General features: G+C 51.1%; 10 protein-coding genes and 1 non-coding gene across 11 annotated transcripts in view; 5 read left to right on the forward strand and 6 right to left on the reverse strand.

Moving 5' to 3' along the window:
* The first annotated feature begins 8,060 nt into the window (after window positions 1-8,060).
* On the forward strand, window positions 8,061-17,490 carry LOC100905529 (neuropeptides capa receptor). The gene is made up of 9 exons (XM_018639229.2): window positions 8,061-8,094; window positions 8,846-9,031; window positions 11,046-11,184; window positions 13,036-13,181; window positions 13,599-13,937; window positions 14,188-14,319; window positions 15,484-15,615; window positions 16,345-16,584; window positions 17,417-17,490. Exons 2-9 carry the CDS (start codon window positions 8,965-8,967, stop codon window positions 17,488-17,490), a joined length of 1,269 nt encoding a protein of 422 aa, XP_018494745.2. The 5' UTR covers window positions 8,061-8,094; window positions 8,846-8,964.
* Window positions 17,491-53,018: 35,528 nt separating this feature from the next.
* Window positions 53,019-60,082, reverse strand: Kyat (Kynurenine aminotransferase). The gene is made up of 12 exons (XM_003742544.1): window positions 60,012-60,082; window positions 59,553-59,621; window positions 59,360-59,430; window positions 58,994-59,147; window positions 58,718-58,859; window positions 58,513-58,607; window positions 58,244-58,378; window positions 58,059-58,167; window positions 57,535-57,603; window positions 56,707-56,991; window positions 54,373-54,533; window positions 53,019-53,200 (listed from the first exon to the last, which is right to left on the reverse strand). Exons 1-12 carry the CDS (start codon window positions 60,036-60,038, stop codon window positions 53,141-53,143), a joined length of 1,377 nt encoding a protein of 458 aa, XP_003742592.1. The 5' UTR covers window positions 60,039-60,082; the 3' UTR covers window positions 53,019-53,140.
* Window positions 60,083-62,168: 2,086 nt separating this feature from the next.
* Window positions 62,169-67,179, reverse strand: LOC100905822 (insulin-degrading enzyme). Its single transcript, XM_003742588.3, has 5 exons — window positions 65,064-67,179; window positions 63,303-63,581; window positions 63,027-63,213; window positions 62,719-62,884; window positions 62,169-62,576 (listed from the first exon to the last, which is right to left on the reverse strand). The coding sequence occupies exons 1-5, from the start codon at window positions 67,126-67,128 to the stop codon at window positions 62,454-62,456; spliced, it is 2,820 nt and encodes a 939-aa protein (XP_003742636.3). The 5' UTR covers window positions 67,129-67,179; the 3' UTR covers window positions 62,169-62,453.
* TRNAG-GCC (transfer RNA glycine (anticodon GCC)) lies at window positions 64,754-64,824 on the forward strand. The gene has a single exon. It is a non-coding gene; the product is annotated as a tRNA-Gly (tRNA).
* A 7,117-nt stretch (window positions 67,180-74,296) lies between the features above and the next one.
* Window positions 74,297-77,761, reverse strand: boca (LDLR chaperone boca). The gene is made up of 3 exons (XM_018639246.1): window positions 77,649-77,761; window positions 75,052-75,412; window positions 74,297-74,889 (listed from the first exon to the last, which is right to left on the reverse strand). Exons 2-3 carry the CDS (start codon window positions 75,332-75,334, stop codon window positions 74,609-74,611), a joined length of 564 nt encoding a protein of 187 aa, XP_018494762.1. The 5' UTR covers window positions 75,335-75,412; window positions 77,649-77,761; the 3' UTR covers window positions 74,297-74,608.
* A 1,376-nt stretch (window positions 77,762-79,137) lies between these two features.
* Window positions 79,138-90,029, forward strand: LOC108864166 (neurogenic protein mastermind-like). Its single transcript, XM_018639230.1, has 4 exons — window positions 79,138-79,206; window positions 87,232-87,537; window positions 87,657-89,073; window positions 89,743-90,029. Exons 1-4 carry the CDS (start codon window positions 79,138-79,140, stop codon window positions 90,027-90,029), a joined length of 2,079 nt encoding a protein of 692 aa, XP_018494746.1.
* Window positions 90,030-97,587: 7,558 nt separating this feature from the next.
* On the reverse strand, window positions 97,588-100,022 carry LOC108864167 (uncharacterized). Its single transcript, XM_018639231.1, has 5 exons — window positions 99,951-100,022; window positions 99,439-99,483; window positions 98,154-98,669; window positions 97,874-98,059; window positions 97,588-97,782 (listed from the first exon to the last, which is right to left on the reverse strand). The coding sequence occupies exons 1-5, from the start codon at window positions 100,020-100,022 to the stop codon at window positions 97,588-97,590; spliced, it is 1,014 nt and encodes a 337-aa protein (XP_018494747.1).
* Window positions 100,023-110,510: 10,488 nt separating this feature from the next.
* Window positions 110,511-112,403, reverse strand: LOC100906117 (synaptotagmin 2). The gene is made up of 6 exons (XM_003742590.1): window positions 112,160-112,403; window positions 111,893-112,066; window positions 111,589-111,747; window positions 111,308-111,500; window positions 110,941-111,181; window positions 110,511-110,758 (listed from the first exon to the last, which is right to left on the reverse strand). Exons 1-6 carry the CDS (start codon window positions 112,390-112,392, stop codon window positions 110,511-110,513), a joined length of 1,248 nt encoding a protein of 415 aa, XP_003742638.1. The 5' UTR covers window positions 112,393-112,403.
* Window positions 112,404-131,437: 19,034 nt separating this feature from the next.
* LOC100899325 (type I inositol 3,4-bisphosphate 4-phosphatase) lies at window positions 131,438-137,062 on the reverse strand. Its single transcript, XM_029111252.1, is given in 17 exon segments — window positions 131,438-131,570; window positions 131,700-131,854; window positions 131,980-132,169; window positions 132,255-132,413; window positions 132,516-132,788; window positions 132,867-133,154; window positions 133,295-133,566; window positions 133,742-134,021; window positions 134,143-134,466; window positions 134,545-134,699; window positions 134,826-134,880; window positions 134,996-135,189; window positions 135,306-135,534; window positions 135,958-136,108; window positions 136,195-136,347; window positions 136,435-136,588; window positions 136,919-137,062. Coding segments are annotated over 16 exon segments (3,129 nt in total). The 5' UTR covers window positions 136,553-136,588; window positions 136,919-137,062.
* A 1,329-nt stretch (window positions 137,063-138,391) lies between these two features.
* LOC100906408 (uncharacterized) overlaps window positions 138,392-140,345 on the forward strand; it is a 4,563-nt gene continuing 2,609 nt past the window's right edge. The window contains exon 1 of the mRNA XM_029111242.1: window positions 138,392-138,839. Within this exon, the coding sequence (XP_028967075.1) occupies window positions 138,541-138,839 (299 nt within the window). The 5' untranslated portion in view covers window positions 138,392-138,540. The remainder of the gene's footprint in view (window positions 138,840-140,345) is intronic.
* The window catches only part of Ahcy (adenosylhomocysteinase), a 2,263-nt gene continuing 1,248 nt past the window's right edge, over window positions 139,331-140,345 (forward strand). Inside the window, exons 1-2 of the mRNA XM_003742546.1 lie at window positions 139,331-139,518; window positions 139,662-139,825. Of these exons, the coding sequence (XP_003742594.1) occupies window positions 139,419-139,518; window positions 139,662-139,825 (264 nt within the window). The 5' untranslated portion in view covers window positions 139,331-139,418. The remainder of the gene's footprint in view (window positions 139,519-139,661; window positions 139,826-140,345) is intronic.

Raw genomic sequence — 140,345 nt, forward strand, 5'->3', positions numbered from 1 at the left:
GACAAGCCGGATGTCGCAACACCTGGTATTGAGGCCTCCGTCCCCCAGAAACATTCTATCCTCGGAAATACAGTGCTATCCCTGTCGAAGTCTCTGCCCGAAACAGAGTGATATTTGCCCAAGATTCGGGGATCTTCAAACAAAGCTGCGAGCTTCTATAAAGACGAGCTGAAGCCTTGGGGGCACTCGGGTATTCTTCTCGTAGTTCAGAGTCTCAACAGAAAACAGCTTCCACACAGAACTGGTCCGTCAACAAAGAAGTGGAGGGCAGGGTTTGCACACGACGCTCAAGGCGTACTTGGCGTCGAAAGAGAAGTGTTACCGATGTTATTCCCTCCTGAACTCGCAGCAGGGTCAAGCCGGCTGAGCCCTGGGCGCGTCAAGTCTTGACAGACTCTATGCTTCACTAACAGAAATCGCTGAGTCCGTTCCCCCCGGAGACGTGATCCAAGTCTGGAGATTGTCGATTTTCCTTTCTTCTGTGATAATCGGAAGGATAGGGAATCAACAGATTCCCGAAGCTGTCGGCGGAATGGGGCGAAGACAACCGCTCCCGAGACTCGGATAAGCCGGGTTCCGAAACTCATAGACTGCGTCATGCATCGGAAATAAGCTCCTGACGCAGGAGACCGTACGGACACCAGGCATCAGCGAATTTTATGTGGACGTCTTCCTGTGCATGCCTCGCGGCACGCACGTAATTGCGCGGTATTTGACTTTCTGCTCAGCGCCTGTCCCGGCCTAACCCCGCCGATAACCGAACTTCCCGTGGAGAGCGTAGTGCACGGGGATTTCCGATCCGCCAGTCGACTACTTCGTTCGGTATTGCTTTCCGAAGCTCCGGTTTCACAAAGCTCCTCGACCTGCCGACAGCGGTCGAGGATCGCTTTGACCTCCACGCGAGGCATCTCACTGATTTCACAATTCGTAGAAGGGCTTGCTTTCCGCGAATACCCTCAAAATTCTTGCGTCGTCATATCTTGCCAGCATTATGTGGAGTTCGGCTTCTGTTATCAGCCGCTATCCGGGCTGTCGTAAAATTCCACCTTTCCCTGTTAGGTCATACAGGTATCGGAGCCGAATTCCTGCAGCTTCCGGAGCCATCATTCGCTCCGAACCTTTTGAACCGTGTCTCCTCTCCCGACTTCCGGATTCCAGCCAAATCGACAAAAGAAAACGGAGCCGGAAGTCGGGATTTCCGAAAATGTAATTTCTCCCTCCCCATAGATCCTTCTCTGGAGCATGGGAGACAAGAAGCGATTTCTCGCGCTGCAATCGCCGGCGATGAAAAAATCGATCGTCAACATCTTCAACATATTCTCATCGGGTTCAGTACCATGAGACGTTCCTTCGCCAATAATTGGGGGGCGACCACAATACGGAGTACGGGACCCCGCCAAAGAAGAAATCATCGTAGTCGAGACAAGCTTGGGCTTGTGCTTATATCCATCCGTATGACTTGCAATCATTTACATAGCTTGTTTCCGTTTGCGTCATAGGCGATTCCGTAGAGGATAAAGGGGCGATTTCACGGCAGATTTCTGTCGATATGGAACGCCCGTAGACTTTCACCACACGTGGAGATCGGGTGGTGACTGTCGGAAGCTGGGAGCAGAGAGAGAACCTCGTCGATCGAATTTCAAAAACTGCCCTTTTTGAGCCGTGGAATCCCAAACCGAGGTAGAGAGGTCGCGACTGGAGTAAAAGGACTCCTCGGTGACGCAGGTGCGCTTTGTACATACTATGTCTTGAGGAACCCGCCGAGCTTTGGGTTTCGATGTGTGTCGCTGCTCTTTTTTTGACCCAATAGCACGAGTATCCGACGTGGTTCCGGAGCCTCGGTATCTCCATGGGACATGACGAGCCAAACTCATGGGTCCAGTGTCCAGTCTTGGGTGGTCCTCAGGACATGGTACCCGCAGTTATCGAACAGCAGCCATGACACTAGTTCTGGCCCTGAGTGATATATAATTTCCTCTCGGGAAACTCAGGGACCCATGCTGGAAAGAGCTGACGTCAGCTAAACGCACCGAGTTCCAGCGTTTGCTAGGAGCCGACATCCGTCATTGTATCATACGGAACTGTTATCTCGGGACAGGGTTTAAGCTCTTAGGAACACTCCAGTATAGTTCAGTGATTGAAGTTCCTACCTGCTCTACGAACGATGAGTCGTGCTCTCATGGTTTTCATCGCGTGCCCTCATCCACGCAGATATTCGGTCCGAAACACGGTGCGGCGTCCTCTTGGGAGGCGACTGCAGTATCGAGCGCATCGTTAGTGCGTATTCCGCCCCAGGTTCGGGAATTCTCTTCCGCCAAGATCAATGGGAACTTCTTCCCGACGACATCCGCTCCTCTCTGACAAAGCTCGAACCCCCGTCAGGACGGAGACGATGGTTTCCACAGGAATGACATGCTTGGATCGAAATCCGATAAGTACCCTGAGAGCTTGCGAGCTCGAGTTCGGAATCCGACCGAGAAAAGTTCCTGCCCTCCAAACGAGTCCATCTCCTCGTGCATCACGAGCGGGCCTCGGAGACACGACTTGAATTTCCTAATGACGTCTCATAATTCTAACGTCATGTCATAACCGCATAGTTTTCTCCTGATGTCTGGATGCGTACAGCGAATCCTGTCTTGCAAACAGAAGATCCCAAAACGGCATAGAAGAATCATTGTCGATCATTAAGGTAGCGGGAAGAAAAGTTCTTCAGAGATTGTATCTATTACGCTCCGATCTCCATGCCCGGTATTCCATAAGGCCTGTGTCCGCGATGTGAGCATCGCTCTTTGCACTGTCTGAGGTCCCTCGCCCGGAGAGAAAGGTCCCCGCCACCCTCTCCCAGAGTAGGAACTCCGGGTCTTCTAGTGCAACACGTGAGGTCTCGTCGCCTTCATAGTGCTCAGAGGAGCTCAGTTAGCGATGTGAATCCAGTCAAATCTCTCAAGAGTCTGTGAACTTTTCTGATCCCGTGTTCCGCGCGCGGGGAAAAATGCGCAGTGCGGTCTTCATCCCTGATGTGCTTTCCCCGCGGCGACTACGACTTCAAACCTGAGGAGAGAACTCGGATAAGGTACTTTTGAAAAATCATCCCTCTGACTGCGGTGCAACTTCGATGTCCTTGGACCCTCCAACGAGAGGCGAGGCTTTAGGAGAAGGCCCACCAAGATTTCAGAGGGGTTCTTGCCCCCGAGGAATCGGACGCGGGTTAATCTCCTTGAGAGAATCTGAATCGGCATCGGGGTTCGTCGGCGTTCCTGGACAATCCTCGTAAGCCGAGCTGACTGAGTTTGGTCAGGAATGCGTGTGATCGCCGCCGTAGATAGGGAATTTTCGGAAGCTGTTTCACTGATTATCCCGACTCCCCTTGTCGCTCAATCTCACACGACTTTGAAGCCTCTCGAGCAAAAACGGAGCGTCTGAACTAATTCTATATATAGGAGGGCTTCACGAGCTTTCCTCAGAGCCTCACAGATTGGGATTGATCGACAGACAGGGCACCTAGCAGATTGCCTGTCCACCGAATAGTCTCCGATTTTCGAGATCAGTGAGTCAATCCGGACAGATTTCGGGGTCGAGGTTGAGTTGTCCCCATAGATTTGAACACATCCGTGACCCACACCATTCTGATGCACACAAACATCTGCGACAAGAGGCCAGGGAATGCGTGATTAGACTTTCGGATCCCTAAGAGTTCTCAAGCGTCTGGTCAACGACTGATCGACTTTCAATTACGAGGATCGGAACTATCCGGAACGCACATCGGAGCGTTTTTCTCAGCTCATTCTGAAGGAAAGCCGTCACCTCGGGACATAGCGATAGAGTTCGGTTCCGAACGAGCATGACTCCCTGGAATCGTAATACAACAGTTCCTCGATGCTTCACAGAGCAGCGTAATTTAATTTGGAGTCGACTCGCGTTGACCCATCGCCACGTGTTTCTGTCAGAAGTTGAGTCAGGCTCGCTATCGATTCGTTGATCTCCGTAGAACACTGTCGGTGCTTCCGTAGGTGACGATTGCCGACCATCTAGTCAGGTTCTCTAGGATGGGCGCTCACGCGATTGCGAAAAAAAAACAGATAAGAGAGATAGGGATGCTTTGACTCGTCACAAACACTTCGCTTGACCACCGTATATCGTCGCGAGCCTGTGGCCATCTTCGCTGATTAAGGTCGTCTAGCTAGTCGTCCTCGGATCGCTGTTCCCATAGGACCCAGGATTCCACATGATAGATGCTTGTCGATTGAGACTCCGTCCCCAGACCGGAACCCAGCGAAAAATGATCTACGTATATTGTCGATACCTACTGTTTAGACTTTTGTTGTGAGTCCGCTAAACATGTTCGAGCCCGTATCCACCCCAGGGAACACCTTCATTATTCCGATTGAATGCTTGCGAGCTCGACGCTCCGCAAATAATGTCGGAACTCGGTGTGTGATGACGATCCTATCGCGAACAAAGTAACCCAAGGGGTTTGTTTACCTCGTCGAATTACATAAACACCGCGAGTTCAGGTGAGCTTTCTGCGCCATGCGGGCGATTCTACATGAGCCTATGCTCGAACTTTACCACGAGCTGTCAAACTCGAGCAGCTCTAGGAGAAGCTTCGTTTTTTCCTCGAGATGCGACGGCACACGCCAACTGCCGATGATGATGAGCCTCTCCACGTAAATGTCATGGCTGTTCTCTCGAAGTTCAGAGTGGATCGGCTTAATCAAGAGTTATGAGTCTTTGCCACGGACGAGTTCCTTTTTCGCTTTCTTCAAACTTGTGTCGGTCGCACCCTCCAACGTGTTAGAGGGGCAGCGATTCACCACTGGAGCGGGGGCCGGCTGCTCCATCAGACGCCCTCCGCCGCTCATGCAAAGTTTGGAGTGCGTCGAATTTTCTGCTTGACGAGACCGTTTGATTCCGTGAGGCGACGCAGTCATGGGCTTGCGGATGTTTGTTTGCATGCTTCTCAGAAATCAGTCTACGCATTCGAGAATGGTGGAATGAGCACGGTGGCGAGGAGTCGGAAGACTCTGTAAGTGCAACGTGCCTCCATCAAGAATTAGTCCTGATATCAGCGGTCGATACAGATGGCTTGCGATTCCTCTCACCACTTATCTCGTCTTCATCGATCGAACCTGAAATTTTTCCAAGTCTGACAATGGATCGATAAAAATTTATCGAGAAGGGAGATGAAAGACAACGTCTTTCGGTGCCGTCCCGTAAATAACGGGGCGGTTCATTTGATTTTTTACCCGTAAGAGTTCCAGAAAAAGTTAATTGAGTTATTCTTTCGCGAAGGATCGTGGCGATTCTCTCTGTAGACTCATCCCATTCGATCCCTTGACCTTGAGGAGAATCTTTCGATCCGTGCTCAACTCGTGTGCAAACACTAGAGTTCTGGCTCTCTCCGAGACTCAGACGGACTGCAGAGAGGAAGGGAAAACACCAACGAGGAAGCGCGATGCCAGAAAGAGTCGCGGTGAGCGTGGTATTCCGAGCCGTGTTCGAATTTTCCGAGCGGCTTACTCTGAGCTTGACCGACTGAAGTAATTTGCAGCTTCTGTCCGCCACTCGAAACCCTGCTCAATCTCAGCGGTCACACCGCTGGTGGTAATTATCGTAAAACGCCGGCTGCCGGACGACGCTGAGACGATCACACGAGCATATATTAGAACATTTAAAACAAAGTAGTGAGACAACAACGACAAGAGTACGTCGGCGTGAACTCTCTACTCCGTATCGAATCCTCCGGCGACGGAATGATTGCTTGAAGCCTCGATCCGAACGACTTCCGGCTCGTCCAAGCACTAAGTCTGTCTGGATCGAAATCGATTTCGAAATCGTTCACATGATGGGAACTTTCGACCGCTACGACTCGAGAGATGGACTGTTTCACCAGACTAACCCAGTCAGACTTAATATTCATGCGGGAAGAAACGCTCGCCCCCGGCACTTCGTTACTTTGCCGGGGCGGAGTGATTCGAATCCGGGGAATCCGATGACACACGACCCGCCTGGAAGGCTATCCCAGTCGTGCGATTCCCCAACAAGTTATCTGGTCACAGTTCCTAAACTCTAATCGGTAGCTAACGACGGTTGATTTGCTGACCGGTGGGAGCCGTGCAATCGAAGCCTGTGCCAGTAAAGTTCGACTGGACGAACTTGCTCCGTGGGTCCGACCTAGACTGACCTTTCTGTCGTCGCGACGCGACTCGCAAGACTCCCCCGATGAGCACATCCTCCGAGAAAAGCATGAGTCTTCGAAGCTGGCACCGGGGGTATAGACCCAGTAAGCCGAAACCTTCACGCCGAAACCCAGAAAGCCGAAACCTGGAACGCAGAAACCCAGAACGCCGAAATTCGTCCATTCGGCTTACTGGGACCTAACCGGCACCGGGAATCAAGATATCGGCATGTGATTGCTCTATGATAATCATAGTGATTATCGGCATGTCACGATTTTCATGCATTCCGCAGGTTCGTGTCTTTCGGGAGATGAGCGAGAACCTTCGAGGAAAAAAAGCGAAAATTATTGAGAATTCCTCTTTGTCGAGGATCCTTCTCTTCCGCTTTTCTTTATGGTGCCTATTTAGGGCCTTCCGGCTACAGTTCGCCAGAAAAATTCTCACGGAGCCTCTCTTTCCTTTTTTTGGGAGCGGCCAATCACTCAATTGAGAGATTTCGCGTCCGGATTTTTCTGCTGGGACCTGCTCCGAAACTTTTTCTCGAAGCCATGTGCCTCCGGTCGACGCTCGGTTCGGGTCCGCTCGTCTGAGCGTGGAATTTCCGTGTTGTCGTGCTCGGTGTGGGTGTTCGCTTTCCGCAGCATTTCGGAACTGCCTGCGACATCGGCTTTACACTTACAGACTTGGCGGTCGCGTAACACAAGGGCTTACCGGTAACACTGCTAGCACAAGGAACCTCGCTCGACAGTGGGCCTACCTATATTTATGTAGATCGCATGCAATCCCATGCGAAGCCTGATACCGACTCGCGTCAAGGCTGTGGAATTCTTTGTGGGTGTGTTCGGCTAGCGGGGAAGAGCGCTCCTCCATTCTGGACAGCTGCTCAGCTTTCCTGGGTAAATCAAAACACACGGAGCACGGAATCGCAACGGGTGACTGATTTTGAGGAGCCTCCTGGGGCAAATATTCTCCCGACGCTCGCTTGGAACGATTGAACACGAGAAATCAAAGACTTGGGAAATCGGAGGTTTAGCATCTAGCTCGGGACCACCTGATCCGGGATTCTCCGCAACCACTCTCTCTACCCCTCGCTTGGTAACAGGCAATCCGGAGCTTCAAGCCGGGAGATCAAGGAGATACGATCGCCGTTCCGGTTCTGAAACGGGTCCGATCGCGGTCCCCCGCCTCCTTTCGATGAGCCCTGCTGAGTTTTCTAAGACGTTGCCCTCCTACTCCATGAATGACAGCGCTAATTTGTTCCGATCTCCAGGAGCAGGACGAGGGAGAAATACGCTCTCACGAACGATTTCCAATCATGACCGAACTTTTGCTCCTGTCATCTCCTGGCCCGCAATCGCCCTCCCAATGATTTCCGGAGTTTCATTGTTCTGTGATATTGAAATTTTCGTTCTCCCGAGATGCCACTTCAAGCGTTCAGAATGTCATCTTCAGCCGGAACACGTCCACTTCTCTCAATCCGCGTTCGCTTCCCTGCAGCCGTGACTGCGTTCCATCCCTCGAAAAGAGCAGGGACCGGTCTTTCTCGGATCTGATTCGCACCTTTTGTAGGGCATGGATTGTGCTCCCCTGACGTCATCGCAAGAGCTGGAGGAAGCCGAGAGTGGGGCTCAGCAACCGAAATGATTTTTTTCAGTGAACTCATCCGAACCATGCGAACTTGGAAGTCACCTTGTTGTTTTCCTTTCCAGCGGAATTACGTCGATGGATGTGAACGGCGGGATCAGCATATTCGGTGCGGCTCATTCGGTGACGAACATCTCTACTACGATGGACTCGCTGGTCGTCAGAGAGAACGCCACTCTGGAGCTTATTCCCTCCTTTCCGCGACTCAGCAATCCCCTGCCGGATCCATCCAACGTCGCCGAGGTGGACTTGTACCTCTCACAGCTACTGGGTCAGTCTGCGGTCGTAGACCTCGCTCAAGTCCCATTTAGCGTCCGTAGCGGCCAACCACCGCGCTGAGCGGCCAATCGGCCAGTCCGTCGCCTGTGCGGACGGCTGGTTGGTCACTCGCTCGGTCGGTCTTTCGGTCAGTCATTAACAACCATAAACGGTGCGGCGTAGGCTTCGCGGGAAACTGTCCGGGAGCCAGTGCGACAAGCTGAGCGAAAGGCTCGAACACCAATTTGAGCTTGTCATCGCGCACTCCTCAGACCACATTCGACTTACGGAGATGAACATCTCGCAAATTAGAGTCTCTTGTCTCGTCTCAGTTTCATGGGACAACCTAGTCGGTGAGGGCCTCTGGTCTTTGACCCGAAACCTTCACCTCGCGTCCGAGAAGTAAGGCGCTATCCGCTTATCTCTTTCTCTTCGTGGCCATCCCATTCCCTGGAAGGTTATCCGTCTCTTCTATTCCGGTGGGCAGATGATCCCTGAATTTGATCGATTGCCGTGATTCCGGAATTCTCGAATGGCGACACACTCCCATGTTTCAAAATCACAAACGAGGGCTAGAGCCCCGAGGAGGAGACGCCACTGGGCAGAGGAGGGGTTGAACCAGGGTTCGCGACTCACAGACGGAGGGGTAGACGTGCGGGCCGGCGAGCTCTCCGGTCTGAACTAAGGGATATCCGGAGAGGTTTCAATAACAGGAAGGGGGCATTGATATTCGTCTACTCGCTAAAGCGCTTAATTCCCTACAGGTCCGCGCCAGGTTGCGTGGAACAAACTGTTGCCGGTCACGATAATATATTCCTTGATATTCGTCACGGGGCTCGTTGGGAATCTCTCAACGTGCATTGTCATCGTGCAGAACCCTCACATGCATACTGCGACCAACTACTATCTCTTCAGTTTGGCTGTCGCAGACATGCTCACCCTAGTTCTAGGTGAGTGAACGCTTGCTCCAGTAGCTTACCAGTTTCCCCCCGGATCTTCTCCTCTATCTCTTCCCGGGAGCCGTCGTATCCCGAATTGAGCTCCTTGAGGAGAAGCAAAAATACTTTCCACGCGGTGTTGGCAGATTTCGTCGTTTCCTCCAACATACGTAGCTGAGACTTTTTTTTATCGCTGTCCATCCCGAGAAGGATTACAGCCGAATGCTCGACACCCGCTTAGAGCCCCAAAAATAGGTTTTGTAAGAGTGGCGGTGGCTGCGAAAACGAGGCAAGCGAGCATTTTTCCGCGTTGACGCCTTCCCGCATCATTGAACCTCCGATCGGTCCACGAGGCAACGAACTCCGCGTCCGTGATGAGGAGAGCGTCGCAGAGGGGGAGTACGACCCGAGGAATCATTTCTTCGATCCGAATTTCCGGAATGTTCCCGGAACACTTTGATTGTGAGTCGATACCATGGGATGCCGAGGGAAGACTCTGACCGAGCGCACGCTGTTTCGTCGAGGTTTTTGTGGTTAGACGAGTTTTGCAATTCTGCTTCTAACACCGGTGTAGGGGTAAGAGCACGAAGCCCTCGTATTAAAGCCGGGAACTCCGGCTAACTAGCGAAGCGGATGTGGTTATCTCAAACATCGCTCGTTTTCCGAGTGATGGATATTTCCCTCTTTTCGAAAGCCCCCTCCCCACTGACAAAACCTCTCATCCCTCACGAGGAATAAATCAACATTGTTCTAACAAGATTATAATAGCGTGCTACATCGAATTCATGGGCCGATTAGGACGCTTATTCGATGGCAGATCCCGATCGATTGGTGGAGTACCGCGGAGGCGATAAAATTCGCGTTATTTGCCAGAATAACCCGCTCCGAGCGGTCGGCGCGGACGAAGGTGTCCTAATGGCTGCGACGGAGTTGCTTCGAAGCTTGCTTCTCAGACAGACCACTACGGCAACCCCTCGTTTCTCTAGAACTACTGACAGAAAGAACGAACGCTCTGGACAGCTGTCGAGCGCCGCTCTAAACGGACCCTCTCATTAACAGAGAACGCCTTGAATGAGAAGGGTCCCAGAGAAGGCGCCCTCCTCAGCACCGGTAGCCGCTAGCCGTCACCGTCCGTGTCTGAGCGCCAGACGAGACTTCGACGGCGTGTGGCGCGCGCTCTGTAATGGAAACAGTAGCGGCGGCCGCGTGCGACCGCACCGCCGCAGCGAACAATGTCAAGGTCCTTAGCGGTCTGTCATCGGTTCGCACGAGCCGCATACTTGTCCTGTCACTGAGTCACTATGCCAACAGAAGCAGCAGCAAGAGTTTGATTCTCTGACTTGGTGGTACCTTGGAAATGGATTGTCGAGACGTCCCGTCTTTCAAAAGAACACGAACTTTGTAAAAATCTTTTTCCTCCTACTTTTTTCCCATTGTGAGAGCTCTGCTTCATTCTGCCCTGTGACGCGGTCCTTGGTTGCTGTTCGCTTCCTTTCGAGAAAGATTCTAAAGACAAACGAGACACTGGTTTTGCTAGGGTTCTCTAGCTTTTTCCAATGCATGATCGAAAAAAGCAAATTCTTTTTCCGATTCAGTTCCTTTCGGAGGCCTGCCTTCGCGTTCGGCGGTTGTGGTGGCGTTGTAGACTGCGGAATATCTTTTCGTTCCGGAGTACAAGCCCGATGTGAATCTAAACTACGCGAGTCAATAGTCTTGCCGAACCCCTCCCCGTTTTCGGTGCTCGCGGTCGGCGAAAGCCTAATGAGGGAGTCTCCATCCTGGGGCTCCTTTCGTTTTCCTTCAAATTTTCGAATTCGGTATAGCTAGACGGTATTGACGTTCCCCTCGATCGCTCGGTAATCCTCCCCTGCACACATCATTAGGAGTAATCGACATGATGACCGTCTTTAGACCTCATGGTGAATGGTGCATATAATGAGGGCCCTGCGATATTAGGACTGAAACGCTCGTGAAGGTTGTCACGTAATTTCATCCGCTAACCCTTGCGCTCTTATTTCGTCTCCAGGCCTTCCCAATGATCTCGTCACGTACTGGAAACAATACCCGTACGCGTTCAGCTCAAGTTTCTGCTCAATGCGAGCCCTCGTGTCTGAGATGACGGTCAATGCATCAGTACTAACGATCGTCGCATTCACCGTAGAAAGGCAAGTTGAAGAATTCCCTTTTCGCGGATTCTGACGGAAGTTCGACAGAAGAATTCATGGATGTGGCGACTGCATTGCTCGACGACCATCGATAAAATACTTAGCTAAGGGATTCCCCTCAACTTGCACAAATCGAGAAGCGGCTCCGCTTCATGGAAATACCAAATGATCAATCATCGGCTGCCTCCGATGAGCTCAAGGACAAGAACGAAAGCGTCATGGCAGATCTGTGGCAATAACTTCTCGAAATTGGCGAACCGAAAGACCTACCACGCCACTGTCATCATTTGCGAAGTTCGGGTCCAAAACGACCGAGCAAATGCCAGAGACGCTGAATCAAGAATCTCTGTTCGACGTACCTCGCCATGATCTTGAAAACCAAACGGAACGGCTCTGCAAAATCGCCCGCTTTATGAAGTTTGCATGTCTCGCGGAAGTTGATGGTTCGCAGCGGTGTCCGACCGCTTTTGAGAGATCTCTTTTTCATTTCTTCGAGGCGATTCTCGATTCGGTCGGGAGTGTTCCAGGCTCACTTACTCCCTCCAATTATGTCCCTCGCTCTAAGTCGATTTCTTTTTGCCGTCATATCCCGGAGGACGATTGGAAAGGAGATCTATTATCGGTCAAGAAGACTTCGCTAAGCCGAACAATCGGGGGTCTTGCATCAGAGGCTTGCGCAAGGAATCGTCAAAGAGATGATTTGTTACGAGTTTGTTTAGAGCATTCTAGAGGACATCGTTACGGTGAGCCCCCAGAGTGAGATCAGCGGGAAGGCATTGCTCTCTCCCTGAGCATTTCTCTTCTGACTCTGGGAACGATTTCGAAAACCGAGATTATTTTTCATCAGGTATTATGCGACGACCAAGATTACTCGTCGGACAGCATTCCACGCAGGTTCACAATTTCGAGCAATCAAGAATCCGTGATCGATCATAAATACGGAAGGTCAAGGGTGGTTATCGGAATTCCTAGTCAACTCTGTAGAGTCCCTTGGTCTTCGGTCGATTTGGCTTGATTTGTCAGAGCAGGAGCCGCCGTTTCTTCAGCTTTCCATTGAGGAGTAGTGGGCTGAAATTGATTGATGATAATTGTCTGGCCCTTAGCCTCTAATCCTGATATTGAGGCGTTTCGGATACCACTCCCGACCTCGAATTCGTTCTCATCCACCTCAGTATATAGCTCAGTACGTCCTCCCAATCTCCATTCTCACGTTTTCGTTGAATCAGTCATCACTCGGGGATATGAATAGGCCCAACGTGATGAAAGAAGTCTACTTTCGAGTGGATTGAGTCGCGGTAGGAGATCGAACTCCAAACAATCGGAATGGGTTCCTACAATGTCTCTGATATCCTTATGTAAAGACGTTCTTTGTCATGTGTATTCATTCCCCTGCGACCTGCACACCTCATTCTCATGGATTAAGTCGCATAGATAAAAGAATCGCGGATCAGTATGTCGCGACGAGATTCTTGGCTCAAGTTTCTCGTTGAGTGTCTCCAACGTTTGGAATTCCTCCCAAACTGAACCAGTTCGATGACCGACGGAATGTCGCGACACTTCACAGATCTTTTCGCCACATTGACTCCGATCGATATCGACATCGATCGAGCCCGACGCCGAAGGGGAGATCACATATTCATTGTACTCCCCTAAGGGCGTTCATTATTGCCAGAATGCCGTGCCACATAATTAGTTACCCCTCCCCCTTTCCTCCCAGAGTTCGTGGCCCATCGTACATCCCAGAGCATTCACACGGACATGATTCGAATCAACCCGGAAGGAAATATAAGAGAGGGTTCCCCTTCCTTCAATGGGAATAGCGATAAGTCAAATCTGATTCGCATTTTCCAGATATCTCGCAATCTGTCATCCTTTGTACAAGCACAAGATGTCGAATCAATTGGCACGAGTGCTGAAAATCATCTCCAGTATTTGGCTGATTGCCCTCCTGTCGGCGCTTCCGTTGGCAGCGAGAAGTAGCGTCTTGTATCAGTTCGGTGAGTGTACACAATGGCCTCGCTGGGTCCCCGCAGTACTACACCGCTCAGCCCCTGTGCCGTTTCTCACCAATCAATCGATCCGCCCGCCCGACCTTACGCGCAGCAGACCTCCTGTATGCAAACGAGCTCAATGCACGGTTTTCGCAGGGAATATTTGCCTGGCGGGTCTAATAGAGATGTGTTGAGTTGAGCACGCCGACTGATAGATCGCTCTGTTTGCGTCGCAAGAAACAACACACGTAAACACGTACCATTTGAGTGATGCCCCACAGATGATGACGAGCTCAGTCCCGAAAGTCTCTTTGTTGAATCTCACTGTGCCAACTTGACGGACGGATATCGTCGGCTACAACGCACGTGATGGCGGCGCTCGCTGAAGCAAAGGATCCTCACATGGTATCCATTTGTTTTCAGTGAAAGGTGTCCGTCTGGACGACTCGGCTTTCTGCCTGCTGCATGGGTCCAACGATGTCAATACAGCTCTGCTGTTGGGCTCGACAGTCATATTTTTTATACTTCCAATGATATTCATCGTCATCTTGTATTTGCGGATTGGTTTCAAACTGCGCCGATCGACCTTGTACAAAGGCCAATCCGGAAGCAATTCAACAAGTTTTAAGAACGTCAACGGTGCGAACGGAGGCTCCAGTAAAAGCGTGTGTGGGGCGCCCGTCAGAAAGTTCTCACTCATTAACGGGACACGTCAACAGCAGCACCACCTGTCAAGCTCGCGAAAAATTATCAAACTCCTCGGTGAGTCTCTATCTAGGCGTTGCACGAAAGTGATCCCGATAATCTGGTTGCATTCAACGATCGACCTCCATTCGACTTGAGCAATATCCGGAGGCCCCGGGAGCATCCTCCCGAATTCCGGTTCCGCCAACGCGTGTTCGACCTCTGTGCCCTCTGAACGTATTCGGAGTTCCCCCCTATACGATGCCGAGCCGACGAAGATCAAGTGTTGCGAACTGAAAGACATTCACCTTGAATAATTTCAATCCAGTTTCGGTGGTGATCATCTTCTTCATCTGTTATGCGCCTCACCACACTCAGAGGCTGATGTACGCCTACGGATCCCACATGGGTTGGTCCAATGAATTGCGGAGCTTCAACGAGCAACTCTTCTACATAGGAGGTAGGTGTAGTCCGTGGCTGAACGTTCAGGAGAACGAGCGAGGACGCGAGAGAGCGAACCGGCGAATGGACGGACGTGGTGTCGTAGATGCAAAGATGAAGAGGCAGACATTTCGTATACATGGTTCGCCACTAAATCATTCGACATTGGCCCTTTGCGCGAAACGAGATTGTTCTCCACGGCGAATTCCCCACGCGAAGAAGCAGCGAACCTCGCGAAGTCTGAATAAATGGGATGTCCGAGGGCTGAGAGGGAATTCCGCTCTCGTGCATTCTAGCCTTTACCACACGTTTTCCGAATGAACTAATTTCGGTAGGGAACTTTTTCCCTTGCCATCTTCCCATGGGAATGCCGGCGTCGTTCGGAACCGATAAATTAATCGGTGGGAATTGCCCCGTTATAGAGGAGGGTTCGTCGAGTTTAGACTAACGAAAATCCCCTCAGAACTTATCGGTTCGTTTTCAACTTCCGTGTGTTGTGGAATCGGATCTTTTCCGTTATCCTGCGTGGACACGGGAATTTCCTGTCGAGAAATTCGACCCTAGGACGCAGTGATCGGAGTCGCCTCTGAATAGGAGCGAACTCCTTATAACAGCGGTGGTATCGAAGGAATTCCGCTTCGCCCTTGGTCTAAAACAAGGGACGTGGACGAGAGGAGAAACTTCTTGACGTGTTCGATCAGGTTCCGTGAACGCGAGTCAAGCTGAAGAGTCTTGCCCGGGGAGGGAGTCTATGTTGATTGACTTGTTTTCGTGTTCGATCCCGCAGTCGCTTTTCCACCAAGTCGATATCCTTGTGCCCAGCCACATAAATCAATTGGGATCGGGGAACTCTCTTCTTCAGTGCGGATTCAGTCAGTGTTGGAAAGCACTACGATCTGTCGATGTTGCTGGGGACTAATGTCGACACTCATCGTCCGCGGGAGGGGTATCCCGGGAGCTTTGAGAACTCGACAAGGGGAGCCGCTGAAATTATTTCCTCTGTGATCCATTCTCGCCCCGATGACGGCCTCACAGCTATGGGCGGCGGGGAGACGACGACGACCGCGGCCACCGCCACCCTCAACCCCCACGGGGAGGGACCGTCTTTTTGGGAAGGCTGCTATTAGGTCGTAAGATAAGTAAACGGGTCAATGCCATCAAAGACAACACTATCTGTTCACAGGCTGCCTCTTCTACGCGAACTGCACGACCAACCCGATCCTCTACAACGTTATCTCGAAGAAGTACCGTTCGGCTTTCCGACATACACTCTGCCGTTGCTGCGGTCTTAAAGGCGCGCCAACTTATCCTCGAGGCAAGTGAAAACCGTACAAACGAGCCTCGCGTATTCTTATCTGTGGCTCCATCAGTGAGCGAGACCCTATCTGCGACGAGTTGTGAGAGATTCTTCGAGGAGGAAATTACGCACTCAATAGAACGAGAAGCTAATTAGTGGGAGCGTCTTCCGTCGCGAAAGCAGGACTGCTCGTACTTATGACGGCATCCTACAAACATGAGACCACTTATGACTAATGAGTTACAAGCTATGGAGAAAGTACATATATACTCTGCCAAGCAAGTCAGTCGAATGTTGCAATTCAGGCTCGTTACGCTATCGACGGAGCTGCACGACGACGCGCAGTTCCATGAGGTCACAAACATCCTGAACATCGATTCAGTAGGTTCACGATCCGAGAAGCGTGCCGTGTGTGTCTTCCGTCCACTAACAAGCACGCATGGCTCTGATTGTGCACTTTCTCGTATGCAGACGACTCCCCTCGCACACCATCCTGTATCTGGCCGTTAGAGTCCTTGATTCCGTCGATGTTCCCCCGAATTGCACCGTATCTACGGGTACGCTGTCACGCTCTCGGCGGCCTCATACGATTACACATCCTATTGTCTCCGTAGCTCATGTCGCCTCATCGGGCTCTACTCGCAACTCACACAAGTCGAATCGGGAAATTGCGGAATAGAGGCAGCCGGCGCGGCGGGGGTATGTCTCAGCGGCTACGATCTTAAAAATTGCTTCTCTCCCGCTCAGGTGACCACAGAATGTCGTATTCATCGGTGTGGTTGTCGAACCAGCAGAGGGTTCTCGAACGAAAACGTCTCTCCGAAGGAAGCCTATTGTCGCGCGCATCGGTGCAGTCGGATATCCCAATTCCTTTGCATCATTCTCAGTCATTAACAGGGCCCACCCATCTCAAACTCCTTCGACCAAGCCACTCCGAACCCAACGGGACAGCAGTCACGTTCCGCGACGCACCACCTCCGATGAAAGGTAGGTGGGAGTCGTCGAGCGTGAGAGAAGCAGCATTGCCGCACAACAACATCAACGAGGTCGACCACTAGCAGCAAACTCGCAGGACCAGACATCGCGGAACTTGATTGGGGCGGACCTCGGTCGTCCGTTTTTTCCTTTTCGGCGGCCCCGTCGATTTGCGCTTCCACGCAGCGATCTCGGTGTCGGCCTCGCGTACGACGCCACCGCCGCCGCCCTTCTTCCGCATACGCATGTCTGAAAGTCGTCTAGCTTGGAAACGCTTCCTGGACTCGTTGGTCACCCGTGCTCTTGGCCGACAGCCGCGCTGTTCGTGTCCAACGAGGTCTTTCAGGCTGGCCACTCGCGTCCCGGGAGTCTCGACTAAATAACGAGGCCTAGATTCGACACCGGATGTGAACTCGAGAAAAGAATCCCAGGAGGGAAATGAGTGAATCCCAAAAGCGGCTGAGAACCGCGCCGTTGTCGGCCGCGGTCGTTGTCAGTGAGGTTTTTCCGGAAGTCCGCGCTCACATCGTTTAAGAATGAATGAGAGGGCCCAGATTCCCCCCTGGGCCTTTCTTTTTCCCGAGTTAATTCAATGAGTCCAAGGCGGATGGTGAACACATGGTTATTTTTAGCGGCCGAGGGACAGAGGTCTCCTCCTTGGAGCAAGCGACCGACCCACCGACCGAACGACCCGTGTTCCAAAAAGGCGATATTGTGACTCATGTGTTTCACCATAATAATTGTTTGTAATAACAGTATAATAATAATAATAATGATAATAGGGTAACCATTGGAGTTTGAGTAGTCGGAATCCGCGCTGAATGCTTTCATTTTCTCTTTGAAGGTTGTATTCGGGAGCCAACAATTTGGTGTGTGGAGGAAGTCAGCTGTGATGAACGTTTGCAGGAGAATAACTAATGAACGACAAACACAGAGGGAAAAATCCACCCGCTCCTCGAGGCAGGCGGAATCCGACCGTCTGGCGGAACATGGGCCCATCATCGGCTCAACGTCGACACTTCCGCTCAGGGAAGCTGTGTTCGCATCCGAGCTCCGAAGGTCATCCTCAACAATGAAGAACGATGACTTCGACCTCATTGGGATGTGAAACAGAGGGCTACCACGCGTGAGTGGAGGGCCTTCGTCCGATCGCTGTTATTGGCGATCGCAGACGAACCGATCTACTGGAATCAAGACGAGAGACAGGGGGAGAAGTAAAAATTTCGAGCTAGCCGACTGTGATGATCATGATCTCTCCCCGACACTGATGGTGATGATATGTACATGATTTTTGAGATGAAGCTCGCTAATCGCCTGGCGATCCAAGCCCTCTTTCCCACGGGAGAGTACCGTCTACTCGTATCCCGAACTTGGTGTATGTACCTCAACGATTCCCAAAGAAATCATCCGACCTCGATTTTAATTTTCACGAGATGAGAAGTCGTCGGGTGGAAAATAATATTTTGATGTTGTCTCTATCCTCTCACGAACACACAATACGGGCGAATGCCATGGAGACGATTGCGTGGACGATGATCGTTGCGTAAGTGATTTCCGAACCTGTAAGATGGAGCTCGAATCGAGCACGGGCAGCTGACGGCTCCCGATACTCGCCGTAGATTCCCCGATCCGACCCGAGCGGCTCCCCGTCTCGAGACGGGCCGCATCCGAGCTTAACCTGAGAAGCGAAACTGTGTGAGCACGGAAAAATAAAACATTTGAAAACCCTAAACGTCGCAATCTAGCTTCTTGTGCGTGTCTCATAGAGCGGCAATGCGTTTCCGCGCACGGGAAGTAGGAAGGGAATGGATGGCTGCGTGTGTCCGTACAATGTCATCCATCAGAGTTATGAAGAAGCGGACGGGCCGATCCCGTCGAGGCGCGGAGAGGGGGATTCTCATCCTGCGGCTACAACCGCCGACGAGCTTGCTACCGACTTGGAGCCGAGCCACAACTATTTGCTTCGCCTGACTCTACGCATGACAACTGTTATTCGCTCCCGAAAAACGTAACGGCCCGAAGCTTGCGATGTTCGAGGGCTGGTTATCGTCGGGAGGACATCATATCATGATATAGCCATCAAGACTTCGGCGAGCGAGGGATCCACAGAGTTTCAGGGTCAAGCGTAACTCCTGAGAATGTGGTGCTGTTCGGCGGGAACGGAGTCCCACTCAATAAATGTAGCGAAGCTTCGGTCGCCGCTAGCAGAAGAATCCTGAGAGCTCGAGTCCTCGCAGACCCGATCAAGAACTCCGCTTTCATTGTTGTGCGAGGTTGTCGAACAGCGAGTTCGCTGCAGAAGTAATTCGAAATCCGATTCTAATGCGTTCTTTTTTTGCTCGGCTGCGATTAGTGACTGCTAATTTGGATCCATCTATAGACCGACGGTCCTGGAACGTCGTCGAGCAAGCGCCAATGCCAGCAACTCGCTTTCGCATCTGCATGTAGATGTCGGCCTCGTCGGCGAAGCTCCACGTCCGGGATTGACTGGATCACGAGTCTTTCGTGGCGAGTCAGAATTCCAGACATGTACACATCTGTGTTCGGCTCCGATGCTCAGCAGAATTCTTGGGTGCTACGAGCTGCTTCCAGCGCTGCGGACGGCGTAGAAATCCATGGGAGAAGAAAAGCGCCGAAAATAGAAAGACGGCCCCGGCGGGAGGAAACGTCGACATGCCGACTATGGATGGAGGGCTATGATAGTGGCGGAATTTTTCATGGAATGACGTCGATCAGGAGCCGCGTCCGTCGACGTCAGTGTCAGTAGCCATCTGGAGCAGCAGGAATTTGACGATGTTCCCGCGGTAGAATCGTCGACTGACTGGAGTTCATTCGTCTGGTCGGGTTGCTCCCGCGCACTGTTCGACAATCATTCTGGAGAACTCCCATCATCACTCTCGATTTAAAGAACAATCAGGGGCGACAATAGCGGTAGCGAGTCTCGAGTTACTCTTGCCCCAAGAATATAATAATAGATGAGGGACAAAGGCTCGGAGCGAATCTGTCCTGAGGAAGCCGTCGTTCTCTGAAAGCGCTCTATTTTGTGACGTTCAGGCGTCAAATGAGGCCGGTGATCCCTCTCAAGCTACGAGTCGGTTTCCACATCCATCTCCAACAGCTGCACAATCAACGGTCTCTTGACCTCAAAGTTTCCACAGTATATTATTTAATGTACACCACGTCGAGGACAAAAGTGAATAAGGACAATCCCGGCCACGGAAAGACCGCGGCAGCAGCTGCCGCTGTGGGACAACGTGTGGAGCCAGAGACCTCGGAAACAAAGTCGATGTTGCCTCCCGCGGGAAGCGAAGCGGGGAAGCGGAGAAAAATTAGTTTTTGCTTCAATGAGCGGCCGTGGTTTCGCGTAATAGACGGAGAAATGGAATCGCATGAAAAGGCTCCATCCGATTTGGATCATGGCCTGCGCCCACTGACAAGGTTACGTCGAGAACAGCTGAATGAATCATCGTCAGGCCCTGGGGTTAGCCACACGACCGCGAATTAAATGGCTCCACGCGGTCTTTCATGAGCTCAACCCTTATGGCTGGTTCGTCTCCTTCCTCTCGGCCATCGGGAGCGGCTCGTTCAAACTCTGCTCTTGCTGGATATTCAATAGACGTCCCAGAGCTCGAATTCACTTTGGGCGAATGCTCATAGCGGAACACTGATCTCACGTTCCCGATCCAAATGATGCTCTGGCAGAGCCCTCGGACGCATCGTATCACAGAAATCTCGAAGGAGAACTCACTCAGGAGCTCTAGAGGAGAGTATCCATGCAATACCCACTCGGAGCGTGCTGTGGTCGAGAGGAGAACTTCCGATTCACTCAGGGGCACCATGATCGTCGATCGTCATTATCTCGAGCACGAACGCTGTGTCGGAGATGCGCTGGAGCATTTTCCTACAGGGCCAGAATCCAATCCTCTGGACCGACAAGTGGATTGCTACTCCGTAATCGAGCATGGAGGATTACTCCAGGATGATTCTAGAGAAATTGCGTTTCATTGTTGCTGGAATACTTCGCAGGATTCGTTGACCTGCTTAGGAAGCGCATTCCATTCCTCCTTGTCGACATAGACTGATTTTCCAGCTCACGCAGATTATTATCTCTGGGAATCGTCCGCCAGTCTCGCTCAGCTCTGGGTGCGCAGAATGCAAATTCGTAAGCGGATGAAATCCTCGAAACGACTGATTTCGGCAGAACAGTGCGAGTGATTCGAGAGAAAGCCGTTGGCTCAGTCTTCCGCATGGAATGGACTCGGTATGCATTTTCGGAGAGGGCACCTATTTAATTGATTCCCACAGGTAACGGATCTTGCGAGGATCCAACCGGTGAAGTCGATCCGAACACCGTGGACGATTCCTCGAATGAATAGAACAGATTTCAATCGGTTCCTTTATCGAATCTGCCAACGTGAAAACTCGTTCCATTAGCGAGAGGTTTTCTCCTGATTTTTGCTGAATAAGACCCTGGCATTGACGGGTCTATTTCTAGATCAGGCAGATCGCGCCCTCGCTCACATCTACATTTCCGCCCCTCCTTTCGTCCGCGTCGCTCAACACTTTGAGCGGAATCCACTGAGCACGATTCTCCGTCTCATGCCCTGCTCCTTCTTCGATCACTGGTTTTCTTCGACTGACGGAACACTTTCAAGCTGAGCTCTTCGGATCCATCCTCGACGATAGGCGTTCTAATCCTCGCACTGGCCTTGCAGTGGTGAGTTCATCAGTCAACAACTAATGAGTGACACCTATTGCTAAGGCTCATTAATCGCAACATGTCAGCCAGCATTCCCGCTTTCTCGTCCCGCAATCCATACGACTCCGTAGCAACTGGAGGGACATGATGACGCAGCCCAATGATCGCATTAGGCTCTCCCACAATCTCTTGTTCCACCTCCAGAAGGTCGACGGAGACGCGACCGGCATTGAGCCGACTCGGAACGCAAATAACACTCACGATTTTGAGAGAAATTCCAGTCGCGACGATTCCCGTCGCCGACTGAATCCCGATTTTTTTCGAAAGGTCTCAGCAGAAGATTTTCCAAGAGAGGCTCACTAGAGGGGGGGGGCGAGGAATTCGGTTTGTCGAATAGCCTGGAATTCTGAGCTTGAATAGCCAGACAACGGCAAACAACTCGAAAACTGAGCTGTATCTTGAAAGAAAAAAAAACAAATTCTCTCTTGAACCTCCCTCCGAATATCAAATCAGATTCGTGCCAACTTCAAGAGCATCCCCGAACAGGAGCTTCACGTGGAATATAGAAACAAACCAGAGGAAGCTTTCTCTGAAGTTGTTCGGATGCAGGACGCCCCCAGAACGAGCCTTGCAAGGACTTATGTACAACCTTGCATGACGGGAAATCATGCCAGATCCAAACGCTCTTCGGGAGTGCGGCAAGGATTTATCCTCCTCTAATGCTTGAGGTAACTTTCGTTATTTTTTTTGTGGAGCAGCTCGCGAAGGGGTGATCTTATAAGTCTCAAGGAATCGCACCGGATCGTCACGTGCATCCGATCGAGGGAAAATTGAGCGAACAATGATGATCGCTAGCATCGTCGCTCATTTCCAGCGGCCCCTCTGATCAAACCGACGTCTGTCTCAACGCATGATCCCTTTCTCTGTAGAGTTTGACTTGCTCCCCAAAACCAGGTCAGAAGGGAGAATCTTCCTCTCGCATTCCACTTGCTAGCATGCGAAGGAGTTGGCGGAGGAGCTACTTCCCAGCGATAAGCAACCCCAGGGAACATTTCGAGGTGGCGAGAAGAATAATCCTCGATGTTTTATTACTTGGCCGCGGGGACTCGAACGAGGCTGAGCGGGGACGAAGTGCTTCGATATCAATCCTATCTCCAACCCCACCTTAAGTTTGGAATCGGAACAAATTTGCACGGATGGGAGTAGACGACTATGGACAGTCGAACCCGCCCAGAAGGGATACCCGTACGGGAGCCTTACGCCTATTAGAGACGGATTCTCAGTCCCGATTTTCGAGCTCATAGACTCCCGTTTCGAGAAATTTTCCTATAGAAAACTTGGCTACCGCTCACAAGACGAACACGCGTGCCAGAGATTTGTCGCGAATGTCCTTCCTAGAGGATTCAATCTTAAGGGATTCACCTTCATGATAAGAGACTGGCCGGAGTATTTTCACTCCGAAATGAACCTTTTCAGTTCCGACTCTGTCTGAGGCGTTTCGGGCGCGCCTCAGGCGAATGTTCCCGGCACATGTGGAGGAATCCTCTTTTTAGTCCAGTTTTTGCGACTAGCCAAATTTATTTCTCGGCGTATGCGAGGAATTCGCATTTGGTAGACTCTTTTGCTTTTTCCCGAAGAGTCCCTTGTGAGCGGGTTCGACTGTACATATGATATATGTAGGTCGTGGCATTGCAAAGTCCCGCGAATCAGCTTCAAAATCCCAATCAATGCCCAGCCCTATCTACGTCGATGTGCGTGCGCGTAGGTAGCCCACCCTGTAATGGAGAGAGGCCGCGCCAACAGCGGGCGAGGAATACGCTAGGAATTTCCACGTATTTGTCACGTTGCGTCGTTTTGAATCGGCTCTCTATTTAAGCGAAGCTTGAGTTCCCGAAATTCAGAACATTGAACTGAGACTTCTTCACCGAAGTCTGGATGATCTTTGAGCCTCTTTGTCAAGCCCGTTGTTCCCCGATGGGGACAGCAGCTTGCACCAGAATCGCTGCTAGAAGACGCGAAGGTCACCTTGCGCCGGAAACTGTGCGGTCGATTGCGGAATACCCGGACTCATTCAGGATGCGCACCGAACTTTTCTCACGTTCTATTCGCGTCACTCCTTATGCATTCGACACCGAAAAAGAGCGCCCGTCGTTCGGAGAAGTTCATCTCACGGAGCAAGAAAAGGGGATACAGAGGATCAGGCAAAGTTGTCTCGATACGAACCCTAAAGGACCTCTTCAGAATCATGGATGTCACGATCTGCAGGGCAGCTCCATCGTGGATCAAACTGAAAAACATGTCGAGAAGCCCCCAATGAAGCAAGAGATCCCGTTCTTGCAGAAAAATTGCGCAATCGTCCGACGATTCCTCTACGACGCACGGAGGATTTTCTCTCATGAGAAAAACGGGGGATCCGCCCTCAGCCTTCCGAAGCCAGAGGCAAGAGAATTCTCGAAAAACTCGGAACAGCTTCACGCTCTTCTATGCTTTAAATCTCTCGCTGAAGATGAGGCGACACAAAACATTTTCTCTCTGCGGCCACGCATGCGAGCCAGAAGCAGGATTGGGTTGGGTCAACAAGCAAGGGCAAGGTCGACACGTATGCAGAGGGAGGCGGGGAAGCTGCCTGCAAGTAATCGACAAGAAGTCTTTCGGAGACTAGGGTCGTTCAGGGACGGAGTCCAGACGGACAGGGAGTACACAATAGAATGGGTCTCGGAATATTTTTGCACAAAATTTCAAGCACCTCAGAAGAGTGCTTCAGCCTTCCGACCGCGCCGTTGTGAACGGAGACGCTCTCAGACTCCCGCATTAGTTCTAATACACTCTCACGTAATCATCTTACTCAGACTCTGAAGCGACATGCCATGTCAAGAGTGCCGGAATTTCCGGACAACTTTCACGTCGCACGTTCGTTGCGGATGGTCTGAACATACCACAGGGAGCCTGAGGCATCGCGCGATTTTGGACTAGAGCGGGTTTCTGCCTTATTTCCCCTTTGAGGAGAGAGGAGGCGTATGGAATATGAAGAATATTCCGAGAGAAACACCCAAAAGAGGACATGTGGTGCGATTCGCAGTCGGGTACTATTGGATAGTTTCCAGGTACCGCACACTCGTGAACGGAAAAACGTTCTGACGTCAATATCGAGACTTTTGACCGGGATCTATTCCAAGGCCGCTCTTCGGTTTGGTAACTTCGCTGAATTAAGGAGCGAGGTCAGCAACTAGTACGACGGAAGCGAGCTCCGCCGGGAGTCGATCTCCTCGGCTCACGCTGTCGAGTAGCGCTCACTCTCCTCATTTTGGCTCAATCATACCAAGGTGCCAGGATATGGAGGAGGTACATTGTTCTAGCTTCGTCCGAGCTTTTGTGACGACTCATTATTCGATAGTAGCCCCAATACTCCAGACTAATCGTGGCCGAGTGATCGGCTTCACGTCGTGGTATAAATTATCGTGATCCGAAGTAGGAAATGGAAGATCGTAAATAATGGAATAAAAAGCGGCGCCCGATCAAACCGTCACTCATTGGAGGCTCGGAGCCTCATCTTCGTTTGGGCTCGGGTTTCGTCATAATCTGTTATGAATACCGCCCGACAGATCATAATCAAGGCAGACAGTCGAGCGTCCGCGGGACAACAGGATCGACGTACAATGAAATTTATGCCGGACGATTATTCGAGAGTGCTCTCGCTATCGATAACAAGCCGATCGAATTTTAGAGTCCGAATCCTCCGACGCTTCCGGTCCGCGAGTCGACACCGTATCTAGCTCCTCGTATCGACAGCTCAGCGATCATCGGAATGCTAACTCAAGGTTCTGCGGATGGGGAAAAATTCCAGAAAATTGCAGACGAGTGAGATGCCCAGATATTGAGTTGGTAGCTTATATTTACGCGACGGAATGAGTAGATTCGTAGAGAGATGACCGAGCATGGGCTTCGTCGTCCGCGGGATCTCAGAATATCTATAGCGGACGCGAAAAAACGGGGAAGCTGTGTAAGCCGAAGACGATCGTGGACCTCCGTATTAGCCCCCTTGGCAATCTTGGGTTCCATCGAGGTCAGGTCCTGGACGAGCTCAGGTGGACTGGGGGCCGCACCGAAATATGTATCAGGCGAAGACCCGACTAGGTTATGGAATTTCTCGCTGTGTTATCACAAGCATGCTGACCCGGGGGCTTGTTTAGCGACAAGGAAAAACGCTGCGAGCAAACATGCATAAAAAAATGCCGAGGAGTTCTAGGCTTCTTTTCCCACCGAGACAGTAGATAAATTTGAGACGGCGTCTGCACTCGAATCACGACCAAAAACTCGGTGATTGACGGGGAAACAATTCACCACGGCTCTGTGTGCACGAACAACACAAGCAAACAAACCGAATGCAGTCTTCTATCGCTCTGACTACGGAAATAATTTGTTTGAACAAGTTCGAGCAAGACGTTCCTCTAAGCGAGGAGAAGCCGAGAGGTATTCTCGGTCTGACGGAAACCCTATTACGGGAATCACGCAGTTTCAAGCGGCCTTTTGGATAGGAATTGAGCTGAATGGCCCTCATTTGGAGTTGAAATGTCCAGAGAGCATTGCGGCAAGGAGCAGTCTTCGCTTGGCGAGCCTGGGCGACCGTAGTAACTCGGACGACCGCGTGGACGAAAAAATCCGGCTCCTACTCTGCATTCTGGTATCCGGGAAGGGATAGCGGAAAATTATCTCGATTCTACGTCGTTCGGGTAAAGAAGCAGCCAATCTCCCGGAAGGTCTTCAAGAATCGCACTCAATGGATGATTCCGATTAATGCACAGCGTTCGGCAAGCTGCTCGTTCCCCCCGGAAAGAGACCCGCGCTTCGCGAATAATCCACGTAGTCGAATTTCGTCTGCTGCATATTCGAGCGGATGGAATCCCACGGGCTCAATGATTCCTCGGTGCTCGATTCCAAAGGTCTGCATCGAGCTAGCATGAAAACTCCGGAGGGAAGACTCGTGCATCCGTCAATTATAAATTTGCTTCACGGAGTTCTGGCACGGTGCAAGCACGACTTTTGTATCAGAGATTCCGCGTTCCGTGGAGCCCATTCTCTTGATTGCCTTGCAGAAAGTATCGTTCGGAAATTCCAGACTATTTCATTTTTTTCTTCGTGTCTATGCCCTATGATTCTCCTCCGGAGGTCAATTCATGTTCCATGGATGCCTCAAAAGGGATGGGTAGATATATACCCGCTGTAAAGTGACTGGTTCGTGGTCAGGCACTCTGACTGGCTCGTGGCATGCGAGAATCATCGATTGCCGCAAGGAGCTGTCGGATGGTCGCTGGATCCTGCCAGAATCGGCACCTTTGTTTTGATTTCTTGAGGGTCCAAGTTCTCCAATTCTTGAAACTTTGCGGGGAAACTTCCTTTTCGCGGAATGTTTGAAGAGTGCAAACTTGTGCCGGAGAAAAACGTCTCGATTCCAAAGAATTCATTTTCGGCACTCGGGAGATGTTTTAAATGAGCTCGATTCCCTCGCGAAAGAATTCGGCCAGCTGACACCAGACAATCGTGAGACTCGAGTTCGAACCTGAAATTACATTCTGCCCTTGAGCTTGCGCGTTCCAATCAGTTTCCCTTCTCCTGTTTCGAGTGGTCGTCTTCTCATTCCCAAGCAACCGATTGTGTCGACAGCAGAAAGCGGTTTGTCCGAGAGTTTGCGAGCTAGCAGACATTCCGGAAAATTCGCACTTTTCGCTTTTGCGGTGTAAAGGGAGAAGTGACCCAGAGCGAAGTTTCTCCGAGCCGCCCTTCTCAACCGAGGCTGCGGCATTTTCAATTATTATTGACGGAACGCCCGATGCTTGTAGATGTCAGACCTGCCGGAAGGGGCTGGGGCTTATTATTTCCCAATATAGACTGGGTGAACGAAAGAGGACGATTCTTCTGCCGAACCCAGCCTCTCCCGGAATGAAGGGTAAACTGAGCCTGATATGGAAGCGCTTCTCGATTGAGGGGGTGGCGGTTGCGGCGTTCTATGGTCTCACGGTTCAGCGTCGCTCTTCCCTTATCAGCTGACATGTAGACATATCTTTCCGCTAGCTGTCTGTAGAAACAAATTGACGTCTTCCGGTGTTTCTTTCGTGTCGCCATTGTACGCGGTGGGATACTACAATGCGATGTCGGACCACCGCTGTACATCATTCCGCTGCAGAGACACCCAGTTTATTCGCAGCGTTCACCCCGAAGCGATCGCCGTAGATCAGTTGCGTAAGGGCACCTCGACTTGCGTTGTTCGCGAAAAATTCAGCCGCCACCGGCCTTGAAACCTATTCGAAGCTGGCGATAATAATGGGGGAATTCGTGGATGCAAATGCTCTATGAAAAGCACATCGAATCCCTTTCGGATCGCGAGCTAAAACGTAGGTTGATTTCGAATCCGACTCGCGGACAGCTGTATAATCGTGAATGCGCCTCTCGCTTCGGATAATGGGAGAATCCCTGCAGACTAGCCTGGAAGTACAGGGCTTTCCGTTATATTATTTCCCAGGAGGATAATGAAATCGCATGGAGCTGAGAAACACTTCGAGAAAAAGTCAGGCGAAAGTCAGGCGTGTCATAACGATTCCTTCCCAGAATCTTGCATGGAAACATCCCTTGTCAGCTCGAAATGGATTGCGAACGCACGCGCACTCAGACACTACACGCTTTATTTACGACTTCATGTGTTTTCTGTCTCGGAGCGAGAACATGTCTGCTGCGGAGCCGGTCACTTGACAGTATACATATTGGAGCAGAAAGGCTTTAGACCGACCAGACCACGGAGCTGTTGAAGTGACTCTAGCCGTCTCGTTCCAGGACTATGATCTCGGAGTGGATCTTGAGATCCCGCAGAAGCCGAGTCGTCCGAGACTTTTGCTAAAAACCCATAGTCTCTCCCCCGAATTTGGAGGAGCTTTCAGCAGATACTCCGCACTTCCTCAAACACTCGAGCTCAAAATCATGGCTCTTCTCTTCACAGAGCTGGACGTCCCGAGCGGAAATCGAAATCAAACCATTAGCGGCTTTCAATGGCCTGCATCACTAGACGGTGGGCTCACAGGGCCACCCTGAGGTTTGTCGCCATCATTCCAAACCATATCCGAAGGGGGAGAAAGTGCGAATGTATCATGTTTCACATCGACTATTCGGCAATTTCTCTGACTTACCTCGTCTTACCACGGAGTTCCGGGAAAAAACATCGCGGATAGGAAAAACTTTGGATAATCAGAAGGGACATCGGTTGCTTGTGGTGAACGACGCGCTCCTGACCCCGGGACGAATACCCGTGGTTGTCTGTTCGTTCTTCCTCGAGAGCTTAGCGGGAGAGTTTACCCGAGCTTCTCGGTTGGATACGCGCTTCTATTTCACCTCGTTCGCGGTAATCTACATCCCGGAACCTTCCGTGCAGCTGGCTTCGCTTCACCGGGGCTACAACCCTCCTCGTTGTAGTCATTCGTGGTCTTTCATTTCCCGCACGTTGAGATCGTGGAGCGAGCTGTCATTCGCAGGCTCACTTGCTTACCGTGTGTCAGCTGCTCTTTGAGGAGTAATAGGCACTGCATTTCCCCTCATCATGTGTTCCTCACGGAGAATGCTCTAAGCAGCCTGGTTCCTTCTCCCCGTAGTTGCAAGCTCTGACACCACCTGTTCGGTGATGTCGGTAGATTCATGCACAGAGAATCAAGTGGGTAAGTTTGCTCTCGGGCTACTCGTCGCGCCGATGCTGCCCAGACTTCCGCGGACTAGGAATGAGGCTCTCTACGGATGGATGAGCTTATCGTCACCATCTAGCCATATCCGTCTGACTGATCTTGTGCTTTGCATAGATAAGTGTATTCGTCCTTCCAATATATGTGGTTCGGATGCTCCGGGCATCGGTCGGACGTCGAAGGTCTTCTCTGGCGAGATCTCCTGGGAAGTTCATGGCAAACGTCACCGAGGACGAGCATTCGCCGCGGGGGAAACCCAGCGGATTGTATTTCTTCGCGCACAAGTTCAACGTCAGACTCTCGTGAATTCAGTTCTGCCTCCCGCAGGCTTCCCAGCGGATTCTCAATTCGACGGAGTCCAAGTGGGACAGGAGGGACGTCGAGTCGATTCTTTCCGAAAGTAACTCTTTATCGAAGTGCACCTATCCGTACAAAGAGTCTCGAATGTTTGACTCGTCTTTCCAGGAGCGACTTATGCTCAGGCGCCCTGATCTTTTGTTGATCAACAACCGAAACGACTCTCGTTCTACGGGGAGGGGCAACTGTCTCCTTCCAGTAATTCTTCGAGGAATAGATCCCACGATTTACGGTCTCTCTGCATTGGTGTCATTCTTCCGATCATTAAGACCCGATCGCGGATTTCTTCTTCCCGCCTTGGCCCACGCATCGAAATGGCGAGTTTCCGCTTCATTGTTCAGCGGAGCTATCGAGATGATACTTCCTCCGTCGTGACTCGCGATCTCGACATTGATCCTAAGATTATTGTCCTGAGACAAAGTGAGCACTCGTCACGCTGATGAGAATTCTCGAACGAGCCGAGTCTATTCGCTCGGATAGCGGTGCATTCCGTGGTTTCAGTCGGAAAGAATCTTCCGATGCACATATTCATACGGGGGCGTGCGTGAGGAACGACGTTTTTCAACGGAAAATTTTCCACTCTCAAGTTCGGGCCTGTGTCATTCGAGCTACATACTCGATCGTAGACGGAATGCTTCTGGACCATCTTTCTGGCACCTTGCGAATACCCACGTGATAGCAGTCTCCTCCTCTCGAACTGCACCATCCCTCGCCTTATTCTACAACAAAATCAACCAGCGCAGTATCCAACGTGACATCGAGCTTTGTTCAACGCATGGTCACCCGATGCCCACCCGAGCAGAGGATGCGCAGAAGTGAGAGCAGAAAATCAGAGATGCCCGGAGATCAGGCTTCCCGGTCATGGTGAGAGACGTTCCTGATCTAATGGCAAAAGTTCGTCAGGGAAGGATTTTCCAAATCCAACGTGGGCAGAAAGTAGATATTACCAGTGGAGGCGGTTTGTCGCGGAAAATGTCTTAGCCGGGGCCATATAGCGAGTTATGTAGTTCCACATGCTCTCCCTTGTAAGTTGATCAGGTTAGGAAGGTCTGAGTGCTAGTAGAAGTTTCAGCTCGCGACCCTTCAGAGGAATCAGATCAATCAGCTCTTCATGCCGCGGTCTGGGGACTGTCGGAGCCTAAGCAAGAGGGCATCCCCGATACCCCGCACCTGGGACCGACCCGACAGAGGGCGGAAGGAACGCAGACACAAATTCGCGATCTTTGGCTGAAGTCGGTTTTTGTCCTCCTCGCCCGATCAAGGCGCAACGGGGAGCGCTCCGTCAGAGCAAACAGCGATCCGGACTAAGGGGGTTTGCTCGGTCGTTGTGAAGGGACAGACGAAATAGACATCTTTGATAGAGTGTTCGCCGACCGAGAACCGGAAGCGGACGCAGGGCATTCGTTGGAGCCCTGTGTGGTCCCTATCGAATTGCAATGGCCCGTTGCCAAGAATGAGCAAACAAAAAATCTCACTGATCGCGAACTCCGGATTTTAAAGAGAACTCGATGGGGAATTCTGCAAAGCGCATTCCACGCGCGTCATTATTTAGCACAAACTCGGATAGATGCCTGAGGCCCTTCCACGGCGGACACGCCATTCTGCTACACAGCATTCGGCACATGGAGCATGGAGCACGTCGGTGGTTAGCGCGTCGCAGTCGGTGAATGATATCTGACACAGCTAATTATTTTGCCTTGGCGGAATCAATTGTACGGAAATCCCGAGCCTGTACAGCGGTGACGATCGCGACTGAAGAGCATTGAGATCGAGAGCATCGACAGCCTCCTCTCCGGAATCCACTTCCGTCTTCCTTCACACGCACTTGTGTTCCTGAATGATGTTCAAGTCACGCTCGGTTGAGTTTTGGCCCGAGACAAGGCAGAGATCTTTCGAATCGCACTCTCAGAATGTTTCCCAATCGCCCACGACCTCCTCCTTGAAAGAAGTTCCCGCATAAATTACCGAGAGATATCGCGGACTCAGACACCGATGATGCAGCGCATAATCGTGCCCGTCCTGAAGGCCCTTGCGCCGTCTGTATTTCTAGCTTTATCCGGCAATCAACCAAGCCTCAGCTCCGGATAATAATTGATTCCTTGGAAACTACAATGGGCGCCCTACCCTTCGGCAGGTGAATTCGAAATTTCCATGGTACATCACATGAGCTCGAGCCTCAACAATATACCGAAAGTTCCGCTCGAGCTCATCCGTGGTTTTCTTGGAAAACGAAAATACATTCGCTTTGATCTCGCATGGAGATCCTCGAAAGGCTCGCGCAGGAAAACGCCCGCCCGAGTCAGACCGAATCATCGCTGCGAAATGTCATGAGAGCTCTGGAAAATCACATGACAACTGGTGCTGACGGACGACGACAGCGATTTCGATTATTATATTCGATCGACTTCTCACCGTGAAGTACGCAGAGGCAAGCCTCGCTAGAGAAAGTATTGGGCGACGGTGCTCGTTGCCACCATGCCGTGTATACAGAGCTAACTTCTCCGTTTCCACCTGACAATGTCAAGAGAACGAAGGCGGGAGGAAGGCAGAGACGAAGTGTTACAGACGTCCTGTTCCACATCAAACCCCACTTGGGGACAAGTGAACTTCCGATGCCTCACAAAACAAGGAGAAAGCGACTCAATATCTTTCCGGTGACTTATCTGCCAAAGTTTCCAAGGCCGTTTCACCGCTCAAATAAGCGTCGCGTCGATTCAACAGCTCGGGCTTTTTTCCCCGGGACCGATATGTTGCTCGCCCGACAAGTCCAATGAGGCTCATTCCCTCACAAACAGCGTAAGACCGCAGGGGCGCGAATTCTGAGAAAGGGGCCTGGTGGGAAAAAGCTCAGCAATGGGGTTCAGGGGCTGAGCTCCGTGGAGATCTATGCAAACGTTGTCTCATCAAGTACGCCGAGCGAATCGCAACCGTTTCGGAGCTCGAAGCTGGGCGGTGCTCTAGTGCTCAGAACTGTCTCGAAGGAGCCAACGAGAGCCTCGCCGACTGAGTGACGAACCCTTGACGGTATACTCGAAAGCTTCTAGGAGTGGAAAGCCTTCACTTGGGAGAGCGAGCTCTGCAGCTAACGGCAGGAAAATTCCAATGGATCAACCGGACCGAGAATGGCACGCCTCTGGTAGGATGGACGGATCGTCGGTATTCGCCTGTCCATGGGCCAACGACAGTTATATAAGAGAACCCAAGCAGGATACAATTCTCCTCGAAATAAAGGGCGAGAAATCACGCAGGGGCGCTTCCTGGTTGTCAAACCTGCTGCGTGACCCATTTACGACGCTCCCGAGGCCGCCAAAAAAAAAGTTGCTTGCACTCTTGCAATAGACAGAATCGGGGCTCACCTCTGTTTTCTCGCTTTCGAGCTCGTTTAAGTGCGTTGAACTCTGATGAACTTCGACCGCGACCCTGCTCCCCTCATACCGATCCGATTTGACCTGACGAAGTCGATTTCCGTTCGAATTCGTTGAGCAAGACTCTCAGCGGGCGTGGCCGGGAGAACGAGTCCAGGCCGGTTTCCAGGCGAGCTCTCTGAGCGTGTCTACGTCACGTCGGTCCTTACCTGAAGGGATTAAGGTTCGTTAGAAAGACAGAATACCGTCAAGTAAATTATTCTGATGTGACGGGAAATCCTCGCCAGAACTGTTGACGGAAAAACCGATGGAGAGCTGTGGACCGCGTCGTACCGCTCGATTGAGCGTCGATCACGGAATGAGGGTCTCTCGCAGAAGATCTCAGCCTGGAGATGGATTTTTATCTGGAGGAAGCGTCACGCCATCGGGGGAAGAATCAGCGGTCGCAGCGAGTGAGGTAAGCAGCTGCTGCTGCGGTGTGCCGTATCTCACGGGAATTATTAATTTATCATCTCGGTGAGAACTGTATCTTTCCCATCCTCCGAGTTTGAATACGTTTCATGAACTCTTCCCCACTGGTCGTACTTAATAGATTCGGCGGCGTGCCTCCGAGCATAAGAGCCTTGTCCAAGTTTCTCCAAGGACATGATTCACATTGGATGAGACGCGTGAGCACTCACGGTTTCCCGCGTCGAAAAAGTCGACCGAAATAATTATTGCAGAAACAGGTTTCGTCTTGTCTGCTCTTGCGATTTTCAGGAATCCCGTTGGTGCTTCTTTCTCGTCAGCGAGACACGCGATTCCGGACGAGCTGAATCCGAGGTCGTATCACGCATGGTATCAACGACGCGCGGCTTTCCGACGCCATGGAGGATAAGGGCGCGCTTAGTACGCTTGGTACCCATTGTCTTATAGTCTAGAATGGTGTTCCGAGCAAACTCTCCGCCTTGTGACAACTTCTTGAGGGAAGGCACTGTCCCCATGAGGGTTCCAGATCAACTTTCTCCATCAAAGTTCCGATCCCGGCTCCTAGCAATCCGTCACGAAACTTCTCCGATCGATCTTATCCGCGGGTACACTCACACAAGTTGCTGCCCTTCAGGGATATCCGACGGTCGAAGTTGCTGTCCGAAGCGTTCACGGGAAATGCTCGAAATAACCGTATCATGATAGGCCGCGGGCTGACCTTCCCGTTTCCGTAAAGTCCCTAGCTGTGAATTTTCGCTTTAAAATATCGCATTGGCAACCACGAGTCGGATCATTCCGGGGGTCGAGGGATCGCGCATTTAATTGGCTGGGGAAGACACTCGTGGCCGAATAGACTCGGACTAGAACTTTCGAACTAATCGAATCAAATTACTCCTCGACTGATCGCACACAGAATGAGTGATTGCAGAATGAGAAATCGTCGACACCGAATAAGTGCAGGAAAGAGCTGTTTTGCTCCGAAAGCAGCCGATCTGCTCCGAAAATCGAAAAATTTCCGGATTCGGCAAAAATGCCGAAGGATCGGAAAAGGGAGGGTTTGCGGATTCTTTATTACGGTTTTAGGCACCGGACAGAGGGAGCAAATTCTGGGACTACCTCGCCGCACTCCGGGAAACTTCAGGGATCACGGGATCCAGTCGGGATATTCCCACAGTTTCCACAGCGGCGGCCGTTAAACGAGTGATTATAATACAGCAATAAATCGATGGCAACGCCACAGAGCTTTTCAAAAAAAAGTCTCCAGACTAGAGTCATAAAAGCGGAAGTCCGCGGAAGCGCCAAGCTGAGTGTTCGCATGGAATTATTGCACGAGCCGGCATGAAGCGACATAACTTTTTATGGTATCGCTCCCCATGGGACTCAAAATCTCTAAGCGATGTGCCAGGACATCCGATTGATTTGCCGGAACGATTCTGTGTTCTCCAGGTCCCGATTCCTAAGTTTTTGGTCATGCTTTCGGGAGCGCAGATCCGCTCGAATCTCGTGTGTTCCTCTGCCATCACGAGTTCTGCCGCCCAAAGCATCCACTAATTGCGGAACACTCCAGCATACGGATTGCACCAGACCGCTGCTGCTCTCATGGCGGCTCCAGGGATTCACTGCGGAACGCGTTCGTATGAAGGAGAATTTATGTGAACAAATTCGACGCGTTTCTGGACGCGGAGCGGCTGCTGAGTGCGCAGATACGGGGATAAGGCCGACGAGATCCGCTGGGGAATCTTTCGCGTGTTCTCGTTTTGTGTGAAGGATGAGGCTGGAATGCAAACACAGCGCTCCCCCATAAAAAATCAGAACTCAGCCTTCCCTCAGTCGGAATTCGGTAGACAAGTGGATGCACACACCGCTCCTCGGAGTTCCGAACGAGTCGCGAAGTGGAGAAGAAATTCAATTTCGACGCTCTCGAATTCTCGACAGGTGCTCATCGATGCAGAAGCAGTGGACTTGGAAACTCCGATCTTATTCAGTTGACCTCTCGTTCGGAGCGTCAATCTTCGCGCTTGGGATGGTTCGTTCAGGCAAGAAGGTTCTCGAGAAACTCGAGAGAAAAATCGCTCGTTCCTCGTCGAAGACTCTATCTAACCACCCCGACAAATGGTAATGAGCGTCATTATTCTGCTGTCCTTGGCGCGTCGGCTTAATCCTCTCTGCTAAATTTTTCTAGGATCACCGCAATGAAATATGACTCAGGGCTCGGAGCCTGGTCGACGGATGAATGCTCGCAAGACGTCAAGCCACCGTTCGAGCGACTCAGCAAGCCATCACAGAGATGAGGGTCCGTATAAACGCGACGCTGTCCGGGGTTGCTACGCCCAATCGAAGATTACCTTCTGGTGATTCCTCGAAGTAGTGATGTTCTAACGATTGCAGGGCGAACAACTAACAATACCGAACTCCAGATGGAAACTAGCGGTGGGTACAATGAGATGTTATCAGCGAATCCGCCTCCTGCCCCGGGAGCATTATAGAAGTATGTATGTGTAGCTAGAGTGAGGGAGCTAAGTACTCGATACAGGCTCTGAACGGAAGAAAATGAAGCTCTTGCGTTACAGGAAAGATTCGAACTCCAGATACCTACGGGGGTTTGTTGACGAGAGCCGATTCGAGTTCGTCGCGGTCCTCGCTCCCAATTAGATTGTTCGTTGACCCCCGGAAACTGAAGAATACTGTCGGGGCGAGGACAGCGTCAGTCTGGCGCGCAAAAGGACGTGGGCTCAGCTTCGAGCATAGCTACAGGCTCTGTCCCCTCCTCCCCCTTCCCCTCTTTCGAGTCTGGGCAATGTCCTCTAAACGAACTATTACCCTTTTCGTACCCCTTCTGTCTTCTGCTGATTTCCTCCAACGGGAACAAGCCACGGCATCCGAGGGACCTCTCCGTGCCGTAGAGAATCGGAGCGACGATGCAATGGCTTCTCCACAATTCTCCTCATAGTCGTTAGGTAAACATCTAGGTGAGCTCACCTCACTCCTCCGCACTTCAAGCCAGGATCCAGAGGAAAATCTCCTCTCCTTGCACTGTCAGGAGAACTGAGGGTTCAGAGTAGCTTTCACTGAGACTGCGCCTCCGCATGAGGAATGGTTCCCCGGAGTCTCCTCTGAGAGACTCTTTGGATAGCGTCTCAGGTATGAGGCCTTCGGGCCGAGTCAGCAGGAGCTCACGGACTGTATTCAAACAATGAGCGACTCTTTTCAGCTCGCCGAATCTCCATATCAGCTCCGAATCAATGATGAGCTCCAGGGTTCGTGCAAGGATCTCATCCGACTCGCTCACCGGTCGGAATGAGAAACGGTGTTGATCAAACGATGCCGCACTGCGCGCATCGTGTAAATCAGCCAATTTTGCTCCGATGTCTGGATCCATCGAGGAGAAGTCCCTCGTTGCCTTGTTCCTGTGTTTGCCATCTTATCAATCGCCGAATATCGCCGATGATAAGATTCGGCCGCGTACAACCAGCCTCGGAAACCGCTATTGCGATATTTGCTACGACCGGGTAGAGGAAGGAACAAACGACCTAATATGGAATCATAGTCAGTAATCGTCGTATGGCCATGTGGCTCCTCTTAGGTTTCGCAGTCCTCACGTGACTCCCGAGACACCCCATAGCGGATATTGCTCCTTCCCACGACGAAACATTATCGTCAAATGTCTTTTCGCCGAAAGACGTGACTTTTCAACGTGTTCGTCCGACCGAGAACGCTAGAGACATGGAAACCCCGCGCTTAGGCCGCTGTTCTGTGATCTGGACAGGTATTGAGCAGAGTTTCAATTGGATTATCAATAGTATAACTATGATGATAATTATCTCCGTATATCGATGATTACTATTAGAAATTACTATTAGAAAGTATTATTATTATTAATTAATAATGATAACAAGGATGTCGAGCTCCTGGTAAGAAAGTGCGAACCCTGCCAGCTGGCCGGGAAGCTTCCAACAAAGATTCCGCTGGAACCGTGGAGAGACACCGGCATACCGTGGTCAAGGGTACATGCGGATATAGCCGGACCGTCCCTTGGAAGATATTTTCTCGTGGTCGTGGATTCGTTTTCCAAATGGCCCGCGGTCTTCGAAATGAAGCGGACGACTTCAGCCGCTCTCATAAGGATTTTCGAGGAAATTTTTGCAAGATTCGGAAACCCTTCAACACTGGTGACGGATAACGGGCTCCAGTTTCGGTCTTCCGAATTCCAAAAATTTTGCGAAACGAAAGGCATAAAACGGATGTTTTCTTCGCCTGGTCACCCTCAATCAAACGGACAGGCGGAACGTTTCGTCGATACTCTCAAGCGGACGCTCAAGAAACTTGAAGGGGAAGGACCGGTAACGCAAAACCTGCAAGAGTTCCTTTCGACCCATCGAAATACGCCATCCGTCGCTTGTCCAGGAGGAAAAGCTCCAGCAGGAGTTCTCCTGGGATACAAACCGCGAACCGTTCTTCAGATGCTGATTCCTGCGGAAAGCATCGACCGGCATGACAGAACTGGTTACCAACTCGACATGAAGCGCAACTTCGATGATCACCACGGCACGCATTCTCGATCATACTCTCCAGAGACTACTGTCTTCGCGACGTTTCACGAAGGGAATCGCACGAAGTGGAAGGCCGCGATCATCAAGAAAATGTTGGGTTCAACGATACGCGACTGCCGCACAAGCGAAGGTCGAAACTCATATGATAAGAATGCCATCTCACATGATACAGTCAAGTCTTCCTAAATTGAACCCGCCCTAAATTAAAAACCCTCGCTAACTTATAATTTGAACCAATTTCCAGCAGCGCTCCGATAACTTATAACATAGACTTTCACCATAGGAATATTAATAAAATATCGCTGGAAGAGGAAGAACAGGAAAAAACATGAGCCTTCGCTAACTTATAAGTTATAATTTTCTCCGAAATCGGTCTCCCGAGAATTATAACTTAGGAAGACTTGACTGTATTGATATCGTTCCCCCAGCCAACAACGAACGATGTATATGATGCATTGTACATATGTAAGGAGGCCGCTATGCCAGCTTCCTCAGAAAGTTATTTCCGTCGAGAGAAAGTTCCGTTTGTTTCAGGTCTTGTTCGAACCACTCTGAGAGATCTGGATGGAGCTTGTGCTTTATTCCACGGCAACTGCAGTGCTCAAGAGCTCAAGCTCCAGTGATTTTAGAAAGTATGACCGACGGAAGGCAGAAGCTCCGGCTGGACCACCCGAAACCCATAGCGACGCTATGAGATCAAATAATTCTCACAGATGACCTCCAGACTCATGTTCCGATGGTGAAGTTCGCCAATAAGAGTCGGAACTCCCGCGAACAAAGTTTATGCGAGGAAAGGCAGGAAGCCATTCGATGAGTTTCGATCTTTTAGGAGTCGTCACGGATGAGCAGCCATATTACATCAAATATCACGAAGGGAAAATCCGATCAGCCTCAAAGCCAACCGGGCTGATAGGGGGGATTCATTGCGGAGAGGAATCGCTCGACATAAGGGGTGAGAACAAAGAGTTTTATTGACGTCTCTAAATCCATCGAATATCTCGGGATCACGATTCCACCCGTCACGTGACGCCGTCGGTCAAGGAAACTTTTGGCTCCTTGCTGTTGGGAGGTTCTGTTTCACACGTCCATTTCCCGGTAAATTCTCCATTGAGAGGATGCACTTAGGAACGCGGCTCCAGGTGGAAGCCTCTGTATTTCTGGAAACCGGTATTAGCTCTTTTCGCCACTCGTTCCGTCCCCTGAATGAGGCACGGCCGTTGACTCGCGCGGAAAAGACATCCGAGATCGAGCTCCGAGACGTAGTGTCCTCACACAGGGTCACTGATTCATGCATATAGGGTGACATTGTTGAGGACAGTTGGAACAAGCTCGGTAATGAGAGGGCTTAGAGATCAAGAAGCGGAGGGATGATCATCCGAACTAAGCTCGATGAGCGGACGGCTCATCCCATAGGAGTTCCGAGCATCGGGAAACCGAGCCCACCCACGTACGGGTTTCCGAGACCCGCAAAGGAGCCACCAAATCCTCCGACGGGGAATCCACCGCCAAAGCTGCGGAATCCAGGCATGAATCCAGATGAGAATCCACCCGCTGCAAAACAACGAGAATACTCAACTGAGCAGTGATTGTGAAAATACTGATGTTTTCGACTCGCGATCGCCCGAGCCCTCTTCATGCGTTTTTCGGTTCTGTCGGGACGGAGTAGGTGAATAAAGCGTTTGGAATCAGGATGACGTGCATTATGAAAGTGTGCAACTCGTGAGGATGAGGAATGAAGTGACTTCGGGCTTCCGGAGCGACTAGCTCTCGATGCGGCTCACCTGCCAGGAGGTTCTTACCCGAGCTCGGCATCATATACGCTGGAAATCCGGCGGTCGCCGCCATCCCGTAGATTCCGCCAACACTTCCGAAACTCATCGGGGACACTCTCGCTGATCCGACAAAGGGAGCTATTCCCCCCATTGAAATAGCTGATGGATATATTGTTGGATACATCATCCCAACGTTCCCTAGGCCCGGAGTGAAAGGAAGAGATGAAGAGAATTTAGCCGTGCTCAGCGGTGGTGATGACATCGAACCAGACGATGTGTACGATGACGCTGATTGCACGGATATGACCACCATACACAGCAGGGAAACGAGGCACTCACAAATCTGAAACGAGGTGGAAAGTTGGAAAGCACTCAAGCTTGTCAGGTCGACTCGATCCCTCCGAAGAGTTCCCTTCGTTTTTCAAAAGGAAATTGTCCTTCCTAAAGGAAAAAGCTGACAGATTAATGGAGGCTATAAATGGATCGGAGCACAAGCCGTTGACGCCCTGCTCGAGATCGATAGAATTCTCCATACTGGGTTTCGCACTGAACACAAATCATTGACATTCGAACTGAATGGTCGAGAATTCTAAAATTCAATCCCGTTTGGCGGCCGAACTAAGGCCTACGCTCGAATCCCATCAGCGTAATACCGTTACGTCCCTGAGGGTCGTCGGTTCAGCAAACTCTGGGCGAACCCCCGTCGCTCATAATTGACAAGGTTTGACAGAAGACCCGTGTTCTCGAGCATTGATTGACCAGCGCAGAGAGACGTTCTATCTGTTGATTACGGGACAGGAAATCCTCATATGGATCGGATTTGTTTCTGCACGCGGAAGAGATATACCTGTTCATTGTATCGGGAGCACGCTCTCCACCGAGCCATTGCAAGTCGAACCCGAAGCCGGGACCTGTACTGGTGGAATCTTTTTTCCGAAGGTTCTCCCCATAAGTTATTCGAGTCGTTGAAGCGACGAATAATTAAAAGTCGCAGGGATCCGAATAAAAGATTTCGGAAAGACCTTTCTCTTTACTCACCGGCAGCGCAACCTGTTCCTTCATATCCAGCACGGATCCGAGTCTGTTTCGAAGTTCTGAAGTCTGAGCACAAAGTGAAGCAGAAGAATGAACCCGATGCTTCCACTGCGCGTTTTGATTTTACGAGACCCTCTCTTGCCATTATTCGGCTGTGAGCAACGCTGCAGCGTCTCCGATGGTCGTTGGCTTTGAAGATGCTTCTCTCCAACGGCGACGCTCTATTGCGAGAATTAGACGCGGAAATCTTGTGTGTGATTGAATCGCGTTTTCTCATTCTCCAGAGCTGAACCGAGTCGTGTGCTGGAACCCCGATGGATTGTTCTCAAGTGATGCTCATCTATTCCCCAGTTTTTCCCGGATCATTACCCATAGTTCGTAGTTTTCCATCATTTATTGAGTAGAATCTAAATCACTCGGATTGAGAATTTGCCATCCCGGAAGGGAGAAACGGACACCATCCATATGCCCGAAGAGGACGACACGCATCGGAGGCCGAGGGGAAAACTAGGAGCTGCTCCGGAGCCTCGAGTAGACACCAGCGTCCTCCGGGAGATGCATCTCCTTCAACGGCTCGTCCTCGATGCCCGATGTGCAGTTAGGATGCTCTGTCTATGAGGGCTGATGCCATTGTGAGCTGAGTTTCTCGAGTCACGCAATAATGCGTCACCGCACGCCCGTCAAGCGAGTCAAATGCGGCTGTGGCAGCCCGCTTGGCGGCACAGGTTCCATCCCGCACACCGTGTCAAGTCTAGAAGAGTGATTACAGCATCGAAGCAGATGGCTCTCTCCATTACCGCCGATTCATTTCTCACGAAAACTCTTCGGATCAATGAGGATAGGAATAGATTCTGACAGACAGGAGAACGCTGCATCTTCAGGAAAGTATAGCGCTCGCTCCGAAACGGAGCCCACGCGGAATTGGGCAATCGTTTGATCTCGAAAACGAAATCAATCGGAACTGAGAATCCTCCTCGTTGGGATGCATTCCAACGGAATCCACCATGGCTCGCGGAAGCGTTCTGTCGTCGCGGATGCTGGCAAGACGGATGACTCGGTGCAAATCTCTATTGTTGTGGAAACACACTCTTTCTTACACGCAGGCAGTGAGGTCTGTGTCGTTTGCCGCAACATAAAGTGAAGGACGCGGCAAGACTAGCGAGCCTATATTTAGAGCAAGAGTGCCGATGCAAGGTCTTCGGCTTGCTACAATGGCTCGCGTCGGCCGCGACCGGACCATATGATTACCTATGATGGTTCTAAGCCGCACACAAACGATCAACCATACGCGATGTTACCGCATTCAGGCTGGGACTTCTAAAAAAAGTCTTATCGAACAATCTCAGTGTCTCTCGAAAGCATTCGAAGAGCCGCCGTTTCCAATAGTATCCTCGTCATTATTAATTTCTATCGATATCTCGGCAGCACGTCCCGAAAGTAGAATCCATCGCTGTGCATATCTCTTTTCTGGGATGCAGTCTCTCGTATTTCCAGGTATGCTCCCCGCTCTCGTTGGCTCTCGGCTCAATCGAGGTCCACAGGTAGTCGGCGTCTCCCCGGGGCTCGCAAGCCATGCTTTCTCTCCAGCAGAAGAAGAATTTCCAGAAACTGGAGCCGAGTATCTGAACCTTTCCAACAACATGTTTCTTGTAAGACTGGTTCGACATAATGGGGCCGGACGGTGTCTCGTTCTGACCAGACCAGAAGAGGGCAAAGAGATATAAAGCCAGAAGCAGCTTCGATTGCACTGATCGCGGAGGCATCTGGCGTCCGCATACGGCTCTCGAATCGATAGTCATTGTCAGACGCGGAATGGGTTTCTGTGTTTGCGAGAGACAAGGAAACAAGGGACTCGTATTCTGTCCTGCCAATATTTGATCTCTTGACTACATCTAGGATGATTTGTCTTCCCCGAACCCCCTTCGACTTTCAGGGAAAACCCCTCCTCCGGCGCCCACTCCGTCGGAGGAGACGACCGCAGCTGACATCGGCAATTCGAGCCCGTAATCGATTGTCGGACACGCATAGAATGTGACTTTCCGATCTTCGCTTAGAAGCCGGGGATAGAATTGTCCCTGTGGAGCATGCCTCTGCTCATAAGATAATGTAGCTGGACGGCCTTATCTCTCGACACGCTGAGATGACGCACAAGAGACGAAGTCTCTCAGAGAAAGACATCCAGATTCCCGTTCGACGTCTGTCTCTGGATAATGTCTGTGCTTACATTTGAATCCCCATATTCAAATAGCGAGGCCGGAGGCGTTCTGTGGAGAAAAAATCTACGCTGACTCGGCCTAGATCCTGAGAGTTCGAGGCCTATGCGTCGTCCAAATATACACGTGTATATCACTCGGTCAGAGATGTCGCGGACTGTCTTGGATGAAGACTTCCGTGACCTTCTTTTCAAGTTGTTGGACATTCATGCAAACGGAAACGGCGCTCGGGGAACAACATGTGTTCTTTTTTCTGTCATCCAGTGAACGCTCATTTAGTCAGTCTGACGCCCGCCTGCCCCTAAGCAGGACTATACTGCAAATCATCAAAATATTGCGTGAGTTTCGCTTACTCCAGGAAGCAACATCGCAGGTCGGTGAAGCTCATCGTTTTTCTCCTTGATTCATCGCCGGAGTGTTTGCTTGACGATCACGTCAGACGCGAGACACTCCGTCAAGGAGCGTGCATTCACGCCGTTTAGCCTTAACGGGAGCGTCGGACTAGGGGAATGAACTGCGCAGGTACTCCCCGTCGATGTCGGAGGAAAACACGCAGTTTGTTCGGCGGGAAACGAGAAGAATTCGGATCCTCCACCATGCTAGCCGCTCTATTCCGGGGAATTCGGATTTAGGCTGGGGGAATGAAGAATCCACATTGCGCCGGATCGAATTCGAGTCGAAGAAATCGGACTCTCGTCCACTAGGAAGAAATTCGGCATCTCGTTCCCCGATCGAGCGTGCGAAGGAAGTCTACTGGAGGATTTGAATTCGAGGACGTACGTATGTGTGTCGCTTTGTGCTTTATGCACGGCTAAACCACGCCTAGGAATGCGATAAAATTCGCCCAAGTTTTCTCTTCCATCACCAGGATGGTTTACGCCAAACAATTTTTCAGGTAGGTTCCTCCAATTAGAGGGAAAAACTGTTCTCCCTTGGAATGCACATCGTCGTCTTCTGATCACTCCGGATGTTACCGGCAGCGGGCGCTCTCTAAAGACCGGCTAATATGTTCATACCGCGATCGACGCCCGCTGACGAGCTGAATGCTTGCCTCAAAACGTCTTTGTGGCAATACTGCAAGAAATTGACGTTGAGAACCAACATGCGAGATCTCTTGCACGGTGACACGTCTGCTCAAATCTTCGCAGAACAGCTATTGGACATAGGCGATGGGAAGATGGAAAGCGATCGATCAACCCATTGTATTACGCTGCCCGCGGATTTCTGTACAATTATATCAAGTGATGCTGAGTTGATTCGTTGTGTTTCTCCGCAACTCACAGATAATTACAAGAATCATCAATGGCTCAGCGAACGAGCTATCTTAGCGGCTACAAATACGGATGCAGTAGCAATCAATGGAGAAATCCTAAACCATATACCTGGTCAGACAAGAAATGGACAAGAAATGGGTTTGGAAAGACAAGGAATGTGGTTTAGCAGCAGGCGCTTGATTGAACTGTATTCGTCCGCGCGATGAATCAATCATAAAACAAACAGAGATGTGTGCTTCACTCCAAACGAATACCCTCTGAGACAATAATAGAGGATACAGTTCTGAGCGACGGAAGTTCAGCAACATAGGCAGAAGAGAAGTGAACAGAGACGACGAGAAACAGCATTGAAAGCTATCGAAGCAAACAGAAGCGTTGAAACAGAAGAATATGGTTATAATTATTAATCGAGGAATTGAGTCGAGGCCAGAAGTTCAATCAAACAGAATCACAGGATCAGTTGGAAAATATCATTTTCCCTAAATCAGAAGCATTTGTGCTGAAGGAATTTATCGATCTGGATCCCGTACGCTACGCAGTTCAGTGCACATTCCCCCAGCAGTCAGCATTTGGACGGCCTGTTCGGTGGTCAGGGGACATCTAAAGTGCTATGGATGTGTACATGCCGTGAACGACGACATCGTCGCTGCGCTGTGTTCACCGTTGTTCCACTCCTATGTGGGTGTGATCCGTCTCATTAGTCGTGCAGCTCCCGACGGACTAAGATGCCATCAGTTGTAAGTAGGCCTTCCAAAGATCCGTGAAATTTAGATTCCAGGTCCCGGATCCGCGGATAAGATCCGCACCAAACCGGATCCAGAAAAAAACACGTATACATGTGTACAACTTATGTACAGTTCTCTGCGGATTCGCTGGTGATCTCCATATGTTCATGATATTTATGCGGAGCCAACGCTGAAGAATTTCATGCGTTTTCCGCTTTCGGAACTCTTCAAGAAATGTTTCCAAACCCAGCTCTCCTGATCCGTGGCTACCTTGAAGTCCTCCATGATGAGCAATGCTCCGTCTGAATACAAGGAGAACAACAAAAATGGATGTACGGGCTCGTCCCGGCAGGAGGGCTGCAATTAATTCTCGATAACTTTGGGCTCTACAAACTCGTCCGCGGGGAGCAGTCCAGATCACGAACTGCGGAATAAGAACGCTTGCGCTTGAGGTATGAACAGTTGTCTCTCAGCTGCTGTCGACCGGTTCCCGGTCATAAGTCGCACCGGAGTCCGACGTGCAGAGCCGTCATGTCGGCGGGAAATGAAAGAAGGAGCAAGCCCTCAGTTTTGAGACGAGAGGTTCCGAACCGAAATGGGAAATTCATGACTCGCGTTACCTGCTTCCTCCATCAGAGAAACGCGATTAACGGTCGTTTTCCTCCCGACTACTATGTATGTACGATGGTTTTTCCCTACATTCGTGTAATTCGTGGAACAAACTCGTGCGGATCCTGCGGATCCGGATCCGTAAAAATCATGCGGATCATGCGGATCCGGATCCGCGGAAGGCCTAGTTGTAAGACGTGAACTCGGTGAATACATAGATATACAGTATTGTGGCTCGGTCCCCAAAAATGCTCATTTACGTTATCTGAAAATAGTTCACTTCTTTTTCATACTCATTTCACGGAAATGAGTATTCTTGGGGACCGAGCCGTGATACTGTATATGTATGTTTTTACCGAGTTCACGCCTTACACCTGATGGCATCTTAGTCCGTCGAGAGCTGCACGACAGATGAGGCGGATAACATCCAACGGTGAACACAGCGCAGCGACGAAACCATGCTAATTTATCAAGCATGACCTAATCTGTGAATCTCGCACGCTGCGCCACCCTTAGAACTTTTTCCGCGCAATCTACATTCGAACGGCCAGTTTGGTGGTTAGAAGTTTCGAAAGGTATGGATATACGCAAGCCGTAACCGACATAGCCGCTGCGCCGTGGTCGCCGTTGTATTATTTCGATGAGAAAATGATTCGTAACAGACGTGCAGCTCTCTACGTATCAAGATGCCTCCGGTTGTGAGACGCAAAAACGGTAAATATATAAGAATACAATATCGTGGCTCGGCCTCCAAAGATACTCATTATGTGATCAGTCAATATTTCGAGGATCACAACATTGCGATTAGTTTTGGATGCCACTTTCAGATATCTCAGGGACATCGTTGTATTGATCATCCTCATAGTTTCGAAAGCCGCGAAATCAGCCAAAGAAAGCGAAATCGCCGAGCGAGATGGCAACAAAAAGCAAGGGAGGCAAGAATTCTTTGACATATTATTCATAAACCTAAATCATCAGAAATGATTCACAACCTAGGGCCGATATCACAGCGAGGCTGCGGGATTCCTTTTCAGGCGCTTCCCGGTCGTTTGGAAGTTTTAAGTCGGAGGAGGAAAAAAATCCAAACGAAGCAAACAGTAGCTGCGGTAGATATTCGGGTATTCGGAACCATTATTTGCGATCCCTCTGGAATATATTTTACCCGTTTGGAAATTATCGAATCAAAACACATTAGTCTGCGAAGTCTCATTCTCATGATTTGCACATTTCACGGCAGAGTTTGACGTCGAGAATGACGCATCGGATCGCGACCAAGGTGAAGAAAGGAGAAATCCTGCGATACTTTACTTTAAACAATGAAATTACATAATTAAAGATTAGCTGTCGGGTCCCAATGGTCACCGTCAATCAGATCTCAACATTGAACAGGTTTCGACGCTAAAGAAGAAGAGGAATCGTCAGAATATGTCCAAAGAATGTGGCCGGAGAACGGAGTTATTCCAATGGTTCCCAGCATTATAAGCATCAAATCAGCCATCGAATAGTAATCTTGAGGGAAAGACCCACATTGTGTGAAACCTCGGTCATGACTGAAAAGGCGGTTCGCCACGCAGAGCTCAAAAACAACCGCCGCGAAGCGGCGACGGGTTCCACTGGTATATGTATACAGCATACTTATACAGTATACTTGACGGGTAGAGGCTGGTGATCGGCGAGACCCGCTCATTGCGATCAGGTTAATGGAGGGTAGGGAGCCTTGAAAACCGTCGCGTCGGTCGTCTTCGCCAAGATGCGGTCCTCGATTCGCGCATCGCATATCGATGCCCCCCGTAATCGCAGGCAACTTTGCTTGATTGGAGCTCAAAGCACGAGTTTCGCGATTAATCGTCAATAATTTCGGCTAGCTCAGTGGTCATTCTACTCAAGCCTATTTTTAGACGTCTCATCATTAAGGAAGCTAAGTTTAACTCCGCCTATATGAATGCCTAGTCCTTTCCACTAATATTGCGCCCCTAGCGGGTCCGAATCGAATCGCAATGCTTGGTCGATTGGAAGCTTCACGATGACATTGAGTCCGCGGGTTGCGCTTCAGGCGTAACTTGAGCGGAGATGATATTGTTTCGTCGAGTATAGAGCACCTGTATCCACAACCTGACTCCAGCGATGTCAGGACATTACTACTTTCTGACGGAGCACTCAGATCAATCCGTCTCGATCGTTCTGCAAGTGCCGTGTGGCTTCCGAGACTCCGAACCTTCGGTGATCCGCTGATGTTTAGCATGCTGATAAAATTCGAACTCGTGTCGAGATTTCGCATTCGAGCGGGCTTTCTTTGTGTTGAAGGAGAGGAATGATTGATTCATATGTTCGATGCTTGCAGCATGTAGAACAGGGCATTCGACAGTACGAGAGGGCTCGTCCGTTTCGGCTGTTTAGGCGAATCTCGGTCGTACCTAGAAGTGACCCGTAGTCGGAATGTTTTCGGAGCTCCTGTTCAATGCGACCCCTGAGCCTCCGCCTCCAAAACCTTGAGATCCTGGACCCATCGACCTACGATGCTCGTCTGATTTAAACAGACGACTGACAACCATTGGATGGCCCTCGTGAGGCGGAGGTCGCTCGAGAAAGCTTGTTGGACGGACCATTTCGCTTTTTCCTCGCGCTCTTGCTCAAACCGCGGAATCGACGCGCAGTTCGCTGCGCGTTGACCAATTAAGGACTTTTGCCGGTCATTGCTCGAAGTCTGCGATGTGACGGGATAGATTGCTTCCGAGACCCTCAGCCAAGTTCCGAGCCTGTCCTCGTTAAATTCGTCTGCGAATGCGAATGTTGACTTTGCTCTTGAAGTAGTTCAGGATTGACTTTACCTCGCTCCTGACTCACTGCATGGAAGAGGGACGTCGTCACGTGTAGAAAGAAATGACACCATCTGTTCGCACACTGCTTGATTCAATTGAGCTCCCGGTCGGACCGGACTGAATCGTTGAATGTTCAATTATCGTTTTGATCAAATATAGGAGTCGCTGTGAGCCCACCGATGCTTCTCGCAGTTTTCCCACCTCTTCATGATCGCTCCTTTGACGAACAGGATTCTCGGAACGCCTCCGGCTAAGAGACTCACAGTGGAAGACCGTTCGTCTGTAGTGATATGGTAGGGTCTCAAATATTCTGATCAGTCGAGACGATTGCCGGAAGATGCAGCCGACCGAAGCGCAAGGTCGTTCCTTTGCCGGCTTCCGGACGGCCTGCAGACGATCGAAAGCGGCATTCGACAAGCAAGCAAGCGTATCCCTGCGAGTTTAGTTGCCAGAGCTCGACTGTTTCAACGTTTGTTTGAGCAAGTGTCCGCAGAAAAAGATAACTCTCTCCGAGATTATTCGGGTAATGGGCTTTTATGACCATCATCATTAAATGACTCGCTGCGGGTTCGCTTCTCGTGCGGAATGAGAAGCATGCCAGTGGCTTCTTCCTCGGTCGGAAATCAACGCCGCAGTTTTTTCGTCTCCCACGGGAGGATTCTTCTTCCCGAATGACACCGTTCCGACGTTTGGAGGGATTCCGCCTACCCCGCGATGAATCTCCCGCCGATCGTTGCGACAACGAGGAGGCTACAGAGATAGGACCGTAAATCGTATGCAACATTTCTCGCAGCCACCAGAATCTTTTATTGATCTAGCCTCATCGATGTGCGGAGAGCGCCCAATGCACGTTCATATTCCGATTCCCGGCAAGTCGAGCGGATGTGCTTCCGAATCGACGAAAGCATGCTGACATGAAAACGCGAATTCGTCCTGCGCGGGATCGTATATCACATTAATAATAATCCGAAGATAATGAAGGAGTTCAGGATAATTAGATAAAATAGGGTTGAACGCAACTACAGAAGCCGCGTTCAGATCTCACTACATGCTCATTTCACGCTTGAAATGGAGAGGTCGAGGAGTTATGTCGCAGGTCGACGCTCTCGCGAATGGAATCGATTTCCGTCTTGACGCAAAGCGAATCTCTCCTCCCTGATTAGGGAAACGGCGCGGCGGCGCATCTACCTCCTTCCATTCGTAATACGTCGCCTGATCGAACGAGCGAGCCGTCCGCCCGGTCGGCCTTCGAGCAACGAGAGGGAATCGACATGGAATTCACCAACCGGATATCACCATGAAGTTTGAGGGAACTGTGATATCGGTCCAGCGGTCGTGTTTGCAGTCGTACTCGTAGAAACCTCTAGGAACGTCCCAGTTCCCTTTACCGACGTCATAGGCGATAAGGAAGCAGCGGTTTTCGATAGTGAAAATTTTCTCCCTGGCGCTCGGAAACCAACAGGGCAAAGGAACGAAACGCTTCGCGACGTTATCAAATTTCGAGACGTTGATTTCTTCGCGACTCTCGACGGTGCGCGACGTTTTGTAGAGCGTGTTGTTGAAGTGTCTGAGGTTGCCGTACCAGTTATTGTACTGGTCCTCGTTCCACTTTTCAAGCAGCTCCACTTTCGCTGTGAATGTCTCTTTCTCGACAACATCCATTCTGAATACGCCGTAGCGCAGCACTTCAGACTGCTCACTTGACGTTATTCTGAGCCTTGACCTCTTGGCGGTGTTGCCTGTTTTTACCTTGACGTTGAGAGTGCACTCCTGTTCAACGATTGATGTGATGGACGCCACGAGGAAAAATACGTGTTCATCGGTATGGTGCCGCTGCATCTCGACGACGTTCTCGATCGTGTGGCCGGGACTGAGAATCGCTTCGAAGCGGTTGGTCAGCGTTCTCCAGACCCACAGCTGAAGGACCTCTCCGGCGTTCTTCCGTTTTTTGAAAACTAAACACAGATAGGGGTTGTGATTATCGAACAGGAACGGATAACTCCATTCGAGGGGATCGTGCGGGAGATAGTCGTTGTGCTTGATGAAGCTGCCGTCGCGTTCCAGGAGTCCGATCGGGCCGTCGATGTCGGCCACGATCATTTCTCCCCGAGGGCTCAGCACTCCGTACATGTAGCTGAAAGCTGAAGGATCGATACCGGGTCGGTCGGAGATCTGAGTCCAGAAGCGTCCGTTGAAACGATAAATTCGGTTTTGGAAAGTCTGATAATAGCACTGGCTCGGGTCGACGAATTGGTGATCGAACTGCTGATTCAGGAGCGCACCGAGCTCCTCCCAGAGCTGAGTTCTCTTTTCCGGGCAACGACGCATCCACTTCCTCAGCTGTCTTTCCATACTCCTTCTCATGACTTCGTTCCTCGGACGGAATTTCTCGTTTTTACAAAGGATCGTTACTCTGGTTATGGGCAGTCGGTGGAACTCCCGCGACGCCATAACAAGATCCCAGTTATCCGCTATGGTATCGATGAGCTGTCGTTCGAGGCTCGCCAGCGACGGGCCGAACATACACGCGAGGATGTAAAGGCCGGCCGCACTGCTAGTTTCGAATTCGAGCCACGACGTGTACGCAAAGTCAAGAAGTTGCTTCAAAGCGGTCGACGAAACGGGAATCTCGACTCTTTCGGTTTTTTTGGCTTTCAGTATGCGATCGACACAGGCTCGCTCCTGACCGCTGTACAGAGCGTCCATGTTACGCAAACTCCTTACGATGCACTTGTGGGCTCGGACGTAGTTTCCGTCGGTGCAATGGAACGTAATATTCGTCGGAATCTCTGGCTCGGCAGTGTCCCGGTCCCGTTTGCAGCATTCCCACGACTCTCTGAGAACGTCCATGATTTGCTCGGCCACTTCGTCCTGACGACGCTCGTCGATCCGGAGACATTTCCTGACGTCGACACTCAACTCCCGTCTCCACCAGTAACCGGTGTCCCGCAGATAGATGTAGTCGACGATATTCTGCAGATCCGTACCGTTCCAGTCACATTTCAAATAATTCGTGTCGAGCCGATCGAGGTTGAAGTTCAAATCCATTACTTTGCACGCAGCACGGAGAATGCACTCGTCGATGCTGATCCTTTTATCGTCCTTCGAAACGAGTTTCACGTCTCGTTCGTCGATGCTATGGAACGCCGACTGCAGAATGTCACTTGGCGATCGGTCTTCTCGATATTCGAACAGTCGATTGCTTCTCAGAGGTCTCGATGACGACGACACCTCGTTTTCTTCCTCGCAAACGCCGCTCTTGACAACCGCTTGCTCTACCACCGAATTCGGCTGCTCTTCCTCAGCGGCTTCGATCTGTCTACGTCGACGGAATACACCCATGGTGGCACAAAGGTTCGATCACTTTTTCATCGATCGGTAGTTACCGGAAACTGGGCCAGCTCGCGGTACTTTGAGAAAAATTTCGAAAGCTCGCCGAAGCACTGCGGTCAGCCTTGAGTAGTTTCGGAGAGCATGTTCCCGCCGTGGCTTGCCTATTTCAGAGAGAATTCTCTATTCTCTCCGACTTAGGCGAGGGCGTTGAGGACCGCCGCGGCCACCAACCAGCCTTTGGTGAAACAGTGGCCACAGCGGCAAGCTATGCAGAGCCAAGGCAATCACCCTTGCTGCCCCACGGCAAAGCTGCTCTCGAGGCAAGAGAAGCACCGTCTGAGATCGAGACTCATTGACAATCAGTCTACCAAATGAAGCCAACAGCTTGAACCTTGAGACTTGTCGGAATGAGATACGTGGCCAGTAGCCACGAAAGTCAGGCAATTATAGCTTGCTGGAAGACACTTCCGAATAAAGGCAAACAAACAGAGAGTCGAGGGACGCAGTCTGAATCCCTGCAGCGATCCGCTGAGAAGCTCCTCTGGAATGGAAAGTCATCAGTCGCAATGCGGAGCTCCCATCCGCATTGAGATCTTATGTTATTCTCATCTCCGACTCAATATTCTGATTTTTTCCGACGGGCATGACGAGCTACATCTTTTTCCCTCGGAAATTCCTCGATTTGAGCTGGTCCACCGACCTTCTCCTGGATTGACGCTCATGATCATTTCCGAAAACTCAGTGTACCCCAAGTGGCGCGGAGATACGCAGCTCAGGGTCAGGAAAATGTGACAAGTTCCCGACACAGCCGTCATGAATGAGTAATCTGTGTCAAGTGACCAACGCCCACTCAGGAAGGTTGTCACTTGGTCTCGACGCGTCGGAACGTCACTTGTACATAGGACTGCCCTCAATATTTCGAACAGGCACTGAGGGAGAGGGAGTCGGCGTCCTATGCTTTTCCCAAGCGTCTCCTTCGCTCAGACAAAGTAAACACTCGCCGCCGACTGACGTAAGAACGTGAACGACAGCAACTTCAGAGGCGCGAGGCTGACAGAGCTCGATCCGACTGAAGCCATGCTATGCGTAACGAGCGTATTGTTCGAGCGCTATATAAATCTACTGTCGCGGAAGGGGTGTTAATTACCCATTGTGTGAGATGTCCGGAAAGGTCACTCTAGTCACATCGGAATCGCCAATGAGTGTGGTCATCGCTTCCCTCGCCGAAGGTCGAGCGAGAGTTCTCGGTCACTTACTATTGGTGCGCCGGGAATGAAACTACCAAGCTCCCCGGGGTTCTGCGAGTTGCTTCTCGAGTTGCTTCGAATCCACTGCTGAAAGTCTGAACCCGTTCAGGGAATTCCGGTCTGCTCGGAGCTCAGGAGGGCGCAGCGTATGATGTTTTTCCTGAATGCAGGTGTCAGAGAGGCCGATGTGCGATCTTCAGCTTCGGTATGGGACACGGCGCGGTAATCAGACCGGAGTTTACTCCGGCCTCAAGACGCATGAGTTTCGCTCCTGAATTTATCTTTATTACGGTGATGATTTGATCATCAGGTTCTCGATAGTAGCGAGAGGTAACTCTTAGAATGGATGTGGCTTCAATGAGGATTCGGATCCTGACAGACTTCTCACATCTTGCTCGGCAGTGTCTTGATGATGGCCTCTGCTTGAGCGAGGGTCGAATCTTGCTGGAATGGAGACAAAATTTAGGAGCTCGATAAACCAAACGGAGAGGGTCGCGGATCGTCGATAGGTGCGCGTCCCGTCGCTTCTTGCGCTCGAGATTCCTTAGAGTATCAGTCAGGAATCGCATCAGCCATCGGTGAATGACAGAGCATCCCACCAAATCCGATCGCTTGGACTGCCCCTGAGACATGGTACCAAAGCTGAGTGTGTAGACTATAGAACGTCCCAGTGGCCGGAATAAAGGCAAATAGCCGAATGTCAGATCTGCTCTACCGTCCTTGAATCGTCGGTGGTTGAATGGTCGGGAGATCCTTCAGTTGAAGGAGTGGTTTACAACAATGTCTCGCGTCAGCCCAGCGCGGCTAGTGTGCTTTTCGTCGCCCCCAGGAAGACAGCGAGGAGAGGAAACCGAGTCGCAGCGGAAACCCGGAAACGCAATACCTAATGTCGCGGATTATCCCTTGAGACACCGCGAAAATGGACTCTGAGCCGGCTCAGAGGTGTGACGGAAAGCGTCTAAGACGAGACTCCAATGAGTGCTCAAGGCTGCCTCATCAGGCTCGACGTCTCGAGCGGCAACTTGAACCAGAGCCTAAATCGCCATTGCAGTCCGGCTCGGGACGTCCAGGTGGAAAACAATACCCGAGCCGTTAAACCTTGGCGGTGTGGTCCAGCCCGGAAAAAGCTGATTCAAAGGCCGCCGCCTGAAGTTGACCTTAAAATAACCTGATCTACTTCCGATAGGCTCCCTCTGAAATGTTTGTCCCCAGAGGCACGCAGAGCATTCTGAAAGAGGGGGGGGGGAAATTCCTTGACGAAACGCTCCTCTGGGAATAGCCTCTTTCCATGGTAGGTACATCGACAAACTATTGTCGGGACAACAGATTCGTCCGCGTACACCTACATTGGAGAATAAACTTCCAAGGAGTTGGCCTAAAACGCACTTTTCCTGAATGACGGCCCGGCACCGAGCGTCTTATTTATGGTCAATGAAACGAATGCGGGAGCCTTCTCATAGAATTCATGGTCCCTGATTAGAGAACTACTGAAAGCTCGAACGCATGAGGACACTCTGAGGGAATTCAGGATGGCAGATTAACGGTTACCCTTGCCTTACAAAATCTAATAGCACTCTTAGAGTCAGGACGAAGAGCGTGCGGGCGAGTAGACTCACCTTGAAGAAACAGAAGCGGATGTAGTCCTTGGCATAGCTTTTATGCTCTTCGCTGTAGAAAGCAGATGGCGGGATTCCCTGGAGCTTATGAGTTGTTGATAGCCATTTTGCAAATTGTGAGTCGGGTGTGCCCGTGAAGCCCGATACATCAATGTTCTTGGCTGTAACGTACAAGCTGATATAATCACTTTCCCAGACAAACACGAAGAGCGCAGCCATCGGACTCCATCGGACTACAATCAGACTCGGTGTAGCTGCTCCTCTGAGTGTCCAAGAGGGCTATGAAGGGAACATGATACTAGTCCTTGTCGAGGACGACCGAGAGTACCGAGCGGAATTAGGTACTTCGATGAGCTTCTTATTTACAATCATCCGTCAGAAAGCGAATCCGAAAAACGCGTACAGTGAAAGCTTGTTATAACGACCCCCATTACAACGAATTTCTTGGTAGAAGGAACAAGGAATTTCTCCTCCTTTGGCCAGCGCGCCATGGGGATAGTGTTGAGCGGCATTCCTCCCAGCGGAAACTCGGTACAACGAACCAGTTTCGTCCGTCCCTTCGTGTTCGTAGTCACGAGCTTTTATCTAGTGAATATATATATATATATATCTATCTTTGTATCTAGAGAATCCGTATCCGAAAAATGCGTTCAAGTCCGAAAACTGACTGTGGTCGATCATGCTCCCTCTGAAGGAGAGAGAGCTTTTCTAGAGCGATCTCGAGCGCGCGACGGCCGGTGTTTCGCACGTGAACAAGATACTCGATTCCCAGCTCGGTCACACGTCAGTATCGGGCCATTGTCGACTCGAGGCCCCGAATTCTCATGGTCATCGGTATGCACGAGACGCGGCAGCATATATACATAGAAACAAGCTTCAACATTGACCGCGACTCAAGTTCAGACGGTCTATCTGTCTTCTCCGACCGGGCCCCTACCCATCTAAGCCAGAGCGTCGACTTTAAACGCTGCTCGGATGCGGGAGATGCGAACACTCGAGCCTCCCGACCCGATGCACTCGGAATAATCAAGCGGAGCGAAATCGTAACCGGTCGTTGCACGCTGCAAAGCCTCCCGGTGTCCTGTAAATGAGGGACGGGAGCGAGGAGCTCTACGGTTCCCGCCGAGAAAACGGTACGAGCTCACAGTGAGCGTCTCCGACCAGCCGTGAAGTGGGCATAAAAGGATTCGAACCCAGCGGGCATCCAAGCCGGAAACGGAAAGGTTTCCTTTCCCTTGGCTGTGGCGAAAGTAGGCGGCCATGCGGGTCCGCAGCGAGCGCGAAGGCCTCGCTAATCTTCGCGACCAAATCAATGGAATGCGATTTCTCGGAATGTTCCCATATCTCGGCCACGGATAGGATTCCAGCTCCTTCTCCTCGTCAGCTGGGCTTTTCTGCTGAAGCTTGTGGAGACCACGGTCAATTGACGTCAACCAGTGGTAAGCTTGAGGTCAGCAACTATGTATGTAGACCGATGGGAGGCACGCGCACCCGAGGAATCTCGATGAGGTCCTATCTACGCAAAGATCTTTCCCGAATCATCTCCACGTATGTTCAATCTGTGATCGATCCGAGACGTCACGGCAAGTACTCGATTGGCGGTAAGCTCCACGCCCGTGGGTGGGAAATACTGTGGCGTCAGCTTAGATGGGCATTCTTGTGGCGCTAGAACATTGAAAGGGGGTAGTGGAAGAGTCCAGCGCCCTGAGTGCCCGGAAACCTTCACAGGTAGCGGGCAAGGGGAAGTCGTCCAATCCACTATGCGACTGTTTGGCTCCGAGCTGCCTCTCATTGCGGAAGAGCAGTAATTTGAATCTCTTCTCGAAGATCCACGCCTTAATCGGCCCGAATACGAGAAGTCCCTCGATGAGTCCGCTGATCCAAACTCTCGACCCGTGGCGGGGATCATCGGATCTCGGCGCGAAGATTCAGCTCCGAGGGAAATCGCCTCCAAAGTCGGACGATCCGATCAGACCGCAGATGAGGAATCGTGGGTGATCACACGATGAATACTTTGAGCAGCGATTCAGATATCACTGGCCGAGGGATACTATTTCCACATCTAGTCCATTGTGAAGCTACGAACGTCCGGGCGCTCTTCTCGACGTCGGACGATGTTCCTCTCACGGTTCGCTTTGACCGATGTGATCTCGATTTGATACCGTGTCGAATCAACGAGCCGAAGCGATTTCAGGTCGTCCTGGCAGATGCACGGACGAGAGCGGATCGAGGAGAGAGAAGCGCCTGCCTCAGCATACAAAACAGAATCCGTTTTCCGCTCGCTTGTGAGAATTACACCGAGACTCGAAGGAGCTGAAAACTCATTGAACTTACCGAACTGTGTGTAGTCGGCGATGAGGAAATAACCGCCCTCCGGAACCGTAGGCTTCATGCCGACGCTCTGGAGAAACTTGCAAATCCGGTCTCTCTTGGGCTCGAGCTCCTCGGCCAACTCTTTCCAGTACGATCCGTTTTGTCCGATTTTCTCCGTCTCAATTTCGAGCCCGATCGCGATCGCTTCTTGGATTGGAGTCGCGCACGTGTAAACGGAATTCTGATGTACCAATTGGAGCGCTCTCATCAAATTCGCCGGTCCGTATGCCCAACCGGTTTTCCAGCCTGGAAGCAGAATCGTCAGCCTTATCCCGGATACGCGACAAGAGATGAAGCTAAGTATTCCCTAAATTCGCTCGACAAGCTGGAGCTCAGTAAGCAGAAACTTTTCGTGCTATCAGCTATGCCCTTCAACTTCTCTGAAGTGAGAGGTTCTCCGAGTCAGACTGTGTCAGAATCGATTCTTCCAGGCCTATGATTAATGAAGCAGAAGCAGACGGAGCGGATGGCTGAGCCGTGTTTTCTGCGAGGAACCCCGAGAATGTCGACGATAAGGCCTCGGCTACACAACTCGGCGTCTGGAGCGCAGCCCGGAGCTGCCGCGATGAGGAGAATGATATATGTAAGGTCTCTACCTCGCAAACACCTCCATTCGAATAAAATCGAAATTTGATCGTGAACGATCGAGGCACGTATAGAATACATGTTCGGATCCGAATGTTGCCCCATTTGCACGGAGGAAGTGCAGACAAACGACGGAGAGCAAATGAATAAAAAGGACGAGGAGTGCAGCTGAGGGCGTCAATCAAGTACAGTGATCCGACTCACCAGTGACGCTGAACGTTTTGCCGGCACTCCCGATTGTGATGCTTCTCTCCCACATGCCGGGCAGTGTATCTGCAAGAAATGAGCAGTTCCAAGCGAATTCCCATGATATTGGATATCTTCCGTGGGGAAGCACGCTGTCCATGCCCAGAGCTGGCGATCGTTTTTCGCTTCACGAGCGCTTTGCCTCGTGCGGCAGAACAGAGACACAGCGTTTCCACAGCGTCAAAATGCTATCGAAAGGAATGACGGATGACGGTTTCAAATTAGCGATCCAAAGAGTTATCGCGGAATGTTCTCGCTGACCGAGAGATCCGGAGGAATCAGGATGTCTCCCAGGGAGAATAGCAAAGCGAGTTGGTCGATGAGCTGGGGGAACGTGCGAGAGCGAAGCCCTGCTTTTTCGAAAGTCCATTTTCTGGGTCAAAGCTGGGTTGAAGGCGTCGTGAAAACACATCGTCGCCAAAACTGGGCGCATCCCGGAGCTCCCTCAGGAAAAGCTGGCTGTAAAACCCCGCCATACATACTCATACGGAAATGCGTCTTCCCGCCGTAAACGATCCACTCATAAACCTCATCCATAACAGCAACCACGTCGTGCTTCTTGCATAAATCCGCAATGACAGTAAGTTCTTCCTGGAAGATACAGAATCCTAAGATTACCGCTTTCTGGGTCACACGCTCGGAGATCAGTCTGCGGAACGCAACTCACCTTCGAGAAAACTTTGCCGAGGGGATTGTGAGGCGTATTTATCACAATCAATTTGGTTTTCGAACTGAATTTGCTCGCCAGCTCTTTCGGGTCGAGAACCCAGTCTGCAGAAGATATCGTTTCGTTTTGCGTCTTCTGGAATCGTCGTAAAGGGGAGCGGATTTAAGAATGCCGGTTTTCGAACGTTGTCAATCTCGCCATGGAATGATCAGGGAAATGATTGCGATTGCCAACGGAGAAGGAGTGCAAAAGAATTCGGGACAGCTTACGAGTTTAAGTGGAATGAAAACGGGAACTCCGCCAGCCATTCGCACCATGGGCTCATAGCAATCGTAGAAAGGCTCAATAATTATGACTTCATCGCCTGCAGAGGAATTCATAGGGTTTATGGAGACGATAGGAACTCTCTTCCTTATAGAGTCAATGGCGAAGTACAGTCACTGAGCGCCTGATGCGCATAGGTATAGGCCTTACCTGGGTTGACGAGTCCCATGAAAACACAGAACAGAGCTTCGTACGCTCCGACAGTGATCAGAACTTCTGTGTTTGGGTTGATTTTGTGGCCTGTGAGTCGGCCGTACAGACCGGCCAAGGCGTTCACCAGACGAGGATGACCCTTTGCAAGTCACCAGACAAAATAGCATTACAGAGTGCGGGCTAAGTGTCTCTCCGGCATACGACACAGCCTGTCCAAGCGTGGATTGCATCTGGTTGAAAATTGAGCCTTTGAAGGGAAGATAGGGAACTTACGAAGCCTCTCGTGTATTGATGAAGCAGAAAGTTTCCATCTTTCGAAACGGCTTCCCGAAGTGGCTTGGCTACGCTTTCTGGGGGAGGCATATCAGGGAATCCCTGGCCAAGGTTCACCGGTTTCACCTCGAGGGCGAGTTGACCGAATTCCACCCTGGAAAATGGGATTCCGTCAAGCTTTAGTTTCGCACCTCGGTCGAGGCATGAGATGAGCATCCACTCTCTCCCGGACCCTTCCAATACTAAAATATATGGTCGCAGTGGGCGCCGGAATCTAGACGAGATTCGCATTACAGCTCAGAGAGACTGGTCTAGTGCGGTGGATGAGAATCCACGAGACTTACTTCCGAAGGGTTTATGACTCACCAAACACTTTCCCCCATACCCGATACGCGTTGCGCTGGCGAGAACTTCGACATGGTCCTTGCAAATTGAGTCTGAAACATAAGAGCTTCTTCACTAGTGTGTCAGTGTCTCTTGATCGAGTGTGATACGTTCTCGGGGATTTCGACGACGGAAGGGTGAAAGGAAGCTCTTCTCGAATGCGGCGACAACTTACAGTGGCGTTGACAATAGGGAGCTGCGCCTGAACTGCTTTGCATACAGGCCGGAAGATCACCGAGAGCATCTGACAAATATGGAAACCATCACCAAGGTGTAAATTGAATCACACTTCATCTAGCCTCGTTCGATCGAGGACACATCGGATATCAGGAAGGTCTCGCGAGGCACGAATACAGAAGCAATAGCGGAAGCGGACTACATTTCGGTTAAGCTGTATCAGATGACCTGCCGGTCTGTCTAGAGAATGACAAGGCGCTATTCTGGCAGTAGCCATCATTAATAGCCGCTGGATAACAGACATGCGACTCTGTTAACGCTGAGGAGGTCGGAGATCTTCCCCGTGGAATTATCAACACGAAACTACGCCGTGACACGGTCGGAAGCTTTCCGCCACAGGGGCTGTTCTCGACCGAGTACACAGTCGATCACGATAGACAGCATCATTTATCAATACCGAAAGGATCAGCAAACTCCGGAGCATGATGGAATCTCACTCAGCACCGTCACACAAATGAACGACGCTCTACGCCCACAGAGGACCCCGAAACATACCGGCGGAAGATAAAGGGAAGTGTGCTCCCTATCAGAGGGAGGAGAAGCACGAAACCGGTCACCTTGCATAAACCAGTTTTCGAACGTCAAAAACCGATAAACACCGAGTTCTATACAAAGTGATGCTCATACCTCGGAACGAAAGCTCAATGGCAGCGAGAACCCCCCGATCCAACGATTTCGCCGAGGGAAGTCACCGAGCACACTCACCTGATAACCAGCTGTCTGCTGAAAGTGAACGAGAGGAGCCCTCCTTCATGAAGGGCCTGCGTGGTGATGACGGCGATAGCAGCCGGAGCGCTAAGCGGTATTTCGAATTTTGGCGCCAAAAAGGCTAGTGATCATCCGCAACTCAGAATAACAACAACATGTGTGTTTCTCGAACGCAAAGTTACCGGAACAACGGCGCGATGCATTTTGCGAGTTGAACAAGAAATAGGAATCTGAATGTGACCGCCCTAGCCAGGAATCTCCCAGAGCTTGAGGTGTCCGAAGCCAGCTGTGGTGAATATGGCTCGGAGGGCCCGACGCGGACTCGCCAATTTGTCGGACTCCGATGATGAGGATCGTACGAAAGTGTCCGGCAGGAAACGTCCCCTGGAATCCTCACAAGAGAACTCTGTTTCTTTATTCGATACAAAAGTTTTCACCGAGAAAGTCCTAAGCACGATACGTGACGAGGAAGATAAGGTATTAAGCACCGACTGTCAGGAGGATATCACGACGGTAAGTAGTGGCCTATCGATCTCATTCCGAATCCTTGTCTGACCCCTACTAGGCTCATATTCGTCTCTCATCAAACAGCTCTTTTCCTCTGAATGCTCATTCCGAATCGCTTTCAAGGTGGCTGCTGAGGAAACCCCGGAGCTCACTCTGGGAAAAATGAAGCGCTCGTCTTCTGCGCGACCGTCAAAGAGGAGTCGAATAATAGATTTAATGTCAAGCGATGAAGACGAAGACGACGAGTTTGCCGAGCTGATGAAATCCACGTCGAACCTGGAGACCTCATCGATGGCGCTTGAGCTGAGCAACAGCCGAATCGAACTCGAAGCCGATGACCTCAAGAACGGCAGTCGCGATGAGGACGAAGATGAAGAATCTTTCCTGAATCGCTCCGGGGATGACGATCTCGCCGCAGAAACTCAAAGCGAATATCGGGTTCTAGTGAAACACTTTGGCGTGAAAGAGAGGATCTGGATCCGTCTTCAAGAAGCCGAACTCATGCAGAGTCTCTTTGACGAAATCCAACGAGCGCTGAACGTACCCGTCACTCTGATGATTGATGTTGACGGTGAACGTGAAGAAGTCCTACCGACGCAGACTCCCAAAGACTTGAATATGTCGGTGGATCGGATTGCTGTAGTTTATTCCTTCCCTATTCAGGAGAGCACGAACTTCAGCGTTTTCAAATTGAAAATAGTGACGACCAATAGACGAGCTACTAAAGAAATTGCTTGCAGCCCCAAGGAACGCTTCGAAGGGATATTCTGCAGATATTGTGAACAAAACAATGTGGTTCGGGGTTCAGTGGTTTTCAAGTTCGATGGCGATGTCTTAGAGGACACGCAGACTCCCGAGGATTTAGACATGGAGTCGGGGGAGCAGATAGAAGCGCACATATCCGAGCCGGCTCAATCGGTGACCTCGGAATATGAACCTACTGAGCCTGCAAAGAGAACTTCGGCGCGCCTTCGCAAATCATAAGACCGGGGCAGAGATTTGGGAGCGTCGCCTCAAATGTTCCCTGAGCGGAAATCATTCACGTAAAGGAGATGCGAACTTGGAAATGGTTCATCCATCGTCATCTATATCAGTTCCTATTCACGGTAACGCTCCCAGCCTGTAGCGAAGCTCGACAGCTAGGATTTGGTGAGCTGTGGGAGTGTACGGTCGACATAATTTCCAGACGGGCAGCTTTGTCTCGCGGCTCGCTCGGTATGGAAAGTCAGGTCGTGAACTCAGATGTACATATTATAGCAGATGTACATAACACGTACAGGAGTGGACGATCGCCATTGATTTCGAGTAAATAGGTGTAAACTTGACATTCGTTCATCGGCGAACTTCTTCCCTTTTTATTTCATTCCAGTAGTCTCGATCTTTTTTTTTTGCTCACAATCAGTATATTTTACATCAGGCAGCGTGTGCACGGCGGGGACGAGCGCGTATTCAGCTGAATTGAGATTCGCTCTTCAACAGGAGCTCCCCTCAATTTTAGTGGAGAAAATAGATGCGATATGTTTTCTCTGCAGCGATCGATCCTCGACCCGTACGAACACTGTGGGAACTCTCGGCCGCCGTCGACGTTGCCGTCGAAGTTTCGCAGTTTCACCGCCGCTCAAGTTCAAGGGCCCATGCGAACAACGGACAAATCCTTCTCAAATGTATAAAAATCGTGGTCTTGTTGGAATGCCTCCACCGAGTCCACCAAGTAGTCTTGTCGTGACCATTTCACATTACTTTTCACCTGAAGGGGAAACTTCACGATTATCGGATGAAATTCAGCGTACGGGAATGGGGAGCAATCATTTCAAATTCGGAAATGTAATTTCTTCTCGAAGGACTCGTTGCCTCGAGCTCCCCTTCCTCTCTTCAGCCGCGTTGCTTACCGGTTCTTTGGACACATAGAGTACGTAAGTTGTAGTTGTGTTGGGATTGACGAAGAATCGCTCATAGAAGTCCTCGAGGTCTTTCTTCGTGATGGACCTTAAAGCTTCAGCTTCCTTCGAGTTGCGTTGCAACAGATAAGTCTGCTCTACCATCTCGCCCCAGTAACTGGAAAATCGTATACATAGGCAACATCGTCATTTGCTCCGATATTTTCACGGACTGAGAAAATCGGGCAGCGAAGGGGGAACGCTTGGGAGTGCTCGACGGTCGGGAGATCTTAGCCTTCCGGGATTTGATGTTCACTTACGATGTAGAACTGATCTCAATCTTCTGAGGTTTGATGAGTTTCTGTTTGATCGCTGCTCCGCGCTGCTCTTCAAGAACCGCGTCGGTCAGCTCGTTGAGAAACTTGCGAACGTAATTCCGCAAGAACTCCGCCAGACGTTCCTCCACGTAGCTGACGCTGTGTATCGTCACTATGTAGAATATCAGACCTGAAGATAGGATCCTCATTGTAGCGGCCCACAATGGCAGGAGTCTCATCTTCCATCCGGCTGAAAGAGAATTTAGCGATATTCCTCACCGAGAGATCCGCGCTGACGTTTCTCCGGTGCCTGCACCATGTACGCGAGTTGCTCCGTTGTTCGGATCACATTGAACAGAGGCTCCCTTATCAACCTGGAGAACAGGGTGGTCAATGCAGCCAATCGATCTTCAGTGACTCCTTCACGGTCCACCTCGACCACCATGTACAGGCAATTTGTCGATAGTTGCGGATCAATCCGTTGCTGACGGTAAGCGACTCCACGTCTCAGCCGTCGATGTCGGAACGTTTGGGTGTCAGCGAAAGTGAGACCACCCTCTGCAATCAGACGGAAGGAAAAACATTAAATTCTTGTGATACTCTTGTGCTTTCCTCGGTCGAAGTAGCACTTCGTCCTCAATCTCAATCAGATACACGCATCGGGTGCCACGGAGAAAAAAACGTATAAAACGATAGCACTGAAATGGTCTCTGAATTCTCTCGACTCCAGCGACCGCTGTATCCAAACTGAAGGCACGGGAACTTCTTCCAGCAAGAATCCACCCTCACAGAGGTCTCGTCGGTCTCGCTCAGAGGTCGCTACGACGCAACCTGACTCGCAACAGTCGCCATAGCGGGAAGAAGGACCATCCGGAGAGCTCTTCTCGATTCGCCGCTCATTTTGGGGAATTCTCCCGTCCTCGGGGTCAATCATTCATCAGACGATCAAATGGATGACCGTCCACAGAACAGAAGGCCTCTCGCGCTTGCAGGCGGATTTTTCTCGATAATTTACTGTCTAAACTCTTTCTCCGCCTCCCTTCGCTGACGACTTCATGATCCGCTTCGTGACGCGCGTATTCCGATCACTCATCAGAAATTCTATCAATCACGATTGGCTGCAGACACGGGCTCGAAGAAGCCTCTAGACCCAAGAGAAGTGTCGGTGTATGAGATGGGACTTTTGTTCTGAGGGTCCAGCTGTGAGTCTGTGTGATGCTTTCGGACTGAGTCTAGGCTTTCAAGCTTAGTTCTCCGCAAAATTCCGACCCAGTTCATAGACGCATTGGGAGATCGACCTCGGCGAGCTTTCCGATACGTGAGATGCTGACGATACATGAATTCGTCTGACGAGCGTGACTTCAATCGGCAGAATACGATTTCTCGATTCATCCCTGGACCCATAGTCTGATTCAGCGCCTCAAAGACCAGCTGGGACCATCCGTATATGGAGCTCATGAATACCGCCTCATGAGGACACCGACACGGATGTCTTCTACTTCACGAGAACTTGGTCGAGTATGGAAACTGAACAATGTTTCGATTCCCGCGACTATATCGGGTCGTATTCTTAGAGGCAATGCTGATGCGCAAGCTCCGAGCAGGAATCTCGAGTCGCTTAAACTCCCTAGCGTGTTCTTAGGCTTTATCTTTCAGAGGGTATCATCTGCCGAGCGTGACAATCGGAGACACGAGCGTTCACTGCCACCAGAGGCACCCCCAAGCATGCAGCGTCGGTGGTTCAGTGGTAGAATACTCGCCTGCCACGCGGGTGGCCCGGGTTCGATTCCCGGCCGACGCAAATTTTTTTTTTCATCTTTCGTCCTTGATTGGGCTCTGTACGCGAAGTCTTTTCTTTTCCCCTCAACTCTGGATTCGCTCGCTCACGTATTTTCCCGTCCGAAAACGGACGGGAAGTCAAAAGTCGTACGATTCACAGCTCGGAAGCGGACCCCTACACAAGGAACAGCTGTCTGAGAGCCTTTTACACCGACGAGCATCGAAGGAGCTCAGAAGGAAACAACGCTATCTATAACTCACGTCCGAAAGTTTTCATGATCGTTCGAGACATATTAAATGCCTCCGTGGACACTGTGTTGCCGTAAACGAAAGCTTCGACGGTCGACTCCTTCTTCAAGATGTGTAAAAACTCCTGGGCACTTTCAATCGTACAGTTGGAGAGAGCGTCGAGACGCTCCTCAAACGTGAAGTAGTTTTCCAAAAGATACGGTTCCATGAATCGTCCGACTTTTTGTAGCGCCACCTGCCGATCGCTGATCGCTACCCGGAGTTCGTTTTCGTAAGCCAGTTTCAAACGGTCGAATTCTTCTCGCCGTGCGTCAACTCTAAAGCCACCGAATCGTCCCAGATAATCTCGGAGCAAGTAGTGCACTTGGGAATGGTGACCTTCGAGTTGCAGACCGATACCGCCGTTCTGATGACTTAGGTCGAAACTGAACCCAGCCAGGTGGGCATTGTAGAAGTACTCTGTAACAGCATCCTTGTAGACTCGTATGAGCATCTCAAGGTTGACGTGATTCAGCGCCGACGCTGTCATCATTGGGTGTCTCACGTTGAGATGCACAACGGTCCAAGGAACGTTAAACGATTTGTCCTGCATGAACCACATGTGGAAAGACGGTTTATTCACGACGAGTTTCGGTATGCAAGAATAGTGGTCTTCGTGCTTGGCCATAGAAAAATCTCTCGGTATGTATTCGTTTTTCGCGGGCAGTTTGAAAGCCGGGTTGCTGATGGGGTCCTGCCAAGCCTGGATCTTGGCCTGTCGGATCCTCTCAACGCTGAACTTTATCCTGTAGTGGTGTTCCTCCTTGTCGGTCTGGTTCTTGAATTCCCAGGACACGAGGGTCACCCGCATGCGTGGCGGAACGATGTAGTCCATGATTTCTGAGATCAGCTTCGCGTCGTATTCGAAGAACAAGTTCGGTCCCGCCAGAACGTCTCTCCAACGGTAGACGGACACATGGCGGCAGATCGGAACCATGAAAGAGGTCTGCGGCACTTTCTGCTTGTAGCGGAACATGATGTCGTAGATTTTGGCGATTTCATCGTACAACCATCGTTGCGGGCCTTCTCTCCTGAGCATTTTAACGTACTCGAAGAACGCTGTGATGATCTCGTCGACGTGGCCCAGACCCTCTTTCGAGAGCTTCATTTTCACCTCGAGCAGCGACAGTCCCGGCGTTTCGTCTTTTGTGTGTGCTTCAAGATGCAGGACCCATCCTTTTTTGTGCAGATACGAAAAGAGGCTGCCCTCGGCCTCGTGGCCTATCACCGTCGCGAGATAGGTTTCGGGTTTTTGTCGGTAGTACTGAATGAGGTCGGGCAGGGGGAAAACTAGCCTCATCGAGGTGATGTCTTCGATGGGTACGATCTTTATCAAAACACCGAGATGCTCTTCCGTGTAAGGCGATTTCCATTTGGGCATCACGGTCCCTTTATCGTCCAGCGACGACAGGGCCACCGCAGCCAGTCTCTCCAACTCCGGGAGCGAGTGTCGGGAAACGATCACCGCGCTCATGAGATTGGCTGAATAATATTCGTCGACGAATTTCTTCACGGCATTCTGCAGCGTAAAGTTTTTCAGCGAGGTCGCCTCTCTGAGACTCTCGACGTTACCGTTGGTGAATTTGCTGTTGTCGTGCTCGCTGTCGGCAGTGATCTCGTCGACCCTTTCTTGACGGACCATGTCGTCTTCAGATGACTCCCGGAACTCGTTATCAATGGCAATAAGCTCCCGATCGATGTGAGACTCGTCGATGACTGGCTCTTCGAAAGCCGCCACAAATATGTCGAGCGACTGCTCTAAGTAGTCGGGGTTGATGTCGTAGAAATAGCAGGTCGCCGACTTGTACGTGTGGGCATTTGGGAACGTTCCGTGCTTTGTAATGAAAGCGTCGAGTGCGTTCTCCCCGGGGAATCGTTTGCTCCCCATGAAGATCATGTGCTCGGTAAAGTGCGCCAGGCCGTGCAAATTCCACGGGTCGGACAGTGAGCCGACACCGTTTACGCACAGGAGCACATGAGCCATTTCGGCTTTCGTGTCGCTGCCGAGAAGGATACGCATTCGGTTTTTCAGCTCCATGCCTTCGTACTCGATGGAGTCCGCTTGCGGCTTGATGATATCGCGTGTGGTGAGCACTATGGAACTGTGCGGGTACGAGCCTCTGCCCATCAGAATCGGTAGAAGGAAATTCGCGAAAAGTACTGCGATCAGGCTCAGAGCCACAACGATCGCGATTGTCACAAACGGTAAAAGACATGCCGGTCTCGAGCGCGGGGGGTCCATTTCAAGCTGCGACACGGTCCCTAGCTGGGCCATTCCGGATCTTTCTCGTTAAGATGGACGGCGATGATTCGAAAGTTCGTGATGACGGGGTCGGGGTTCGGCCGAGCTCCGGAGATCGCTTCCGACCAGTGGCTTTTCACCGGTTCTGGAGCGACTTCGGAACGGAAAGGAACAAAAGGAGATCGAATACGAACAACTGCCGACAGACGCACAGACACATGGACAGGTGTGGTGGGGAGGTACGAGTCCTCAGACGCTCCGAAGTCCTAGGGGGAATTCCCCAACATGGCAGTTTGCTCGTCTCGCTGGCTGACACCTGTTGGCCTTTTCGCTGCTGCTGCTGCTGCTACTGCACTCTAACGAGAGCAGCCACACATGAGCAGGATGCTGGGTGTACGAGGTGGTCGTCGTCACGTTGACGCCGACGTTGTTGTTGGTGCTGCTGCTGTTGTTTAGCTCGATGGATCACATGGGAAACTGATGGAGCTGATCAGATCGACTCAAGGAAGCACTCGACCGGAGATGTCTTCTCGTACGTTGGAGGACATCCACCAACAACCGGTGGTCGACCACAGGCTCCCAATCCAAAACAAAGAAGCGCTCGGAGCACTCCGCTCTCGTTGCCGCCGGTGCTAGCTCTCAATCAAAAAGCGGAGGGACCGGTGGAGGGCCTCTGAGGACGGACAGCACTCTCCCTTCCTTTTGAGGGACTCTCCTACGCCTCTTTCTCCAACGTTTGCGCTGAAAAAGGAATTTGAAGCGACCTCGGTCGCGTTAGCGAACTGAACAAGCAGCTCTGAAAAACATACAAACTCGCCGGCGGCCGAAACCGACAAAGAAACGGCGGCCACAGAAGGAACGGCGGCCACAGAAGGAACGGAACGCCGAAAGTATTCCTTTCGACGACTCGGGCCCCAGGTGAAGATTGGCGCCGATTCGCTCGCTCGTCCACTCACTCTGTCATTCAAACTCGCACAACAACAACAAGTGGTCTTGCACCCCAGTCCTGTCGCCTCTTCGCTCAGCCACGTACATTCGCTCGATTGCTCCCCTTTTGCCCGGGACAACGACAGACCACAGATTCCCAGACGAGCAATTCCCTCCTCGCCCGACGTTTCGCATTCACTCCACTTCACGCAGATCCTATGCAGTCTCCGAGCGTTGCATTGTTTGCATCGCTTGCCTGCTTTCTTTCTGTTGCTGGTCGGGTATTTTTCCCCCTCTAGCGACGAAAACCTCGATTTGCTCCCTTCGCCCCGGGTGTCCTGGAGAGAATCTCGGATGTGTCTCCAAGATTATTAGGTGCGCACAAACGATCGCTGAGCTGTTCTTGCCGGTCTACTGAGCTACCGAGAGATTCCGAGAATTGACGGAGCAAGTTCCCGTCCCTTGAGTAGTCTGTCAACCTCGATATTCATCACCGACGACTATGTCCAGCAATCGAGGACTCCCGCACTTCATTACGAGTGGAAATACGCAGGTTCTCATCTGAACTTGAGACATCACCGTGAGACATTTCTCTGACTATGCCCGACACGTAAGACGTCGTTAGTCAGCGATTTCGAGCTCGTTCAGCCTTCGAGGGCCGTTACGTTCGACGACATGATCACTCAACAAGGCTCGCCCTACAGGATCGCATGGTCATCGTTTCCGATTACTTTACGTTCTTTCATGTGATGAATGAACCATCGGATCTTTGTCAGTTGCGATATTATCTAGTTCCAAGCATTCTGATCCCGAAAAGATGCGAGCCCGGTTATCGAGTGGTGAACTTCGAAACCTCGGAAATCACCATACGAATCCTCTCGCGTGGAATAGGATTTCATGGTTGAGTCTCGCGTCAGATGATTACTATGATCACCGTCCCCGCAGCGCTCCGGATGTCAACATCGATATATTTGTACTGGCCCCGGCGCCGCCGTCCAAATACGCGAGGACCGCTCTCGTTCGATATGGCTTCGATCGCCCTCAAATTCAGACAAAGAGCCGGAAATTTTCATTCATAACAACGTTCGCGTAACAGGACCGCGATCCAAATGTCAAGAGTTCACCAATAACGGCAGCCGGCTGGTCGCGGGTGTGAGAATCTCTCGCATGATTCGAAACGCTGGGAGCGGAGTCTTCTACTCCAGCGAGTCGTTGGACTGAACGCGTACATCCACACAGAGCCAAGTTGAGAAACTGTTTGAGCGACCAAATAGATAGTTGTTTGATGAAACTGGCTCGGCTGGGACACCGTGTTCGCGGCCCGGGTCTTCAATCAGCGGAAAATTGTGGGAAACGCAATCTTGGGAATGCTTGTCTGAGCCAAGGAAGACGACTTTCTGCGACTCAGTCCTGAGCGTCTGCCCCGTCCGAGTCTCTGATTCCTTGGTTGAAACACCTCGAAGGGAGAAAAAGAGTAAAGTACAGGTACAACGGGACTTGCCGTCTCGCCAGCCCTCCGTGCCCTTGATCTTCGAGCCCCGTTCTGATTTGCCCATGATGCGACTGCGGTGAGCTGTGGAGCTCCATCGAGCTGGCATCGAGATGCTCCCATGATGCGGACGCAGAAATTCGCCCGAGTAACTTATTTTCGCGAAGCAAGCGCGAGCTTCTAGATTATGCGCAGGGTATCCAGGGAAATCAAGTCCTGAGCTCGATTCACAGCGCGAGCGTTCGACAAGTGGTCATGTATTCATGGGAACATACGGCGACCAGCGAATCTTCGCGGGCAAGATCAGGAACAGCCGTCAGGAGTGGGAGCTGGAGTTCCAAATCATCCATCGAATGACGGGAATAGGCACACCCAGACACAAACGAAGCAACCTCCAGAGATAGGGCGGGCTCGACAGGTTATGCAGCAGAGGACCCGATGAGATGCGCACCGAGTCGAGCGTTGAAACGTTGCCTTCGGGAACGGGGAATCGGGACGGCGCTCTAGGCTCGAATCATGAATGAGAAACACGTCGAGGGCGCCAGTCAGCGCGAGGATGCCCTTATTCATGACGGATGGAATGAGTGATCAGTTTCAGAATGGCTCAATCGAATCAGAATTGTTTATGCATGATGTATCGAGACATCGCGGACTTCGATACGGCCAGGGAAGATATGACACTCTCCTGATTCCGAGAGCCCGGGACAGTCCTCACGGCTCGAATGCACAGTCGGAATTATCAAGATGGGATGTTAGTGGACCCGGGATCTCAGACGAGGCTTGCTTGTCGAGTTACGTGACAGATGCGCTATGAACGCGAAAGTTTTCTTGCGGTTTGGGTAGGTAGCTGAGTCGATGGGAGTTCCCAAATTCTCTGCAGCGGGGATTTCAAGAAGCAGTCACGTCGACCGTGAACAAAACAACAATGGATGGTCAAGCGACATCTATTGACGGGAATCTTCTCCAAGACAAAACTTGTACTACTCGCGTGCAAGGTAGCCAAGTTCGGTGTAGCCGGAGCGTTCGGACGAAGCATCCAGAAGTAATAGAGTCCTTCTTCCAGTACACAAAAGAAGATATTTCCCGAAGAAGTTACGCAAATTCTGTCGTTGGATCCCGTTTCATTGAAACCCAAAGAAAAAAAACATCATTGAATCATACCAGAATCGAGACGAAGTGCTGAAGTCACACATTTCACCGTCATCTGGGACGACTTATAAAGATCCCCGGGAAGGAGCTGTCTTCATGGGCGACGAGCATTTTCCCGAAAATCGCAAAAAATCGAGGACGAGAGCGACGCTTTATGCAAGCCAAAAAAAACGGATCCGTTCTTAAACGGGTATCGAATAATGTGCAAAATGAATGATTCAAGACATAACCGATTGACCCGGTGACTCTTCAAACAACCAGAAAGCTTTGTCCGTACCTTGCTGTATACAGACGTCGGTGATCGATGCGTTTTTACTCATTGACACCTATCCCACTGGTCATGTACCTACGATGAGATTTTTCGCAACATCGACGAAGCGTTCGGTCGATACAACGGAATTTCGAAATCCCAGCTGGAAACTCGTGAAGCATCTTGTCAAAAGCGACATCTACGCTAAAAGTCCGGTCAAGCCTTCGATTTACTCGATAGTTGGCTTGCCTCCCTGATAGTTCATCTTGACTCTGGGAGCAGAGAGGCTTGACCCTTTTCGTTTCCCGACGGGATCACCAGTATTTCAAGAGAAAAAAAATTCGTTTCGATTTGTCTTCAAGCTATGCAGCGACATGTACCATCAGAAACCAAATCTTGGGGGGGGGGTTGAGCTTCGGAAACGAGAAATCTCCTGAGAATGACTTTGTTGGTCAAAGGTATGGGTGGACCAATCGTCGAGGCGGGCCCACGATTGTCGCTCTTCAAGAACTTCAATTGTTCTCCGCAAGATTCTGATCGGATGATGGGAGCCTTCGGCGCATTGGACGCGGTATCAGTGCTTGAATTACGAGGAACTGTCGAGGAAGGACTTTCGTCGATTTTGCCGTGACTCTGCGGTTCGAATCTAGTGTTTTCTATCGTGACTGTCAACAGCGACTAGCCTTGGCAGGACCTGATTGTTTCCAATGACCTATTAGCGCCGAAAAATCATTGAGCAATCGGGCATCCCCGACTGCAAATTGATGTTCTCTTTGTCCGCCGTCGAAATCTTCGGCTGCTCGAATCGCCAGAAGTGGCTTCCCGAACCTCGATACTCCCTCAGGACGCTGAAGAGCTATTCCTGATCTTTCCCTTACATTTCAAGTGATTCCCTCCGGCCGGACACAGCAGATTCGGTGGAATTTTTGTGACACCGAGCGGATGAAGAAACATACCGAATGTGTCTTTATCGCATGCTACTAAAAAATATATTTCAGTAAAAGAAAAAAAACGACCACTGATCATCAGTAGCGGTTCTGTGGCACGATGAAGTTGTTGCAAGAAGATTGTCGTGGTATAAATCACAGCCTATTATCCCCCGAATAAAAAGAAATCCATTTTGGCTGACGGTTAGTGATCGTCTCCGTCGCGCGAACAATATTCGGAATCACCTGTTTATGATGAACGAGCTAATAATGGTGGTTCGCTGCTCGAGCGCGGGCGATGCATCGTCGCGACATTTGACATCCGTTTCGCAAAACCCGCAATCATAGTCAGCAAAGCTCGGCAACGGGTCAGTCAGACCCGGGCCGGGAACCAGTCGGCGGCAGCGGCAGTGGTCGCTACAACTTTTGGTTAGTGGTCAAAAGACTTCGGGAAGATACACTAGAGGCAAAACGCTTTCTCATTCCATTCTGCCATGTCAGTATTTCCCCTATGACTGGCAGATGTCCTTGTCGATGTTCAATAACGAGCTCATGAGGGGTCTCCTCCGATTATGAGAAACTTTAATGAAACATCGACGGCCGGAAACGTTCAGTGCCGGTTATGTCAGAGAAACTATGACGATTGGGAGCGTGAGACATCGCCTTCAGAGTGCTCACGGGACTTTCCATTCGACAAGATCTCATGACACAGATACTCTTCGAACGCCGCGGGAAAGCGAAATCCGTAAGATGCGCGGCGATCAGCATGAGCTGAGGTTCGGCCTCTCAGCTGTAGAGAGCGTCGATACGTCAGAGCAGCTTTCTTCGCCGGTGCCGCCCGTCTCGCTAGATCTCAGCGGTTGCTGTTGCTCATACTGAGTGTTTATGCGTCTCTGATTCCCTCATCTCGTCGCGAGACCGCCGAATCATTTCGAAGTTTTCCGTCTCCGCCTGTCCAGACCAAAAATATTCTATCGTCTCGTTCAGATGCATAGAGTGACTTCTCCGTGGTGCATTTGGCTCCGGATTTTCATTCGCCAACGCACGTGGTTTCCGGATCATGAGGCGCCTCTTGCTGACTTCATCGAAGCCTTACGTCGAGCTGGCTAAAACTCGGCGAGACACTCAAGCAGGAGTTTGCCCCTTCGCTTCGAGGGGAATCGACGCGCGACACTCCGGGGAGACTCTCGCTCCCAGGCCTGCGGATAATTCCTACTCTAGAATCGTGTTCCCTCGCTATTTATTGCGGGCATTCCAGATCTAGAGTCTGGACGATGGATTTCAGGATACCAAGGCGGGAAACAGGGCGACAGACGGATCAGTATGTAGAGGAAAAAATATCCTGTGAGCAGGAACCGAGACAGCTCGAGCGACTTCATTCCATGAGGAGATCAGGATCAGGAGACTTTCCAGTTCCTTCACAACTTGGGTCGATGATTCCCTTCGGATTGCCAAACATCTCCGCATGTCCGTTCTTCCCTCAGAGCTCGTCCCCCCTCGAAAGTCGCCGTGTGAGCGGTTGAGGTACCACTGATTCGGAGCTTTCTGTCTCCCGGAAATTCTCTTGTAGAGTTGGACTTTTCCCGAGAAGAGCAGTTGCCCCTATTCAGCTTCTTTCCTGCCTCGATAGCCGGGAGAATATCCGAAGATTGTGAGAAGCCGATTCCCATCCTAACCAATTGGACTCTTGTTTAGATGAATTGAAATCACACTTTGATGTCGCGTTTGAGGACGAGGGGGCATCGACCCACAGCGTTTAAGCCGAACGGAAGCGAGTTTATCCTAAGAAAAAAACGTGCATCGGCCGGGAAAAGCGTCGACGGAGTTCCGCTCTCGAGCGAACGCAAGCCCTCCATCATGTGGTTGCACCATGAGAATGGAGGAATTCTTGAAGATGATTGAGGCGCTTGAAAACATCGAGCGCCAGCCACTTCGGTTTGCTGCGAAATCGAGTCAAAGTAATCGAGAGTCGGCGGACCGCAGCTCGAATATGACCGGACATGTGATAGGTACAGACGATGAGAGCTAAGGGAAGGCCATCCCATCTTAGCAAAAGCAATTAACATAGTAATTACCCTCGATGACATGATCGGAAGATCCGTGATCACGAGTGAAAATCAATGATGAGCCCACGCAGAAAGGTTAACAGGAAGCTACAATACCTGCAATCACTTCCAATGAATTGTCTGGAGGGAAGTTACGCGTATGAATATAAAATATTTCACTTTATTGTAACTGAACATCTTCCGGCCGGGGATGGTAAACAGCGGTACGCTGTCGACCGGAAAGCTCCGCATGCGGCGCTCTCCGAGCCGTTTACCTAAATCAGACTTGGCTAATGGACGATCGGACCAATTAATCGCCTGTTTGTCACTTCTCACGGGAAGTACATATTTGGAAGCAGGATCCCGCATCGATCTATCGGATTTGAGTATCATGGTGGAGAACTTCGATCTCTGCCTTATTGCCGGCCTCGGCACACTTCGAGTTAGCATATATCGTCCCAGAGAGAATTCAGGATAGCTTCACGATATCTCACAGCTCCTCCTTTGGTTTGCTTTTCGAGTATTTTCCGTGATACGGTTTATTTTCTAGCGTTATTTGCTCAAAACCTTCCTGTTCGACGAGGAAGTCCTTCGCATCCCAGGCCTGCGAACCGTCTTTGAACATGAAAATGAATCTCTCGTCCGAGATCAGGTATCGTTCGGCTTGAATGTGGTTATTGTGGAGCGCGGTTTGCCACAGCGATGATAATTCTTCTGTACGTTCCCTTGTCGTCGGAAGTGTGACAGTGCAGAAAGACATGAGAGTTTGACCTGTTAGAGGAGGAGTCGGTTTTACGAAATAATCCTCCTTACAAAATCTCCCAATCATCGTGAAGTTCGCGATCGCGCAAGACTCGAGAGTGCCCTTCATAACACCCCGTTTCGCAACCCTGGGCTTTTCTGGATTAGTTCCTACGATGGACTAGCACGAACCTTTTTTGCTCATTCTCAGCATGGCTTCCGGATTTTCAGGATCGAATTTGCTCATGTCGATTTTCGGTGGTGGTCTCTTGTGTTCGGGGAGTTCATCCTCCGGAACGTCTTCGTCCTCATCCCATTGCTCGAGGAGCCGCTCGACGTCAGCGTCCGAGAAATGTATGGGGTCCTTCTTTGCCCAATCAGGTTTTTCAGCAGCTTTTTTGCATCTTACGACTCCGGCAGTAATCGTGAGCACGAGCAGCAATAGCCGTAAGCTGGACGCTGTCAAAGCACCCATCCGGTGCTTGAGATATTCCGAATTTCTGCCGACACTGAACGACGCTTTCGGCGTCGTGATCCACACCTGATTGTCTCCCTGAAAAGAACGTGAAAAAATGGAGATTGAATCGAAGCCAATCTCACAATCGATGAAGTTATTCGACAGTCTGCACGGTAGAGCGACGAGACCGCAGCGAACTGTGGCGATCGGGAAATCGCAGCCATCAAACTTTGGAAAGCCGCCTGAGTAATTGAGGATGAATGGGCGAACGAAAGTGATAACAATGTACGTCTTCGGGAAATAACAACGGAATTGAGAGAAAAAAACAAATAACTGATGGACACTGTCAGTTCACGGCTGAGAGCCTTGTTTCCAGATCCTAATCTGCACCAGTAGCGCCAAATCGAAATATCGTACTATTCCAAATCCTCTTTCGACATCGATGTTGCCGTGAAGATGACCCGAGGGACAAGTGCTGGACCATACATATTTCTTGTGAATTGGTTTTCCTCAATCGGACCGTATTTCGACTGTTGTTTTCAGAGAAAACCCGAGACATCGCTCTTGGTTCTCCTTCTCAAGCACAAATCGAACTTTTCATGCAAACGAAGATGTTTCTCACGGTACTCAGCCGCAACCCGGGCTCGTATTGTAGTAGGAGATCAAGTGGTCGACGGTCAAGACCGGCGCGGGAACTCTCTCTGTCGACCGGAGGAATGTCAATACTGAGCTGCGATGAACGCACATCACTGCTGACCGTTGATTGCCTCGCCGTTTCGGAAGGACGGAGCTTTGATTCCAATTAAACAGCCATAGTCCACTAAGCAGCGTCTACCTCCAGCCATGACAAATGAAAACACACGCTGTTGCGTCACCTTTCACATGAGTTGATTTCGGAGTGATTCCCCGAAATCGATTTTCTCGGGTTCGAATCAATGCAATCCGAGGGATAATCCTACGATATCGCGTCCCGATCCCCCCTCGAGTGCTGCGTGGAGATTGGTTCTCTTGAGGAGCTTTCGAACATCAATCGTGGCACCAGGAGTTGAAAATAAAGCTCACCGATTCGGTCGACCATGGGGAACCCCAAGACAAGTCAGGTATGATCTCGTGAAAAACTTTTGAGCTTTGTCAAATGATGCCATCACGGCTGAGAAATGACGCGTGGGTTCTTAGTGTTCCTCGAAGGAAAGCTTTGTCTATCAACCGACAGATCTGTGAGGCGGACCGACTATTTGTGTTGTTAGCGTTCATTATCTTGTTCATTAGCGGTCACCGTCTCTTCTCGAGGTGAAGATCACGTTCCACATCGGACTCGTAAGAAGTAGGTATTCAGTCAATGGTAGTGTTCTTCGGTGTCGTTACCGTTCACTAACTAGGTCCCATGATAAAGAGGCTCAAGACGTGACCGTGCCACAAGATAAGGAAGATGTGGTTCTATCTGGAGCCGGTCTCCCGGGTAGCTGCGCACGGATTGGGGGCGGTCCGCACCAGGCGTCGTTTTTCGAGGGGCGGTATTTCGGACTTTGGCACTAAAGAAAATGGTGATTTTCTTGAAAAACTACGACATTCCGCTCCGTTGAGGGAAAACTCTTTGTCAATATACGCCCCTCGGCGGATTCGAAAGACAAAAATTCCCGATCACCGCCCTGGAGCCGTCCGGGGGTTGCCCACCATTGCGCCGGCGAATTATTTCATGCAACTCTCTTCATTCGTTCGTCAATGAGGAGTTGTTCAAGCTTGAGTCTCGCAGGCTCATGGTGAATAGCCGATGCCTCAAGGTTCGACTTCCCCCCCCCCCCCCCGCTTCAAGCAAGCACGACACATGTATATGTATGCCGCGTTGCCTTCCATGGCCACGAATATTATGTAGATGGAACAGAGGCTTCAGCGAAGCGATTAAGGATGATGTAATATCGGATTCTGGAAGTTCCTGACGTCCGCGATCCGGAGAATCGGAGGACCGAAAGACAGTCCCCCTAATCGAAGAATGCTCTTTGCTAAACTGCTAGCAACACACTTCTTCCCGTACGGCCCCGCTACCATCGAGGAGGGCGTATCTGATTTATATTCCATGCTCGTTACAATTTATTCCGAAGTCATCCCATGTTCATGAACGATCGAGCTAGAACGGCGGCTCAGATTGGAATATGGTACCATCTTTGTGCAGAGGCAGGTGAAGTCATTCGAGGATTGCACGACCGACAGTAGCGAGATGTTCGTGCCCCGGGTTTCATTTTGCCAGGAAAAAAGTTACTACAGCCAGTGTCCGCCTCGGGATTAGAAGATCAGTCGCAGCACTTAAAAGCTCCGAGAATGAAGCGAAACGAACCTTCTGATTGAGTCGAGTGTCACGCTCTGTGTCACCCTGGAGGAAGGATCCTGGACTTCTGTTCGAGCCGGCTGTTTCTCCGTGGGAGAAGTCTCATCAGATGTTCGATTCCTCTCCGATCGGAGTTTGATGCCGCACACAGGATGAAGGAATCGCTCGTTTCTGGGATTGGCGCGAACAACGGGCTCTTCGAAGGGAGACGTTGCCTGAGGATGCCGCAAACACAACGGGAGAAGATACGGAGTGGTCGTTTGGAGCGATTGGGATTTGCCCCGTTTCTGATAAAAGAGATAGGGATCGCGATTATCCCAAATCATCTACGAATTCTCGAACAAGTTCAGATAACGAGCCCATCCTGCCTGGCCTCAAACCTCTGAACTCCTCCCAGCGAATTCCCGATTGGTATATTATCACACGGGCTGTGTGATAGAATCTCTTAGAATGCATGACGAAGAGATATACATTCAGCTGCAGAACTCATGATTGTGCGTCGGTCATCCGTATGTGCATCCATCCCTATGTTGTGGGTCATCGTCGCTGCTCGGGAATTTTCTGGATCGTCGTCAGCCGTTCGACGCTCTCGCGTCTCCAAAAGCTTCCACGATGCCTCAGCGTCGGCAAGCTCGGAAATGATTCGCCGTCTGGGCAAGGAGATACACCAGTCTGTCTGTTGTCAAGCGATGTCGCGTTCATGTCCTCGAGAATTGAATGTTCCCATTCGATTTGATCCCACCTGCTTCAAGATCACACTTGCGGTAAAATTGAGATCTGTACAGTCGATCGATTCGAGATCTCATCATTCTGTGGATGGACAGGATGGGACTGTCTACGCTGTCCGATCGTCGGCAGGATGAAGGTCGCCAGACGGATCAGGTAACCCGATACCGAGCTTCACGTCCCTGACGTGGGTCACGCGAGGATTCGGAAGAACCGCGAGTTGTGCTAAAGGCAGAGCTTAAGGCGCTGTTGTCTTAAGCGAAGCTTATCGCACTCGCCAGCCGGGATTGGGAAAGGGCCCGAACATGCATTTTCGCGGAAGACTGAGTTGCGTCTCGCGCTCTTCCATCGCTCGACTACTCCACGGCGTAACCTCATATCGTTCGCTTCGATTACCCTCATATCGATGAACAGAGGAATAAAGTTCCCGATTCCGAGGCCTGAGAAATGGGCTGAATATCCGCGAGGTCAATCAACCATCAGTTTAACTCCTAACCTCCGCATATTCGGCCAAACATGGAGGCGACTGTCCTTTTGACATAAAATTCCGACGGGCGGTAGACCACCGTGGTGGCCGCGGCTGGTTATTTCCGACATCGATAATTGACGATCAAATGCAAATGATGCGAGCTGGCGCTCGCGGACGGGCCATCTGCGGACCGTCGCTCTAATGAGTCAGTAAGAATGCCAGTGTGTTCGCAAGAGATTTATGCAGGAAAACCACCGTGCAGCCGACGCATTCGCGACCGCCGCCTCCTTGAGAAATCGCGCGATGGCTTTAGTACGCCAATGCGAGGTCACATTGTTCCTGAGTCGGAACATCCTTTCGGCACGTGGAGAAGTGAGTGAATTCGAACCATGCTCCTCCGTACAACCATTGGACGTGACAAGTTCTCAAAAACTCAAGTCACAGACTGAGCGCGAACGAATGCAGGCATACAAAGACGCGATTTTAACCTCACTCGACAGGTGTGATGCAATTCGTTGAAAAGAGTTGATGCGATCCGCAGCCTGTCTGCTGAGAATCTAGCGCAACTCTAACAATCACTTGCATTCCACTTGCAATAATTTGGGGAGGGTAAGCTTGACGGCAACCGGTTATGAGCTGGGATAGATGACTAAAAGAAGCTTATTCTCAGTGTGACGGTGCCTCTCCGAACGGGCACTGACAGGCTGTCCGAAGCTGGCAGCAATTCCCTGTCTCGAGGAAAAAAAAATCATGAAGTCTGCGTGACACTGTCTGACGGCGCTTCCAATAGCATCATCGTCTTGCGGTCGGCTCGCCTGATTAGCGAATGAGTTCCCCGGCTCTAGGAGCGCTCAGAAGCCGGGGTTCGTGTCACATCCTTGTCAAACAAGCGTATCAATCGGATCCGCTGGAGAAGCGACGAATCTGCCCCGGCGTGGTCATCCTTCAACCGCTAGCGAGTGATGTCATCTTTTTCGATTTTTTCTTGAAAAGGAAACATTCACGAGACGAGCACGGGCATGACTGGGCTTCCGAGGGAAGAAAGAGCGAAAGCACTGAAGTGCAGAGGTCACTTCGGTCAAAACTTAATCTGGCTGTTTTGCTCGTGGCTTCAATGAATGGCTTCACTACTGTAGAGACGAATGACTGTGGTGTTTTCGACGAGAAGACTGCTTCACTGACTGTGATCTCAACCTGTGTACATAAGGATCCTCGCCGAGCATGGCACGAGCTGAGCGGCTCTTAGAATCTTGACTCACGTCGGTTGGGAGGCACGCGAGGAAGAAAGGAGTACTACACAAAAAGAGCTACACAACAGTTCCAGCGACATTCTCTCTCTTTCTTTGGTGCTCTTTTCTCTCACGCTGCGTGTTTGCCTGCGATGGCACACAACCACTTATGATATTCCGACCTTTTGACATCGAAAGACCAAAATTATTGTGGCCGATTCGACGATTTTTCAGGGAGAAAAGGGAAAAAATCCAAACGGACTGAAGCAAGCGACATTGCAGACAAGCTCATTCTTTGCGTTGGCGGCGGCGGCGTTCATAAACCTTTAACGACCGAAAATGAATCAGCTAACAGTGGCAAGCGCGTTCTCGACACTAGGTTCGATATCATCAGCTGCTATAATTAGGTAGACACTTCGCGACAAAGTTCTCCGCAACCTCTGGACAGTCCGGAGCAGGGAGCCTGTCTATCCCCAGAATCAGGCATTCCTAACGAATCAAAACCGACAATATCCTCCGAGTGACCAAGAGAACGCAATCGGGGTCGATTCTGCCCGCCTTATTGCTTTCGAGACTCGACGTATCCCACGCGACGCTTTCCGTGCATATTCAAAGTCCAGATGAAAGAATGTAATGCTGTCATATTGTATGGTGATGCGCATCGAGTTAACGCGCACAGCTCCGCATGGTCTCGTGGCGAAGAACAAACTTTGACAAGTGACTGGCAGACGACATTACATCTGCCAGACTATCATCTATTCAGTCGGTCGCGTGGTCGGTGGGTCAGTCATTTAGTGAGCCTAGAACAACTGCTATATATTGTCTGTGGCGCAACAGTTCTGATCTGCCCACGCTTGCCGTGCTGTCGTTCGTATCGATCCGACGGCTTCTTGACGCGTCGCTCAGAGTAGAGCTGATGACTGATGAGTAACCCATGTGAAAGTCAATCAGAGAGGATTTGCGGATTTAAGGAACACAATTAGATTTTTCAGGCGAAGAAACTCGTTTTCGGTCAAGAAAGGTTATCCACGAAAAAATTCGGTGAACCGGAAACTGAAACCTGGATTCGCAACAGTCCAATATCCGAATGATGCCCGGGGAATCGGGAAGACTACGACCCGCTGCCCGAGCAGAGGATGGAGGTATTGAACTCCATCTTCGGAAAACGGCTGATGAGCCCTATAAGCTTTGCCCCGGATCTTCTGTGACGCCAGATCGTGAAGCAACGGTGTCAGTCTTGTTGAAGCGATGATTGACATGCTCGCGATCGGATGTTTATCGATGTTTCTATTTTTACGGAAGATCTCTTTCAAACTTACACTGTGTGATCGCGGCTCAAGGTCCTTTTTGAGAAAACAATCTATGAAACATGATAAATCCCCGAGAAGACTCCTGTTTCGAGAATCAATACCACACCTGAATTGAATCAACACCTGCTGTCCGCTTCGAAAGCTTCGATTCGCGCTCTTTCTGGAAACCGGAATTCGACCCGGGCCCGAGCCGCCGTTTTTCTATTTCGACTCTCACGATCAGCAACGGTGGCGAGGATAGGTGAAAACCTTTCGAGCCAACAACAACAGCAGCGTCAGCAATAATTTAGTCGATCCGAGGTTCGTACAACTCCATAGCCATGGCACTATCAATACCACCTGCTGGCTCGCAAAGTACTCCATCTATCACTGGAGAGTCACAAAATTTACAGCCGTGTCGTTTTCCTACTAAAGATCAAGGTGTGCGATGTTAGTGCCGCTGTTAATGATCCCGGCAGGCGCCGATTAATAACGATGCTGATAACCCTCCCACCGTGTAACAATGATTCCGAATGGCATCATGCAATCAATGAGACATGAACCCGAGTCCCGGGATTTTCCAACAAGATCGTCCAGGAGAAATCGCTGACGGGACGCACCCGTAACAATTAATTACAGTACCGATCCAACTCTTCCTACGCAAATTGGCCGACAATCATTCGTCTCTGATTCCGATTGGTTCCCCCCCCACGACATGGCGGCGTGAGAGCGTTCCCCGGCCAGAAGAGGGATCCATCATGAATGGACACGATGTCGCTTCCGATTCGTCTCCCGAAAGGGCCGTCGAATCCCTCACTAGAAGTTCGGGAACGGGTCTGAGTTTGGTCCTTCCGCCTAGTTTTTAGCTATTTTCAAGTTTCCGATTTCTTTTTTACCTTCAGGTTGTTTGTTGTTCTCCCAAGCTATCGAGCCACGCTACTGGGGGAAAACGTATGCTTTTAAGTGTGTCTAGTATTTTTTCCTCCTCCTTGTACCCATTTGACCTCTTTATGACGGGTTAAATTGCGAACGATTCGAACAGTTTTTTAACGATCAGCGGCAACGGCTCTCCCTTTATCCCATTGTCGAATTCGTAAGGATGTAGGGCTTTCCGATGAGCGGAATACGAGCCACTCCGGATGCACTACCCTGTGTTTCGCACGTCGACGGAACTTGACAGCGAGCGAACGAAGCTCGAAGAATCCGGCGACTCCGGAGTTGTCCCCGTCGCTTGGCGGGGCTGGGAATCGACATGGGCCACCCAAAACAGGAGTGACTGTTTTCAACATTTATCACTACCGATCCAGGAATCGACCTCGGGAAAGCGGTTCGGGGAGCTTCCGCTGCAGGAGTTATTTTCCTTTGCGGTGAACGCTCCAGGCTCGTGGACCGAGCGGGAACCCAGAAAGCGCATGGGCCGGAACATTGAAGCGGTACCTTCTGTCGATGTTGAGAGAAATGTCCACGATCGGATGCTTGGGAGAAGCCTTAAATCGATTCTGACGCATCGTTCGAAGTCTATAGCTTGGCTATCAACGTGCTTGACGTAACGTAATTGAAGTGGAGAGTTGATCGATGGTCATCGGTGCGGAACCATAAATGGCGATCCGTAAGGAAACGAATAGTCGAAGGAAACCAATGAGTTTCAATATTTGCACTTTGTCGATGCAATCGGTGGGAGAACGAGTATGTAGTTTCTAGGATATGCGATCAAGCACCGCTTACACAATCGCTAAGTTGAATGCTTTGGGGACATGCATGCCATCGTGAAGTCGTATTCGAACCACATCTCGTCTTCGGACATGGACTTATCAAAACGGAAGAAATCAGACCACTCCGAAGCAGGTTCGCGTTGACGTGAGCGTCCGACTCTTCTCAGTTGGAGAACGAGACGAATTCTATCCACGAAGAAAACCTCCCCGACTCTCCGCGAGGGCTCACACTCGAACACGCTCGCAGGGTGCCGAATCCAACCGGCAGCTCATGTTCAGCTCGGTGTCTCGGGCTCTCGATTCTGTTGTGAAAGGCTTGGGCTATCCTTAACTTCCAGTGCGTTGTATTATTCATTTTGGAAGGCTCCGTCGTCCCCCCGCTACCGCAAGTTTGACCAGGCTGAGGCAACGGAACTATCGACGGGATTTTCGTAATTACCCAGATTCGATGAATGACTGAATCGGCTCGTTGGGCTGCTTTCACTCCCTGTCCACTTCCATCTGAGCAAACGGACAGCGGCTCCATCGGTCAGAGGGCGCTAGCCGTGAATGCGAATCGACAACAATTGATTCGTAATCGCTCGGCTACAAGAAAGCCTCCGAGGGAGATGAGCACGAGCCCGGAGCGCTGTTTCTCAACAAGTCCGAAGAAACTGCAGGAGCTCCGTTGAAAGCCCGAAGCAGTTTGTAAAGGTGGTGGCAGTCCCAGCCAGTCCATCATCAACGCCATCTTTAACATTAGCCATTGAAGTAGGAGAAGAAGCGGCAGCAGCAGCAGAGAAAAAGAAGACGACACCGACAAATAGAACGAGACGAGCTCTTACATAGCCCAGGACTTCTCGCTGGAGGAAAATGCTGCGCGATGTCGCCCCTTAGAAGTTGTAGGGCGCCTTTATTAAAGATACTTGACTAATCGACTCATGGCTCGGTGGACTCTCCCGTTCGTCGTCGGTTGCAGTGTCGGCTGCGACGCTTGACGACGTACCTACCCCTTCAAGGGTATTTCGTCATTTTCCGAATGCACATTTCAACTGCCCGGAGCGGACAAAAATCTCATGAACTCACGCACCAAGTGCGCCCGGATGAAAATCTTCCCTCGTTCCTCGTTACAACACACTCCGAAATTCGATCGTCGAGCGAGTCTTGTCGTGTGAGCGAGTGGGTTAAGGCGCGCGCGAAAGCCTCGTGCTCCTGGGCAGGCATGCGCTGCCGGTGACAAGGGCGCGTTTGAATTGTACGAGACGTGTCGACGTTGCGGGTTATAATGACATACATATGTACACGACGAGAACTCGGAGAGCGCGGCGGACACCGCAGGAGGGAAAAAGCGGAACAAGTCATCCCGTCACAAAGACGTCGTCATCTCGAGTTTTGTCGGCGGACCCGTCGACCGCCCCAGCGACCACTCCGCGCGATGGCTCGTCTGAGGGAGCCCGTGTGTTTTGGAGAAAGTAATCATTCGTTCCTCACTTAGATTGAAGTTTTTACATTCCTCTCCTCCGACTAGGTGGTATTAAAACGGAGGAAGCTCTGTCACCCCGTAAGTCCCGCTCACCCACTCACGCGCGAGCTTACCCGCTCGACTGCTCAGGTCTGCCTGAGCGAGAGAGTGAGTGAGTTGAGGAGTGTAACAGTCGAGTGTAATTACAAGAGACGGGAGGATTTTGCGGTGGCTTCAAATTTTTACTTTAATGAGGATCTTAATCCATCTGTCGTCGAGCGTTCAAATCCCTGAAGCCGGGACAATGGCAGCTCGACAGCCGGTCGGTCGGTCGGGCTGTCCGTCCCCCGTCTATCTTAGCCCATTTTTTTGTCTCTTCTCCCATCGTTGCATCGCGTTTCGTCGGTCGGTGTTTCCACCCATTTGCAGTCGCGCATGTAGAACCTTGATTTTCAAAATGGCTCAACTGAGAGAAAATGACAGGTCGACGTGTCGCCGTCATCTTCGTTGTTCGAAGAATGAAGATACAATGCCTGTGAAGAAGTTGAACGTGAATCAGTCACTGATCACTGACAGCTCCATCAAGCGGTCCAGCCTCATCGATCTGACTGTCGCTGCCCCCGGTTCACCCTGCGAGCAGAGATATATCGAAGCATTTATCGATCTATCTATTCGTTAAGAGCGCGTTCATCTTTCATGGACCCATCTGGGATTCTCACCACCTCGCGTCACAGCGGAGCGAGCCGGCTCCGTATCGCTCGGGAGAAGAGGGGAGAATACATGAATGTACGCCTGTTCATGTGGTCGTCATTGACAAGCCGCTCGTGTCTTTCAGGGATTCAGCGGAGGAAAAAGGGGAGTAGCGTTTCGTTCTCGGTTTCGGAGAATAACTGAGCGCGTTGTTGTTTCCCTGACTATTGTGAACGCCGTGGTTATCTCAGACTATTATTCGATGCTGGCTCCGTATGAAGACCCGGCTCGCATGTACCGCACGAGTCGTTGTGAAATTGGGTTTATCAGCCGAGTGCTAGGATACTAAGTTCAGCCTTTGTTTAAATGGTCATGATCCTCTCAACGGCCCACCAGGCAAACTTCGTGAGCGTGACGGATCCATAATCCACAGAACGATTCCAGCATGGTGCGAAGATCGCCAGAAATTCCGAAAACTCGGTGAAATTCCAGAATTCGGTCTCTCGTGATTCAAGGCAACTTGAATCATCAGAGGAAATTGATTGTTCTGGAGGTTGGATAGTTGCGAATATCCTAGTGAATGATCCCAGCTGACTGGGTACTTAGTGGAATGCAGTTCTTAGTCCTAGAGTCGAAAATCGGAGAGAATCTCCTGACGTGCGGAATTCAGCGAGAATGAGCTTCTCCTCGGCCGATGGCGTCGATAATTTTTTTTGGTTGTTGCGAAATCAACTCTACTCGAGGGATGAGAAATCGAGGATGAATTGGCCAAAACGAATTGTTTCCGAAAACGGTCGCGAAGAAGCCATTCCTGCAACCGTGGTGATTGTTGTTTGCACCACCATTGCTGCTCGGATCGAAAACGGATGCCGCATCAAAAGTTCATAAAAACTCGCTCGACGGCTACGGGAAAAGAAAAAGTCTGTTCTCGGGGAAGTCACTCGACGGGACGCGCACACCGCTCCTGATGGAGATCGAATCCAGTGATAAATTAGAAATTCCGATCAACTTCATTGCGCCCCATATTGGGACGTTCACAGAAAAGTAGCGACTTTCTCATCGATATATCGACCGCTCAGCTATCTGTTAAACACTCTCGTTCGTTTTCGGGTAAGCGAGTGAGAGAACATCAGTCGGAACTGACCGTTTTCCCTTGCCCCTGGGTGCTGGTCTGTCATCGGAATTCTCGCCCTCAGCCGGTGCTACCCCTTGACTCGCGCTCGGCGAGGGTGGGCGACCTGCGACCCGACAAGTGGCATCAAAAGCCCCGCGCAACTGTTGCTTGCCCCAAACCAAGTTGACCACCGGTGAACAGATAACTGTGCTCGGGATGAGAGTAAGTGTTCTCGAGATTAAGCACGATTCCAACTCCGGAGGATTATGAAATCGATCGGTTCCGCGCGGAACTTGTGGTTCGTGATAAGCTCTCAGTGGAAAACATCTCAGCTGTATTGTTTGTGGAAGTGAAGGGTGCCCGCGAGTCCGTCTATCACACTACATGGTCATTTCGTCAATGACTCCGGATCACTAGAGACTAGATATCCTTGTTTCGCGCAAAATCGATCCAGAGCATCCGTCAAGACGATGTCGTCTGATGACGTTACCCGGGCTGACTGTGGAACGGGTGCGACAGTACTTTGCTCGGTTATGATCCATCGAGGGAACGGGAGTCTCGTGTCAGAGACCTGAGCGAAGCTTCCCCCGAATTCTCAGAGCGTCAGTATCGACCGATCGGAGGGACTTTAAGGATAAAATCCAAGATCTATCGTGACAGCGACCTCACTGCTGCAAATCTGGATGCTCAATGATGCGCCTGCATCTCACCCGATATCGATCAATAGAACGCTGGAAGAGTGCGTTTCCGCCGAGCGATTGATTGCATTTTCGCGGATAAACAACGGACCGGCTATGTGACAAGTTCTGGGGGTCAGAGTGTCCACAAGGACTGTCATTGAGACGACGGCTCGCCAGATGTCACGAATGAGTGTTTTATATTCTTCCGAAACACCGAACTGATTGGTGTGAATGTTTCGCAGGCACAAATATTCGTAGTCGCCACGGCGTTGGCGGTCTCGCGCGCCGCAGAGAAAAAAGACGCAACGGATCTTCTGGCTCAGGAAAGCCAGCAAGGAGGAGGAGGGGGAGGAGGCGGCGGCGGCAACTGGTTCGATGTGATCCACAACGACGACCTATGGAATCGCAATATCAAAGACGGTCCCGCGAAGGAAATGCTTTTGCAGATAGAGAAGGCCCCGCACAAAGCTTTAGCCGGACCGCCTCCGAACGCTCGACCTCCATCAAACTACCTACCTCAAGGAAACGGATGGTCGAACAAACCTCCGGTATGGACCGAAACAAGATAGATCCGAATGTTATGAAATAAGTCATGAGGCGAAGCGATCGATATCGGAGCGACATTCATTGCTGTGACGATCGACTCTAATACTTTTGAATTCAGCAGCGTCCGCCACCGCAGCAGCAACAGGGATGGGACAATGGACCTTCGCCGAAACAGTTCGGCGGACACGGCGGTGGCGGTCAGTCTTGGCAATCGGGTCCCGGACCGCAGGGAGGGACCGGCGGGAAAAAAGTTGTCATCCTCGTTTCCATACCTAGCGGGCAAGAAGGCTCGCAGGTTGGAGGAGGCGGTGGAGGCGGACACCATCATAAGCAATCGGCTCCTCCGGTAGAGATGTCACAAGATATCGGGAACCAGCACAACAATGCCCCGGTCGTTTACGTCTCGGTCGATAAAGGAAGCCACGGTGCGTCCAACGGTGGATCAGGATGGCAGAACGGCGGGGGTCACGGTGGTGGACACGGAGGGGGTCACGGGGGTGGACACGGAGGGGGTCACGGAGGTGGACACGGAGGTGGACACGGAGGGGGTCACGGAGGCGGACACGGTGGGCACTCCGGTGGATACGGCGGTGGCCGACACTCGGGCGGCTTCTCAGGAGGACATTCCGGCGGAGGCGGCGGCGGTTTCGGTGGGGGACACCACTCGGGAGGCGGACTCGCGGGCGGCGTGCCGCGCAAAGTTGTCCTGTTGTTTGTGAGAGAAAAGGCTCAGGGTCCGCTCCAGGGAGGGAACGGAGGCGGCTGGATGCAGAGTGGCGGCTCCTTCGGGGGACGCGGAGGAGGCTACGGAGGACCAGTGCAGAATGACGGCTGGTCGAACAACGCCCCCCAGCAAAACAATGGGTGGACTCAGCAGCAAGGAGGCTTCTCGAAAACAGTTGGCGCGAGCTACAACGCCGCTGGACCGAAACAAGGTTGGAAGGCCGATCACCATCAGAACAATAACATGGGATATTTCAGCGGTCAGCCCGAAGTGATTAGGAATAAGATCCAAGTTCAGGGTTGGGACCGAAAGAATAACGACTTCCAAACAGGTTACAACAATAATGGGTGGGATCAAAAGCAAAAGCAATCCTGGAACAACCAGCAACCACCGCCACCTCCGCCGCCCGCTCCGAGACCCGGCGGTTACGCTCGTCCCACGGAACCCTTCGACGACGAATTACCGCTCCCGCCACCTCCAAAACCCAATAAGGACAACGGCGGCTGGCAACCGATAGTCAAGCCCGGAGGTTGGACTCCAGCTCCGACGGTCCCACCCAAAAAGAATAGAGATCCTGCTTACGCTCCGAACTTCGATAACGGAAACCGGGTCGACCAGACTGCTTTCAATGGCCATCATCAGCAGCAACAACATTACCAGCAACAAAACCACCATCAACAACAGAATTATCAGCAACAATCTCACTTCAATCAACAGCAGCAGTACCACAGTCATCATCAGCAGCATCAACAGCAGAACAACAATTATCATCATCAGCAACAGCAACAACATCATCAGCGACAGAATCCTTACCGCCCAGAAGAGCAATACAACAACCAACATCATCACCAGCAGCAGCAAAACCATCATCAGCAACATCACCATCAACAACAACAGCAGCATCATCATCATCAGCAGCAGCAACAACAGCACCATCATCAGCAACAACAGCAGCAACAACAGGGTAACGGTGGAAGCTACGGCAGACCCGTGGAGAACTTCGATCCGGAGGACCTCCCCGAGCCTGGATACGGAAGCCGCGTAGACAATCAACAGAGACCGGAAGCCTCGTGGAATCAACCTCCGCCAGCACGTGAGTTGTGAAGATGATTCCTCCACATTCTCGATAGTGCCCTCATCAATTGATCTATCGATCTATCAATCAGTCGATCGAATCGTTCTCAAAGTTTGATTCGTACAAGAGGAGATGGGAAACAGCGAATATATCTGTCTGCTGACAAGAGCTTCTATTTTGGAGCTTTTCCGAGTCACACGTCGCTTTATTTTCGTTAACAAGATCGTGGTGGAAATGTCGACGGGAACCGCAAAACATTATTAGCTCCCCGGTCCGCTGCCGTCCGTTCTATTATGTAACTGACCAGCGCGAGCAGTGAATCTTCACCCGTTCATTCATTCGGTCACTTGCTTCGACGCTCATTCGTTTGTTCACAAACGGCTAACCTTTGACACTTGACTTCAACAGCGGTCCCGGCTCCGCGCGTCCCTGAGAACGTGCCGATCCAGCAAACGACGAATCCCCCCGCCTACGGTCAGCATCCGAGGAGCATCCAAGACATCAAGAGCGCGCAGGGAGCACCCCAGCCGCCGAGAAAAGCATCCTCGTACTCGAATGACGACCTGCCCGAAATGCAGGAGTGGTCCCCGAAATACGCGGCCGCGGCCACGAACACCAATGACAAAGCGGCTTCGGTACCAGAGCAGAAGCCAACGAAGGAATTGAAGAAGGACCAGAAGACGGGCAGTCGATGATCCGTAATTCCTCGAACCCTTTTTAGTTCCAGAGCTGGACCTTCCGGTTCATTGCTTCTCTGCTAATTCCCACATCATCGAATCAAATAGTTTAAATCAATGTCTCTCGGGGCTGGCCCCGAATCGTGATCTAGGCGGCACGGCCTTCGGGAGTCGATTACTAAATTTAGTGGAAGAAAAAAAAATACTACGTAAAATGTATTTATGTATAACTGACCGACCCATCAACTCTCTACGGCTCTAAGGGATGGTCGTATTGAGCTCAACCCACCGAGACGGACAGATCTCCATAGTCGACGCGGTGTCTCTTCCTGAGGAGCCCGAGCTCAAAGAACGCTGCCCCGGAGAAGTCATCGGTGCGTGGTCATTATTTCGTCCCGAAACGAGTCGCGGCAGGTCGCTGTGACATCATAGCGCCCTCAGCGAAGGTCGCCCCGGGTCCCATGTCGACTGACTCAACTATGTATGTGTGGTCATCGCTTCTGACACTTGACCGCCGGCTGGCTGTGCGACCGTCTGTCGGACGGTCGAAATGAATGGAGGGGGAAGAATTGAACATTTACGGGCGACCAGCGACGGGTTTCCCACGTCTACCATCGCAACGTCGCATGCAATCTACACCCATCGAAGCATAAGCGAGCGATGTTCGAATCAGGTATTCGAGAGAAAGGGAAGATTTTGCGAAACATATGACTTCGACTCCGAAGGACCCTCGATTCACCGATACGCGACCGCTCCTAGTGGTGCTGCGCCTGCCGAGTTATCGATATCGCATCAGTACGGCAAATCATCTATCTCAATGAGTCTTTGCATTCTTCTATTTGCCATTGTTACATCGTTTCCGATTTTTGCCTGGTCCGCGACGAGAAATTCGTCCTCACGTCGATGTTCCTTGTGAGTGTATGCGTACCGCTGCTGTCGATCGGCTCCCCATTTGGTGGTCAACCCGAAAGTATTGCTTGAATTATTCACGCGCGGCGCTCCGAATCCCACCCGATTGATTTACGGCCATCGATCGTAATAATTCACTGAACGTATGACTCTGATCTGATGGGGCATTGTACAGTTTATGATCGGATCTTGTGTTTTCAACTGTGAATAAAATCCCGTCATCGATGTTCACAAAAATCGTTCCTTTTTTTTCGATCAAGTGTCAGGATCGGTAGTCTCTGCTGGAGAAGTAGTTTCGTCTTCGCATCAGACATTCGAACGGAGCGCAGCACCTTGAACTCCAACCCGGGGAACGTCGGAAGTCGGGAGAAATCAACGTAGGATTTGGTTTTTGCGGGTGCCGAGATACTGAACCGGTGGATGGCATTACAAATGAATTGCCGTTGACTCGCGGATGGTTCTTGAATCCGCTCAATCCTTCTGAAACTTCAGGGTCGATGCACTCGCTCGATCTCAGATTCTCGAACCTTTCTTAATCCGAAAGTAGATCAATAGAAAGCAATGCGATGAGTCGAATTTCGGAAGAGTCAGAGCTTACCCTCGAGTTTCGTGGACCGGGACACAAGGGGTCCTCGCGGTCCTGCTGTCCTGAACCTCAACTCTTGACCGGCGTCGGAAATTCGGAGACAGAGATCACCGACCGGGAATTGCGCTCAGATAACAATAAGAACGCTTTCGTATCAAGGGAACCAAGCGATACCTGCTTGGCGCAACAAGGCCAAACAAGTATCATGTGTTGATTCACGATATGAATGCCTTGATCATCTGCCAATCAAGCGGGCTGAACGGTGACCCCTTCCCACAGGGCTGAGAACGGTGTCTGCGGACCTCCCTCCCCTCGCAAATGACAGTTATTAGGGATGAAGACGTCCGTTGACCATTACGACGCACGGCGATCGCAGAAGAACGGAATCAACAAAGGTCGGGGACGGTTCGACCCGAATCGTTTTTATCACGAAGTTCCGTGGGGTACATGGAGGGATGGGAATGCTGCAACGACTGGACGTTTGAATCCGCGACCTGAATAGACATCGTCTCAGTGCACTCAACCCTGTACGGCCTAAATTGAACCACAAGCCGAATATATCCCCCTGTTGTAAATTCGCGCTCTCCGTCTGATCAGTATTCACGAATCATCGCCTTGACAGGGGAGGATGGAAAATAGAATGGGGTATCCTGGCGGTCTCAACTCTCAAAAACTTGTCGGACGAGATGAGGAATAATCGAGAGATTGCCACGAGAGCTGTACATTCGACCACCCGATGAAGAGGACACGAGGAACAACAGTTGTTGTGAGGCAAAAAGTTCCGAAAGTGAAAACAGAAAGCCATCAGACGACGAATCGCTCGGGGCAAAACTAGGGTAGAATCAACTTCCGGGCAGGGATGAGGCTAGACGCGGGCTTTCGGGGAACACAAGTAGAGAGAAGCTATCTACGAATCGACCGAGCCTCTCGCCTCTAGATTCTCTGAAAAGCGAGAATATCGAAACGGAGTGCCGTGAAGAGACCGCCGGGCGGTCCTCGAACGTGGTGTCACGAGCAAGACCAGGTCAGTATTGCCGGAGTTGGTCACGCGCACGAAGTCGACATGACATTGGATGGAATATTTATTATTTCCGTGAGGTGAGACTATCTCCTCTCTCGCCCAAAGCTGTAGAGGAGCTGGTGTCAAGTCGTTTTCGGGACTCCACGCCCTTGAATCTCGTGGATACTGCTCACGCGTCATTTGCACATTCGGAAAGCTGAGGGTCTTCGGGGACGCGGCGACTCTGTTCCTTCCTCAATTTTCTCATGCTTAGTATCCGACTATATACCGGGAACTCTGACGAGCTGACCCGAGTCGCTACCTGGGTTCACTGGAAGAAATTCGCGCGCGTGGAATCAATCTCGAACTTCTGAGTAATCTACCCTGCTGAGTGAGGGTTGGAGCATGAGTCGACTAGCGGGAGCGCCTGAATGTCTCGAACCTGTAGAGGCCATAAGGTTCGGAAGATCGTGAGTGTCACCGACTCGGTTTCACCTAGGATCAGGAGAAGTGATTTCAATGCAAGGACTTGTATAAAGGATTCGCAGTGGAATGGGAGACCGACGAGGCGTCTCGCTCTGCCGATCGAGCCTCGATTCGCTCTCAGTGCAGCATCGATCCTCTCGGAGTCTATTGTGAGCGGAATCCGGTTGCACGGGAATCGACTCTTTTGCCAGGAAGCACGCATGCCATCTCGATGAGTATCCGCATAGCATGAGAGCCAACAGAAGCCGCACGCGCAAAACGGTGAGCGATGGCTCGGCCTCCATCTACGCCACTACGTCGGAGACCTTTGACCCGATGACCGACTCCAGCTTGCGACTCCGATTCAAGCGACGTGACTGGGGCAGTTCCTAAATCTTCGACAAATCTCCGGCTGGGCAATCCAGCTGAATCGTTCCACCAGTCGGAGCGTATACTTTCGTCAGCTCCCCCAGTTTCGAAAACTAGACCGAGTCTCGAAACCTCCCTTTCAGTGCATGTCCTTTCTCAAGGCTCCGTTTGACATCGTGGAAGGAGAGCACTCGATCGACCTCCATCAGACTTCCCTGACGTAGAGCTGATCAGTGAGGTGGACATAGTCCTTTTAACGGATCCAGCCGATTGATATCGCGATCTTTGGGCCATGAATTATGAACGATTCGACGGAGAAGTTAGTATATTCCCGGCTCTACTATATTCCCGGCTATCGGGAATATAGTTTCCTCATACGTATCTCATCGTATATCGTCGCTTCTGTCGAGAAAGTGACCGAAGAGCACGCAGTTTCATCGAATAAGACCGTCTTATGAGATCGCTTGTCAGACAGCCAAGACGGAGCTCGTGTCCTTTGTACAGGTGTTGATTTCTTGTCTCAAAATAGAGGGTGCTGCCCCTCGCTCGCACTCCGTGCCAAACCCACATGAGCTCCTTCTCTCTTTTCCGCCTGGGAATCATGTAATCCCGAGCCATGGAAATCTCGATGGTCGCGAGAAAAATGGCAGAGAGGGCCGCAAGTTCGGCCTTTCTGAAGGCTCAAATGTCCCACTTCGGGACGGAGCTATGTACACGCGTTCGAGACGGAGCTATGTACACGCGTTCGAGACGGAGCTATGTACACGCGTTCGAGACGGAGCTATGTACACGCGTTCGAGACGATGAGCTTTATGATCCTTGGGTCCGTATTCACGATTTGAGCGTCGCATCAGCGTACATCGCCAACGTTTCGAATGTCAAACTTTGCCGGGAAAAAATATTCGTCACGGCAATCTCGACTATATTCTTACAAAATACCGCCTGGCAGGTGGAATCGAACCACTCCGAGACTAGTCGGCTACGGGTTTGAAGCCCGCACCCCGGACCACCGAAGTTCAGCCAGGCACTCATGCGTTGTTGCCGGGCTCATATATACAGGGAAATCACAGCCGTACTCTGATTTCGAACGACAGCCCGAAGCTTCCGTCAAACTGTCGTGAACTCCGATCGAGTGCTGGCACCAAGCATCCGCTGAGAGCCTCCCTCTTAGCCGAAACTTGTCTTCTGTAAGTGAACCGCCCGCTGTCCTTCGGCCTGGATCCGATCATGTGGGCAAACAGTCTTCAAAGTTCGCAGGCATCGCTACCGGGGTATCCGAGAACGACGTCGACGGCGGTGACTTCCACTTGAAGACGTGCTTCTCTACTCATGGGCAACGAATAGATGATGCCTCTTCCCGTTCGAGATCCTTGAGGAAGATCATGAGGATGCGCTAGAGCAGTCGTGTAGGGCCTTCCCTCTCTCTCTTTGAGATGTCTATGGTCAGTGTGTTCGCCGCGCAACCGCCTGTGTCGATGGTCACGATTACGTCAATACTCGAGAACACTTATCCGAGCGCGTTTAATGCGTTTTTTCCCCTCACAGTGACAACCTGTGGTCTCGGTGTCTCGCTATGGCACTCGGTTGTTTTGGACGAGAGGAGACTAGCACGACTCCGCTGATGTTGACAACTTTCTGATTTGACAACACTCGACGCAGGGAACTTTCGCCAACGAAATGGAGAAGGAGCCGATGTTCACAATGGGTATCCCTAGGACTCCCTGGAACAAATTCAATAAGAATCATTTGTGAGCAATCGACGGCTAGTCTCCTTTGACAATATCGGACCTCGCTGCCTTCTCGAAGCTCGTTTGCACTGGTACCGAAGCTAGATTGGTTTGTTTACACAGTGCCCCATGCGCGAGACTTCGAGCCTCATTCCGACGAAACGATGAAAGCTGGGATGCTACCCGCGCTTCTCCGACATCTTCCGTTCCTCTCGGCATTTTTTTTATGTTCACATACAGGGAGGTGATATGTACCTCTTTGACCTGAGCCAATCGATGATCATGAGATCATAAGCGCCTTGGCGTAGAAGCCACGCGGACCACACACGATGATCTACTGAGATACTGCATCGGGACGCTTCCAGGGGAGATGCTGGGCCTGAGAGCATCCCCTAGGCCCTAGATCAGTGACCTGAGACATTTCGGCGATGCACGATGTCTAGAACTTGCAGGAGAATATTTCGATCCCGGTCGTTGTTACCGACCCAAATGTTTCTCAGAGTCCCCTCGCGCGAGAATTCCTCGAACAGCGATTGAGGCTTTATCGGATCGATTCAGGGTACGACCTTAGTCTTTATGTCTCCAGCGAGAGCCAGAACGAAGCCCGATCACTCTTCGGTGATTCGGACTTCCGAACCCTACAAGATTCCGAGCCAAAGCACGTCCTTAATAAAAATCGCCAGACACATTAAGGTTCTCCAGTTTATGGAGCGATCGAAATCCTATGAAGATACCCGGCGGAACTGGCACTTCAGCAAAGCTGAGAACGATACCAGTCGAATTCTGGGAAGGAGGATGGCAAGGTCCATCTGAGTTCGAACGTCGGGTATTCAATGAGCTTCTGACAGGGAAGCGCAAATGGATCCCGGCAGTCGATTGTCGCGTCGCGACTGCTCAGACCTGTGAGGGATCCCGGAGTCAATTCGAATTCTGCAAGGAAACTTCTGGGATCTTCGATCCTCAAGTGCGATTCCAATGACGTATTTTCGACCACGGGCACTCGGAGCTTTCGAAGAACTAGGGTCTAATCCTTCTCTCGCAAGCATCGGCAATAGTTAACCTAAGTCCCAAATGCAGCTGTTCAGGAGTCCGCATGGGAAGGAGTCTGAGCGAAATCTAGAGACCCGGAAGACGAGCTAGGAACTTCTCCCGGCGAGGAAAACAGATCTTGCCGCCTGCTCTCTGTAGCTCTCTGTCCGGGTGGATGATTTTCCGAGCGCGCTGTCCGACGAAACATCAGTCCTCGAGGAATAGTAGGTACCGAATGAAGATCATCCTTTCCCCAGAAGTCCACTGCCCCCTTTCCTAGACATCGTAGCTGCATTCTCCTGCAGGGAAGCCTCTGGTGATCTCGAGGAACGGAATGAGCGGCATAAAAAATTCAAAGAATCGATGAAGTCATGCTGAGTGGATCATCTCCGGAACTCTTCGGGGCAATGGGGGCGACCGAGAATCAACCGGAGTCGGAGCGAGCCGAGAGGAACACATACTCTTCTTCCTATGGCCATGGAGGAGATTCAATGACACTGACGTCAATTGTTACGAGGAGACAGGAACTAAAGTATCAGGGGGCGGACGTAACGTTATCCACGGAAATGCGATAACAGCGCGCAGTCTGTGGGTGTTGGCGTCAATCGATCGCCACTACCGCCCAAAGTCGAAGCAGAACAGCTCCTCAAACTTGTCAAATTCTTGCACTTCTGTGGGCAAGATAGAGTTGAGAACAGAGAAGGGCGCGATGCCAGAAAAAAAAGTATTAGTTGTCTTTAACCAGTAAATTCCGCACCTCCCTTTCAGCTTCTGGTATCGTAGTTAGAATGTCCTTGGCAGAACATGGCGCCCAGATATAACTGTCGGCGCTTAACATGTCTCGACTAGGAATCGATCTCGACGCTAATTCTGCTGAGCATAAGCCTCTCTTGCCAATCCAGGCGTTGCTTTCGACTTATGAAATATGGATCAGGCGCGGTCGGATATATGTATAAGAATATACCCGAGTCCTCCGTATATTGTACCATATATTTCAATACCTATGATTCCAAAATAGATTCAGGATATTCCGCCAGGCCATAATTTTTATTTCCATCGAAGATTTAGAAACCTCGGGAGCAACCGGTCAGGTTCGATGATCATGAAGAATTCAGAAATCATCGGATGGGGACAAACTCGATCGTCGACTATGGATTAAACAATTTTCGCCGTGAGCCCTTTCAATCAATATCCTTCGGTACAGACGTCTGACCGGTCCTATCGGATCGAAGTCATCATTGTGTCGATCGAGCGCGAAGCAAACATTCAGAGAAACGAGCCGCCGAACCCAGTGCTTCGGATTTGTCCCAGGTTCAGTGTCATCATGGACTTCCTAAGATGAGCGGCCTCCTTCGAGAGTTCTATATCAACTCCCTCACTGTACAAGCTTTCGGCCCCGAATATTGAGGGACCTATTCGGATGTTCTCATAAATACAGACAAGCATGCAAACTTATTCCAAGTTCATCGAAGGTCAACGCCAATATTTGATCTATTTATCTTTATACACTGGGATTCCTCCAACGGTGAAAGTTGAGGGAGGTACGAATATCTCCTTTTCACCGATCGTCTTGATGGGTCTCCGCCGGCGGAAGGTTTCGGCGAACTTCTCGTAAGGTCTGTGGACAGGTAGCTCGATGGCAGGGGATACAACGATTGCTTCTGAGGATGCGGCGTGGAGTCCACCCTGTGGGAAAGGATTCCTTTTCAGTTTTTCCTTGAACTCGTCATCCACAACATTCGTGACCGCTGATAACAAGCTGGGACGAGAGCCTCACCGTGACGATCGGGGGAGCGTGATATGCCCGGAGTCTCGGGGAACCAATTATCCCGGAGGGAACGATCGCGGGACTGGATACAAAGGCAGCGGCTGACGGTCCGATGACTTTCCGCACGGGCACGGGTTTGATGATGGGCTGTGCAACCCGCGAGGCAGCATACGCAAGTGGAGCCGAATGAGCTAGCTGAGGAGTTAAGGAGGAGACGATTTTCTCAGTGAGGGGAATCGATTGCACCTTCGATTATGATCATCGGAGAGTTCCTAGAGTTTTAGAGTACCTTCAATCCAAACTCAGGGTAGGCATCCACCGGATGCGCGAGGCTTCTCGCCCTTGGAACCGTGACGATAGGCGCGGATATTCTCGGAGAAACTACGATCCGTTCAGATGCGGTTCCGTATACGACATCCGCGCTCAGTCTAGGTCGCTTGAGTAGCAATGGCGCAGGTGCTGGGACGATAGAAGCTACCGGCGAGGCCGCGACCGGCGCCACCTGCAGCTGTTTGTTAGCCGAGAGGATCGGCGCGACCCTGACCTCAGCTTCTCCGGTTTTCTCGATTCGGGCGGCGGCGGGAGCCGAGTCGCTCGTTCCGGGCTCGTTCGTCTTGACCCACGCGCGGAAACCGTCGTGGTCGGCGATGTAATTGACTAATCGATACATTCCGTGCGCGTCGCGGTACCCGAACGAGCCCCGTTTCGTCCCATCTCCGAGGTCCTCTTCGTGCCGGGACTGCGCGTTGCCCCACTCGTCCTGAGACTCGTAACCAAACTTGTATGGCTGAGGAGCGTGGTTTTCCTGGAGAAAGAAAAGGGAATAGTGCTCGCGATCGAATCGCTCCCAGATACCACCGCGAGGCATTCGGGACAGCTGCCGAATTCCAAGAGAGCGATTCCTGGGGCTCTAACGGATAGCTTGCAAAGACAGCTACTTAGCCGTGATCATTGGGGAGGGGTTTCGATTGTTTTTCTCGATGCAGGCATTTCAGTTCCCGATCCAGAGAGGAAAATATCTTCGACTTCTGTGTATTCTACGGCCACGAAAGGTCATTCTGTGGCATGATTTTCGGTCATTCTGGGAGACATTCAAACGTTTGTGAAAGCCTTTTTTTTGTTACAAAAAGTCATATATCCGAGCGACGACCACTTCAAAGAGGTCGAACATTGCCGGAATGGGCGCTAAAGAGACGGAATGTGCCGAGTCGATCTGAATACATCGGCTTAGCTCGTCGTTTCGGCGGTTTGAGTGAAAAAGAAACTGCAGAACAGCATTCGGAACTTCGCGGACACATCCATGCCATCCAAGGTTGGACATCGTTTTCCATCGCGTGAGTACCACGCGTCGACGCAATTATAAAGTTCAGGAAAAAGCTACAAGGGAAAATCTCATCATGGATTGCAATGTATTCTGTGAGGAAAATTTTCTGTGTGGCCGCCGGCGGACCTTCAGGATCGAGCGAACCCTGACTCGTTCTTCGCATAAGAAGTTAAAAACGTTAGGGCGGATTTAGGGGTCCAAGAGCACCGGAACATCTTGAGTAGCATTGTCCGCCGGGAATTTGATTTACCTCGGTGACGTGACCCGAGAAAACGCCTACCGCGCAGAATATCACCTAGAAATAGAAGAAAAGAATAGGTCAGAAACGGACCGAGAGCTCTCTCTCAGAAGACGAAACTCACAACGAAAATCCGCCTTCGCGGCTATCCGCCCGAGAGAAGAGACGTCAGAGCCCATAGACCCGACGACAGCGGAATAGCTCAGAGGACTAACTATCGGTATTTATGTGTTTTCCTTTGACGTATCTACTGAGTAAACACAAGGGCTGAGAAACGACAAAAAAAAACGAGGGTTTCGTTACTTTCGAAGGGATATGTCCTCCAGAAACATCTGGATCTGTTTCGAAATCTAACCAGAAACCCACGATGTAAGTCAAACGACACGAATGCCGTGATACATCGAGATACTTTCCGCAGCGGATTCATGGCGGTATCCGCTGAGCGACGTACGTACAAAGCGCCGCTCAGTCATAAAAGAGATCCTTTCACGATAAAGGGCCTTCGATGACCTTCGCGCGCTCACAAACTCTTGCTTGTCGAGAGTGACCGTGCAGTGCAGGAGCGCATACATGGAACCTGGTCGCTCCCTCGCCATTGTGGCAGCATTAGATTTATCGAAGTTCGAAATGAAAATTTGATTTAATGCTGTGATCGGAGCACCCAGCAGGCCGATCCGCCGACATTGGAGCCATTGGAGTCGCGGAATCAATCTCACAAGAGAAGAATGGAATAGCTCCCGAATCCAAGTGAATCGAATTCTCCGATCGGTTCCCGCTGGATAGCGAGAAATTCCGGGAGCTCATGGGAAGTTTTCGTCGGCTACATGCGGAATGCTCGAAACGGTATTCCTCCATCTCTTCCCGAAGATGTCAGCGTACGCTCATTCAAAGAATCACGGGAATGCTTCCCTATAGATTCCAGGACTTTCTAGAGCATTTCGAACGCTCCGGAGAGATCAGGAATCGCACAGTCGGTGGAAAACTTCTGAATCCCCCTGGAATCCTTGACTGGCGCCCGCTTGGCGAGCATGGATGCCGCAGATCATCAGCAAGGCAAACTCGATCGTTCACTCAACAGCCACAAAGCGAACCGATCGCGTAGGTGACGCAGAAATTCCCACGCTGAGTTGACGAGCAAAAACCGTACGCAAACTATCGCGTATTTTCTGGGTGCCCCTTTGGTTTCTCTCCATTACTGAGCGAGCGAGTTCCATCAGCAGTTTTCAATTTCGTAGGTTTGCGACCAGAAAATCAAATGCCATTTCGTCAGAGTCCTTCGCGGACAAAAGCTTTAGAGAATATATCGCTCAGAGCAGTTCGCTCTCAGCGTGAACAATGGACTGAATGACTCAAGTGGCCGCGTAAGTCGGTGTCTTCCAGCTGCCAGAACTATTACGAAGAGGACCGAAAATCTCCTGGAGCGTGCGCGGATAGATGAAGAGTGTATTCTGTCACCGTAATAACGAAGAACGTTCCCATCGGAATAGGCGATTACCGAAAAAGTTTCTAGAGAGAGGATTCCAAATCCGAGCATTTTTTTTCTTGCCAGTCGGGGTGAGCTCGCTTCCTCTATCCCGACCTCAGGCTCACTCGGTACTCGTGTTGAACACCCCGGAGGCTCCAGCTCCCCACCGACTCATCATGCGGAGCGCAGTTTCCTACCCACCCGTCTCTGGGGAGCTTTAAGATTCCGGCCATCTTCTCCCCGGAGGCGGGCATAGTATACATAGGAATCGACGTCGGGAGCAGTACCGGAGAGAGAGTGGATTCCACACCTGTTTCTGGAAACTTCCTCGCGTGACGATATCAACGGGGAGTTCGCTCCCATCTCCGTTCAATTCCGAAACATTGAAGAGTTTCTCTAGGTCCAGCAAAATGAACGAAAGCCCGATGGGGATCACGATCGATGCTCTGGGCTTATCAGGAGGAACCCCCAGACGATCGACGCGTACAGTGAGGTGCTGGATGTATGGTCTTCGAGTGCGGATGTCCAGAATGCACAATTGCACTCTAGAGTTGGGACCTTCGAATCCCGCGACCATCTCAGATTCTTCTTATCTACATGTGTTCCCTACTTGACTCAACGTTCTCGACTTCGATTCCTAATCCAAGCGCGGGTCTTCTAGTGGTGGTGAGGGGTAATGAAACGTTTCACGCACACACACGTCACGATAATTTCAGAGCCCATACCACGAGACGCATACTCAATCTCTCGGCAGTCGATGGACACTCACAATGACAAAAGCCTTCATTCCTTCGAAGCGAAGTCCGAGTTTTGCGAGTCTTCTCATCGTACAGCTGTTTATGTAGCGCGCGGAAAGGGCCGATACCGCTGCTGCCGTTACCACCACTACCGTTGGACACCGCGCGAGGGTCGGTGCCGTTTTCCTTGCGTTACTTTCTAGAGATAGGATCTTCCTGAGAAAAAGTCAACGGGATTCATCCGGAGAGTGTTCGTCCTCTCGGAGGCCGCAGGAATCCAACGACAGCGCAGGGATCGCACCAGCTTTGTTCGAAGCACCGAAAAGAATGGCAAGAAGTTTGTAACCTCGTTTCTGTCTCTAGACAAGCAGAACGCCCTCGGATTCGGGTAAAAGATTGCGGGGTAGAGACGGTCTGTCGCAGACCGCAACTCGACATTATTTATATTCCCGATGCCCACCACGCGATCTGTGTTGGGCTCGGAGCTACCGCACGGAGGAAGGCTCGGAGCTGTTCCTCCACTCATACTAATTCGTAGTGTCGCGGATCTATATTGCTGAGCATCGGACTCATCCCGCGCTCGGAGCCCTTGATTCTCATTTCGTTGCTGTGATCAGTTCCTTATGTATTATACATTCCGAATATCATGTCGGACGTTCGCAATTCCCGTCACGGCTGCTCTGATGAAAGGTCATCCGTTAATGGATTCATCGAGCTCAAAGAATTAACTCGTCAATACAGCGGATCCGCGATCGGACATCTTCCCCGGAAAACCGCTCAAAAAGGAGGCTCAGAGCTCGACGCTTGCAAAACCAGTGGATTGGTGACTGAGCCCGAGTAGTCGCTCATTGATGATCGTCTGACCTTCTCAATAATCGACTGACTGGTCGCCTGAGTAGAAGCTAGCCTAAGAAGCGCACTTCAGTGTTTCTGTCTAAGTAAAGGACTTTTCGTCGCATTGTTCGAATCGTTCGCTCCACCGCAATTCTGTGTGTCAGAATGCTCGGTCTTACAAGCCGTTCCCAATCGGTAGATTGGTTGAATATTTTCTCGATTTCATCCGTTGGTTTTGAAAGAAAAAAGCCTCAGGACAACTGATCTGACGTTAGCCCCCGCTCAAGAATGCGGTAACCCTACGTAACCCCAGCAAGAGCCGAGGTTTCCACTGAAGTCATTCTCTACTCCCACAAGTCGGGAGAGTTCACCTTCCAACAAATGTTGCAAACGAATTTGTCCGGTCATTCTCCACCCTTCGGAAAGGGTTCATTTGTAATGATACCGTGTTCCGTTCGAAGGCAGCGAAGTCCATTCGGTAAGAAAAATGTCACGCCCGTTACGTGCTGCCACTGCTCGATGTCAAGGAACGTGATGCGTCGATAGCTCTACCACGCTTCGCTGCGGAATATGAGCTGCATTCGACCCCAAATAGAAACAACTCAGAGAATATGTAATTCAGAACGAAATCAGGAGAAGAGATCCGATACTCGGGAAGCGAAGGTGTGCACCTGGAAATGGCCCACTCAGCCGACAAGATCTTTCCTGGAACCCCGTACGTGGGTGTGTGTGGGTACCGGCTCGGATCATCACAGACATTGTGACTACGTATTAGGTTCCGAGTCGGGGAGGAAATGTAAAAATGACTCATTCCCAACGTCTCCCAGAAGGTACTCTTCAATCGTTCAAAGCCTCAGACGAAGTTCCCGAGCTCAGATAGCGTCCGATCCTTCATTTTCTTCCGAACTTGGTGCCTCAACTTTTTCCCGTAGCAGAATGACGATTGTCTCCTGATATACTGATGGGATACCGCGAATATACCACAAGCATCAGCGAGAAATATTTCTCAAGAATGACCTTGAGCCAGGGTTACTCGATGACAGGTGCTCGCAGATTCTTCCTTCGGCTCGTCCCGTGAGCTCCTTGAGCTTGAGTTCTATCGAGCCGGAGCTCTTCGGAGCGTTGCCGAGAGCTCCAACTCACTTCGCATTCGATCGAGCCACAGAAGGTTTCTTTCCCGAAAATCCGCCCGACATTGGAGCCTAAGCTGACAATCGAGCTTAAACTCCACCTGACAGCTTAATTCGTATTCTTCTTACCGATAATTCTGCCCAGAAAAGGCTCCGCTGGATTTAGCAGCGGCCCGAGCGGTACCGCAACAGCGATTAACGTCGGCCACGCCTCCTGGATTCATTGATGATCAACGTATTTCGGTCGTGTGACTCGAATACAATGAAGAGCTCGGTGTCGAGTTCCACCAGCATCTGACCACCTATGAGCGCTTTCTAGTTGGCAGGACAATGCTCGGACTGTATTCTTCTGGATTTCGAATGAAGCAGTCCTTCACGATGTTGTTCAAAGAGTTCAAGCTGTGTGAGGCAATGTCTGATCTAGAACCTTCGAAGCTGTCATGATTCACACAAGTCCGAGCGTTGTGCTTACATCTCATACTTTCGGTTGCAGTCAGCTTCGACCGCTCGCTGAATCGGCCGATTTCCTAAAAATTCGGATTCGTGGGGAGCCGTGGGCGCGTCGATGGGGTGGGCGACTTCGACAACAATGCGAGTCCGTTGAGAAAACTGTGATTTAGCTTGTCAATTGGATACCGCAGATTCTCCTCTCATGCCGTCATCTGACAGACGGATGAGACAGCGAATTATCTGTAACCACTCCGGATGAGCATCGATCTTCCGGCGGAAAATATCCTTTGCGCAAGTAGCTCAGACGATTACGGGCCACTGTGTGGGACAGAGTGGGTTCCATTTCGACTAGGAGGGGAGTTTTCGGCTAGTTTAAGGGGCGAGTGGTTTGCAATGGAGTCAGCAAGCGGCTCCAAAAGACTCATCTTCCCGGGCTCCAATGTTCGCGGATCGCCCCCGGGGAAGCGTCTGACTCAGGAAGGAGTTGATGGCATGTCGAGCTGCTAGCATGTCGTGACTGATCAGGAGTATTTCGTGAGTTCTGGTAGTTGGACGAGATTGGAAGAACTTGCTTTAGCCCTCCATCATTATTTGATCAACCAGACAGTCGGGGACGGAGGGGGATATTCTGGAACTCTTATGGGAGTTTCGATCATAGGGTTCGCGTAATTCCGCGTGGCAAGATGAAGCCCTTGTCGGAAGAAGATTCTAGGAGTAGTGGTCCTGTCGAACTGACCGTTCCTAGCCTTGCAGATGATAATTTTTCCGCCTCGATGATTCGAATTGATAAACTCGAGCTTGGAAGTCCGTTTTTCCACTATCTTTGTCAAGAGCCAGCCGAGAAACGAGCTAGTCTGGTTTGATAATGTTATCCTCCTGTCAGCTTCCGACCATTGGGATTTCCTTCCCCTTGTGAAGTGAGATGGACTTCCCGTGGTTGTCGACTTTCAATCGAATGAGCTCCAGCTGCAAGGTCACTGGAAGCTATGGAGTCCTCGAAATCAATGAAGACCTGTCTCGACTGCTAAGATTCACTAGATCGGTCCTGTTCTTTGTTCTATCCGACGAGAAATCCGCATCGAACACCACCGCTCAGCTACAAGGCGTTCCGTACCGGGACGTCATCGCCTGGTTCGCGGAACTTTCATAACGCAGATCCGTTACTGTCCCAAGTCCAGAAGCTCGACCTCAATGGAATGAGAACCGTGAGATTTTGACGGGTTGATTTTCTCTTCCCGCGGACGTAACGGCACTTGGCAGACAAAATGGTGAAAAGCGACTAAGGCCCGCGGGAGCTTCAATTTGAATCATCATTATGGTGAGCTCGTCCTTGCTTCGAGGCATCTGCGGTGCGGAATGTGTTTCTTCTTTTGGCGGCTCCTCACAAAGCGTCACTCTCGGTTTTCCCAAAGTGTAAGATACGTATTTTATGGTTCACTTTCCTGGCGAAAAATCCTCCGAAACAGCGCTTATCCCTTCATTGATGCAAGAACGCGGTGAGCGTCGATCCTTCAGAACCCAAGAGATGCCTTCGCGGGGAGGAAACGGAAGCATTGTTTACCGGGATCCCGGCCCAGAACATTTCTGCGTTTTCTGCCGCGTCTTCAATGAAAGAACTGCGACGTCAACGATTCTCAGCCGCAATTACTGTGACTTTGAGGAGGAAACCCACGACTCTGCCGCAAGTAATCGTGAATACGGGCCGTATGCTAGCAGTGACGGAACTTGTATTATCAACTAATGCGAGTATTCCATGAGACCTTCATTCTACGAGTAGAGAGGTGCGAAACCGCTGCATAGTATGATTCCTTCCAATTGATGGACCGATCGAGCGTTCAGTCATCCGAATTCTCATTCTAACCACGACTGTGTCATTTGCCGTAGAAGGAGACGGTTTCCAACAACGGTGCCTGCAGATCTCGTGTTGAATATGTCAAGGGGCAATCAATCTCAGCCAATCACAAAGCGGGCCCACAATGAAAACTATTCTCCCCGCATTCAGAGTCTCATTCGCTTCACCGAACGCCGCCCCCTTCTCTTGATTTTATAGGTGTCCACTACATTTCCGAGATCCGAGACCCCGCTCCAGAGTGCCGTCGTGTACAGACCGGGTCCGTTGTGTCGGTTCGCATAGCGCGACTTTCGGTAGTACTTCGGAAGCATTCGCTTATCTAATCTTCTGTTTCATACGTCACGAACAAGCAAGGTGACCGACGAGTCAGCTCTGGAGCGGGCTCGTCCGACGCTAAACGGAACTTATGGCACAGATCACCATGTAGTAGAAAGAGATACATATGAATAGCCCCCGGAGCAGATCAGAATGTTTGGGTCAGCGCTCGGTGGAGCATAAACACGAGCGAAGTCCCTTATTTATTCCGCTAAATGCGACTCCGCGCATTTGTTGAGTCTGTCCGTCCATGTCTCCAATGTCCTTAGTCTTGCTTGATGGCCGTCTCCCTCATGTCTTTTGAAGAGACACGATTGTGATGAATTGAGCATAGCAGTGTCGAGCACAGGGAGACACCGTTATGCTGAAGAAATTAGGAAGTGCGTGTGAAGGGCATTGAGCGCTGTCGCCACATCCGCTGAAATTTGTGGCGACCCTTGTCGTCAACACAAGGTGACGGACGACATCGAGCAAAGGGTTCTTCCCCGGTCGTCGCGGGCGCTTGTCGCTTCTTCAGGCGCTTTTTTTTCTGCTCGACAAACTCGTCCGCTTCGCGCTTGTTTCATGTTTGTGAGCTGCCGTTATGCCTTGACGCGTCAGCGCATTTCTGGGTGCCTCAGTCAATGCTGCGACTCCCCGTGGTAAGACGTCTGGATCCGACAAACAATGGGGTACATTCTCCGTTCACGGCATTCGATTCCGGGTTGATTCCGACCGACCGCGATTTTAATCAAAGATCCGGCTCATTCGCCAAACAAGCAGCCCTCCGTCGAGCGCAAATGACTTTTTCGCAAATAGCTAAGACTATTTCCGAAGGCGTGTTCAATCGAATTCTTCTATCGTAGTTTTGAGTTCTTGGCTCTGAACTCAGTCAGATGGATGAGACAAACACAATGTCGCGACATTCACAGAATTTTTATCAATGCACCCAGAAGTCCTAGGTGAAGCTGCGGAAGAGTTGCAGATCACTGGGATTTCACGATTGATTTCCTTTCGTATGAGCGAGTGAATAGGCGGCCGGGATCCCTCGAAATCAAAGTTTCGAAATGTCGAGGCGAATCGATGATCGATCACACAAGCTTCCGCCGCAACTTACGACCGAGATCTTAGAAAGGAACTTCCGCCCTCTCCATTGTGAAACATCTGTCCGGAAGGTTGGGAGTCTGATGTTGGATCTTGAGCGAATCGGTCATCGAAGTCCCCCAGTGATGTCTCACTGGTCCATCCTGGGGTAGTGATTCTGCGAGCTTGGGTAACGGTTACCTGGATGTCAAGCGACGAAAACAGATCAATGGGAGCGCTCGATCTCGCTAAAGCTCTGCATTGAGGAAAATATTGAAAATACGAGACAAGAATGCCTCCATCGACCGGAATACGCGTGAAAGGGCATGCCTGGTTGAAAGTATTTCTCCAGCTGCTGATTTCTCCAAATTTCAGTAGTTGATCTTAATGCTCCCCGGTCGGGACTTCGGAACCTTCGACAGAAAAGCCCGCGTAGTTTTCCTCCAGACGTATACTGTACAGTGGTAGATCGTTGGCAAAGTCCCATGTTGCCCGGTCGGAGGAATATGGAGCCATTCCGCTTGGAACGAGCGAGTTTAATCGATGGACCGTGGAAGAAATAGTCAGAAAAAGTTTCTAAACCGTCGATTTAACTTTCGTGCATGTACCCCCTACGCTAATTAATTACTGTCCAACCAACTTCATAATCTGCGACCGCGGAAAATCGGTGAGATCGCAGCTGACCCGCCTGTACGAATGGGCTGGAAGGTTACGCAATGATTGGCACGAAGCGTGATTACAATTCATGACATTCACCGGAGAATTTTATCCCAGGAAGGTATCGCGTTGTTTGTACCGGAAAATAGCATTTGACGTCACCAAGCGACTCCCCGACTGCAGCACAGGTATTGTCGACTCACTTGTGTTGATGGCATCATGCCGAATGCTTTGATCTTAGAGCGTCTAGAGCACAGAATTTTCACACTGATAGTTCAACATAGAATTTCTCATTTTCATGGCGCACGAAGGCTATCGCCGCTTCCTCGCATTCATCATGTGCGAGATTTTCTACTCGGAGGTGATATTGAGGTGAAAAAAATCGATAATCATTTCCTTTAAAGAAACGGTTGTCTCCGTTCATTTTATATTGAGCTCCTTGAACATTTATACGAAGCACCAGGGCAGTCCTGTGAAGTCTTCCCTTGGAGTCGCTGAAATTTTCCCCATGCGGCACCGCCACTCGAAGAACGTACATGGAGTCTGCGAATCATGGGGTACAATATACGGAGTCATGCGATTCCTCCGCGCCGCAGGAACCGTCCTCACACGGGCTATCACTTTTTCGCGTACTTCTGGGGGGAGAAGTAATCCGAGAATCGATGGAAGAAGATCGACATAGATAGATCTTTCCGGTGGGAGTTTTGGTGCAGAGGAATGGTGTAGTGAGCCACGTAAGCTAGTATGCTCCCGTAATCGTCAACTCTGATCGTGGCGGAAGCAATCTTCGAGATGAAGTGTACTCACCAGTCACCTGTGCATGGTCGCGTCTCAATGCAATGCAAGTCTCGCTGCACTGAGCATGAATGTCAGCGGTATTTCTCAAGGGAGAAGATGATGTGGTTCCGGGAGTAATACAGAAAGACCGGGACAAGTTACCAGCCCTCCTACAGTTTGCACGAGGAAACACGCGTCCTCGTCCACTAATCATGTGTTCCTGCTGGACTCGTCTCGACCGTCGAGTCCGAAGAAGCGGCGCGGCGTCGAAAGTTCCGTATTTACTGCGTCTGAGCGGTTCACTTAATCAATACACATCGGGGAACGAGTTCTCGGAGCTTTGTTTGATTTTAGGTATATACGAAGACGAGTGAGCAGTACAGGGATCAATGATAATTGTTTTTGGATGCACTCGGAACACTGTCGCTCCGCGGAGAAAACACCAACGGCACAAGAGCGCAAGAATTCGATGCACCGGAGTGCAAAGTGAGGATTTCGTGCGCGCAGCAAGTGATGAGAAGTTCCTTCTGAGAGCTCGCCAAACAAGAACCCATGTGGCACGTTGGCACTGCGCGCGAGCAACGATTGCTCTCGAATAGGTAACCGGAGAATCAGCTGTTCGTACTTGAATCCCGTTCCGTCTCGCGCTCCACCTTCTCGCGGACCTGGGGTCGGTGATTGGTACGTGGTCACGGCCCACTTTTGATATTCCCATGTTTCTCTCGATTCTATGTTCCACGTCTCCGTCGCTCTAAGTCTCATCATTGTCATTCCCCGCACGAAGTTGCGTTTCGGGAGCGCAAACCCGTGAGAGCCATTCAATTTGTAGAATCAGCGATCGTCTCTAAGATCAGTTTGGGCTCCGGCTCATTGAATTGGTGTCCCGCTCTCTGAGTCGGCTCGCTGTCCGATCTCTGACCACAAAGTATCATGCCTTTGTTGTTGATTGATGCTGGTAGTTGTTGATGAGACGACCGGAAAAATTAGGAACTTCCATATTCGCGAGAATGAGCTGGTCCGGAGTATAGTTTCGAGCAGGAGTTCCCCACTTCATAACTGACCAGAGGGAACTGTTATCACGGGAGAAAAGCGTGGGCTTCGATCTCGAACCTCGAGCCCGAAGTAAATAGTAGCTATCTCCTGTTCTCTCAAGGAGAAGAAGGATCCGGAAACGTTCCAAACATTTATCAACAAAAAAAACTGCCGATACATCTCCAGAGAACTTATCCCAATGGCACGGTGGAGAAGAAATAATGCACAAGCGCCAAGTATGACCTTTTTTGTTAACGGAATCGATCGAGATGCGATCGATGATACCGATGCCTGCTCCGTGATCAATGGTCGAGTGAGCGGCTCCGGCCTCGGCTCACGAAGTTCTTCGTTCGGAAGCCGGACGGATCTTCAAGTTGATGCCAATTTGAAATCATCGCTCCGGGAGATTTCATCATTTCTTCCCAATGAGAAAGAGCGTCTCCTCGCGCGAACATATACGGCCCTGAAATGTGATCGGAGGATGTATTTGTAAGGATTCGGATAATGATGACAGGCGTTCCTAATGCTCGTCAGGAATGCACGCCAACTCCGCCGCTCGGGATAGACAGCTGCGGGCTTCCCGCGATGGATCGCGCGAATATCGGCAGACTCCGTTGAAATTTTAACATTGCTCCATTTCCATCGAGAGCGAATTCTTCCCTTTACTAGCGACACGCTAAGCCCGTAGAGATCACGCAGCCACATGTTCTCTAAGGATTGCAGCGGAAATTTGACATCATATCGTCTGAGTTCGAGAGGCTAGATGGGGCGATCTATGACGCACCTAGAATGATATTACCGAGAATCAAATCTCGCGCTGGGGCATTATCCTTCGGTATTATAGCTGCCACGATGGTCAGGCTCAACGAGCAGGAATCGAAGAATTTTCCCGGTATCCCGAAGTTGAAGGACTCGAAGATCGAAACTTCGTCGTTCGCGTCTCTCGGAATCCGCTGCGCGGATGTCGTTTTCGTCTTCAGCAGATGATGCCCGTGATATAATTGGACGCGAACGTAGGCTCCTGCAAATAGCGGAAGGCATAATTCACAACAATATTGCGCACGCGCGCTTCCGCTAGGAGGGCGTCAGAATCGGCTGGACGCGAATTGCGTGGATAGGCTCCGAATAGGATATTGCGAGGCGGAATGGACCGCAAGTTCAATGAGAGGGTAAGGGGCGAAATCGAGGATGTATCATGAATACCGGAGAGGCGGATGTCCCGAGGTGTTCTGAAGCCTTTCATCTTGAGAACATTTATTCGGATCCTGTTGGTCAAGGGGTTGCAGGTGAGTCCCACGAAAATGTCTCCTGGACTGGAACCCCTTCGCTGCATCGACTCCGGCTCCTCTTTCCCAGGTCGTTCGGAACGGGACAAATCCAGAACAAGGTTCTCCTCACGTTCGGGGCTGACCACGTCCAACGGTTGCATTACCATTCCGACCATCTGCATTGAGAGTGCTGATTGGGTCTAAGTTGCACGGAATCCGGAACTTTCGCATTTTGACCAAGATCGGATCCGTCGCTCTGATATGGAACTGGTTCAAAGTAGATCACCTCTCGTGATCCTCACCTTAGGACTCCGGCCTTCTTCTCTGTCGAAGACCACGATCTTAAGCGCTTTCTCGTGCAGGTCCTGTGGAGCGAGGGCGAACTCAAACGCCTCATCGAATTTGGGATTGAGGGTCCTGTGACGGGCCTTCGTCTCGAAACTCTCTGAATCGGAATTGCTCTCGGGGACGAGCGAGACATTGACGTAGGGATTCCTAAAAAAGAGGATCATCATGGGAGGAATAGATGGCGAGAGACTGGCTCCAGAATTATCGCGATTTCTCCCACAACTTCCTTGCGAACCTCCGGAAGTATTGGGGTCCGCGCGAAGTCCACAGACAGTGGGCTGGCAATCCTTTGCAGTTGAGCACATGGACGAGTAGGACTTCACCGTTGTAGGCCATACGCAGGCTGATCTTTCCTGGGCCCTCATATCGTCCTGGAGCTTCGTCATCTTCAGATCTGGGAAGGGGGGGAATGGGAGCTCGATGAGCGTCGGGTGTCGGGTATCCGAAGACCCAGCCGGGAGTACAGAAATCACTTTCGAAGCCTAGACGAGAGTTATCCGGTTTCGTCCCGTGTTCCACAAAAATGTATTGACTCCTACCTCGAGCCTTCGTCTTCGATGGATTCGAGTCGGCTCCGGTAGGACGGAAGTGACTTGGTGTAATTCTTGAGGATGTTCTCCATCTGCACCGGATCGAAGAGCGGCGCTCCCTTCCGACAAGCATCCCCCAGGGTCGATGGTCCCGCCAGATATTCCTTGCGTGACTGTGGAGGTCTGCTAGTTAATTAGAACCAGTGTCGCCCCGCTGTCCGCTGAGGGAGAACTCAGGGAGCAACTCCTTTCGCGACAATCGGAGAGCGTACTTACGTTCTCCAACTATGACTGCGGGGTCTTCCAAGGGCGAGCGGTGGGCTCGCGTCCCGACTCTTGGAGATCGCTCCCCTCGACGTGGCTTCATCTTCATTCGCTTTTGATAACTTCCGTTTCCTCATCCACGTGGTGAGGATGATCAAGATTGCGATAATGAAAAATGTGGTCAGGGCCACGAACCCGATAAGCTCTGAAATTGAGAGCTTCCTTAGAACGGGGCTCGGCAGCATTGCGACGATAGAAATCCGAGATACACATCTGGATTTCGTAATCCAATTTCAAGTTCGAACTCTCGAACATTGTAAAGTTGTCGTCGGCCAAGGTTGCCTCAACGACTGACATAACCAGCTGTCACCGTCGTTCGAGGAAAACGTGATCCCTAAGTGTTTGATCATTCCACAGGAAGGGATGAAATGAAGTAGGCGCAGCTGATTGTACCATAAGGTTTCCCGAAGAGTCGTAGGGGATTCGCTACACTCAGTCATGATATCTCAAGGACCGGGCTATTGTGGGACAAGATCCTCGCAAGGGCAGTATTTGTGATGAGGTATCCTGACTGATTGCAGCGGGTCCCTCGGAAGCTCCCGGGAGCGATTCGGTAAGTATCTTCAAGCCCATCGACGTGACGATAGTCTGATCCATATCTTCTGCGGATACAAAAATTTCGGAAAGGAACCGTCCAAGGATTCGCGAAGCCAAGCTCGGTCTATTTCTGATCGGAGTGCTTCGAGGCGGGAACAAAGTGGCTCGATGACGATGATCCGGCCGCAAACTCCGAGACGGAACTTCCTATTGTGTTGGCGCGTTCGCTTCCAGGCCTACACGTCAGTGATAGAGCCGACGTGTAAAGGTGAGCAGCCGAGGAGCGTAGTGTGTGAATCCCCTCTTCCTTTCCCCTTCGAGTGTCGTGGGAGCTGGTGACGTTTGCAGCATGGTCCGTAGGTTGATTAGGTTTGCCAATCCGGAACACACGCCAATTATTTTCGAAAAACTAGAGCATCGGACAATTTGATGATTCACACGGAGCGTAGGACGCTTGTTTGTTGGTCAGTTCGGAAACACGCCGCGCCGCTAGAGCAACCTAGGACTCCAAATTTTCATCGAGTCTGACACTGGGGAATTTAGATCGTGGCCAGCGAGTGTGAAACGGAGCAATGGTCAAACACAGTGGAGTCTCGAATACACCGTCAGCCCCGATATTCACCTCGATCATGAGATCATAGCTCGATCTATTCGAGATTCCATGGAATATCACTCATGTCCATATGAACCGAACGTATATTAACGTACATCAGATAATATAATCGAGGTCCGTCTGAATGGAACAGAAAACGAGAGTTTCCTGAGCGATCGATGTCGGAAGTGATAAGCGACGGTTGATCTCGGGGGTATGAATCGACAACTCATCTCATCCTCAGGGTGTAGGCCCACAACGGAACTCGTCCATCGAACAAACTCTGCTCGGCTGAGGGCGGACATCCGATGAGGATCGTTAATATACCTACGAAACTGGAAAAAGTTTTTTCCGAAACAACCAGGCATTTTATTAAGAACGGGGGGCCGTATTTTCTTTCGTCGCAGACCTCGCAGCGGAAAAGCGTAGGACACTATTCGGCGTCGACAGCGAAAATCGCCCGTTGTGAGTTGTGCTAAGCAGATGTTTTGTTTTTCTCTCAACGGTGTTCCTTGCGGGCCGCGATCGGCTCAGGCAAAAGCCAAACTCGCCAAACCAGTTCAACAGCAAGCGATAGGTGCGGATGAATTTTCGCGGAACCGGAGGATTCCAAAGTCCTCTACTGAGATCTGCGATCCACGAGAGCCAATCGAACTGAGGGGATGTATTTTCTAGAAAGTGTTTTCCCGATTTCCGTTCCGAGCACCTATCCTAGCAGCCTTCCTCACCTCCATTTCCATCGATTTTCCTATCCAAGATCGCTACAAAAGCAGCGAAGGTTCCCTCAACGGAGGGCGATTCCCTCATGGTTACACCATCTGCAACGACGATCCGGAACAATCACAAGCACTGTTGCACGTCGTTGCACTATCCTTGTTCCCTCAGTAGTCTCTACATGAGCGACTAGCGTGTCTAGGCGCGACTAAGCTCTGCTGGCAGACCCTCTCTGAACGATCAACATGACGGAAAGTAAGAGCAGCCCAACCTTAAACCGATCTCTAGGATAAGCAGGCAGAGGCTGTTGTTGTCACAGCTTGCACTCGCCGCATTCTGCAGAAAAAAGCGGTCGTACCATTCTGTACCGATTACGACATGCCAACTCCTTCGAGCGGCAAAATCGCCAGGCAGCTTGACGCAATAAATGAGGAGTGGTGTGAATTCCCGAGAGGCTCCGTTGTCATGAATTCGATTCAGATGCCTCGTGCTATCAGATTCTTTCGGGCTCCCGGGGGCTCTGATCAGCCCATCCTAAAAATGAGGGCTGGTGGAATGAGGGTGAAGGGCTAACCACTAGAGACGTGGGGACACCGCTGGAGAATTTGAGCTCCGGCCCTCATTTTCTCAGTCGGGACCCAGATCAATCTTACAACGGACTTTCTCGGAAGTCCTGAAACTTAAAAACTGCCGGCATAGTATGTATAGTGACTGTCTTTCAGTGCATGCTGTCGGAAGGAAGGAAGGCCGGATGGAATTCGAAAATCGACTCCGACGGGCCTTCTATCAAACTGGAACGCGTGAGTTACGTCAGAGACGCACAGGAAGGCGCTCGAACGAAGGATCTACCACTTGCGAAGGTCGGTTCATCCTTTGAACTCTTTCGTCTCGGACAATCAGAGCTCGATTTATTTCTGAGGGTAGTTTGAGCGAGAGATCATCCGCGGTCGACTCACGTCTCGGAATTGGAGAACAGTACAGATTGGATAATGAAACGCTGCCCAGCGCTTCCCTTTCCGTTGAAAATGTTGCGGAATCGAATGCGGAGGACATATTTTTAGCTTCTAAAATCTGCAAGGGGGCAATATATCCCTACCTCAATCACGCAGAGAACGAACTTCGACCGACAAGTTACACATCGAGAGCGTAATCCCCCAGGTGAGCAAGCTTCAGGTGCAATTCCGCCGAGCAGTTTGAGAACTCAAAGATTGCGTGACATTCAGGAACGAGTTTCATTTGCTCTCGAACAGCTCAGTCAGTTCGTGTTATGTCGATTCTGCCTGCAATGGGTTACGCGACTGCGGATGCCGCATCATAGCAAGAAGAGTTCCCGCACCATATGGTACTTGACCCGGAGATCCGATATAGGAGTTGCCCTCGAGAGACATCCCGAATGAAAATATATATGACAATCTGTGCTTTCGGAGAAGCAAGCGAGTGAATCTCTAATCGTTGAACCTATTCTTCTCTATAGCTCAGCTCTCCGGAGTCGACTCGAAGAGACGCTGGATCATTGCTCGGCCTTCACGCCGCGTCTGAAGACTTCACGGAAATGGAAAATCCATAATAATATTCCCTGAACCTGCGGGAGCGGTCGGCGAGATTCTAGGCGGGGCCCGAAGTCCACTCGACCCATAGCGACCCATAAAGAAGTAGGCCGTGTATTCGGGACATATCGTTCTTCGAATCCGAAGTTACGTCTTCAACCCCCTCGATACTCTCGCGCATCGTCCCGGTTACGATGAGGAGACTTCTTTGCTCCGTCAATTGGGTTTTCGGGAGAAATGCTTCAGGGAGCGATCGGCGGCAGCTTATCGTTTCCTATCGATTCTCAGGGAATATGTACTGTCGAGCCCGCTCATAAGAGACCTCTCGGGAAATTAAGAATCGTCTCTTATATCCGGTTTCTCTAACATCCGAGGTACGGGTTTTTCATGGAAGAACCTGAGAAGTCCCGTTCTCCTACGACTCGGATGCCCATACCATGATTCAGCGCAGAGACGATCGTTTCCAGCGCGAATACTGATTTATTACGGAAGTTCATCAGAACCATATTTTATTCGGGCAGCTTTTGAGAGAAAGAGAACTCATGGAAGGGCGAACCAGAACTCTGCTCGAGATAATTTTCTCTTATATGAGAGGTCTCCGACACGGGACTCTACGCAGCCGGGGTTTCAGAATGGTCTCTCACATCCGGTTTTCTCTTATATCCGAAACTCTTATAAGCGAGGTTTTCAGCATGAAGTCTCATAGAGAAAAAATCGGGGAATCGGAATCGGTCTCCGATATCCGGTTTTCTATCTTCAGCGGTTTTCTTACAAGCGGTTTCGTATGCATCATATTGAGTGATCTATATTCCTGGAGCGTGTGGAAGGAGCTTCTATCCAAAGAGGTGATGGGAGCTCTCACGATGCCAGCAATACAATTACGAAGGATGAGGGACGAAAGCCTGACGGCTCGACGTGTCCTCATTTCTCGCTAAGATTCACCATCTGTCGCGCTCTGCAGACTCGATGCTCTGTAGAGTATTCCCGGTTGTCTACAACGGAAGTTCCCCGAGGGGCTCCGAAAACCTCACAGTTCTTCGAGCTTGAGCGGCATATGAAGATTTCTGAGAGCTAAACAGAGCCTCCTTCTCTGCATCAAATCAACGAGATCACCTGGAGCTCACGGCTGCAGCCGCGGCAGCGACGAGGCTGTTCGCCGTTTCGGCAGATGCGGCGCAACAGATTCAACAGTGTACAAAATTAAAAACCAGGGCTTCGTCGATGAGAGCCAGCAGCGAGTAGCCAATATCTCGGAACGTGTTACCGATACGCCATGTGCTGATCGATCATCCGGCTCGAGGAATGAGAGCCGAGCTGTTGACAGAATATCTATCGGGGCTGGTTGATTGATATTTTCAGATTAGAGCCGGAAATTTTCTTCCGCTGAGACTTCGAAAGCGGGACGACTCTTGGACGATTGGGAGAGCTTCCCGATTGGGATCGCATTATGAATCGAAGCTGAGCAGAGGAGGGCGCGACGCTGGCTTCGTCGAGCGAGCATGCGGGCATCCGAACACAGGTCGCGATCGAGGACGTTCGAAGCTCCAGAGGCTAGGACGGAGAGTTAGAAGCAGGGCAGGCTTCGGAGGTTGCCTCGAGAAGCATTGTGTGGTTTCGCGCTCGGCCCCCGGATCTTTAAAGTCCAACGACCGGAGGAATTCTGGTACAACAGGAGGTTGCCGCTTCACCCGACCGGTGGGGTTTGAAACCTGGATGGGAATGCGAAAAGAATCATTTTCAGAATCTCGAACCGCCCGACACCTGTTCGAGAATGAAAACCATCGAGTTCACCCAAACTGAGATGCTACGCTCGGGAGCCGTACCCTGAGTTTCAAGCTCTTCATGAGTTGTCCATGGTCATGCTGCGATCGGGGGTCATCCGGCCGACCGGAAATAGGTACCTATACCGTCGTCCGTGAGGGTTTCCGAGGTCCTAGGATCATTGTAATTCGGAATTCTTCACAGAGAGGAATACTTCACAGAGATAAGGAGCCCATGGAGGGAAGCCGTCGCGCGAAGGGTTGTAACATTTCAATACGACAACAGTCGACGCCAATGACACAGAAGGGGATCATGAGCGGAGTTGCCAAATATTGGATGAAGAACCGACCGACGGCTGCCTCTCGCTGCTCCACGCGCTGTTCACCTCGATAGATGCTTGTAATAACGCAATAGCGTGCGATAGCGATCGTTGATAATCTTAATGTCATCCATGAGTCGATAGCACACACCGATGCGGCAGACTCTGAGCCAGCCAGCCGCCCGGTTGGCCGAACGAACGGGCGGTCGGCCGGCTGGTTGCTTCGCTGGATCCATTCGATCGCCGGCCGTCATAGTCGGTCGTCGGTAGGCCATCTGTTCGTACGAACATATGTTCTTTGTAGAGCTAGCCGAGCAACCAGCAAACCAGGCAGTAGTGAGTCCGTTCACTCGATCGCCGGCTCCCTCAGTCACTCACAAGCGAGCGAGCGAGCGAACTACTAGCCATGAAGTCTCCCTCCTCTCTGACCAGCCGACATTTAAAGTGACTTTGGCGGATGTTCTTCCTATCTCTGACCCTCTGCCACTAGGTCGATGGGAGATCGTTCGGTTGCTTGCTTGCTAGCTTCGACGCTTCATTTGGAAGGTCCATCGTACTTCGTCCCGATTCGAAACGGTCATCGCTCGCCTTGCTTTGCCTCTCGTCCTGCAGTATCGGGGTAGACAGGCGAGGAGACACTGGGACGAATGGCGCTTGGATGGTGAGACGAAGCAAGCGGACAGGTAGACGAGCGGCCAGACGGGGCTTAAACGAGATACCACACGAACCGAATTCTGTCCGTTTGCTCCTTCGTCCTCAGGTCTGTTCGTGCGTCCGTCAAATAGGTTAATGGGCCAAGGTTCCGCGTCCGCTCCCGATACGTGAAGGAAACCCTCGCTTGAACGCTCATCTGGAAGCTCCGGGAACGGAGACTCACTCGAGAATCTCAGCGCATCCCGCGAGATGAATCCTAAGAACTCGTCTACCGATAAAGTGTCAGGCATCCCGCGAGTTCTCCTCGTTCCTTGGTCCTTCTAGTCTTTCGAGGCTTGCGACATTTGTCGATAGCAGAAAACACGGGATTCGCTGTCCACTTCTATCTCATTCGATCACGTGTCTCCCTCTTCCGGACCGTGTCTGACTGACCGAGTCATGAATGGCGAACGAAGTAGATCCGTGTGCCGATGTCCGCTTCCTTCGTCCCGGACACCGGGTCCAAGATTCCGTTAGGCTTGTGTCTGGCAGTTTTCTTCTCTCGTCCGGAGGGATGAGGTTCGTTCGTCAAAATCAGTCAACGCTCCGCCGTAGCCATCGTACCGCTCATTGAACGTCCTCACGCTAAGGCTCGGTGAGGTTCTGTGGCGCGCGGTCCGACCGGTACCGGACTAGGACGGTGATTCATGAGGAGAGCTGTCGCTGAGAAGACCTTTTGTTCGACGAAAATTCCGGCCGATACAAAACATCATCGTACAGGCGAATTCGGCTGCATTCCATCAGCTCTGCTCGACGACACGCAATTATTACCGTTGTCCTCCGTATCCAATCCGGAGACTGTCGGGCTGAATCGCGAGTGCTGGAATGCGTCATTTTCCCTCGGATCACCATTCTCCTCCGAGGAACGGTGAGAAGGCGAGAAAAATACGTTTCGGGGGAATCATTCCCTCGCGATTCCCGTCGGAAACTGCCTCAAGCATGGCGGGATTGGCCATCGCCGGAGTTCACGAGCTTTCCCGATTTTTCGAACCAAATTCACCAGCTCTCGATGTTTATTTCGGAATCCCGAATCTCTTCCGTAATTAGAATTTCCGCCGAAGGTTCATCAAGGGCGATCATGATCCAGCAGATGCGCCAGCGTTAAATGGGTCTAGTCGATGCTCGGATCGTAAATGTTCACAGGAGGCTGGATGAGTGAGTTTCATTGCGGTACCGAAAATACGAGGCGCCGAAGTCCGGGGGCTCTTGAGAGAGATGGCTGCTGTTGTTTATTTCTATTCTGAAGGCATCTTTCTTGCTCGCTGTGGCTGCTGCTGTGGCGGTGGTGGTGGTGGCGGCGGCTGTTCGTGAATGGGCAGCCGTGTGAACGGAAGAGAGACAGCGAGTTGGGGAGGGGGCTTACTACCGTCTAGATGGCTGCTCGACCGACTGCGACCACGATGTCCTGAGGCCGCACCTCATCGCTGAAGCCGACGCTTTGACGCTCGAAAACAGCTGGTGAAGGTCCCGCTGTACCGGTTCCGGTTGGCCAAAGTCTCCGAATCAAAACGCCAATCATCGCTCTCACGAAGGGACTCCGATCCAGCCGCCGAGACGAAACGTCAAAGATCGGAACGATCCGTTCGATCGCCTGCAGAGGAATCCTCTCGATGAGCTTCGGAATCCTCGGTCTCCGATCCTAGATTCACTTTTCCGATCCTGTATCCGCGTTTGCCGCTTCCCCGGAACCTCATCCGAATTTCGCGACTTTTCCCGGATCGATGATGGCTCCATCTGGCTACCTACGTATGTTGCGTCTACTCAGATACGACGCCGAAGATACTCCGGGACGGTGAGATCATTCCCCATCGAATGGCGTCGTCGCGTTCTCCGCGCGCATTGAATGGAGGGTAGCGAGTGACGAGGACGAGGGATTCGCCGAGTCGAGGGAGCCTCAAACCGGTCTCTGTCTTTGCTTTATTCTTCCTCTCGATCTTCTGCTGCTACCACCGCTGCCGCCGTAGAGGCTGTCGTTGTTGTAGGATCGGAGCCCCAATGAAGCAGTCGTGAGAACCCTCGCGGACTGAATAAGCTTGCTAGCGTGCCCATGCAGCCGCCCGCTTGCCGGTTTGCTTGCTCCGAAATGGGGCCTTTGAGCTCACCCGTCGCCTGGCTGCTTGCTTACCTGCCATTGTACTCTCAGTCGGCCAGACGCATCTGCTGTTTCTCCGAGCTCGCCCAGAGAACTCTGAAGCCTTCTCTGCTTCCTCGTCGTCTCCATCGATGTCGGCTCCGGCACCATTGCTGATGGTGGTGGTGTTGTTGTTGTTGTGCAGGCGACTGCTGCTGCTGCTGCTGCCGCGAAGTCCACCAACGATCTGGCAGGAGAGCAAGCAGGGCGACCAGCATGTACGGTGGAGCTCGTTGTTGTACTAGTATCGAGATCTGGCCGGGCAGCAAGCGACTGGCATCGTGGAAAATGCCATTCTTCTCGTAGGCTCTGACCGTTTCGAGATTGGATGGCTGGCTAGCGGACACAAAACGTGTTCGACCGCTTCGCAAGCTTAGCTCGCAAGAGCAGATTGTCCCAGATGCTGTCCGTCGAGTCGGTTTCGAATTTTCGCATTCCTTCCTACTCGTATCGAAAAGGAATGCTTTCATTTTTTGCCCCTGTACGCCTCGAATGCCCCACGTCAGACTGAAGATCTGCTGCGTCAACGATGAAAGCACGCATCGAGAGAGCGAGTTTTGTCAATCGAGATTCTGGCAGGCAGCGAATAGCCTGACTGAGTGAGGCAAACGGATCCGAATCGCGAATCTCATCCGTAAAAGACGGGGCAGTTGTCCACGCTTTCGAAAGCTGATTTAGGATCGTTGCCGTACACAAGGGAGGACCGTCTTTCAGTCTGCCATTTAAATCATACGTGTCGTAAACCGAATTCCGGTTCCAAGTCTGGCCCTTCTGTTTAGTTGTTCAAGAGACCCTTGAGCTCTCGCCTCGAACCAGGTTATCGACCGCTTCCGATGCCAGCTACTGCAGTCTCAAGAGCGATTCAGAAATATTGCTCACGTTTTCTTGGTGGAATTCGCTTCCTGAGTGGAACCTTCGCGAGAGTTTCAGCGGCTAGGACCAAGTCGAGGACCTCCGAAGCGGTGGTGATCCTCGCCTCGAGAGAATCTCCTCGGCAAAGGATGTCAGGAACACCTTCTCGGTCATAATTCCCGAGCGTTCGAACCGACATCACATAAGGAATCGCAAGGAATTCCGGAATGTCGTCCACGCTCACAATTCCTCTGATCATCGGATGGTTTCACGGCTCTCTTCTCCAAGAGGGGCGGGGGGTGCGAAATATTCATTTCGGAGTTCGACAAATCTCCTTATCCTCCGGGAGAATTTCATTCGAGGCCTCAACGGATCGCTCGGCTCAGGATACCGAGTCAACAAGGAAGATAATCTTCTTGCAATGCCGACGGACACGGGATTCCGCCCCTTGTCGAGTGAGTGAGCATCACCTGCGTGTTTTCTGTGTGGTGCTACTTCTTGATAAGTGAGTCGCAGATGTTTTTTCCTCTTATAAAACCTCACCGGCTCTCACTTTCGAAGTGATATCCGACTTCAAAGTAGGAGAACGTGTGCCGGTTCGAAACGAGCCCGGCTTCAGAAAGAATATCTCAAGGGAACTCAGCAGCGACGTTTTCTAATCTGGACGTTTGTCTTCACGACTTGCGGAAAATACGCGGCCAATTTCAAAGTTCGAACGCAGGACTATCCAGACTATCCTAATGTCGCCTTGAGATGTTCTAGAAATTCAAGTTCTTCCTTGCGCTCGCACGACGAGGAGGATCCTCGACCTTGAAGCTCCTCGCTGCCCAAGTATTGATTCACGTACTTCTGCAATCGACGCTGAAGAAAGTCCCCTCCCATGAAAACCTCCAGAATTAACCCACTGACGCACACTTACGTACAGAAAACAAAGAAATCCCGGACTAATCTAATTTGGAGGCGACGTCGTCGCACGCAATGTACGTCACCACAGATCCGCGCGCTCTGTAAGCGTCTGTGGCACGACATGCGCACGACGTACCACCAATCGAAGCCCAACAGCTCAACTGTGACAGCAGCTGCCTCGAAATACACAACGGTCTCCACTCTGTGCCACAAACTTAGCACGACCTATAGGAGAATGGCGACGACGGCGGCCACAGGCAGTAACACCCCAACGATCCCGCCGATGAATCAGCTCCAATGCGTAGTTTCTACTTCAACCTACCCACCCACCTCTACGCCATGCTTCAGGGGACTTGTCATGGGGTGTTTATTCGCTTCCGACCGACGCGCGCGAGACGCAAGGACATACGTACCTGCTGTGGGTCCTTGACGTGAGTCAGAGAGCTCACATCATCTCTTTGACAAGAAACAATTCCTTACATCATCTTTTCGCGGAGACTTTGCCTCGATGAATTTATTTGCATTCAATCACTCGATGAGGTGCCAAAAGAGGGAAGCCATCGAGGGGAAAAGATGAGGAATATTCTCATCAGAACGCCGCCGGCGAGCCCCAGGTCATCGAGTCCTCGCCGAGCTCTGAATTAAGCCCAGCTCGCTCTTGTCATCGCAGCCGGTACTTCTGTTGAAATGAAGTGATTGTTTCTAAAAAGAGCCTCTGCGGAGCGGCCGTTGATTCGAAGCCCTCCCGTCGTCGTGCACCAAAAACTCGTCTAGACGTGCATGTGCAAAAAAGTGCACGCGGCCCGCAACTCTCGTGGAGCAGGCATGGAAGCGTCGAAGAGTTAGAGCTCGGACAAGCGACCGGGACTCCGACGAATCGTAGCAAGCTCGCCGGTCGGATTGCCGATATCGAACGACCGAACAACCCTTCGCTCCGAGGCTGAAGAGCGCTGCCGCAGCCGCTGCGGCTGCTGCTGCTGCTCGGTCTTCCCACGAAGTACTACTATGTAGTCGAACTCGACTGCTAGAAGACCGAGAAGTATACGCGCCACGCGACTACGAGTTCGTCGTCATTATAGTTTAACGGCTGAAAACGCGCGTGCCGTGGCGTTAGGGACCTCAGCATCTGTCGTTATTGAAGACGTGCGGAGGCTGGCAGATGGGGTTCCGTCGGAACTCGGACCCCTCAACGAGCTTTGACAAGCTGTTCGTTGGCTTGCTCACTCACTCACTCGCTCGCTGCCGTACTTGCTCGCTGCTTGGGCTTTAGCTGCTGCTGACCGGATGGAGAGATGTACAACAGTCCTGAAAGCAGACGCCATCCCCGAAGAGGGTGGCGCAGAACTAGCGCTGAAGTTTTTTGGCGCCCAAGAATTTTGCTCGAACTTTCTGTGGACGGGACGAGAACTTCGCGCTGAATCAAATTTGTTTCAAGACCGCCTTGGTCGTCACACTTCCAGACGGGAGCGTAGATCCCGAGCCGGCACCTTAGGCCAACATGACGTCGGCTCCGGGTTCGTGAGAAATCGAGAGGCTTCTTCTCGAGAACCTGGCCTCTAATCGGTCTTCCGGAAAGAAACGACGCATAAGCCAAATCCTTCGTTCCCGAGATACGAATCGAAGGGCTTCATCAAAACGACTCCGGCCGATCTCGATTCCGATGCTCGTACCACCGTACCCTAGGCCGTTCGTGGTGGTGGTGCTAGCATGCCGGCTGACTGGCTGCTAGGCTCGGATGGCTTCCCCCGGGGGTTGGAGAGAAGGAAAGCCTTCTGGTCCGTAGAGAAGCATTAAATAGCCCCCACGAGCTCAGACGAATTCACTCTCCATTCGGCTCCGGCAAGATCAACAGCTAGCGAGCTTCGAGCCGACACTCTGCATGCATGCATGGGCGTCATTGCGATTCTAAAATCTGTGCAACGATTCTGTTTCGGTGTGGTCCGGTTGCTTGCTAAGCTGGCTGATCGGCTGCTGAGATATCCGGACGTCATCGGAGACTTATTATCTACGTTCAGAGGGTGAGTTCGTTCCTTGCACGACATTTGGCCATTGCACGAAGAGTTCCGTCCCTTCGGAACGATTACGAGCGCAGCTTAACATTGCCGGGTCCGTGATCATCTTTCTGCTCTTCAAAACTTTGCTGCTCATCAAGGTCTACCGTCGACCCACCGTTGCCTTATTGGATTATTATGAACCGCTGAATTACGGGTGATACCTACTCTTATCGTTTCACACTACGAATCGCTTCGTTCGTTCGTTTCTAACGAGCATCGTACAGCCTATTTCAAGGGTTATCGGACAGAGCGTGTTTGAGGCTTGTAGACGTCGTCGTTGTTCGTCGGCGACGTCTACGCCGGCGCCCCTGATTTCCTGATTGCGCAATGAGTGGCGGCTGGTTTCATGGCTGACTTCGGAGCATACTTCGATGCGGACTTCGGAGCCGGTGCCTTCCTCACCAGTCCCGGCCAGCTGCCGTAATGTCTCCGGAACAGAACGGTCGTTTCAAGACCCGGTCACGCAAGTCTCCGTTTGTTTCTTCGGCTCTCTGCGCAGAGCAGAAAGCAACAGAAAGTCGATCGAGAAGGCGAGCAGATGGTTTCCAAGGGGTCGCTCGCTGTCTGTTGGCCCACTGGGTTCTTGAAAGCCATCCATCGATGCCACCGCCGCCGCCGCTGCGACTGAAAACGACAATGATGATAATTCTGGTTTGGGCGAAATTCGTAATTGAGCCCTAAAACGGAATCTCAATCACTTTCTGTCGTTCGGAGCGTCTCGGCCGAAGCTTTTGAACCCATCAGACTTTTCGGATGGCATTGGAAAAGCTTTAACTTCGGTTTAGCAGACAATCGCTCGGCTTCGGGAAGGGCATCGCAGATCTGTCTATATATCCCCAACGCGCGCAGGCCCCGAGAAATTCGCGGACGCGACAGGGGAGGATTTTTTTCTTCCGAGTCCCGGTCGTCGCTGGCGTTCTTGTTGATTGTCCCTAGCGAGACTTTGGTCGTTCCAGCCAGACAGACAGCCGGCCGGCTAGCTCGTCTGCCCCTGCTCGTCCCTCAGGAAGACACAAAGAGGGAATTACAAGAGCTTCGTCTTGTCCTCAGTAAGACGTCGTTACTGATTCAAGAACACGTATTTTATCCGACTCGGCTTTGTGAGCCGATTCGTAGACGGGCTCTTCGAACGCCTAGCCGGTGGCTCAGAAGTCCGAACGGACTCGCTAGCTGCTGAAAATATGGAAGATCTGCCGAGAACAGGGAGGGTGTTTTTGGTCGGTCGGTCGCTCGCTTGCTTGCTTACTCGGGACCGTCGTCGGTCGATTCTTTAGTCCGGCGGGCGGCCGTTCGGTTCGTTCGACGATACCTCCGAGCGACGGTCTTGGTGTTGGCGGTGGTGGTGCCGCTTCTGCCTGTGCTGGCATTCGAAGAAAAATGCCTTCTCTCCTCTTCTTTCTTCGATTTTTCGCTCTGTGAGCTTGTTTGACTCCCGTAGAAAGAAAAATCCCCGTCAACAGTATTTGCTCCGAACGGAATTTCTTTCACTCGACCCATTCAGCCTCGTTCATAGTCCAGTAGGCTAACTTTCTACCTGGGCGAACCTTCCCGTTGCCTAACGCTCGAAGAGAATGCTTTGCGGCAAATGATGCATTACAGAGAAGGAAGCGGAATTAACTTTCAGGGGGTTGAGTTTTGGTTTGTCTTTCGGAGGAACTCGAGGTGCTCGCGGCTTCGGCTGAAGGGGTTCCGCGCAGACCGCGGTGCGGGCTCCGCAACCCCTCCGCCGTGGGGGTGGAGGCGGCAGCGGTGACGGTTGAGCTTCGGTTGCATGCGGTGCTCCTGCGTCAATCAGGGTGTATTTCGGTGCAAAGAATTTCCTGGTGAAGGCATAACAGAGCTGCTCCCGGCGAGACCCAGACGAGAGTCAATGTTTATTTTTGCGACTTCGGAATATTGCACTCGTTTGGGCCTTACTTGGATGCAGACATACGACAACAGCGGTCGGCCGGCCGACCGACCGAAAGGGAGAACCACAACGGTTCCGCTCCTCGAGTGGTGGCCGCTGCTGTTTCTCTTGAGGAAAACAGCTGCATGTTTTCAGCCGCTCGGTCGACCAATCAGGTCTCAGGCAGAGCGTCTCGACGGTCGGACAAGCAATCTAAAGAAGCATGCTGGATATTTGGTTGCGATGGATTTTGGCGCCAACTTTCAACACTGCATAGAGCGGCTTCAAAAGAAGCAGATGGTCACAAGGTAATCGCGAGCGAGCGAGCGAGTCAGTCGGCCAGGCTGTCTGACATGCTTACTTGCTGGCTGCCAGGCAGGCAGGCAGGCAATCGAGGCGAGGGAAAAGCCCGCCAAAATCCACTGAAGGCCTCATGCGAACACTGTGGATCACAGTGCCACTTCAGTCGTTCGCTTGTTGAGTCGCTTGACGAGTCGTGCAGAGAGGTTTTTGGGACTGGTGACAATGTTTGAATGTTCAATTTAATATTGCACCCGTCCCGGCCTCCCTTCGCGATGAGTTCTCCGAAGGATTACATCTGGATTTGCAGCTGAAACGCCGGCTTCTCGGATTCGTGACGGACGCCGATTTCCACCGACAACCGACCGCGACTGGATGACTCAGTCGATTTGAACATGTCCCTCCCAAGATGCCCATGGATACCGATCCGTACAAAAAATCAGTGTCCCGCGATGAAGTTCGACGATTGCCGATGGATCCCCCTAAGGTCGTGACTGGTTGGATTCATGAGCTATATTCTCTTGTCAATTGCAATATTGCACATGTATCCGGCCTTTTGAGACTTTACGTCATCGAGAGCTGATTATTGCATCTGCGGCTAATGTCCTTGTTCAGAGGTGAGTTCAGGCGTCGGATCCTGCAGCCGCGTCGATTTATTCCCGAGGAAAGACGTCAAAATTCCAGCAGATTAGACGTAATTATCATTGATGCTCGACGGCCGGGCGATCTGAGGGAGAAAGAGGCTTTGAGCTCAGCGAGCTCGGAGGAGGAAAGGAATCGACTCCGCATCCGATCTCGTCGGTGTCACGAGCGTGGTGAAAACTCGTTAGTTTCATTACCAGTCGGCTATATTTCACGGTTGATGTCCTGCTGAGCGAGCTGTGCCAATATGTAGAGCTTTCCTTATTGCCTCCCATCCGACTGAAGTATCCATGAAGACTCGCCGACCCACGCTGCTTACTTGTATCGATGCAAATCTGCGATGAATCGAGTAGTAGATCCAGTCCGAGATTAAGCCGGAACAATCCGATCCTGACTCAGCGTCGGGCTATCCTGAGTCTGCTGCTGCCGCTGCAACGAGTCAGTCACTCCCCCTACCCTAGACTGTCTAGACACGCTACCCACCACCATCACAACCGGAGCTACCACTGCCATCTGTCAGTGGATTGGACAGGGGTAAAGAGGGACGAGGGAGCCTGGGAACCTCTAGCCGCTCCGACGATTTGGATCATTGGAGACAGTCTGAGGGGATTGGAGGGAGAAACGAGTGCGGGGGATCCGCCTCGCCGGGACACATCATATCGAAACTTCCCCCTCCCCGAGCTACAGCCGACGAACAAGTGTCCCATGGATTCGAAAATCGCAATTTGCTCCCGTCGTGTATGACAGGTGAGGAGGTTGTCGGGTCGGAACCTCCCTGCCACGATTCCGCTCGAAACCATTTGATTGCTTTGTCGCCGTCTGGGCTCTCATCTTCATCAACGTTCCACCCCAAAGGGCAGAAGCCACGACTAGCCTCCGGTTGTTCAAAAGCCTTTCCCTCGATCGAGAATCGAGGAGATTGTGCCGAAGTTCGCTCCGTGGAACGGGAGAGCAACAAGAAGCACGGTGACGTCGATTGAACAAAAGCTGGCGTACAATACTGAGCAACGAGGGCGAGCGCATAGTGAACTCGATGCAGATCGGTAGTCGAGATTCGCTCGAAGAAACGCAACAATTGCATTCTCGTCATTCATTGTGTCCGCGACTTCGGACGAATACTCCGGAGGATTCGGCTTCAGCGCCAGCTTCAGACGTTCGGTTCTGGCGTCGAGTTAAAGAAGAACGGGCAGAAAGAAGTATTACTCCACCCCGGCATCTCAGTCCGGTTCAGTTCGGTCCTTCTTCGGTTCACTTTCTTGATCGATTCGGCTTTTCTTGGAACCCACCTAGCACGACCGACCGGAGAGCCTGAGCCAAAAGGAAGCAACTGGAGGCCTCCAGAAATGCCCCTTATTCTACTTTGGCTGCCGAAGCGGCTACCGCCGTCGTTGAACGTGCTGATGTTTGTCAATAGCAAGCATGACACCCTCCTTCCCGAATTACCTTATCCCTCTTGCGAAGCCCTCAGCTATCGAGCTCGCTGCTATCGCATCCCACGGCTCGTTGTGTGAATCCCTCCGGTGAGATCGAGAATTGGAGCAGTACCTAGAACATCGTCGATGACACCTCTGTCGAGTATATCGATGAAGGAATCGAATGATTTGGGGGAGTGCAGAGACACAATCCCCGTAAACGAACCTCTGTCGCCCCATGAGTGTTTTCGGACGATCGACCGAGAATGGTACATCGCAAATCAGGCCTGGACTCGTTCCGTATTCTTCTAAGGAAGAGGAAACCGAATCCATTGTGTCACACCCAACAGGGAGACCATGCTCCCCCAGCATAGTCGGATTGACCTCGTCCCCGGATCGAAGATTTATCTTCGATACCGCTCCAGAAATTCCCCGAATTCACACCGAGAAGACAGAAAAGGAAACCTCATTCGTTTCCCTCCTGGGAAACGCTCCAGAGCGCTACGCCGACCGTAAAATCTTCTGGAGGAGTACGGATGACCTTGAAGAAGAAATTGTATCGAAATTTCGATTCCTGCGGTGCTGTACTTAGATCATGAGGTCATCGTCATCGGTGGGAGACTTCGTTAAGACGGAAAGCAAGAGCGGCACCGAAGTGAAAGACACAGAAAAGCGCCAAACAGCGTGGGAAAAAGTTCAGACGTTACACGAAAACAGTAATTGGCGCTATGGTGATTCCCTCGTTGGTGATTACAGCATCGGGAACGGCGAGCACGAACGACAGCGGCCGATGAAGATGAATGAAAAACGTCTACGCGAGAACACGTTCTATTTGTATGCGACGAAAGGGGTATCGAATCTTCGCGTGCGCAACTTCGTATGCCGGTCCCATTCTCGAACGATATCTGAGCCAGCTGTCAACGACTTCGATATCGATAAATAATTCTGTGTACTGAGAACTGATGCATTCGGGTTTGAAACAATCGATCGGATCGGTCGATTCGTCACGGTGAATTCAAGAGTGATTCCTTCCAACACTTCGGAGAGCGGAGCATCAGCGTCCGCTCTGAGGTTTGGGTGCGGCCGTAGTGCCCGAATCATCCCTTCCAATGCCCACGGAAGAACTCGAGCTCAAAGCCCGTGTGTTCGAGAGTCGAGCATGACTCGGTTTCTTTACGGTGACTTGAACAAATGAGCCATCGGGACTCACCCCGGGTCGTAGAAACATCGCGCGACCAACGGGGCGAGGAAGCGTAAGTTTGGGAAAACGCTCGTCATCTTCGGGATGTTGCTTCTCGGACCAAGCGGAGAGCTCGCTGCTGGTACCCAGACTCTCTGAATGCTCGCGAAAGAGTGCCATTCATTTCGATGAGGGACCGAGAGAGCAAACAAGCAATGCTTCACCGAAGAAGCTCTTAGCGGGCAACACTAATCACGGTTCTGTGCTCCAGGAAGCCATAACCTTCGCACGGAGGCATCTTAGTAACCCACTAACCTCAGAATCGCCCCAACGTGGGTAATCGTATTAATGTTGATCTTACCGGGTGATAAAGTCAGTCAAAACCTATGTCGGCTAGGCGGCCCGCCAGCCTGGCTAAATTATGCACCCCGAAGGACAACACTGCCCACCCACCTTCCCGGTGTCTAGACCAAACACAATCTAGACACGGCGTTCAGGAGTTCGCTCTCAGGATTCCGATCAGTCTGACTGAGTGAGTGAGAGCCAGACAGCGAGCTCGCTGGATAGAGGAACGGACCAACAGATCGAGAGGCAGACACGCCGCAATTCGAGGGACGAAGCCACCTGGGTGATGGCGGTGGCGATGGTTCCGATGGTGGTGGGGGGAGATTATGGGGTCTGATGGAAAAGCGGCTCGGCGGCAGCATCCACCACTACCGCCATCATACAGTACACACCCTCCAACAGGAGAAATAGAGCTATACAATGTGCGCGCACCATCGATCAAACGCAAGAATATCAGGTGCAGATCGAGCAGATGACTGCGAGGCACCCGGTGGGCTGGTCTATTTCCCAACGAGCAGCGACTAGGTGACCACATGGTAGAGCTTCACAAATGAGCGGATCACCGATCTTGATTCCCCACAATTACACGGAGTAGAACGCTTGAGCATGCAATTCCGGTCCTACATAATTCCGTCTCGCTTCGATAACAGGAAGAAAGAGACCCCTCCGAGGAAGAGCCCGCTCATCTTATTGCGCTCTAATCAAGGATAAGAGTCAACTCATTCAAACTACGACTTTATTCCCTTATATGAACCTTTTTCTTTCAACACGCTCCCTTTCGTAGACAATCCAGTCGAAGGGAGCTCGCGCGGAAAATCAACGGTGTTGAGCTGTACGAATGAGGGCACTTTCGTCAAAGCAATGAGCCACAGAACCGATAAACAACTTGCTCGATAGATTGGAGAACAACTAAAATATTGCACATCGTTTCCGGGATGACCAAGGAGGAGATCATGGGTTCCCTGCGGCGAGATTCCGAGAATATTCGACAATCCTTTCAGATGTTCCAGGGAGAGTACGCTAGGTCAAGGGTTCATGAAACTCTAGCATAGGCAAAAATCGAACTGAATCGAATCCGGAATAAACTGCAGGTGAAAGAACTCTCTGCGCTGAGAATTCTCCCCTGGAATGGAGGGATTCCCCTAAAACTATCCCTCCTCAGAACCCTTCACGTTCTCGGGAGAGATTTCGGCATTCGCCTGATCTTCCGCGGGTAGCGCTGCCTCACGGCGCTCCTTATCCCGACGCGACCCTTGGCGATCCCCGCCCGTACGTATTATACATATACATCCATATCCACGGGTCATTCGTCGGAGATAATAAGCTGACTATAGGACACTCCTCGAATAATAATATATTAAGTCTCTCCCCCACCAAAAGTTCCCACTGGAGGTCGATAAGCTTTCGGAAGGTGCATGATTTGGAGTGTGTTGATGGCATATTTGGGCGAGCCGATATTCTTGAAACAATTATGCAAACGAGAGCCCTCACTGGAATCGAAGCGAGAAAACGGTTAGGTACGCGGACACGCAGCGTGGAACAGGGAAAATCGAGTCTGATCGAGAGGCTTGTACACATCGTACTCGAGCGGGACTTGGATGCCAAGCGAATGGACTCACCTCCTCATGCAATGAAGGGCAGGAGCAACCTGTTGGGACGCCAGATTGTGATCCAATTCCAGAATAGACAACTGTTCGAGGGTCGCTGACATCCCAGTTCTGTCTTTGGCGCTCTTGCACGAAGTGAATCGCAGACCGTGCATTAGCCTGCACATCTGCCGAGCGATATAAATAATTAGAAGCGTTTCTCTGGTGGACGACAATGGATTGGCTGCCAAGAACTCCTCGTCGTCCGAGGGGTCAAAATCCGCCTCTGCGAACGGGAGAATGAACCACGAACCCGCATCGAAGTATGGAGAACATCGACATTCTTGTTCCTACGACTAGACAGCTGGACTTCCAGTAACTCGGCGAGCTGCTGGAGTTCCAGGTTTTCTTTGACTTGGCATCGCTGGAAGCGTTTCATGTACCCGATCAAGAGTTCAACTCCGCCAGTATTGAGTCGCTCCTGCAACTCGACACTCCCCAACCTGCGCGATCGAGAGGGAAGCGTAGGATTAGTCACCATGCGCTCAGATCTGAGTCCTCGAAGTTCTCAGTGTCGGGGAGTCCTACCTTTCCGCGAGGGTAGCTTGTTCATTGATCCCGACGTTGAAGAAAACCGGCGTCAAACCGAAACTCAACCGGAATTTAGACTCATCGACCGAAGTGTTGAGGAAGGCGGCGGACTCTAGTATCGAGTCGGGGACCGGGAGAATCACTCGTAAACTCACTCTGAAAAACGATCGGAGGTCATCGTTTCGCTCGCTGATGGTGGTTCCTGCCGATGAGAGAAGCGATCGCGCGGAGGATCCTCGACCTATACTCGATAAACACCTGCTGCCCTCGATCCGTGGGCTGGGACCAAGGCGAGGATTGACCGACTCGATGATGAAAGTCACGTTGCGGAGATCTTTGACCGCGACGATCATGTCTTCGATCATGCCCTTCTCGTCTCCGTAGCAGCTTAAGTAGGATACGTATGTGGCTAAAGCGGTTCCCGTCGATCCCAGAGAACGGAGGAATACTTGATCAGGGTTTTGGCACCATAGTTTCGCATGTAGAGCTACAACTGTGGCCGTCAACGAGTGTGCGAAGCAGACGTCCCGTCTGGAAGATTCCAAGTCAGGCGACATTACATATTGGCCATAGGAAGAGAGACGATTTCCGAGAGTGTCTAAAACGGACCTGTATCTGACGCTGTAGCTCTGAGAGGCGGTGTGCGACGGTTCTTTCAGAGAGAGTAAACCGTACGTGACTTTGGCGATTCGATCGAGGGTGGCCATAGCACTGCGGAGTTTCCGGATGCTCGGCCGAAGCTCCTCGGCCCAATACTCCTCTTGCGGATTCAAATTATGAACTTTGGTAGTCATGCACATCGTGGACGCTCGGATATTCAGCGATGTAATGTCCAGGGGCTCGAAATCGTCACAGAGATCCTGCACTGGCGTATGGCTACGAGGTGTCGGAGTGGACCTGAAATGTATTGCCGATCGTCTCACTGTTCGTAAAATCCCTTGGTCGGGGGTCGTGGCCTTGAACTCAGGTCTTGGAGACCTATTTTTGAGATGTTTCTTTCCTCCGACATAGAACACAGGATCTCCTTGGGCTCTGACCTGGCATTCTGCAAGTTATCGCTCCCCAACCGATCCTCGAAATCTTCGTTGTCGTCTTCTTCGTCGTCACTGACATCTCTGAGGGTGGAGAGTCCGCTGGTTGAGCAGAGCTGCCTGGGTAACGAGGCGGACTTGTTCCGATTCAGTGCGGGTGGTCCGGCATCGATCAGATTTATGGGCAGGACCTTGCGTAGCTCAGCGGTCGATCCACTGCAGCGTGCCGTATCCCATACGGCAAGAGCCTCGTCGATGAGTGATTTCTCGCAAGCGACCTGCGAGATTGAAGGGGAGAATGCGGTTGAAGGGATGTGTATGTAATGGATAAGCTGAAAGTCCTACCTTCTCTGGATCTAGAGGAGTTCAGTCTTATATTCCAGATCGAGATCAGGGCAGCGAGGAAGATCACGTAAGAAAAGTTTCCCGCTCAATAAAAGGCGCTTCACTCACCGAGAGTTTTTTTGCTTTGACATTGATCTTCTCGATGAGCGTCATCATCGTTTGCAGATTACGAAGTTGTGCATTGTAAACGAGGCTCCCGATGCAGGTCTCTATTTCTTCTCTCAATTCTTCGATCATTAAGATGCTTTGAGCCATTTGAGAAAGCCTGTCGGGACCTAATATGAAGGAATTAACAATCGAGGTGTCCATTGCGGCATTTTGTGCCTGAGCCGTGGAATGCATCGCTTTGAGTTGCTTCAGCTGCCGATGGAGTCCTCCTTGAGCGTACCTGGTCGGAAGCAGGCGAGAATCTTATTTCCGATATCTGATTGACCGCGGATGCATTTCTTCTCCACTTCCTCCTCTCCAGCCCTCATAGAAGAAATTATCATTAGTGCTCATCAACTCACTTATGAGGCAGGGCAGTAAAAGCTCCCACCGTAACAACGTCGTAGTCGCACAGATCTTTATTTTTCGATTGGCGCACCGTCATCCTCTGCAGGTGGAGATTGACCGGAACGAATTCAAATAGCCGATCACCTTTCATAGCGCTCTGTTTGAAGGCACTCCCTTTGTACTCGGCGAGGGTTTCGAAAGCTTTGTGATACGTCTCGATGAGATGCATGTGGCGCCGAACGGCCGTGGATTGCAGCGATTTCCATTCACCAACTGTAAGGCTTTCCATAGACAACACTATGTCCAGAAGGCGTTTCTCTCCATTCATCCACAAATTCCTGCGGGGGACGAGACCTTCAATTCAGAGCTTCGGTTACGTCTATCTGAAGTTTCGAGATCGAGAAAGTGGTGCTCACAGTAGAAGTTGAGGGATGACCATCGATAATCTGCTCTCAGACATTATCTCTGACACAACGAGTTGGGCTCCGAGACCAGTGTGAAATCGGTACATCGTGCTGAACATATTCTCGAAATGACCTCGTGCGAGTCTCTCTTTGAACGTCGACGATAGCTGCAAGAATCACGAGGAACCGAAATATTATATAAGTATAAGGACACATATTACGGAATAATCTGGGTAACGTTCATCGGATTAATCCAAGAGTGGTAGACTTGAGCCTCCTGATCGTGAACTCACTTGATCGCTGCGTGCCGTGATCGTGACGAATCCGACTGTTTCGTGGTCCGGAGATCTGTGAACGACAGGCATCCAATATTCAGCAACGGGCTACTCGCTCACAGATCGTACACCTCTCACTCAGATTCGCTCAAGTATTATTCCGGATCGAAAATAAATGGAGGCCGTACATCAATGGTAGACGTAGTTGATTGTCAGATGGAGTCAGAAGGGAGCGGATCGATATTGAAGCGCATCCGATGAGCACCTTGGTTTTTGTCAACTTCTCTTTGACGTCGTAGCAGCAAACTCGAATCGATGTCGTGGGCGTGGAGAATCGACCCAGCAGCTCGACGTTAAGTAGAAAAGTGGGGTTCGATGAGCACTGGAACGATCAATGGGTCATCAATTACTAGCAATAGGAGACGGCAAGTCAATCTGTCTGCTGTGAGGAACCCCATCGATACGTGCGGACGGAAAACTCGGAGCTCATGAATGTACCTCAGAAACTTCGGTGTGACCGCACTTGTCCCATATTGCTGGAGCCACACTGCCCATGATGATGAGCATCGCGTTCGGTGCTCTGCCGGAATGATCACAGCGAAGATTGTCGCAACTCAACTCCAGTAAGAGGGGAACCGATGAGAAATCTTCAGCTGAAATTCACAGACACTCGCGTTTACACACCCGGAAGGACTTTTCGACTTCATTCCTCCAACAGGACGTGAGACTTTAACTGTTATTCGGGCAGGAGCGTTATCGTGGAGAAAATCTTGGTGGCCGAGATTCGCTGACCGAGTCGGGAGACTCTCGTCCCCGATATTGGCGAGATCGAAGGCAAAAACTTGAATGAGGACGATAAAATGAAGAACGCGAATTTCTACGAGTTTTATTCCAGGGGTTCACCGATGTATAAACACTCTGCGTCAGTGACAATGGGGGAATCAAATCTTTGGTACTTAGGATTCCATTGAACTGGATCGGGGGCTCGAGACTCATCAGGAGGAGTCATATCAAGAGAGTAACATGAGCTAAGAGAAGCTCGATGATATCGTCATTTGCTCAATCACAGATTGCCACTCTTGACAATCAGTCAAAGGTGATCAAAAGTTGCTCACTTTCGTCTCCGTTCGATTGTGCCAAGTGCGGCAGCGGGGCGTCTTGCGCAAGAGCGAGCCTTGCACGAAGCTCCTCGGCGGTCCTCTTCAGATTCTCAATAGAAGCTCCAGTGAAAGCGTGCATCCAAGAGTCACGTTCTTGTTCGGTGCTGGCCCCGAAGTATATGTGGCCTTCCATGTTATGGACTGGAAAGATGCAGATTTCCCATTAGAACGGGGGATCAGGATGAGAGAGCTTGCTAATCGTTGACGGCGGTTCGGAGAGTGCTTACCGAGCGAAAAACACAACATCGACGGGGTCTTGGGTCCCATCTCAACATGACACTGCTCGAGAATAATGAGCCCTTGCGGTTCCGAACACGGGTCCCGGTTGCGTAAGAAAAACAGCAAGTTCCCCTTCAGCCGGAACCATCTTTCAGTGTAGACTGGAATTTATTTCCGAGAAGTTAATATCCCATAGGGCTCGGCTAGCATCACGTCGCGGATTCGGATTCGATACGCGTCGTACTCACCTTCGTTTTTCCGGAAGAAACCTTCTTGTTTGTCTCTGAAGAACAAAACTCCTTCCTTGTCACATTTGATGGCGGGCTGGGAGGCCACCGCCGTGAGTTCTTTCTCATTGAATCTCATCTTCGTGGCCTACGCCGGCGTCGAGCACGACTTCAACTGAACATCAAAAATCGGATCAGTTTCTCTCCTCTCAAATATACGACGCTCTAAGGTAGGCGGAGAACAGACACTGATGGAAATCCTTTTTGGAGTGTTTATGGGGGTGGAAGCCTCGAGATCCTCTCCGGTTCGTTCGTGGGCTCCGCGCGAAGAATTCCAGAATACAGAGCCCCCATCGCGGCCACAGATTTCAAGTTGTGATTTAAATCCATAATTTCCAGACATTGAATTGTGGAGAAACTCCAGAGAGGACTCCCCGCATAATTGATGGCTACCAGCCTACCTGCTCGGGGAAGAAAATTGAACATCGCTCCAGCAAAATTTTACCTTGATCTCCGCGACATTCCTCTTTCACCATTGGCCTCTTCACAGTGACTTTGGGGATTCGGTCAACGAATTCTACTGGAAAACCAGGAGAACTCTCTCTTTTCCCTAGAATCCGTCACCTGTGATGGGCACCGCACGACGAGAGAAGGGCCTTCTTTCTCACTGTTAGAGGGCTGTGTCGATATGAGAGAGCAAGTGACCGTCGGGAGGCCTTTAGGTCTCTCGATGCCGCGGGCTTTCGAAGCTCATCGTAGAGACACGACCGAAGTTTCCGAATTTCGTAATGTCAGGGTCACGCGAAGTTTTCTGCAGTGACATTCGGATCGGTATCCGGGCAATTCGTATAGATGATCGCCGCACGAATTTCCCTCCCGGGAAGCGTTACGCGTGACGCGTGACGCCCCGACAGTATGGAGGTAAATGATGACAACTATTTGATCGTGAATCGTGAAGAACTGAAGAAGCTCTAGTCCCGGCACTTGGAATTGGGCACTCTAGAAACAACACAGTCTAATTATGATGAGAAAGTTCCGGCCACACCTCGACGTGGATCGAGTTGACGGCGTATCTCCTCCCGTTTATCCTTCGAACTACCATCAACGATCGAACGAACTATCATCTGGCTCATCGATCTTTGCAATGGGTAAATAGACGCAGGGATTGTAGTAATCCTCGGTCGGTACAAGATCGTGTTGGATGATTAAAGCTGAAATGCTGTGCGGTATTCAACGCTCTGTTGAGATCGTTTGACTCAATGATTCGTCGCAGCTCGTTCCGGATTACTTCCGGATGAGACCGAATCACGGGGGCGAAAGCCCTCGTCGTATGCCTTCAAAAAGCCCGCATATGAATCCATAAGCTATGTGTGATCGATGAGGCATGATACTTCATTCGCTCCAATCGGATCCTCTCCGACAGTGAGATAATCTAAGAAGATATCAAATCCCCTCCCGTCAAGCCTCTCGAATTTCCAGAGGAAATCCAATGAGGAGCAGACCTGATGGGCATCTCTGAGCCATTGTCGCAGGTTCCTCGGCTCACAGGATGCCTAGGACGTGACCATAATATCAAATCGAAGCCGGTGGATTTCGCGTGGGGAAACCCGTTATAATATCGCTGGTCCTAATATCACTTTGTCTCATCAGTGCCGAAACAAACTACTCTACATTCGAAAAGAAAAATTGTTCCCGCTCCGACCCGCAATAGCGAAGCAAGATGGGGGCTGCTGTGCTCTTCATCGGAGTCCGTCGAAGACATCGGGAGCCTCATCGAAGCTATCCTCGAAAGATATAGAGGCCCTTCAGGATGCTGCTTGTCGGCTGCCAGCTCTGTACCAACATGGAGACGTTCCATCTCGGAGCGCGGAAGCAACTTTGACAGTCTGCCAGAAACCGCCCGATCCTACCAACGCATCAGGAAAAGATCATCGGCACCATTGTTTCGCCACCGATCGGCGAATTTTATCATGTTGTAAGGTTTAGGATCTGCATCGAATTGTCTCTATGAGCATTCCCTCAGATCTTGTGTGAGCTCGAACAAACGTGAAGCCGCCAGGAGCTACGCCTGGCTATCGCTCAAGCTTTCGAAACGAAGCTGACGTCTACCTGGGGCGATAAAGAAACATGTGTTCCGCGGCGCTGAGTGCGCGAGCATCCCTCCGTGAAATTCTGAGTCGCCGAATCGTTCCCTTGTGTTGCACGGATTATCGAGGAGCTCATTATAGAACTCGCTCAATTGTTGCCAAAGTTCGCCCGATGCGCATCAAGAATGTCAGTGAAGCACCGGTGTCAAACAGGCGCGATCGGCGCCTCAAAGTCGGAGAACGGGCTCAAAGAGACCACGAAGTGGAAGAGCCAGATGACTACTTGCTCAGCATCAATAGCAAGAGCGAATTAGGACAATACCACGCACAGGTCAAGGAGTAAGTGATACGACTTCGGTCTTCCTTTCGTGACGATTAGATCGAGGTTCTTATCATCGAGGGTTCCACATACGCCCGGCGCACAACATCTTCGGAAGTTTTTTTTGCGGGTTCCCGTACGGGGATTAGGTACGGAGTCCGCCTCGGACTCGGAACGGGTCACTCAAATGAGCGAAATCCTGTACTTCTCACGACGTTCTCTGGATAGAATCAGATGAGTTTGGTTCTCTCCGGAAGTCACTCAGATCATGCGAGGCGTTACTCGGGCTTGTTTGAGCGGGAACCTCTGAGTATTTTCCCGGGGAAATAGAATTGGAACTCTGGGGACTAGGTTTTTGTCGATTTCTGTTTTCCGCCGTCCTCATGTGCAAAGGAGACGCGCGTAGTACAAATCTATCGAAGGTCTTTTCGAATTTTTGCGGCGGGCTCCTCTCCCTCTGAAGGGGCTCCATTTTGTTGACTACAGCGCTCACGCACCATGCAAGAGCACACGTGCTGCGGCGCGCTTCTTCGCGACAGACCATAAGACGATTGATCGCGGTACGGGTCAGTCCGAGGAAGACTAGCTCAATTTTTGAAATGGCACATGCAGCTTCGAAGCCACCTTACAAAGTCGCCGATATCGACCTCGCCGATTTCGGTCGGAAGGAGATAATTTGCGCCGAAAATGAGATGCCGGGTAAGTAGTTTCCCGCTTAAACTAACCGTGCATAACGTCCCCATGACTCGAGCTCTTGCGCGCAGCCGCAGCGAGGACTCTACGATTCCTTCGCGAATATGTGCCTAAGCAGTGCTTATCTAAGAAGTCCCGTGGCTCTTTAGGTCTCATGGCGCTTCGGAAGAAATTCGGAGGATCGAAGCCATTGAAGGGAGCCAGAATCGCGGGCTGTCTCCATATGACCATCCAAACCGCTGTCCTTATCGAGACCCTCGTGGAACTCGGAGCAGAAGTTCAGTGGTCTAGCTGTAACATCTACTCTACTCAGGTACGGCATCTCAAAGACGACCTGTCGTAAATCGAATCGAATTAGCCTCGAAATGCAGGACCGGAACATCTGTGGCTTGGATTCAAGAAAAAGTGTTTCGGGGATCTTCCGTTCGCTGATTTCTTCGTTTCTTGGCGTGGGAATAGAAGTGGGGGTCCTTCCTCTTCTGAGGCGGACATCACCATCCGATAGTTTTTTCGTGGGACCAGTCGCTAATTCCTAAGCGAAATATTCCTCTCGAACCCTTCAGCGCATTATCTAAGATCCGTCTCGCTTGCGGCTGGGAATGCTCGATAAGGATCTGATAGAATTGTTCGATTGCATCTTTCGCCATCAAGGGAATCTTATCCGCTCGGCTCAGATCTCAATCCTTGTGGGGACAAAGGAAACTCGACCTTTGGAATGTATCCCAGCCGATGATGGATCGAGGAAATGCCAACGTAATCTACAGCGCGTCATCGATCGCCTGTCCCAGCGTCGCATGTTTCAGCGCCGTGAAGCCTCACCCGATACAACATAG

This window comes from Galendromus occidentalis, unplaced genomic scaffold (assembly GCF_000255335.2).
Source record: "Galendromus occidentalis unplaced genomic scaffold, Mocc_1.1 scf7180000077427, whole genome shotgun sequence".
Lineage (NCBI taxonomy): Eukaryota > Metazoa > Arthropoda > Arachnida > Mesostigmata > Phytoseiidae > Galendromus > Galendromus occidentalis.

Coding starts and splice junctions, on each gene's coding strand:
- LOC108864166 (XM_018639230.1), top strand. CDS start 79,138: ATGGCTTTAGTACGCCAATGCGAGGTCACATTGTTCCTGAGTCGGAAC. Junction 79,207..87,231: donor TCCTTTCGGCACGTGGAGAA/GTGAGTGAATTC, acceptor AATGTTTCGCAG/GCACAAATATTCGTAGTCGC. Junction 87,538..87,656: donor GATGGTCGAACAAACCTCCG/GTATGGACCGAA, acceptor TGAATTCAGCAG/CGTCCGCCACCGCAGCAGCA.
- LOC100905822 (XM_003742588.3), bottom strand. CDS start 67,128: ATGGAGCTGAAAAACCGAATGCGTATCCTTCTCGGCAGCGACACGAAA. Junction 63,582..65,063: donor GATCATGAAAACTTTCGGAC/GTGAGTTATAGA, acceptor GTCTGATTGCAG/AGGGTGGTCTCACTTTCGCT. Junction 63,214..63,302: donor ACGTCAGCGCGGATCTCTCG/GTGAGGAATATC, acceptor TCCTATCTTCAG/GTCTGATATTCTACATAGTG.
- boca (XM_018639246.1), bottom strand. CDS start 75,334: ATGGGTGCTTTGACAGCGTCCAGCTTACGGCTATTGCTGCTCGTGCTC. Junction 74,890..75,051: donor GCTGAGAATGAGCAAAAAAG/GTTCGTGCTAGT, acceptor CTCCTCTAACAG/GTCAAACTCTCATGTCTTTC.
- LOC100906117 (XM_003742590.1), bottom strand. CDS start 112,392: ATGCTGCCGAGCCCCGTTCTAAGGAAGCTCTCAATTTCAGAGCTTATC. Junction 111,501..111,588: donor GGACCCCAATACTTCCGGAG/GTTCGCAAGGAA, acceptor CCTCTTTTTTAG/GAATCCCTACGTCAATGTCT. Junction 111,182..111,307: donor AAGAAGGCCGGAGTCCTAAG/GTGAGGATCACG, acceptor CTCTCAATGCAG/ATGGTCGGAATGGTAATGCA.
- LOC100905529 (XM_018639229.2), top strand. CDS start 8,965: ATGCATACTGCGACCAACTACTATCTCTTCAGTTTGGCTGTCGCAGAC. Junction 11,185..13,035: donor GTCGCATTCACCGTAGAAAG/GCAAGTTGAAGA, acceptor CGCATTTTCCAG/ATATCTCGCAATCTGTCATC. Junction 14,320..15,483: donor GCAACTCTTCTACATAGGAG/GTAGGTGTAGTC, acceptor ATCTGTTCACAG/GCTGCCTCTTCTACGCGAAC.
- LOC108864167 (XM_018639231.1), bottom strand. CDS start 100,022: ATGGCGAGGGAGCGACCAGGTTCCATGTATGCGCTCCTGCACTGCACG. Junction 98,670..99,438: donor TCTCGGGTCACGTCACCGAG/GTAAATCAAATT, acceptor TTCTTTCTCCAG/GAAAACCACGCTCCTCAGCC. Junction 97,783..97,873: donor ACGCTCCCCCGATCGTCACG/GTGAGGCTCTCG, acceptor CCTTTCCCACAG/GGTGGACTCCACGCCGCATC.
- Kyat (XM_003742544.1), bottom strand. CDS start 60,038: ATGCTCCGGAGTTTGCTGATCCTTTCG. Junction 58,860..58,993: donor ATCAATACACGAGAGGCTTC/GTAAGTTCCCTA, acceptor TGACTTGCAAAG/GGTCATCCTCGTCTGGTGAA. Junction 56,992..57,534: donor CAAAACGTTCAGCGTCACTG/GTGAGTCGGATC, acceptor TTCTGCTTCCAG/GCTGGAAAACCGGTTGGGCA.